The following is a 144,179-nucleotide window of genomic DNA, read 5'->3' as shown; positions in this document are numbered from 1 at the left end:
AGCATGATAAATGTATATTTAATCACATACCTTCAAGCACCAGAAAAAATAGCTTCATAGGGTAATGTAATTGCATCTTATTTTTGTTATGCTGGGAGGCATTTTGATTAGTACAAGATACAATTACTTCTACTATAAGGCATTTGATAAGGTCAACTTGTGATTTTAAATACAAAGAAGCTTACATGCCTAAAAGGTATTAAATGTCTGACACACAATTCATTATCAGTCTCCCCTGAAATAAATGAAAAATCTTGACTTGTCTCACTACCTTAGAGCTACTTGCACATCCATGTTTATTGCCATTCTATTCACAATAGCCAGGAAATGGAACCAGCCTAGATATCCTCAACTGATGCATGGGCAATGAAGATATGGTACATTTATACAACAGAGTTCTATTTAGAAGAAAAGAAAAATGAAATTATGAAATTTGAAGAGAAATGGATGGATCTGGAAAGGATTATACTTGGTGAGGAAACCCAGACCCAAAAAGCCAAATGCTGCATCTTCTTTCTTATGTGTGAATCCTACACACAAATATTTTAGACTTGTATGTGAGTTACAATAAAACTCAGTAGCAGAGGCCTGTAAGCTAGAAAGGGCAATAAGGGAGGACTTAAATGAATGGTATTGTATATATTTAAGTAGATGAGCAGATTATTGGGGGTGGAAAAGTGTAAGTGAGGTCAGGGGAAGAGATTTATTATAGGAAGGGTGGGGGAAAGGTTAATCGAAATCTAACAGGGAATGAAAAAGCCATATGGAAACCTATTTTTTTGGACAATGGTGCCCCCAGAATCCATAGATTGCTACTAGAAAAATTTCAGTGCCATGGATGGGATACCTTCCAGTGAGTTGTTGGCCAGGGAGGTCCCTGATGTCCGCTAATCATTACAGACTATTGCCAAGGCTCTTGGTTTTCCACCAGAAATAGATGGTAAGACACTATTGGTAAAACCTCCATATGCTTGGGATGCAAGGCCATGGAGAAATCTTGCTGGAGCTGAGCTGAAAACCTTCTCTCTGTAGACCAGCTGACAGCTGGAAAAGCTATGCTGCATACAGCTCTATGGAAGAAAAGTCATCAGTGGAGATAAACAACAGTGGATACTGCAAGCCTTAAGTTTGGCAAGCCAGGCCAAATGAGACAATGGGTGGCATGTGTATTACTGTGGATATGAGCTGTTCTCTAATTGGACTGGAAGACCGCTTCACAGGAGGGATTACGTGCCTGGTACTAAAAACCTATGACAGGGGAGGTCATGAGCCCTAAGGGTGTAATGCCTGCTGGTGTCTGACTAAATGCATATATTGTGCTCACCAAACTGCCTGGTAAGCACTTCTCTTAATGTTCACACCCATATAGTAATGCTACTCTCACTTTTTGTTAGAGACACTTCTCTTTTCAGATGGCAGTGACCTCCAGGATGACTCAAAAGGCACCATAATGCTGAAAAGAAGTGACAAAGGAGTGTTCAGTACTGAAACATCTCTATCACACCTTCTAAGGTTCAGGGTCCATTGTGGAAGATGTTTCAGAAAGACTGTAAGAGCCAAAGGAAATTCACGACTCCTTACCATGCAGTCTTCCAGACACAAAATGGCCTGTGTATCCATGACCTCGCAGTGCCTGGCACTACCTACACAATACCCTCATAATTGGAGGAAATGATGATATCATCAAAATAAAATCAGGGGAGGGGATATGATGTAGAGTGGAGTTGTGAAGGGGAAAGTGGGAGGGAGGGAATTATTGTGGTTCATTGTCTATAATTATGGAAGGTGTCAATCAAAAAATTTAATGCTTCCATTAATGCAAAATTGAACTTGTGGACTAAAATCAAACCCTTTCTTATATATTTTTTGTACAATTACAAGTGTTCCAAATAAATGTCAAAAATAGTGACTAATGTAATGCTGAGCTGTTAGGAATCATTTATATGTGTCTATGTTAATTATTATAAGTAACATATAATTTAAATTTCCTTTTTGTTTAAAGAGTACAATTTAATTAATGTCATGGAATCTAACCATAAAGTATAGTGCCAATGATGGTTATACTAAATTGCTCAAAGAAGAGGAAGTTGTGAACATAGTCATATAATTTTAGTTTTATCTCATTTTTTTTCTAAGCAACATAGACTTTGTTCCATACCCTCATATGTGCATGGCATCCACAAACAGTTCTGATTCTGATTAAATTAAAGAAATTGAGGGCTGGAGAGATGACTTAGCCATGAAGGCACTTGCCTACAAAGCCAAGGACTTAGGTTCAATTCTCTATGATCCACAAAAGCCAGATGCACAAGGTCTGTAGTTCATTTACAACAACAGCCCATCCTCTCTCTTTCTCTCTAAATAAAAAAAAAATTAAAGTAAAGAAACTGAAATATTCTTCAAGCAATATGACCTTGGATGTGAAAAGCAGTTAAGACAAAATATGACATAAAAATATAAAGGGTAAACTTTCATTCATTTAAATCCAACAATGGGCTTTCTTAGTTGATAAAAAAAGACAAAAAATATGATCAGGAGCCTGGAGGATTGCTCAGTGGGTAAAGTGCTTGCTGAGTAAGCATCAGGACCAGAGTTCAGATCCTCAAAGCCCACCTAAAAATCCTGGGAGTGATCCCAGTGCTAAGGAGGGTGAAACAGGGATTCCCTAGGACTTGCAGGCTAGCTAGTCTGGCTGAACTGTGGAATTGTAGTTATGGTAAGAGACACTGTCTCAAAGAATAGGGTGCAGAGCAATAGAGGAAGACACCTGACCACATGATGCTGACTTCTGGTCTCCACCAGACACACATACACATGCATGTACCCCTGTTATACATGTACACACATAAGCATACAAACACCACCTATACACACAGGTGTAAAAACATGTGATCAGGGTGGTAAAGACCAAGTAACTGATCTACCCACCAACACTGAATGAATTTCCTGTATGGCACCAGGGACCCAAAGATGACTCAGGACTCATAAAGTCATGGAAGCTCACAAGCCAATGGTAATAATGTCATGAGAGAATTCACAATATATAGCAAATGTATGCAAATGTTTAATTTTCAATCATTTTTATCAATGAGAGTTATAATATGTTGCTTAACCTGCAGAATTATGATCAGCATTCTTTCTGGCTATTTATATACTAATTGGGGCTGATATATATGAACTCATGTTCATTGAAGTATATTACTTCATGTTTTCTTCTAAGATTTTGGTACATTCTTAGATTATTTTTTAAAAAAATACACAGGAAACTTAACACACTATTAGAAGAGGCAAGTGAAAATGCCTTAGTATGCCCTTAAACATAGAAAGTAAAAATAGAACTAGCAGGATAATGTAGTCAGATGACAATAAATTCAAAATAAACATGACAGTATTAAGAGCAATTAATAAAGAGACTGGAAAAATTGCTGAGCATGGTGGCACATGTCTTTAATACCAGCACTTAAGAGGCAGAAGAATGAGGCCATCCTGAGATTACATAGTGAATTCCAGGTCAGCATGAGCTAGAGTGAGACTCTACCTCAAAAAAAAAAAAAAAAATTTACTTAGGCACTCTAGTGAAAAACTAGACTTTATGAGCTAGAAGTAGAAGATCCCAACATGAAACTGAGAAGTTCTATCCAGGTTTCATGTGAAAGCTAAATGTTGAGTAGATTAAAGTACAAATTAAATATCAAACTAAATGCAAACAGTAATGGGGTGTTTATGGAACTTCAAACTGGTTCTAACACTCTTATGGAAGAGTAAATAAAGTGAATACTAACATATATTTGCATATGTTAAAGCATCCTAGTTAACTGGTGTCATAGTATAAGCAAGAAAAGAAATTAATAGACATAATATGGGGTCTAAAAATAAGTTCATGTACATTTGAAATTTAATGTATGATGAGTAGAGGAAGGATAAATTCTGATAATATCATTGACTTTCCATAAAGACTACTTCACAGAAAACACAAAACAATTTTCAAATAGATTTAAAATATACTTAATAGTTACTTAAGAATAAAAGGAACATAGGGGAATGATCTTAAAATATTTTAATAAGAAAGCCTTCAGAAACTAAGGGTATATGAATCAAAATATATCTATAACTCATGAAATTATAATACAAAGATGTCAAAAGATAAAGGATGGATTGGAGGGTAATATATGCTCTATCTACAACCCACAGATAAGAGTTCCTACAAAACCATGTCCAAGAGTCCTATAAGAGCCAATGCAGTTTGAGCAGTTCTGTGAGACTTCCTTTGTAGTTAATAAATGAAATATTAAAATATATCACTGGCTCAGGGACTATAGTGAAAGAGGTGGAAGAATGAATGGGAGAGCCACAGGGCAGGGAAGAGTGCTTTTGTCTTCCACACACAAAGTGATCTTTGTATTCATGTCTTGGCAGTGGCTGTCATTACCTGCACAAGGCATGCAAAATATTGGGCTCATCAACAAAATTTTTTGGATGAAAGAAGAGGACAGGAAAAGTATTAAAGACTTAAAATAGAAGAAGGAGTAATAGGAAAGACCAGAGGAATCTACAGAGGGGAATGAAGAGGGGAGCAAAGGGAGTGCTGGGAGATGATTATGTAAATTTTTAAATAAAGTTTTTCATGTTAATTTAAAATTAAGCTTTTGGCTTCAAGGAATAAATAACAATTGATAAGACAGTCATCTCTATTGAAACACCAATTGTAGAGGAAAGAAAACAATTATGATTAGTGTATTAAAAGTCAGGCTAAGGGTTAAGATGGCGGCGTAGGTACCACGCCAAAGCAGCCTAGAGGGGGAAAAGACCAAAAAAACTCAGCAGAATACACACTTTTACTAAAAAGTGAGGTGTATAGGAAATTGAGGCGGCAGCGGAGAAGTGGAAGAGTTATAGAGCATCCAGAGCCTGCACAGGCAGGAAGGGCGGCTCCGGCAGCTCGGCCAATCACCGCAACCGCGGCACAGCAGAAAGCCTCCAGACTCTCGGCTCGAGCCGCAGGAGAAGCCAGGTGCGGAATTTTCCCCTCGCACCGTGCTCTCCGCAACTCGGGAAACGTGAGGGGAGAGCGGCAGCGAGCTGCGGAGGAGAAGACCGCGAGGTAGAACACGTGGAGCAGCGAGACAACCAGAGCAGCCGTGGCTCCCTCCCCTCCCCCACCGCCTGAACCCAGCTCCAGCTAACACAGCAGCGGCCCGGGACCCGGCCACGCCAACTTGGGCTGATGGCGGGACCCAAGCAGGAGCAGAGTTCAGCAGCAACTTCAGCGGCTCCAGCACCGGTACCAGCGGCCCCAGCAGCAGCGGACCCAGGAGAGGCAGCGGCGGCAGATGCCGCAGCAGCGGCTTCGGGGGGAGCAACGGCGGTGGACACATTAGCAGCAGCTTCAGCAGCGGTGGTGGCTCCGGTGGTGGCAGCTATGACATCAGCAGAGGCAGCAGCAGCGGCTCGGTTTGCCCCGTAGGAAAAGCTAGTACCCAGCTCCAGAAATCAGAACAGCAGCCCGACGACCCAGGCAGCAACTTGACTGAGACCAAAATCACCCAAGGTAACTGGGATTGCAACAGGGAAGGGTCTCACTTGGTCACAAGCTGACTTAGATCCCTCAACAGACCAGAAATCTAAACCTCTTTGTTGATAGAAGATCTGGTCATTATAATAACTACTCTTGCATACATACTCGGGGCTGTTTTTGATTGAATGTGTACAGGGTTTAGTTAAATTTTAGAATCTACCTGTATTTTATTCCACTCAGCCTGCTTGAATACTCCTATAGCAGGGAAACTCAACCCCTAAGAACATCTTTGTAGATACTCTGAGAGTCTTAAGAGCCACACCTAATACCTTAAGGTCCTACCCTGAAAATATATTACATCAAATCAATTGATACAGCTAAGAATACACAGCTAGCTAGAAAATCCAAGCATTAACTTAATCCAAGATGCAAAAATATATACATTATAACACAAGAAACACTAAAAAGCAAGACGATATAAATCCACCTAAAAGTATTAATGCATCAGAAATGTCCTCCAGTGAGAAAGAGTTAGAGGAAATACCTGAGAAAGAGTTCAAAAGAATAATTATAAATATGTTCAAAGAGGTCAAAGAACACATGAAAATAATCAAAGAAGAAATCAAAGAGGAAATCAAAGAGGAAACCAAAGGAATCAAAGAAGAGGCAGGACACCAATTTAATGAAATAAAGAAGGCAATACAAGACATAAATAGGGAAATAGAAATAATAAAGAAAAACCAGTCAGAATTACTAGCAATGAAGAACACAGTTAATGAAATAAAAAACTCTGTAGAAAATCTCACCAGTAGGATGGATGAGGGAGAGGACAGAATATCTAAGCTAGAAGACCAGGTGGCAGACCTAATGCAGTCCAACAAAGAGAAAGACAAACTTATAGAAAAGTATGAGTGGGAATTTCAAGATATTCGGGACACTATGAAAAGATCCAATATAAGAATTCAGGGCATAGTAGAAGGAGAAGAAATCCACTCCAGAGGCATAGTAGGCATCTTCAACAAAATCATAGAGGAAAACTTCCCCCAAATTGGGAAAGAGGTGCCAATGCAGATACAGGAAGCCTTTAGAACCCCAGCCAGACAAAACCCAGAAAGAACCTCTCCTTGCCACATTATAATCAAACTTCGAAACACACAAACCAAAGAAAAAATATTGAAAGCAGTTAGAGAGAAAAATCAAGTTACCTACAAAAGCAAGCCCATCAGGATTACAGCAGATTATTCAACACAAACTTTTAAAGCCAGAAGGGCTTGGAGTGATATATTCCAAGTTCTGAAAGATAACAACTGTCAACCAAGGTTACTTTATCCTGCAAAGTTATCCATTCAAATAGATGGAGAAATAAAGACATTCCATGACAAAAGCAGGTTAAAGGAGTATTTGAAGACAAAACCAGCTCTACAGAAAATACTTGATAGAATCCTCCATGCTGAACAAAAGGAAAAGCACACATATAAGGAACCTAGAAAAAACCAGCTATACTCAAATACCAGTTAACAGAAGAGAGCAAAGGTAGAACCAGTAACACACACACACACACACACACACAAAAATGGCAAACATAAATACACACCTTTCAATAATATCTCTTAATATCAATGGTCTCAATGCCCCAACGAAAAGACATAGATTTGCAGACTGGGTTAAAAAGCAGGATCCTACAATTTGTTGTCTCCAAGAAACTCACCTTTCTACAAAGGATAGACATTATCTTAGGGTGAAAGGTTGGAAGACGGTGTTTCAAGCAAATGGGCCTAGAAAACAAGCAGGGGTTGCTATCCTAATATCAGACAGGGTAGACTTTAGTCCGACGTTAGTCAAGAAAGATAAGGAAGGTCACTTTATATTGATTAAGGGCACACTCCAATAGGAGGACATTACAATCCTAAACATTTATGCACCTAACATGGGGGCTCCCAAATTCGTCAAACAAACACTATTAGAACTAAGGTCACAGATAACACCAAACACAGTGGTGGTGGGTGACTTTAACACCCCACTCTCATCAATTGACAGGTCATCCAGGGAAAGAATAAACAGAGAGGCATCTGGACTAAATGAGGTCATAGAAGGAATGGACCTAACAGATATATACAGGACATTTCATCCAAAGGCTGCAGAATATACATTCTTTTCAGCAGCACATGGAACATTCTCTAAAATAGATCATATATTAGTACCCAAAGCAAATCTTAACAAATTCAGGAAAATTGAAATCATTCCTTGCATTCTATCTGACCACAATGGAATTAAACTACAAATCAGTAGCAAGAAAGGCTATAGAACATACACAAAATCATGGAAACTAAACAATACACTACTTAATGATGAGTGGGTCAATGAAGAAATCAAAAAGGAAATCAAAAAATTTATAGAGTCAAATGATAATGAGAACACAACATACCAAAATCTCTGGGACACAATGAAGGCAGTTTTAAGAGGTAAATTTATAGCCTCAAGTGCCTATATTAAGAAATTAGAAAGGTCGCAAGTAAACGACCTAATGCTTCGCCTTAAAGCCTTGGAAAAAGAAGAACAAGGCAAACCAAAAAGTAGTAGACGGGAAGAAATAATAAAGATTAGGGCAGAAATTAATGAAATAGAAACAAAAAGAACAATCCAAAGAATTAATGAAACAAAGAGTTTGTTCTTTGAAAGGATAAACAAGATTGATAAACCCTTAGCAAATCTGACCAAAAGAAAGAGAGAAGAGACACAAATTAATAAAATCAGAGATGAACAAGGTAACATCACAACAGATTCCAGAGAAATTCAAAAAATGATAGGGACATACTATAAAAGCATATACTCCACAAAGTATGAAAATCTGAAAGAAATGGATGATTTCCTTGATCTATATGACCTACCTAAATTAAATCAAAATGAGATTAATCACTTAAATAGACCTATAACAAACCTGGAGATCCGAACAGTTATCAATAATCTCCCAACTAAAAAAAGCCCAGGCCCGGATGGATTCACTGCTGAATTTAACCAGACTTTTATGGAGGAGCTAACACCATTGCTTCTTAAGCTTTTCCAGGAAATAGAAAAAGAAGGAATTCTACCAAACTCTTTCTATGAGGCCAGCATCACCCTGATACCAAAACCAGGCAAAGATAGAACAAAAAAAGAAAATTACAGACCAATCTCCCTCATGAACATAGATGCAAAAATTCTCAACAAAATATTGGCAAACAGAATACAAGAGTATATCAAAAAGATCATTCACCCTGACCAAGTAGGCTTTATCCCAGAGATGCAGGGATGGTTCAACATACGCAAATCTATAAATGTAATACATTACATAAACGGGTTGAAGGACAAAAATCACATGATCATCTCATTAGATGCAGAGAAAGCATTTGACAAAATCCAACATCCCTTCATGATAAAAGTCCTACAGAGACTGGGAATAGAAGGAACATATCTCAATATAATAAAGGCTATTTATCACAAGCCTACAGCCAACATATTACTAAATGGGGAAAAACTGGAAGCTTTTCCACTAAAATCAGGAACTAGACAAGGGTGTCCACTGTCCCCACTACTATTTAATATAGTTTTGGAAGTCTTAGCCATAGCAATAAGGCAAGAGACACACATAAAAGGGATACAAATTGGAAAGGAAGAAATCAAGTTATCATTATTTGCAGATGACATGATTCTATACGTAAAGGACCCTAAAGACTCTACTAGCAGGCTGTTAGAGCTGATCAAAACCTACAGCAATGTAGCAGGATACAAAATAAATACACAGAAATCAGTAGCCTTCATATATGCTAACAACAAACACACAGAGGATGAAATCAGAGAATCACTCCCATTCACAATTGCATCAAAAAAATAAAATACCTTGGAATAAACCTAACCAAGGAAGTAAAGAACTTATACAATGAGAACTTTAAAACACTCAAGCGAGAAATTGCAGAAGACATTAGAAAGTGGAGAAACATCCCTTGTTCCTGGATTGGAAGAATCAATATCGTGAAAATGGCAATCTTACCTAAAGCAATCTACACATTTAATGCAATCCCTATAAAAATTCCAAAGGCTTTCTTCATGGAAATAGAAAAAACAATCCAAAAATTCATTTGGAATCACAAAAAACCTCGAATATCTAAAATAATACTGAGCAACAAAAAAGAGGCTGGTGGTATCACCATACCTGATTGTAACCTATACTACAGAGCCATAGTAACAAAAACAGCATGGTACTGGCGCAAAAACAGACATGTAGATCAGTGGAACAGAATAGAGGACCCAGATGTAAGCCCAAGTAGCTATAGCCACCTGATATTCGATAAAAATGCCAAAAATACTCATTGGAGAAGAGACATCCTCTTCAGCAAATGGTGTTTTGAAAACTGGATAAATATCTGCAGAAGGATGAAAATAGATTCTTCTCTCTCAGCATGCACAAGAATTAAGTCCAAATGGATTAAAGACCTTAACATCAGACCAGAAACTTTGAAACTGCTAGAGGAAAAAGTAGGGGAAACCCTTCAACATATTGGTCTTGGCAATGACTTTCTGAATACAACCCCAGTTGCTCAGGCAATAAAACCACAGATTAAGCACTGGGACCTAATGAAATTACAAAGATTTTGCACTGCAAAGGACACAGTGAAAAAAGCAAAGAGGCAACCTACAGAATGGGAAAAAATCTTCGCCAGCTACATATCTGATAGAGGATTAATATCTAGGATATACAAAGAACTCAAAAAGTTAAATAATAAGGAATCAAACAAGCCAATCAAAAAATGGGCTAAGGAGCTAACTAGAGAGTTCTCAAAGGAAGAAATACGAATGGCATATAAGCATCTAAAAAAAATGTTCTACGTCACTAGTCATCAGGGAAATGCAGATTAAAACTACATTGAGATTCCATCTCACTCCTGTCAGATTGGCCACCATCATGAAAACAAATGATCATAAATGTTGGCGGGGATGTGGAAAAAAAGGAACCCTTCTGCACTGCTGGTGGGAATGCAATCTGGTCCAGCCATTGTGGAAAACAGTGTGGAGGTTCCTAAAGCAGCTAGAGATTGATCTACCATATGACCCAGCTATAGCGCTCCTAGGCATATATCCAAAGGACTCATCTCATTTCCTTAGAAGTACATGCTCAAACATGTTTATTGCTGCTCAATTTATAATAGCTAGGAAATGGAACCAGCCTAGATGTCCCTCAACAGATGAGTGGATAATGAAGATGTGGTACATTTATACAATGGAGTTCTACTCAGCGGTAAAGAAAAATGAAGTTATGAAATTTGCAGAAAAATGGATGGACCTGGAAAGTATTATACTAAGTCAGGTAACCCAGGCCCAGAAAGCCAAGCGCCACATGTTCTCTCTCATATGTGGATCCTAGCTACAGATGACTGGGCTTTTGCGTGAGAATGAAAATACTTAGTAGCAGAGGCCAGTAAGTTGAAAAGGAGACATAAAGGGTGGAGAAAGGAAGGGAGGAGGATACTTAATAGGTTGATATTGTATATATGTAATTACAATGATTGTAATGGGGAGGTAATATGATGGAGAATGGAATTTCAAACGGGAAAGTGTGGGGGTGGTGAGGGAGGGAATTACCATGGGATATATTTTATAATCATGGAAAATGTTAATAAAAAAAAAAGTCAGGCTAAAATGATGAAATTTTCAATGGAGGTTAAACTTAAAGTACCTCTTAGCTACATATTTCTGTTTTTAAAAAGCCATGGTATTTCTCTTCACCATATGCTTAAACCATGTACTTCCATGAATTTTTAATTCTACTGTTCTATTTTTATAGCCTGAAAGGTATAAAAAAAACTGTTACCTTAAGCCTTGATTTGCATGTTTTTTGGAGCAATTCTTATTCCTGTTGCATATGAGTGCTTAAAAACTGAAACTGAACTTCCATATGTCTGTTATTATAAAATGTCTATTTATAGGTTGGCAACTGGCAGTTACCATAGAAACTAAAGCAGCAATCAATTCAGAGACCAGGAAAGTGTAAGTAAAGATGTATTCTAAATATAATTCAATAAAACACAAAATACTGCACAATTATTAGAAAAATCCAAATTAGAAAATTTTATAGCATGCTATCAGCTGAAAAAGAATGCGAAATACAGCTTATTCAGTAATATAAACCTAGTGCAATTTTGTAACACCATGAGGCATGCTCTCATTGTAAGAGGCTCCCATGAGATCATCCACTTTAAGAAAACTGGCTCAATATAAAATACAAATGTACTCCGAGAGACCTATATGTTAAGGCTTTTCAACACTATATCTACTGAAAATGCCACGACAAAATCATTTTGATTTTGTCAGTTTTCTTGACCCAAACCCTCCCTTTCTAAAATGATCACTAAACAAACTGAATGCTGAATTCCACCTCCCCCCCCATAAAGCTGGGGAGATCCATGAAAGAGAGATAATCCATTAGTGGTTAACTGTATTCCCTGTAGGTATTAATTTTGTGCACTAATGCAGCCACTCCTGAATTCGTGCTTGTCACTCATTGATAAGACTGTCAAGGTAGCTAAAGCTAATTCTGGTGGTAGCAGAACTTAGCTTTGGAAATGTGCTTTAATTTATGAAATGCAAAAATGTTCTATTAATAAATATTTTGAGTGGGATTTTATCCTACCTGTGGATATTTAGTGTTATAAAATTGGGCTAAATGAAAGAAATATAAGAGACATGATCTATTATTTAGTACATTATGTCTTATACATCCTAAGTTCCATCACAACCTGAATTTTTTTCCCCCATAAATCAGTATGAGTAACTGCATTTTTTTATTCTGACAAGGTAAGTATTTAGACCTTAATCCTGATGAACTTAATGGAAAAATCTTGAACAAAAACTCTCACAAACTGAATTCAAAATCATATCAAAAGCAATATCCACCTCCATCAAGCAGGCTTTATCTAGCAATGCAGGGATGATTCAACATACAGAAATCAATTAATGTAATACACTATATAAATCAACATAAGAACCACATGATCATTTCAGTAGATGCAGAGAAGGCCTTTGACAAAATACAACATCATTTTATGATCCAAATGTTGGAGATACTAAGCATGGAGGGTTTATATCTCAATATAATAAAGGGTATATTCAAAGTACCTAAAACCTAATCATACTTAATGGGGAAAGACTCAACATGTTCCCATTTAGATCTGGAACAAGACAGGGGTGCCCACTCTCACCACTGCTCTTCATCATAATACTAGAAATCCTAACCTAAGTAATAAGGAAGGAGAAAGATATAAATGGGATAGAAATTGGAAAGGGAGAAATCAAATTTCCCTATTTTCAGAGGACATGATCCTATACATAAGTGACCCAAAAGACTGTACCATAAAACTTCTAAAATGATAAATTCATTCACCAAAGTGACAGGATACAAAATCAACACACAAAAAAAGTCAGTAGCCTTCCTGTTAGCAAAAGATAAATACCCTGAGAAAGAAATCAATGAGGCACCATTTTCAATAGCCACCAAAAAACCAAACCAAACCAAACCAAAACAAAACAAAACAAAAGTCGAAGTCTTGGAAAAACACTAACCCAGAATGTGAAGACCTATATAAAAAGACCTATATACTGAAAACATAAAAACACTCAAGAAAGAAATTGAGGAGATGGAAAGATGATCGATATTCCTGGATGGGTAGAATTAATATTGTGAAAATGACAATCCTCCCCAAAACAATATACAGATTCAATGTGCTACCGATAAAATTCCCAACATCAGGGCTGAAGAAATGGCTTAGCAGTTAAGGTGCTTGCCTGTGAAGCCTAAGGACCCACATCTGACCATCCATATCCCATATAAGCCAGACACACAAGGTGACTCATGCATACACATGTGCACAAGGTGGCACATATGTCGGGAGTACAATTACAGTAGCTGGAGGTCCTGATGTGCCAATTCTCTTAGTCTCTCTCATAATACAAGGCTAGTCTATTGGGCTTGTTTAAAAAAACAAAACAAAACAAAAAACATCATTCACAGAAATAGAAAAGGTAACCTCAAAATTTATATGGAATGGCAGAAGGTCTCAGATACCCAAAACTATCTTCAGTGAAAGAAGCAACACTGGAGGTATCACTATACCCCATATTAAGTTATACTAAAAATCTATAGAAACAAAAATAGCATGGTACTGGCATAAAAACAAACACATAGACCAATGAAACTGAATTGTACAATAAGCCCTTAGTTCAAGTAATTATAGCTCCTTGATCTCTGACAAAAGAGCTAATAATGTATGCTGGGGAAAAGACGGCACCGTCAACAAATGGTGATGGAAAAATTGGCTAACAACAAGTAGAAAATGAAACTAGACCCACTCCTCTCACCATGTACAAAAGTCAACTCCAAATGCATTAAAGATCTCATCATAAGACCTAAAACTCTTCATTGTCTGTAGGAAAAATTGGGGTAACTTTACATGACATAGGAATGGGAAAAACTTCCTGAGCTATACCCCAGTAGCTCAGTAGATTAAAAAATCACTCAACCAGAGGGATCTCAGGCAGCTAGAAAAGCTTTTGTACAGACAAACATACCACACAAAGAGCCAACAGACTACCCACAAAATGGGAGAAAATCTTCACCAGCCATGTCACTAACAGAACTATATCTCGAATACTACTATAATACTTGAATATCTAGAATTTACAAAGAACTTAAAAAAAAAAAAAAACTTAGCAATAGAAAAACAAACCACATCTCAATAAATTCTGCTGAAGAGGGGGCAGAAAGATCGTAAGAGCCACAGGTTGAGATATCATGCCCAGAGGCATTCTCCCGGCACCATAACTGACTCTTGCTCCCACAATGCATAAACCACAACCCCATGAGGAATAACTGCAACTCCATTGAGGAGTGTCCCCAATGGAATGGGGTCAGGGATAAAGGAAAAGAGGGTACCAACACATGATGCATCCATACGAGATATGTTGCTAATGATGAAAATAATATCAATCAATTGTGCTGGAGAGATGACTTAGCAGGAGAGATGCCCAGTTTGGATTTCCTAAAACCTATGTAAGCCAGATGTATGTGGTGGTGCATGTATCTGGAGTTCATTTGCAGTGGCTAGACACCCTAGAATGCCCATTCTCTCTCTTTTCTCTCTCCTTCTCTCAAATAAACAAATAAAAGTTTTTTTAAAAAATCAAACAATCCATGAAAAAAATGGGGCAGAGAATGAAATAGGAAATTCCTAGTGGAAGAAGTGCAAATGGCTAACACTTACTTAAGAAAATGTTCAATATTCTTAACCATCAGGGAAATACAAATTAAAACAACTAATAAGACTACACTTCACTCTAGTCAGGATGGAAATCATTAATGAGTCAAAAGATAATAAATGGTGGTAAAGATGTGAGAAAAGTGGAACCCTCATTCACTGCTGGTGGGAGTGCAAACTTATACAACCACTATTGACATCAATCAATAGAGACTCTTAAAAATGTTGAAAAAATAGAGCTACCAGCTGAGCCAGCTATTCCTTTATTGGGCATCTACCCTAAAGGCTCCACTCTTTTTTTTTTTTCTCAATTTTTATTAACATTTTCCAGGATTATAAAAAATATCCATGGTAATACCCTCCCCCCCAACTTTCCCCTTTGAAATTCCATTCTCCATCATATCCCTGCCCCATCTCAATCAGTCTCTCTTTTGATGTCATGATCTTTTCCTCCTATTATGATGGTCTTGTGTAGGTAGTGTCAGGCATGGTGAGGTCATGGATATGCAGACCATTTTGTGTCTGGAGGAGCATGTTGTAAGGAGTCCTACCCTTCCTTTGGCTCTTACATTCTTTCTGCCACCTCTTCTGCATTAGACCCTGAGCCTTGGGAGGTATGATCGAGATGTTACTCAGTACTCTAGTCACTTCTTTCCAGCACTATGATACCTTCTGAGTCATCCCAAGGTCACTGCCATCTGAAAAGAGAAGATTCTATACCCAAAGTAAGAGTAGCATTAATATAAGGGTATAAATATTAAGAGAAGTGCTTACTGGGCAATTTGCTAAGCATAGTATATACACTTATCCAGACATCAGCAGATGTTACACCCCTAGGGCTCATGACTACCCCTGTTTTAAGTTTTCAGTATCAGGGATATATTCCCTCCCACGGAGCAGGCCTCCAGTCCAATTGGAGGGCAGTTGGTTTCCACCATGACAGATGTGCCACTATTGCACCCGTTGTCTCATTTGGCCTGGCTGGCCAATTATAAGGCTTAATCCCCATCAAGATTCCAAAGGCATTCTTCATGGAAAGTGGATACTCTTCACTGCAGAGATATTGCTCAATCATGTTTATAGCTGCTTAATTCACGATGGCTAAGAACTGGAACCAACCCAGAGGCTCATTGTTTGATGATTGCATAATGAAGATGCGGTACATAGACACAATGGAATTCTAGTTAGCACTAAGGAAAAATGATATAATGCACTTTCTAGGAAAATAGATGGACTTAAAACAGGTAATACTAAGTGAACTCACACAAATGTTGTGTATTCTCTCTCATCTGTGATTCCTAAAGTGGAACAGTTTGAGTTGCAGGCCTATCTGAAAAGCAACTAGAGGGTCAGATAAGAATGATGGAAATGTTTAGTGGGGAGGGGAATAGGAAGGCAGGGAAAAAAGGTACAAAGGCACAAAACAAAATCCAAATCCAAAATGAATTGGTACCATAGAAACCTTCCTCCTGGACAGCAGACTGAAAGATATAACTCCCAATAGAAGCATGGAGGGATCATCTGGTAATTCAATTCTGGAGACGGTTGAATGAAGCCTAACCCTGAAACATTTGACTCTGGTGTGTAACTCCCATTACCAGAAGTTGGTTACAACCCACATTGAATTGTTGATCAGAGAGACCTATGAGGTTCCCAAAACAAGACAGGCTTCTGTTAAAGCACTTGATAATCCTCCTGAGGTAAAAGGTAAGATCCTATTGCTGAAGACACCACATGCTGCCAACACACAATGTCAAAACATTTGGCTGGAATCTGGAAGGAAACCAGTTCCCAGATGGTCTGCCCTTATAGGGCTGGAAAGCATTATGTGAGGTGCTGGGAGAACAACAACATTGTGTGCAGCAGAGAACTCTGCTATATGAAAACAACCAGTTTGACAAGGTATACACACCTGTATAACAGTGGCATTCAGCTAAGTGGCTAACCAAAGGTTTTCTGATTGCCTAAGATTCACTCAGTAGAAAGGAACCCATTAGCTGGGAGTAGGAACCAAGCCAGAATATCATGGACTCCAATGAGAAGTTCCCACTAGTCTTTGGCCAAAAGAGGATATACCATCAAATTCTCTCCTAAAGGGTTGGAAAGATGGCTTAGCAGTTAAGGCACTTGCCTGTGAAACCTGAGGTCCCAGATTTAATTCCCCAGATCCCACATAAGCCAGATGCCCATGGTGGTGCATGCATTTGGATTTGTTTGCAGTGGCTGAAGGCCCTGGTGAACCCATTCCCCCTCTCTCTCTGTATCTAATAAGTGAATAAATAAAAAATAAAAATAAAGTTAAAAATATCTCTCTTGACAATGTTTATCCCATTAAACCTATGCTGATCTTATTCTCTACTGGAGAATGTTTTGCTTTTTTCAGAAGGGAGCAAGAACTGAGAAGATTAAACTACCCCTCACACATTAGCCAGAGTCTGGGTAAAACCACAGAGGAATTGGCAGGTGAGCAAGAGTGCTGCCTCCATGGTAAGCCTGACAGCCAGTGCCAGCGTGATGGAGACAGACACTAAGGAGACTCAAATGTACCAAAGCAGAAATCCAGATGCTGATGAGAGCACAACACTAAAGTACACCCACTACAGCTCAGGGAATTTTGTGGAAGAGGGGCTGGAAAGATTATAAGAGTGACAGAGTGGAAAGGACTGTGCAGAAGGCACCGCCCCCCCCCACTACAATGACTGACTGCTGCTTTCACATCTCATAACCCACAACCCAATGGGGAATACTAGCAATCCCTCTGAGGAGGGCCCTCAGCAGAATGGGGGCAGGGAGGAGGGAAACGATGGTAACAATATCAATATATGTCCATACAAATTTCTACACAGAGAACAATCAACCCTTACCAATCCAGGTATCCAGAGACACAGAGGCTCCCAAGATCTCATCACTGAAGCAGACATAAAAGGAACCCAACATGGATTAGGGAAATTTGCAGAAGAATGGGCGAAAAGAATGTCAGAGCCACACGTTGGGTCATGACACGCAGAGACATTTCCTCTCACCCAAACCTTATGGCTAACCCCACCATGCACGACCAAAATGCCCCAACAAGGAGGGATCTTGTGGAAGGGGGGGGACAGGGAGGAGGATAACAATTTGACTGTATTCACTGACTACAAAAAATGTAAACAAGGAACAGCATTTTTCTGTTCTATTTTTGTGGTAGTTTGATTTAGGTGTCCCCATAAACTTAGGTGTTCTGAATGCTAGATTCTCAGGTGATGGAGATTTGGGAATTAACACCTCTTGGAGGGGGTGTTTTGCTGGGGGCAGGCTTATGGGTGTTATAGCCAGTTTCCCCATGCCAGTGTTTGGCATGCTCTCCTATTGGTATTGTCCACCTTATGTTGGCCAGGGGGTGATGTCCACACTCTGCTCATGCCATAGTTTTCCCTGCCATCATGGAGCTTCCCCCTTGAGCCTGAAAGCCAAAATAAACCTCTTGTTTCCCACAAGCTGCTCTTGGTTGGATGATTTCTACCAGCAATAGGAACCTGACTGCAACAATTTGGAATTAAAAATATTTTGTTTATTCATTTGCAAACACAGGGAGAGGAAGAGGGAGAGTGGTGGGAGAGAGAGAGAGAGAGAGAGAGAGAGAGAGAGAGAGAGAGAGAGAGAGAGAGAAAGAGAAAGAATGAGAGAATGGGTGCACCAGGGCCTCTAGGCTGTTCAAATGAACTCCAGGTGCATGCATTACTTTGTACAACTGGCTTCACATGGGTACTGGGGAATTGAACCTGAGTTGTTAGGCGTTGCAGGCAAGTGTCTTAATTACTGAGCCATCTCTCCAGCCCCCTGTTTGGAATCTTTCTTGAAATGCAATAGATGAAATGTAAAGAAATCTTATATGATGACCCAATAAACCTACACCAAGTAGTCTCTCTTGTCACTTACCCACAAATTAATAACTAGAATATTGTTAGCATCCCATGAGATAATTGCAGGTCCTTTGTCAGTCATTAACCATGTTCCTCATGAACTATATTCTCATTTCTACCACCTTAGAATAGTTCTGTCTATTGTTGAAGTTTGCATGAGTGCAAGCACATAGTGACTTTTAATACTCTTTCATGGGCACTGATCCACTTATTCATTTCCTTTGTGGTACCCACCCACCTTTTGTATCTGTAACTTTTCATATTTATGTCTGTACAGCATCTAATTATGTGACTGTTAACAAAGTACTTGTTTTTCTATGGTCTACATTTAGGAAGTTTTTATATTGGCTCCTACCAATAGTTTTGCTCTGAACACTTCTATTCATGGCTTTGGTGGAACTGTAGGGAATGTACTAAGGAAGCGAGATGTTGAGTCACAGCATATGCACATAGTCAACTTTAGTAGATACTGCTAAACAATTCTACACTGTGGCTGTATAGCAAGTGAGTTTCCCCCAAACGTGAGAGGTCTGGTTGGCCCATATCCTTACAACACTTGGCATGCTCTGTTTCTTTCATTTAGCCATTCTGGTGAGTGTATAGTGAATTCTCATTGTGATTTTCTAGTTAGTATTTTCTAATGAAATGGAAGACTGCATAGGTTTATCAGTCACATAGACAAAGAGTCTACTAAAGCCAGTAATTTCTTCATAATGGAGAACTGTAATATGACCTGCATTTTGATAATCCTGCATTTTAACAAATGCTCCTGGTGGTGATGATTTAGGGGAACACATACCATGCAGGATGTAGCACCACTTGAATAGGGAGTCTGTTGTAGTTATGGCTATATTTCTAATGTTTATCATTAGCTTTTCATCTGTTTTGTTCAACGTGGATATTATTTAAGATTATCAATTGTTAGTACTGCTACCAGTGTATTTGCTGCGTTGGGTACATTGGACTTTTATTATCATTTAGTTATTTTCTAATTTCTGTTGTAACTTCTTTCTTCTGACAGTTATGTAAAAGTAATTTAATTAGTTTAAAAATTCTTGAGGCATTCCTAGATATCTTACTGATAGTTAAAACTTAAATACAGCTGTGTTATGTAAATATGTAATTCTAGTCCTTTAAAACTTACCAGGTCTTATTTTATTTTGCAGAATAGTTTTTCTTGGTGATGGCTTGATGGTGTACTTAAGAAAAGATATATTTGAAAGTTGCACATATTATATAAATATGTTAGATCAAGTTCTGGTAGTGTTATTTAAAACTTTTATTTTCTTACTGACATTTCCTCTTCCAATTACAAATAATGTTAAAATTTCCACCTATAAGAGGAGTGAGCACAGCAGCATCTCCTGATGATGTAAAGGAACACCAGTCACATTCGCCACATTTCACATCTTGCTTACAAGGGGAGCTTGGAAATTGAACGTCAGTCAGCAGGCTTTGCAAGTAAGTGCTTTTAAATCACTGAGTCATCTTTCCAGTGTAAGCCTGACATTTAAAAATCATATTTTTTTGATTTATCTATTCATTTATTTTTGCTATTGAATTTTTTGAGTTCCTTCCATATTCTGGCTATCAACCCTATGTTAGATGTATAGTTTGCAAATATTCTGTAGCGTCCTGTAGGATCCCTCTTGTTTTCTTTGCTATGCAGAATCTCTTGAATTTTATGTAATCTCTTTTTTATTTTCTTTTTTGGGTTTTCAAGTGAACTCTAGCCCCAGGCTGACCTGGAATTCACTATGTAGTCTCAGGGTGACCTTGAACTCATGGCAATCTTCCTACCTTTGCCTCCCAAGTGCTGGGATTAAAGGTGTGTGCCATCTCACCTGGCTTGATATAATTTCATTTGTCCATTTTAAAAGAATTATTTATTTATGAGAGAGACAGAGATGGATATATATTGAGAGAGAGAGAGAGAGAGAGAGAGAGAGAGAATGGATGTACTAGGGCCTCTTGACTCTGCAAATGAACTCCAGATGAATATGCCACTTTGTGCATCTGGCTTTACATGGGTACTGGGGACTCAAACCCAGGACGTTAGGCTTTGTAGGCAAGTGCCTTAACTGCTGAGCCATCTTTCCAGCCCTCATTTGTCTATTTTCATTTTTGTTTCTTGTACTCTTGGAGTATTGTCCAACAATTCCTGGATAGAGCTTGAGAATGGTGGTAGAAGCTGGGGGAGTAAGAAAGAGGGAGAGTTGGGGAAGGGTTGATCAATGGATACTAAGATGAGGTTTGATAAAAGTAAGTTCTGGTCTTTTTGCTCAGTAGAGTGACTATAGATAATGTACTATATATTTCAAAAAGCTAGAAGGAATTATCTTGAATGTATTCACTACAGACAAATGACAAATACTCGAAAAGACAAATATGTTTACTTTGACTTAAATATTAGATCATATATACATGTGCTGAAAATTCACATGGCACCCCATAACCATGTTTAATATTATGATCTCAGTTTAAGAAGTGACTCTGCTCCAGAACCCTGTACTATGGGCATCCAGTCCCTTGGGGAAGAGTGACAAGTAAAAGGTTGGACAATTTAACTTGAAGACATTCAAAGATAATTCTGATGTTTCTGAAATTTATTTGTTGCTTAATTTTAGCACTTAAGCTCCTGGTCAAAGTTGTAAGCAGAAGTTTAGAGTTTACATAGGAATTATTGAATTTTTAAGTGGAATTTTTTTCTCTGACCTCTTAAAACCAAGTGCTGATTAATCTTACTTTCTGAAATTGTTTAGAGGAGTTATTAGTATGTTACCAACTTTTTCTAAATTGAATTCAAATTAAATTATTTAATAGTGATTCATCTTGTAAATTTATAAAAGTTTTAGACTACCTATTACTATTATAATTATAATTATATATATTATATATTATAATATTATATATATTATAATTATAATTCTTTTTGTAGATTATATGTTTAGTAGCTGGTATGACTTACAGAATTAATAATTAAAAACATTAATTAGGTCTGGGGAGACAATTCAGTGTATAAGAGCATTTGTTATGTAAGCATGAGGATATGAGTTTGATCCAAGCTGATGTGGTTATGCATTCTGGTAGCCTTAGGGTTGATGGGATTGTCACAGGATTTGGGACTTTCTGGGATCCAATTTAACCCAAAACTCAGGTTCAGTGAGAAACTTTGACTCAAGGGAGTAAGGCAAAAGAGTGATAGAAGACACCCCAGGGTACACACATGAGCACGCACACACCCACACCCCACATCACACTACATCTATATACCCCCAAAAGAGAAAAGTAATTGCTTTATAGTGCCTTAACTTTCTAATAGAAGTTTTATTTTATGCTCACATTTTTCTCATTCAAATTGTAACAATCTAAATTAAAATGATGAATTTTCTCATTTGAATCTGTTTATTTTCAGAGGCCAGATAGTCCATATTTATCTTTAATTATTCATCAGTATTACTTGTGGAAAGGTTTTAGTGATGAACTTTGAAACTTCAGTTAAATTAGGTAGATGTGTTGCTCTTAATACTGGTGTTGTGAGTTCAGCTAACCTAAAGGCAGCACTTCTAACCTAACAGGTTGGGTTTTTTTTGCCATTGTTACATATGTTCCTATGGTAACAGGCCTCTTGGCATTCTTTCTCTTTTTATCACTTTAGAAACAGGTTACAGAAGCAAAGGCCAGGAAGAAACATGAAATATTCATAAAGCCACTGCTAAGCAGAATTAGCCAACATACTTACAACTAAATGTTTTCTCTTAAAGCCACCCACCTCCTCCCGCCCGCGAATCCCCACACAGCATGTATTACGAATTTCAAAAATTCCAGCTCATGAGAACTGAACAACTTCTCTTCAACTCAGTAGCAAAGCTCAGTGGTGGCGCTGTTAGGTCTGCCTACCCACGTGTGGAAGCAAACCACGAAGTCACAACACAACTGACTTAGTGATGGGGGCTCAGTCAGAACGCTGGAGCCTTGGGCCCAGAGGAACATAACATGGGGCTCTGCCCAGTTCCTAAGTATTTATTAACCTAGCTGGAAAAGGCTTCCAACAATAGTTCAGAGATAGCAGCAGGTCATGACCTGCTCTTTATGGATTTTGTAAGAGGTATTTATGCTTTCTCTAAAAAGTTACAGTCTTTAAAGGACATTATTTTTTTTAAGAAATGAAAAAAAAATAGTAACTTGGTTTAAATTTAGTTTGAAAGACAAATTGAATACAGCACCAGGTTCTGTTAAAAACAATGAGCCATTCAAGGAATAAATCACTTTTACTTTTGTTTTTATTTTCATATTAATCAGAAATTTTCTAGGCATAATAACCTTGGTGGTACTTTGATAAATTAATTTAGAGAAATATTTGATTGCCCCACCTCCTAGAAATCCAGGTGGCCATTCCAGAACAGTTTGAGCCACATTTCCTCATAGACAGGGCTGCCACCCTGAATCTGAATTTAGGAATCTGCTTTGTTAATAATTAGTTTCAGAAAGCATTTTAAATTCTCTTTTTAAGTACAATGCATTCAGTACAACTTTAATAGTCCCCATCTTTTTTTTCAATCTTAACATTGTTCAAATATCCCCATAATCCAAGGTCTGAGCCATAATACCAACAAATCCCCCCTGCCTCCTTGCACAGACATTCGTTCTGTCCCGATTCCTGGGTACCTGAGTCTGAGACATTCCACCAGGCCTACTCTGCCATGAATGAAACCTCTGAAACCATGAGGCAAAATACTTTCTTTTCAGTATATATCATAGCAACAAAAGTGTGACTATCAAGGAAGTAAAAGTATATTATTAGCAAATATACTACATTAATAATTTTGATAATAGACAAAAGAGGCCCCTTATGAAGATCCTTTATATAACCAATGCTATAATAAAAAAATATCCCTTGACATCATGGGGGCCTGGAGGGATTGCTCAGTGGTTAATGGCACTTGCTTGCAAAGCTCATTAGCCTGAATTCAATGCCCAAGCCATCCATGTAAACTGGACACAAAAGTGTCACAAGTGAGATGGAGAGATTTCTCCATGGTTAAAGATGCTAATTTGTAAAGCTTGATAGGCCAGGTTCCCTTCCTCGGCACCCACATAAAGCCAGACACATAAAGTGGCACATGTGTCTTCAATTCCTTTGGAGGGAGCAGGAGGCCTATGCTAAAATTTCACGGCTGTCTCTTTTATTTAGTCTCTCTCACTTTCTCTCTCTCTCTTTCTCAACTAACTAATTAACTAACTTATTAATTAACTAATTAACTAACAGCTAATTTTTTTTAAGTGGCAACAGTGTCTGACATTTGCTGGCAGTGACAAGAGGCCCTGACATGTATGCCTGCACACACACACACACACACTTTTAAAAATTAAAATATTTATTGAAACCAATGATCATGCATTACTTATATTTTTCTGTAAAGCTTAGTTTAAAGCACACCCTAAATTTGTGTGTGTTTATGTGTGTGATTATGGGCATGCATATGCCATGGCACATATGCAGAGGCTGGAGGACAAGCTCTGGTGTTAATCCTCACCTTCTGCCTTGCTTGATGCAGGGTTTTCCATTGTTTGCAGTCATGTTTGCCAGGCTAATGGTCTGTCTGAAAGTCTGGAGGTTCTTAGGTCTTTGTCTCCCATCTCATCATAGGAGTTCTGGGATTACAGAATGGCTTTTTGTGGATTCTGGAGGTCCTAGATCAATTACATATGCATTTATCTCACCAGCCTAGAGGGTTTTTTTTTTTCTTACTTGTGAAATGAACTGGCTAAAGACTTACAGCTATTTCTGAATTCACCATAACTTCATGGTTCTGATGAAATGGAGTATCACTCAGCATGTAGTCCCTGAACTTGGTACTGAGATTTCTTCAGTGGTGTGTCATCTTTTTATTTTAGGAAGTTTTTGAAATTTATAATAAATCAAAAATAATACAACTAATACAGAATACATCATATGCAGGCAGTCATATATGATGCAGACTCTAGAACTAAGGGGTTTAGAGTTGAATCCTGATTTATAACAATGGGCACAAGTCCTCCGTCTTTCATTTAATTGGCTTGCTCATATCTGTGAAATGGGGTCTACTGGATGAGGTATCCCAAAGACTAAAATATAGTTGTTCTGAAGACAGCATGGATTTACTAAGCATGTACTGCAGTCCCACACAGGAATAAAGAATGATACAGCTAATTCTTATATTGTCACAGTACCAAATATAGCTTTTAATAGCTACAACAATATCTCGACAGTTCTCTTAACATGGCTGTACTGGAGCTAACAGGCACCTCCAGTAACTTTGTTTGGAGATGAGGAAGGGAGCCACTTTAGTTTTATGTGGCAGCAATGTCTATAGGGGGCAGGAAATCAGCAATATCAGGGGCAGAAAAAACTTAGCAACATGTTTGCCACTAAGTGCTGATTTATTTCTCATGTGTTAGACACTTTCTCATGGCTGTGACAAGTGCCTGATAAGAAGTAACCAAAGGGAGGAAGTGGGGGACATAGGCAGGGCCCTGAGTTAAAGCAAACCTAAGCTTTCTGACATGAAGGCCCCAGGCTATGGAGAGGTTGCAGCAGCCTGAAGCTCGGGTCATATCTATAAACCTGGAGGGGGGCGGTCATATCCCTGGATCAGACAGGCAGAGGAGTCCTCCCCCCCATTCTTGGGGGTTGTAGTGATCCAGGATCCTCACCTGATTCTTGGGGTTCTCAGTGAGCCTGGACCCCAGGACAAAATCTCAAACCCGAGATCGGCAGGAAGAAAGGCCATTCCCTCTCCAAGCACAGGATACCTGGACATTCAGATAAGACTTAGGCTTTGCTCATAACCCTTGGCCTTTGGCCAGTTGCCTAGGAAACTCCTTACATGGTATCAGCCAGTGCCTTTGCACACCTTCTCTTTGCCATTGCCTGTGTGCTGGAAGGAATGTCCCATATTAGGCATAGGCTAGCCACCTTTAAACCCACCAATCCCCCTAGGATTCTCTTCCTGCCTTCAACTGCTTATAAATCCATTTCCCTGACAATAAACTGAGAGATGTCCACCAAAACTGTCTCCCAAAAGTCTTTACTTTGGCATGCTCACCACTAGGGTTGCCTGGGACACCTTGGGGGACTGCAGCAAGCCCAAGGACCCAGGACTCCACAAGGAAGGGCACATTTCAACTGTTGAGGAAGGCACTGGATGTTGACTTCTGGCCTCCACACACAAATGTGTATGCATACCTCCTCCTCTCACACATGCATATCACACCCATATATATGTAAACATTTTTAATAAAGGTACTTCAGAGAGATGGGAGAGAGAATTGTACTAGATTATACTATAGGCAGATCATAAACTGAGGACTTGAATACATACCTGCTGACTTCATTCCAAGTCTTTATTCATGCTACTAGAGAGTTTATACATGGAATTATGCACTGATTTAAAAATACATACCCAGCAAACATCTCATGGACTAGACAATAGGATGGGGGGGAGGGCAATGGAGGGGTGAGAAACACAAATCTAGACCCAAACGGCAATGGTACAATAAAATTCTACTTCCTAAAAGGCAGACCAAATGGCGGAACCTTCACAGGCCCTTACAGGGAACACCTGAACCACAAGACACTGGAGAGGGTATGACGAAGACTAACCTTAATCTTCTACATCTTCAATCCCTCCCTCTCTCTCTCTTCTCTCTAACTCTTGTATATTAGTTATCTTTTTCCTCCTTTGCTTAGTGGGCACTGACCTGTAACTCCCAGTACCAGCATGTGGCTATCATCCACAATGAGCTTTTGATCACAGAGACCTACAAAGTTTCCTAAAAGACAGACAGATTTCTGTCAGAGTACTTGATGACCCACTAAAGGTTAGTGGTAAGACCCTATTGCTGAAGACAGCTTATGTGGTTGACATGTAAAATGGAATGGCATGGCTGGAAGTTGGAAGATAGTCAGTCCCCAGTCAGCATGTCTAGTACCAAATGGTACTATATGGGCAACTGTGGGAAAATGACCAATATCTGTCCAAGCAACTCATGGTCTAACCTAATTAGCAGCAAATAACCTGTTGTGATGCCCACATAAGTGCAATAGTGGCACACAGCCATGGTGGGGAACCAACTGTTCTTGATTTGGCTAACTGATCCCCTCAGTGGTACGGGACCCATAGCTGGAGCTGGGAAACAAGTCAGAACCATATCCAAACATAAACCCACTCTCCATTATCAAGCTACCATCAATCATGGGCTACAAGAGGGCCTACACCTATTAAATTCTCTATAAAAAATGTAAGAGTTATCTCATTTGTCCTGGTGCTAACTTACTCTCTGCTGGAGAATCTGCTTCTCTTTTTCAGATACATGTAGACCCTAAGGAGAGAGCCACCCCATCATACCTCTAAAGGGACCCTGCTGAAACTAAGAAAAATTGGTGAAACAAGCAAGGGTGCTGTTTTCCTGATGAACCGGACACCAGCAAAAGGGTGAAGGAGATCAACACGGAGAAATATCAACTCCTACCAAATCAGAGAGCCAGAGCCCCAGAAGCCCCCAACACCTCATCACTGAAGCAGACCAAAAATGAACCCAACATGGCTCAGGGAAATTTTGCGGAAGAGTTGGTGGAAAGAACGTCAGTGCTACATGTTGGGTCATTATATGCAGAGACATTTATCCTACCCATAACTGTGGGCTAACTCCACAATGCATGACCTATATACCTCAACAAGGAGGGGCCAAGGAGGGGGTAGGTCACGTATGAGCCTAACAGTGGTACCAAACTGACTGTATTTGCTGGATACAAAATTAATTAATAAAAAAGAAAGAAGTCATAATAAAAAATAAATAAAAATATATCTAAAAGATATTTATAGTTTCTTACACAAATTTGAAGTAACTAATTTGGCAAATAAAATTAATTATATCATTAGAAAATATATTTTTAAATCATCGGAACTTTTTGTTCCTTGTTTACTATATAAAGGAAAACCTAGGAAATGTGCCATGGGAATACTTAGATTTAACAACAGGTAAAGCTTATAGACTGCACTTAAGTCTAAAGCCCAAGTATCTCTGATCCAGGACACTTTACATAACTTGTCATGGAAGGTATCAAGTAGTTCATAATGAGCATGGCGTGAGTAGCCTGGTACTGCTTCCTTGCTGGGGAGGAAACAGCTTGCTTACTGCTTGCTAGGAAGTGTTCTTGGCAATTAGTCATGGGTTTCCCATCTGTAAACACCATCTGGGATCATTGTTTCGCCTCATAGGACTTAGAGTCAGGGGAATTTGCACTACCATTTGCATTGTTATGAGTAACATAATATCTACTCACCAGTGTGCTTTATTGCCTAATCTTTGGATAAACTGAGTTCTGACAATCCAGTGTATTTGCTTAGGCTTCTCTGTAGAAGCCTTCTCTTTTGCCATCCTCTATGATACTGGAGTTATTTCCGGATCCTATTACTTTCTCCATAGGGTGAGAAATAAATGAGAAAATTGAAAGATTTCACATATTGGTAGAAAATGAAAGAACTGGGGGGTTTGGGGAGATGGCTTAGTCAAGTGCTTGCCACTCAAACCTGATGATGCATTAAAGCCAGATACTTTGTTATATACCTATAATCCTGGAGCTGGGGAGATAGAAACAGGAGGATCTCTGGTACTTGTTAGCTACATAGACTAGTAGATTCCATAAGTTCTGGACTCACTGAGAGATCTTGTCTCAAAAAATGATAAAATGAAGAGCAATTGAGGAAAATACTTGACATTGACATGCACACATACACATATGTGCTCCACACATACAAACATACAGATACACACACACATACAACACGCATATATGCACATGCAAAAAAAGTGATAGGATTGAAATTCAACACAATATACCTCTCTGGGAGTCACTATGTATGAGAAAAACAATAAAGTACAAAACCTGATAAACTCAAAAAATCATCAGATCTGATGGAATTGGGATGTCATACCATTTATTTAGAAAGTTGAACATAATGTTTAACTCTGAACTTCAGAATGACTTCAGTAAAGAAACACTCAGAACTTATTTCAAAACCTTTTCTTCATTTCTGGCAGGACTCTGATTGATGACTCAGCTGTGTGGTAGGCTAGAGGCAATTCCTGAACTTGACTAGAATGGGAACCATGGGAAGCAGAAGCAAGTCTAAGGCCCCAAGAGGACAAGGTTGAAGGACAAGTTAAAGGACACAAATTTGCTGAAGATTGTATCCAGATGAAACCCAGGTTCTGGGACATAGGGGTTGGACCAACTGGGCAAGTTAACTATAGGAAAAGCATTAAAAAGGAACACATATGGTGTGAGGATAGGAAACTGGGTTCATTGCAACTGTACAGTTTACTATAGTTAATAACAGAATTTTGGAAATAATGTTTTCAACCAGTCATGGTGATTTGAATAAAATGTTCCCAATAGGCATATGCACTTTGAATACTTGGACCCCACCTGGTGGTAATTTGGAAAAACTGTGGAAGTCTTTGGGAGGCAGAGCCTTGCCAGAAGTCATATGCTGCTGGGATTGGCTTTGAAGTGTTAATAGCCAAGTTCTTCCATGTCAGCACTCAGGTCCTTCTTTGTGTCAATATGTGATGTTGCTTTCCCCACCATGATGAGACCATAAGCTGAAATAAACTGTTTCTCCCCATAAATTGCTTCTGTTCAGCTATGTTTTTCCCAGCAAAAAAAGGGTAACTGCTCCACCAGAGACGTGAATTATGGGGCATGGCCTTACGTTTTCTAGGAGCTTAGACTAAAGGTGGCAACACTCCTCAGAAGATCAGCCTGTGTTTTCTTGAGGGAAGGAGAAGAGGTCCTGAGGTCATGGAGAATTATGGGGTGATATCTCAGTAATTCTGGCCTCATGATCTCAGTAGTATGGTCTAAAAATGGAACTCCAGGTGACATATTATTGGGCTGTTCAGTGACTTTACTCTTCTGGAGTAACAAGACTACCATCTGATTGTTAGGTAGTCTTGTCACAAGGACTAAATTTCATTCATATTTAAGGAAAACAGGTTTTTAAAATTCTGAGTCAGTGTTTAATCTGAATAATGATGGAATACCCAGCACCATACATTATAGAAGCACTCTGTCTCAATTTGAAGTGAGAAGTTGCCCTGTCATCTATAATACTTTGCCAGCTTGGTTTGCTCAGCAGTAAAGTGATGAATAGGCAGTTGCTGCTGGGTATCTGAGCACCAGTAACACACATGGTAGTAATCCCAGTCCTCAGGAAAGGAAAACAAACAAATGGCTAGGGCAAGCCTACTAGCTATATTAGCTAAATGGGTGAGCTAGGGGTTCAGTGAGAGACTGTTTCAATTACAAAACATGGACCATGATTGAGGAAGACACTCCATGTTGACCTCTCATCTCCATGTGCTACACATATATACCCACACATCTGTGCACACACTAAACAAACATTTAAAAAACTATTTCTGGGCTAGTTAAGACTCATTGGTTAAGAACACTTACTGTGAAACCATCATGGACTACGGAGGTCAAGAGACCACTGAGTTCAAGACCCAGGACTCACATAAACAGCTGAATGTGACCACTTGTGTTTCCAACGTCAGTCTTACAGGGAAGCAGAGACCAGAGACTTACTAAGGTTCCACAAAAAGACTAGAAAGTTCCAAGATCAGTCAGAGACTGATTCAAGTACAAATGAGCAGAAGAGTAATGGAGCTGGAGCAGGACAATGAATGTTCCACTCTGAATATTGTAGCCTATGCTGTTGCAGGAGAGCTCCAGGGCACATACCACACACACACATAGCAGATTTCTACTTCATATTTACATATCCTTTACCTTAATCCATAAACCTGAGATACTCAAAATGATGAAGGGCTACAGACCAAGAGTTCTCATAGTTCTCAATCAGAATAACTTTAAGATTGTGAAAATATATACATTTAATGATCCTAACACAAATATTTGATGAAACCCCTTCAAAGCCTTTTCTATATTTTCTATGTTTCATTTCTCTTATTTGTGCACAAACCACCCACTCCCACCAAGTGCTTCTTCCCCCGCTAGTACCCTGAAACTGTTTTTTAGTTAAATTAAAAATAAAACTACTAAAAATTATGTAATCCCCTCCCAACTCCCTTCTTTGTCTTGCTCCCTCATTCCACCTCCATTGATCCCTGTCTTCTTCACAACTATTCCCTCTCCTATTTTGATGCCCTAAGACTTTCTTCATCAAACTCTATATTATAACCTTCCCATAACACAAACTTGAATTAAGCTAAGTCACTGGACATAGTATTTATATTTTAATGTAAATGTTATTGACCACAGAATCAAAACGCATTATCATTTTCTCTTTGTCCAAAAGCTTTAATAGGTGCTTCTTTGATTGGTTGACTTTTTTTAGTTTCAACTGGTGATTTTCCCTAAGTGCTATAGGATCTGTCAAATCTGTAGCAATAGTTTTTCCAGATGCTCTACATTTCAATCCAACTCTGTTCCTAATGGTATCTCTCTCACCACCCTCCTGCCTCCTGGTCCCATCTGGGCTAGTTAGTTCTGGGCTTGGTTGCAATTAAACTCCCTTTCTAATGTTTGTGTTGGACTTGGGGCCTTGATTCCAGTGTTTTCATGTGTCATCCTAAAGTAGACACTCCAAAACTGTTCACACATTATGAAAGAAGAAATCCTTTCCCCCATGATATATGTTCAGCTCATAGGACTATATTTAACATAATAAATGTTCATTTTTTACTGTTTTCATTTAACAAATAATCTCATATTTATAGGATGCATACATTTATGGTGTGATGTACATACTTTATACAATGTTTTTTTTAAACTTTAAAAATATTATTAACCTATTTGTAAAAGAGAGAGAATATGGGCAAACCATGGCCTTCTGCCAATGCAAACAAACTCCATATGCATGTGCTACTCCATGTGTCTGGCTTTATGTGTGCACTGAGAAGCTAAGCCTATGCCATCTCTCCAGCTCTGTAAAATGATTAAAACAAGCTAGTGACTGTCCAGCATCCCTTATCAATTTTTGGCAATGAGAACGTTTGACATCTATTATTATAGCAATTTCCAGATATAGATGAATTAATTTAAATATCAATCAAGTCATGCAATAAATCATTAACATTTTTCCTACTAAATGAAGATCCTTTACCCATCACATCCTCTTTCCCCTATCACTATCAAATCTGTGATAATTGCCATTTTGTTCTTTAGTTCTATGAGTGTGATGATGATTTTAGGCTTCACATATGAGATCATAATAATTCCTCTTCCACAGCTTATTTTGCTTAACATAGTGTCTTCTACATTTTTGCATATTTCTCCAAATGACAGAATTTCCTTTGTTTTAAAGGCTGCTTAGTATACCATTAGGTATATACTATTCTTTATCCACTTATCCACCAGTGGACACTTAAGTTGGTTTCTTGTCTTGGTAACTGTAAATGATGCTAATATAAATATAAGCACATAAATATCTCTTTGAGCATTACATATATTTTGTGTATTTATCCATCAGTGGAATTGATAGATCTATGGTAGTTCTATTTTTAATCTTTTGACTCTCTATACCATTTTTCATAATGCTTATACAAATTTACATTACCACTAACACAAACTTTCCATTTCTCCATGTCCTCTCCAACATGCATATTTCATTTTTTTGATAGTAGTATTTTAATGGACATGAGATAATATTTTAATACAAATTTCTTTAGTAGATAATGATCATTGTCTCATATACCACTTACATATCTTCTTTTGAGAAATGTCTATCATTTGCCCATTTATCACCAGGTTACTTGTTCTCTTATAAAAGTATTTGACCTTATATAGTAAATTTTTCAATTTATTACCTTATGAAATAGATGGTTTATAAATTATGCCTCCCATTTTTATGGTCTATTGTTTTTAGTTTGCTACATACATTCCCAGCTTTTGATTTTTCCTTTTGTTGCCTATGTTCTTAGGGAAATATATTAAAACTAATTGTCTATACTAATGTGAATTTTTGACCTAATAGTTTTACTCTTTCAAGTCTTATGCATAAGTCTATAGTTCATTGAATTTATTTTGTTCATAGTGAAAGATGAGACTTTAATTTCCTTCTTTGGACAATTTTACCAGCATTATTTCTTGAAAATAGTATCCTTTTCCAATTGTGTGTTCTTGGCATCTTTGTTGAATATCAACTATAATCAGGTAACTTTGATTTCTAAGTGTTTTCTCCTGTACCCTTGGTCTATGCTCCTGTGTATATAGAAAACTGGAAATATTCCATTAATAATTATCAGAACTGACAAAACAATAAGGTTACCATATACAAAACCAACATAAAGAAATCAGTAGAATTTCTATATTTAAAGTCAAACATTCAAAAAGGAAGTTATATCAGCAAAATTTGTAATTTAAAAGGAAGTGGGGCTGGAGAGATGGCTTAGCAGTTAAGCACTTGCCTGTGAAGCCTAAGGACCCCAATTTGAGGCTCAATTCCCCAGGACCCACATTAGCCAGATGCACAAGGGGGTGCATGTGTCTGGAGTTTGTTTGCAGTGGTTGGAGGCCCTGGCATGTCCATTCTTTCTCTCTCCTCTTCTCTCTCTCTCTCAGCCTCATTCTCACTCTGTCTGTCCCTCTCAAATAAATAAATAAAACAGAAAAAAAACTTAAAAAGGGAGTGAATTATGTGTATACTAAAAACTATTAAATATTGTTTAAAGAAAATTAAAAAAAACTACTTGAACAAATGCCAGATGTCCCATGTTTGTGGAGTGTGAGAATTAATATAATTAAACTATCCATCTTACTCAAAGAAAACTTGAAGATTCAATGCAAGTATTATCAAAATTCTGGTGTCATTTTTTTTAATTTCTTTTTTTAAAAAAATTATTTATTTATTTATTTGAGAGTGACAGACACAGAGAGAAAGACAGATAGAGGGAGAGAGAGAGAATGGGCGCGCCAGGGCTTCCAGCCTCTGCAAATGAACTCCAGACGCGTGTGCCCTCCTGTGCATCTGGCTAACGTGGGACCTGGGGAACCGAGCCTCGAACCGGGGTCCTTAGGCTTCACAGGCAAGCGCTTAACCGCTAAGCCATCTCTCCAGCCCCTGGTGTCATTTTTTAAAAATATTTTTTATTTATTTGAGAGAGAGGGGGGGGGAGAGAAAGAGAGAGAGAGAGAGAGAGAGAGAGAGAGAGAGAGAGAGAGAGAGAGAGAGAGAGAGAGAATGGGCACTCCAGGGCCTCCAGCCACTGCAAAGGAACCCCAGGTGCATGTGCCCTCTTGTGCATCTGGCTTACGTGGGTCCTAGAGAATTGAACTGGGACCCTTTGGCTTTGCATGTAAACGTCTTAACCACTAAGCCATCTCTTCAGCCCCAGTGTCATTTTTCTTACAAATAGAAATTGCAACTTCTACAACTTTCCAAAAAAAAAAAAAACCTTCAGTAAAGCAATATTGAGCAAAAATAACAGTGCATGACACATCTCCTTATTTCAGCATATATTATCAAGCTATTCTGGTCAAGTCAGCAGGATACTGGCCCCCAAACAGACACAGCTCACTGAATTATTTAAATGAATAAATCAATAAGTGGATAAAATTGAAGAACTTATAGAACATATAGTTTTCTGAAATGACATTTTTGAAAGTCCTCCTTTTGGTGTCATGGCTTGGTGGGATATTTAATCATAAATTAAAATAATTTTATTAATTTTGCCCTTGTGAATTTTGCTCTACCATCTTAAGGGAATTAGCATTAGTAAGGAAGACTATGTCATCTTACTGCTTTCTTCCTTTGTTTTCTCAGGAAATATTAAGATTATATTCATCATTTTTAAAACTTGGTATGATCTCTTGGCATAATTTTTCATTAATATTTGCAATTTAAGTAAATTTCAACTTTGATTATGAGAAATATTCATGTATTGTTCACTATTTTTCTTTTCATGTTAAATCTTTAGAGTTTGCTGTTCTCATATTTTCTCTTGTTATTCATTTTCTTTTTCTCTCTCCCCAACTCTTTCTATTTATTCTGTATTCTCATTGCCCTGTCTTGTATGTTTTAATTTCCAGGATTTTTAATCTTTTAAGTCCTAGATAGATTTTCACACATTCTATTTTCAGGAATCCTTCATTATTCTCAGATTTTTCTTTTTCCATGCAATATATTCTCTGATCTCTAAAGAATTTACTTATAAACTTATTCTATGTGTTGTTTTTTCCCCTGAATGATAATTTTTTACTCATTTTGTGTGGGTCTTCTTCTTTTAAATGGAAACTTTTGATAAACATGTAATTATATTAGGGATTTATTTGTATTAATTGGAAATCACTGAAGTGTTAATTGGAAATTGGGCATAGGCACTGCATTTATTAATAGTACACTCTACAAAGATTAAGGAGTAAGCCAACCTTTAGTACCTCTCCAAATATCAGCTTGTGGGAGGAAGAATGCTCTATGGAAATGTGTGTGTCTCTAGAGAAGGATCATCCAATCTCATGCTAGATTGAGAAAGTCAGGTACTTGCATCACCTAATTGCACTATTCTGAAAAAAGAGCATAGAATAGCAGGGCTGATGGTTAGTCTTCTACGTGTCCTTGCAGATTAAGCAATGGAAGATTTTTGGACTTTTGAAAATGTATTGCTCATGACCCTAATGAGACATCAAAAGTCTTAAATCTGGGAAAGCATCTAGTATATAAGTCTGTTGAATATGAATAATAAGTTTTTATTATTTAAACAAAGTTATTTTGGGCTATCAATAATAACATGAGTGACTTTGGGCTAATCGTAAAGTCTCACTCACTGACAATTAGTCCAAAAAATGTTGAAGATGACTAACGCAGTCATTACTCAGATGGGGATCACTCTACATTTTCCATTTCATAGGTAACATCACTTAAATTTTTTTAATTTAATTTATTAGTTTTCTTTTCAGCAAATACAGGCAGTTTGGTATCATTGTTTAGGTTCATCTATGATCTACCCCCTCCCAATGGACCCTCCTTATTGATGTAAATGGGTCGTGCCTTGTGGAGTTAGTCCACAGTTATTGGTACGATGAATGTCTCTGCATATCATAACCCAACACGTGACTCTGACATTCTTTCTGCCCCCTCTTCCGCAAAATTTCCCTGAGCCATGTTGGGTTCATTTTTGGTCTGCATCAGTGCTGAGGTGTTGGAGGCCTCTGAGGCTCTGGCTCTCTGATTTGGTAGGAGTTGATTTTTCTCTGTGTTGGTCTCCTTCCCCTTTGTGCTGGTATCTAGTTCATCAGGAAAACAGCACCCTTGGTTGTTTCGCTAATTTTCTTTAGTTTCAGTTGGGCCCCTTTTGAGATGTGTTGGGGCAGCTCTCTCCTTAGGATCTGCACCTACCTGAAAAAGAGAAGCAGATTCTCCAACAGAGAGTAAGTTAGCACCCGGAAAATTGAGATAACACTAACATTTTTGATAGAGAGTTTAATAGGTGTAGGCCCTCTTGTAGCCCATGATTGATGGTAGCTTGATATTAGAGAGTGGGCTTATGTTTGGATATGGTTCTGACTTGTTTCCCAGCTCCAGCTATGGGTCTCATACCACTGAGGGGATCAGTTAGCCAAATCAAGAGCAGTTGGTTCCCCACCATGGCTGTGTGCCACTATTGCACTTGTGTGGGCATCACCCAGGTTATTTGTTGCTAATTATGTTAGACCATGAGTTGCTTGGACAGATATTGGTCATTTCCCCCAGTTGCCATGTAGCACCTTCTGGCACTAGACACGCTGACTGTCTGGGGACTGGCTCTCTCCTGGCTTCCAGCCATGCCATTTGATTTTACGTGTCAGCTGCGTATGGAGTCTTCAGCAATAGGGTCTTACCACTGGCCTTTGGTGGGTCATCAAGTACTCTGACAGAAGTCTGTCATTGTTTTGGGAAACCTTGTAGGTTTCTCTGATCAAAAGCTCATTGTGGATGATAGCCCCATGCTGGTAGTGGGGGTTACAGGTCAGTGCCCACTAAGAAAATGAGGAAAAACATAACTAATATACATGAGTTAGAGAGGAGGGGGGGGAGAGGGAGAGGGGGGGAGGAAGATGTAGAAGATTTAGGTTAGTCTTGATCCTACCCTCTCCAGTGTCTTGTGGTTCAGGTGTTTCCTGTAAGGGTCTAGTGAAGGTTCAGCCATTTGGTCTGCCTTTTAGGAAGTAGATTTTTATGGCACCATTGCCATTTGGGTCCAGATTAGTGTTTCCCACCCCTTTGATGCCCTCCCCTCCCTCCCCATTCATCTAGTGTGTAGTCCATTAGGTGCTTGCTGGGTATGTAGGGTATCTTGGGTAGATTCAGGTTAGGTGTTATAGATGAGTGACACTATGTGTCGATTTTTTTTTTTTCTGTGACTGGGTAAGTTCACTGAGAATGATCTGTTCCAATTTCATCCATTTTCCCTCAAATTTCTTTGTTTCATTTTTTCTTACTGCTGTATAGAATTCCATTGTGTAGATATACCACATCTTAGTTATCCATTCTTCTAGTGATGGACATCTGGGTTGATTCCAGCTTTTAGCTATTACTAACTGAGCCGCTACAAACATGGTTGAGCAAATCTCTCTGGCCTTTGGTTTGAAGGTTTTAGGGTAGATGCCCAGTAATGGTATAACTGTGTCTGTTGGTATCTCTATAGTCAGCTTTTTCAGGAGTCTCCATATTGCTTTCCAAAGTGGTTGTACCATCCTACATTCCCACCAACAGTGGATGAGTGTTCCTGCTTCTCCACATCCTCACCAGCATTTATTTTCATTTGATTTTTTGATGTTGGCTATCCTTATTGGGGAAAGGTGGAATCTCATAGTTGTTTTAATTTGCATTTCTCTGATGATTAAGGATGATGAACATTTTCTTAAGTGTGTGTTTGCCATTTGTATATCTTCCTCTGTAAACTGCCTGTTCAACTCTGTGCCCCATTTTGTGAGTGGGGTGTTTGTCTTCTTATTGTTTAGAATTTTGAGTTCTCTGTAGATTCTAGAGATTAGGACTCTATCAGTTGGATAACCCACAAATATTTTCTCCCATTCTGTGGGTATTCTATTGGCTTTGCTTATTATATGCTTGTCTGTAAAGAAACTCTTCAGCTTCATATGATCCCATTGGTTGAGTGACTGTTTAAGAACATGAGCCACTGGGGTTTTGTTCAGGAAGTCTTTTTCCATTCTTATATCATGGAAAGTACTTCCTAAATTTTCTTCCAGTAGTATTCAAGTTTCTGGTCTTATGTTGAGGTCTTTGATCCATTTGTATTTGAGTGTAGTGCATGGTGAAATGTGTGGATCAAGTTTTAGTTTCCTGCATGTGGTTATCCAGTTTGTCCAGCACCATTTGTTGAAGATGCTATCTTTTTTCCAGTCTATATTGTTCGGGCCTTTGTCAAATATCAAGTAGCTATAGTTGCTTGACCCAAAATTCGGGTCCTCAAGTCTATCCATTGGTCTATACTCCTGTTTTTATGCCAGTACCATGCTGCTTTTATTTGGCTTTGTAGTATAGCTTTAGATCAGTTATGGTGATACCACCAGAGGTTTTCTTTTGCTGAGGATATGTTTGGATATCCAAGGCCTTCTGCCTTTCCATATGAAATTTGACATCATTTTTTCTATCTCTGTGAAGAACAGTGTAGGGATTTTAATTGGAATTGCATTAAATCTATATATTGCCTTTGGCAGGATTGTTATCGTCACAATGTTAATTCTGCTTGTCCAGGAGCATGGGAGGTCTTTCCATCTTCTCAAGTCCTCCTCAATTTCTTTTTTGAGAGTTTTTATATTTTTGTTGTATAGATCTTTTATTTCCTTGTTTAATGTTATTCCAAGGTATTTTATTTTATTTGTTGCTATTGAAAATGGGACCATGTCCCTTATTTCTTTTTCTGTATCTTTGTCATTTGCATACAGAAATGCTACTGATTTTTGTGCATTGATTTTGTATCCTGATACTTTGCTATAGGAGTTAATCACCTTCAGGAGTTTTGGGATGGAGTCTCTCAGGTCTCTTACATATACAATCATGTCATCGGCAAATAAAGATAACTTAACTTCTTCCTTTCCAAATTGTATCCCTTTTATTTCCTTCTCCTGTCTTATTGCTTGAACTAGGACTTCCAGAACTATATTGAAAAGCAGAGGTGAGAGAGGACATACCTTTCTTGTTCCTGATCTTAATGGGAATTCCTCCATTCTCTCTCCATTAAGTATTATTTGGGCCTTTGGAGCTTTGTATATTGCCTTTATTATGTTAATCTGTGAACCAGCCATGCCGATTCTTTCCAATGTTTTGATCATGAAGTGATGTTGTATCTTGTCAAAGGCCTTTTCTGCGTCTATCAAAATGATCATGTGGTTTTTATGTTTAAGCTTGTTTATGTGGTGTATTACATTGACAGATTTTTGTATGTTGAAGCACCCTTGTGTTCCTGGGATAAATCCCACTTGGTCAAGGTGGATAATGCTTTTGATGTGTTGTTGGATTCGGTTTGCGAGTATTTTGTTCAGGATCTTTGCATCTATGTTCATTATGAAATTCCATAGATAGTAAGGAGTTTTATTATGACAGTCCTATATAATGACCTTTAATCATATTTGCCCTTTTATGACTTTTATACCCATAGCCATGTTTCTGATCCACTTCTATATTCCTAGTATTTCTTCATTCAGTGTTGTGTCCTCTTCCCCCAGCTTCCATAAATTATAGAAAGCAAGTGATAGTCATCTTTTTGAATGTGGCTTACTTAACTTGACAAGCTGACTTCCAATCCCATGTGTTTTCCTGCAAGTTACACAGCTTCATTGTTAGTGGCTGAGTTAAACCTCATCATGCATATATCCCCATATTTTCTTGAACCATTGACAGACACCTATGATTATCTCATAACTTATCTATTTTAAATAGTGGTGCACTTAACCTAAGTATACTTATATCTCTGTGATAAGATGACTTTGGTTCTTTTAGGTATATGTACAGAGGCAGCTGAGGTTCATTATTAGGAAATGTCTATCTGACAATGAATGAGGCTAGTTACTCATGTCTGACATTTTTATGTTTCTAGGATCTACATTTCTTCAAGCCATCTGGAGAATTTTTAGTAGGATATCTAATCCAATTTATGTCTTTAAGATGTTTACCCTACCTGCCTGAAGACTTTATATGAAAAGTATAGGAGAGTAAAAATGGAAGTCTATGCTGAATAAGAGTCCTAGAGCTGAAGATGGGATAGTTAAGGGTTATGATAAACACAGAGATCACCTTTGGGATTTATTATAGAGCTAGTGCTTATCTTGATTTGAAAGAGGTTGGTGATGAAAGGAAAGATTAAGGATAGCTTAGCAATTTTCTTCAGCAGCTATGGTAGAAGGGTTCATTGTTTGCTATGACTAAGAGGGCAAAACAAATTCTAGGATAGAATCTGAAAATTTATTTCAAAAGTACAAAGCTTGAGATAATTACGGATATTTATGTGGATATATAAGTCCAGGAGGTAGTTTCATGCTGTTCATAGGCATCTAGAGAGATGTGATGACTGGAGTTTTTTTTTTTTTTTTTAAAACACATAAGGATAAGAACTAATACTTCTGTTATGAACAATGAAAACCATACCATTTTAAATTTTTCATTTGTATTCATTCAATCCTTATATCTACCGTAAATCATCATTTTTCAGAAAAGAAATTTGAGTCAACCCAGAGTATTTTACTACTCAAGAATCCTGAAAAATAATGTGCTATCTAAATAGATTAGGTGAGAATGTGAGGCCAGTGGGCATTCAAACTATAGAGAAAGCTATAGGTTCTGAACTCTAGTATCTGACTTTGAGATAGAAAAGTAATCTTAATGCTTGGTTCCACATAGTTCTTGAGTTTTCTGTTTTTTTTTTTTTTTGCTCATGTTAGAATAAGAAGATATGTGTACTGTCCTCCTTTATAGATGTACTTTTCTCCTATAGATGACTATAGAGGTGGGAACATTTAAATAAACAACTCTTTTCAAGACACAAACATTGTAAGAAGACAGTTTGTTCCAAAAAATCTGGCTTATACTATGTAAACACTTTGTAAAACATGCTTCAAATAAGAAAAATGTAAATAGCATAGACTCGGTTTCAAAATCTTAAAGTAGATATTTGAAAACTGTTTAACTTCAGGACACAATTAAATAGGCACCCATTTCTTTAAAATTTGCTCATCATATTCTGTATATATTCAATTATAATACTTATGTTAGTAATTGTTTTCATTCATGGTATTTAGTTGAATTCATCTTCAGCCTACTGAACTCCTGTTGTAATCAGATATTTATAATGAGCTTACAATTAAGTGTGTAATGAAAACTAAATCCCTCATTCATCAAGCTGATTAATAATACAAAATATATAATCAAGTTAATGAATTGATCTTGCCAAATGATGATTTGTGTACTCTCAAAGGGAGATATTAGATGAATGCTTTTGAAAGATTTGCTAACTCTGGTCTCAGAATATTCACTTACTCATTCACCATGAAGGAATGGCAAACTTCCTTGCCAAATGTGTTTGGGTGATTTGCTAATCATAGACCAAAAAGGAGCACAGAGATAGGTGTTCCTGCATTCAATGACCTCCTGGTGCCACTAGTTATGTGGCTGTCATTTCTGCATACATTCTACTTTTTCCCATGTGAAACAGGTAATTAGAGTGATATACCAAAAAGAAGTAGTGAGTTCGTAGGTCCCTTTCAGCTCTAAAGCCATATAAAGTGAGGTTGAGATTTAGCCTTTAAGGATAATTAGGAGTTTAAATCTACAGAGACTATTCTCATCTTTCATCTACTTAGAGAAGATCCAATTATAGCAGTGCCCAAGGCCTCCCAGCCAGACTACATTCTTAAGTTTCTTTTGCAGAGAAGTGTTAGAGTTCAAGCCCATTGGGAAGATTATAAATGATATAATTTTGAAGTCAAAATTGATTTTTGTTGATATCCTTACTTTGATCCTCATTTTTAATGTACTATTTATTTCTTTGCTATTTATTTCATGAGACAGAATCATGCAGTACTTGCAGTATGTAAATGTTTTGTGTTGGCTTTTTCATTCAGCATGATTCACTGGAGAGCAATTCAAACTATAGGTATATATATAAGTGCATTTATGATTATTGCTCAATAGTATTCCAGGGAATGGTTGTATAAGTTGTTTAACGATTCAAATATCAAAACACATTTTGCTTGTTCTTAGTCTTTTGCTGTTACTAAATAAAGTAGCATTATCTCTCTCTCTCTCTATTTATCTATATATATGATATGTATATCACATGTATATAACTGTGTGTGTTTGTGTGTAGGTACAATATGGAATAAGAGTGCCCCCTTTGCAGTTGCTGGGATGTGTGATAAATATATGTTTAGTTATTGTTTTAAGAAATTGAAAAACTATATTTATGAATGATTGTACTACTTTATATCAGTGTAAAGAAATTCTCTGAATAAAAATAAAAATTCTAAACAAGAAAACATGTACTTTGAAAACCTTTTCTTTTTCATACAACACTTCTAAACAATTACAAATTCAATTCAGATATGTATTTATTTCCTCCTCTGTTTACCTATGTCCCAAGTTGTTATCCATTCATCCTCTGTCTGGAATAAAAACAAAAAATATGCCAATTTTGATGAAATCTAATCTTTATTTCTATGATGTTAGCACAATATACTCACATGATAGCTCTGATCTGTACTTAACAAAATACATTTATAGCACTTTACAAACGTTATCAGTTTGGAAAACATTGCATAACATTTTATTAAACACAATACTTTATATATTATATATTCATAATTTTATTTACTTTAAAAAGATAACTCTTTTTTTTCAATACTTGGTTTTATCAGTAAAGCACAGCCTAACAAAGGAAGAAATGCTCTCATTAGCAAGTAAGATAAATAGAACACTAAGAAGAGATACCACCTGTTAGTCTGATTTATTTTAAATTAAGGTACCAGTGGAATGTAAACAAATATTTTGTAATTTTTTTTACAAAAGATGTGTTATCAAATATACATGCAGAGGTTTGAGTTCTAGTGTCTATCATTATATTTCCTTAACAATGTGGTATAATTTGTTAAGTCATTAAAAACGGTAGCCTTTGGCACTTTGAGTAGAAAAAGAATATATCAATATCATGTAAAGAAAAAAAATTCAATGACTAGAGAAGTACTTTAAAATCTTTTGTTAAGAAATAGGAAAGATTAGGAAATATCATACCGCACCTGAAATACTGCAGCATGTCTTTCCTTCAGAGTATGAAAGCTGGCCCACCCTTCCCTTGTCACACTGGCAAAGCCAGCAGGAACATGATGGTGGTGATGGTAGGAAGTGGGGAAGGCCATGATTTACTCCCATTTTCCTCTCTGAGAAGGAAATTGCCACAAGGGATATGGTTGAGTCTGTATTTTATTGCCAGAGTTTTCAGTGCTGCTGGTTTCAGCTAATTCCTAATGCCTTAGACCGTCTAAAAAAGTTCTGCCTTTTGTGTGTAGGAACTGCTTGCTAATGGAGTAATTCCTATTCCCTTCTGAACCACTGAAAGCTGAACTGAGGTGTCATTAACCAGCTCTGTTTTATCCTTCTCTCCTCTTGGCAAGCATCAAGTATACATTAGAGTTCTTAAGAAATGGTATAAAAAGCTTTAATACCAAATTTCTAGAACCAAAGATTTCTTAATACTTTATATATTTAACTTGGAAAACACTTCAGAATATTTTGTATTTATCTTATTCTTAATAACATTGGTTTCCTTTGTTTGAGGCTCAAGACTGTATTTAATTCAAAGTAGGTAGCAGAAACAGCTGATTGCATATTAAGCACTAAGGCTGTGCTTATCAGATACTATGAGCATACACTCTTATTTTGTACCGTGAGGTACTTTTATTTACCAATTTGCCTTTTTCTCAGATTCTTTACATCTGTGTCCAATTAGCAAACATACTTTATTAAAGAGGGCACAACCCAAGCATGGTGGCTCTAATTTATGGGTTAGCAGGATATTTTGCCAAAAGGTAATGATCTGGAACAAACATGGATTTTTGGATTACTTATTAATATGGTAACCTATGCCATCTGGTTGGAAACTTGACCAAAATTTTCTGGTAACCCAAGATGTAAATTTTTGGCTCAGATTTCTCATTTATAATTTCGCAGCAGTGTATTTTGCTTTTGTTTAACAAATACAAATGGTTAGTTTTGCTTTTAATATATATAAATATATATGTGTATATATATATATACATATATATATATATATAAATGTATATATATATATACATACACACACACACACACACACACACACACACACACATCATGCCATCGAAAAATTAATCAATAAATTAAGAAGCCATAAAATGGAAACTATGACAACTTCAAAAGATTGTCTGAAATAACATATTTTAACGTATGCAAATTTGCTCACTAAAAGAAATAGAAGTTAGCAGTATCCGTATTTAAATTAAAAGCAAGTAGCAGAAAAAGATGTAGAGAAATACTAGCTATTCTTTCCACAAAATATTCCTACACAATTTCTGATGTATAAGAAAGCATAATTTCAAAGAAATGCACATAAACTCAATTTTTTCACGGAGAGAGCTCTACGAGGAAGCTGCGGGCATCCTATTCTAACACAAAATAGACGGCTCCTCTTAATAAAGTAGTATGTCTTTGACAAGGAGTTGCACACCACTATTTCACAGCTAAATAGAGTTTGAGAGTTTACATGGTATATGCACTATAGCGATCAGCACCACCCATACTGAGCTTCCGGTGCAGACTCTGCAAATGGATAATATATAATACTGCATGGCCTCAGCTGCAGGACAAACCTGCTTTCTGGATTCCCACAGCTAACTATAATGAAAACAAAGCAAAACAGAACAAAACAAAACATCCCCAAAGTTGGCACATTCAGAAAGCTAAATAGTATTCATGGAAGGAAATGACTTTCTTTTGAACTGCCCTCTGCGCATCCTTCATCACAGGTCTTAGGAGAACTTCACACCCTGACTGCAGCTCGGTTGGTTCTCGCGTTGTGCTTTTCCCTCTCCTTGATGTAAAGATCGTTGAGCGATGGGTTCTCCAGAGTAAGAGAGTTCAGGGCTGACGTTGAATCATCCAGTTGGGCAAGAACTTCCCAAGTCCTCTGGAAACAACAACAGAGCCCAGGTACAATCTGCTTGTAGTCTTTGGGCATGGCCCCAAAGGTTGAAGGGCGAGTGCCACTCAGTCTTTGTAAGCCCGGGTGGGAGAGGTTCCTTTGTAGAAGATGTTTCTGGTGTTTTCTGGGCTATTGCTTCGTTCTGGGATTAGGATGATGTTGCCCTTTCTCCGCAGGGTGGAGTCACGCGAGGAGGAGACCGACAGCGTCTCGGAGCCGATCTCGCTGCCCTCCACCGGCGTGACCCGGATGGTGGTGATGCCGTGGTGGTGGTGCTCGCTGTTGTCGATGTTGCTTCTCTTGCGATCTCCAGAGCCAAAGCTGTCTTTGAGGGACTCGCAGCTCTCCGAGTCCCGGTTGAGGTCGTTGAGCTCGTAGGTTTGGCGCAGGCTGCCCTTCTCCGGGGCCTTCCACTTCCAGGAACCGCTGCCTTCGCCCTCGGTGGAGGGGATCTGGATGATGGGCCGGTTGTTCTCGGGGTGGGCCTCCACCCTCACGATGCCGCCGGGCTCGTGGTCCGTCAGGGTCTTGTAGCGGATGGAGCCGGTGCAGGAGACGGCGCTGCCCTCGGCGCTCTTGGGGCTGCTCTGCAGGACGCCCTGCTGCTTGGACATGGCGATCACCTGCATGATGCGGGGCTGGCTGTTGCTGCGGCTGCAGGCCACCGTCTTCTCGGCTGCCTTCAGCCACTTGGCCCTGGCTGAGCTGCTTTTGGGTGAGGCGTTGATGTTCTCCTGGGTCTCCTCTGGGATGTGCACCAGCTGCGAGGAGCCGGGGCGGGACTGGATGGACACTCGCGGGCCTCCGGGGATGCTGTTGTTACACGTGGGCACAGTGCCCGGCTGGATCTTGAGGTACTGATTGCCCGGGCCATGGTGGTCTCCGTTCACCCCTACCCTCGCGGGCTCCGAGCTGGATCGCATCTCTATGGACCTGGGTGGTGACTGACCTCCCCCGGGCTCAGTGTCCATCACCTGCAGGGACATTTTCCGGCTCTCGTTCTTACTCTTCCACTGGGTGAGGAGCTGCTTGGAGCGTGCTGAGTCCATGGAGGCGTGGATGCTGGCGTTTCTTCTCACTGGGTCCTCTACGGATGGGGTGTTGGCCCTGGGCAGGGTGTTGCTGAAGGTGACCATGTTCTCTTTCCCCATGGGGCTTCGTGGAGTGATGATTTCCACGTCGGCGTTGGCCCGCTTGAGGTTCGTTAAGGAGCTGGCATCTCTGTGGTTGCGGCTGAGGATGCCTTCGGTGTGAGCGATCCCATCACTGCCGCTGCCGCTTTTAGCTGATAAGGCCCTGCTGGGGTCTTGATTGAGGTCTGTCAGAGACCTGAGGGCGTCTCTGTGCTGAAGCATACTTTCTTCACTCGGCAGAAAATTCCCCACTGCATACAGGCCCTATTGTTCAAAGGAAAATAAAATATATCACTCACTGGAAGACAGCTTCTCTGGTAGTATCCGCTGAAGCGTGTGACTAGGGTGAGCCCTCTGTGTACATTACTCATCAATATGAGTAACAAAAGTGCCATCACTCTGAGGAATAGCCTGTAACCCGTACCATACTTCACTGAACTAATTGCTCAGAAATACAGATAATTCTTTACAAGCCAACCAGATGGTTTTGCCATACATCCCGAGTGTTTTGGGGAAAAAAGACAGACAGGAAGAAGGACATTTTTCTGCGTTCAAAGCAATTCATTTTCCTGGACTCAGGAACTTCTTGTTGCATGATACCCTGAGAAGCTGGCATGACCTATTATATCTTTCATTTTCATTCATACTTTATGATGGGAAGCAAAAGACTTGCAAAAAGTACAGAACAATGGGTCATTCATGAAACACTGCAGCAGGTCTTGAACTGAGGTCAGAGACAGATATCATTATGAGTCACACTGACTCAGCATTGCGTTGTCAGCCGGGTACAGGGCACAGGGTGTTCTTGGCAGTGAAGACAGAAACTAGCCCTCCACTCAGGCACCCCCATTCTTTCACAATTTATACTTGCCTCCAACTGGAAAACCTGGGTAAAACCAATGCCTTACTCTAAATATGGACCAAATTTTATTTCATTTTGTCTTCATACTTGGTCATTAGAGGTTTAAATGAAAAAATCTAAAATTCAAGTTCTACACAGGTGTCTAATGCATCTTCACTTTTCAGGTTTTGAGGTAATTGGGTTAAAATCAGGCAGAAAATCAATTAAGCATTGCCAAGTTCAGTACAAGATAGCCAGGTCTTCTTTTTATGTCTAAGCAATGGAGTTTCATGGATTTCGTAATTTGCAGAACGTTTAACAGTGAACAACAGCACAGGGTTGAACTTTCCATGATCCTCCTGTCCCAAGTCGTGTATGCAAAATTCTTCCTGGCATCGTTTTGAGACACTTTCACTACATGGCCCTGGTCGGCTTTAAACTTGTAAATTTTCTGCCTCAACCTCCTGGTATTACAGGCCTTCACTACTATGCCTGACTTCTGCTTTTAACGCCTGGTTAAAATCTTCTTCAACAGTATCTACCCAAGCTCTTACCATCAGTGCTCTCAAGGATGAACATAATGTTCTACTAATAAGAGTAGTACATTTGTCAGTTTGGGCAAACCGCCCTCTAACTTTTACATTCTGACTCTGTTGTCTAATAACTGTTAATAGGACTGTTTAATTCTTGGTATGAAAGAAATGGACACAGATGGTTACTATCCATCTCTTTTAGTGCTGGTACTAGAAATCAAACATGGGCTTATGCCCCATTATCTTTATTTTGTAGCTGAAGAATTAGGTTGCTGAGAGGCCAAATAACTTGGCCAAGTGGCAGGAAATTTGAAATCCTCACTCCCATCCTTTGGTCTGTAAAGCCCTTGTGAATTTCAGGACACCTTCATCTCACACAAGTACAAAGACAATACATGAATCAAAGAGTAACATTTCTCAGTCTTGTTTCTTATGCTGCACTGACTCATGGCCAATAGGTACTCCCATGACTGCCCAGGCTTACGCACCATTGATGCCCTAACTTTAATGTTATCCTTTCTCCTTCAACTGAAAAAAAATGTAAGAATGCAGTTCAAAGAGACAGTGCCTGGGCTGGAGAGATGGCTTAGCAGTTAAGGTGCTTGCCTGCAAAGCCAATGGACCCAGGATCAATTCCCCATGACCCATACAAGCTAGATGCGTAAGGTGGCACATATGTCTGGAGTTACTTTGTTGTTGGGCACCCTGGGGTACTTATTCTCTCCCTCTCTCTGATAAATATAAAATAAAAATAGAGACAGTGCTGGTTCCACTAGCTTATAAAGAGTAAATCAATGTACACTTTAGTACTTTTACTATTTTTTATGACTATCTTTTTGTAATTCCATTCTCAAGAGCATGGAGACCGCAAGATTGAGAATTCCACCTATGGACAAGTAACTTATTTCAGTCAGCTCATCTCAGTTTCCTTCACTTGCATATTGGCTATGTATATTGGTTTTTTTTAACCTTTATGTTCTGACAATTTTCATGCTCAAAATAACTATAATGATCATTCTACTAGATTTCTGAATCTATAGATCCAACCCTGATTGCTTTTTTTGTCCTTTAGACACAATTATGCATCTTTGATTCAACTGAACTGCTCATCTGCTCCCCCCACACTCCCTCCCTGACACCAGTCTTTCTCTGTATCTATCCTCTATTTGGTCAGCTAAGGAAGTCACTACTAGTCCAGTCTTCCAAGCTAGAAATCTCTCTCATTCTTTTTGCTCACCACGTTTCATTTGTTCTTTCACAGGCCCATCTCTTTGCATACATATTTTCTTCTCTTTCAATGCCCCTCTTGCTTTCCTTACCTTAAGAAACTATATTTGGGGCTGGAGAGATGGCTTAGCAGTTAAGCGCTTGCCTGTGAAGCCTAAGGACCTCGGTTCAAGGCTCGATTTCCCAGGACCCACGTTAGCCAGATGCACAAAGGGGCACACGTGTCTGGAGTTTGTTTGTAGTGGCTGGAGGCCCCAACACACCCAGTCTCTCTCCCTATCTGCCTCTTTCTCTATCACTCTCAAATAAATAAATAAAAATAAGCAAAACAAAATTTAATAAAAAGAAACTATTTTTTCCAACCCCATAACTACTCTGAAGACTTGCCTATATTTCTTAGATAGCTTACTATATCCAAGATACTGCATTTATACACTAAACATGTAGCCGCTTACATTTATGTTAGCCTTTGAACTATAAACTTTTAAGGACTACTTCTTATTTTTTTCATTATACTAATGTTCATTATAGTAGCTTCCCGTGAGTAGATACTGAATAAATGTAAGATTGAATTAATGAATGCATTCATGGCTGATTGAAATGGGAAATCTCAGTTGCCCTATATTGCAAATATTTACCTTGGAGATAAGATTTTAAAGAAACATAAAGAATTTACTGTTAGTTGGGACATACTACCTTCAAGACTGTATTGTTGGCAAAATTTTAAACTGTTCACTAAACCTTCATTTTCACTATTCTTACTTTCACATCCACAAAATTATAATAAAGATATTAAGAATTATATATAGATTTTCTCTTTCTGTGTTTGCTATAAGGTTAAAAACAATAATTCTTCTCAAATCAATTACTGGCTCATAGTTAGAGCTCTATAATTCATTTCATTGAAGGTGAGATACACAGTTTGGCTTAGGGTAGAGATGCAGCCAGAGACTTTGTCATGCACATAAAATTCCACAAGTAAATGACTATTGTACAAGTAGACATGCTTTTTCATTTTAAACTGTAGTTTATATTATCATCATTATCATCATAATGTTATTTACCAAATACAGTGCAATTCCTCCTCCTATTAGAAAGCCACAGTAGACATCAACTGGATGGTTCTTATACTGTGTTATCCGTGTTAGCCCGCAGATGACACCACAGATGATAAATGTGAAGACCAAGAGAGGTTTCAGAAGCTTAGAGGAATCAGTTAATGTGGAATTGAAGTACATCTTAAAAATGAAAGAAGTGGGGTAAGAAGATTAGAAGGGTCATTCTACCAGAAAATCCTAATCAAGTAAAGTGTTTGACTCAAAAGTTTAACTGATACACTACCCTTAACATCATTTTATCATTTCACTGCTCTTGCAATGGCTATATTATCTACCTTCTGAGAAGAAAAATACATAAGAAAATTTACAAGTAAAACATTTCATCAAATAAGGAACAGATCATCCATCTAATGATATGAAAGTATGAAAAATATTGAACCAGTAGACTTACACTGATAATCCTAATCTCCATATTATTCATTACAAAATTTAAGTTCATTTTTTCTCACAACACTTCACAATGTATTATGTTAATCAAATGTAACACCTGTTCCTTCATCAAATTGACAGTGACCTAGAATGTAAATATTGAAATTCTGGTGCATTTGTTTTTGCATATTTAATGAAATCCCTTTATTTTTAGTATTCTTAACATTAATGTATTTCATAACATTGTCTCACAATGTAACACAATAAAAAGATACAGGCTAAATACTTTTATGATGATATGGAGAACAATCCCTTAGATCATTTTTATAGCAGCAGATGATATTTGCTGTGATGCCATTATGTTGAAGGGCTATATGACTAAACTTAATAATCTCCTGGAGACAAAACCCATTCTTCTGATTTTCTGTAGGCTACAATTTAATGACAAGGAACCAATTACTTACTGAAACATACACAGCTGCAAAGGCTGCAAGGGTCGCATGTTGGGATGGGAATGACTTCCTGCCAAAGAAAGACAGTCAAATTAGGCCTTTTAGCTCAGATACACTGCCAGAAATCATCTCAAGAACACTGAGTGGTTAAGTTTTTCAACTTAAGCCACAAAGCAATAAGCAACAACCTTAGTTTATGTTTAGCTTGCTGAAGAAAACCAGAGTTGATATATTGTAAAAAATACCCTGATGCCCACCATTAGTGTTAAAGAATAATAGTAATAAAGTTTTAACTAAATATAAATACTACATTAGCAAAAATTATACCACTGAAATGATTTTTAGAAGTAGAAATGGATTGGAGCACATGTTACTTATCCTTTGGTATTAGAATTATACCAATTTGAAGGAAAAGTTAATAATATATAGGTACATTAAAACTTTTTCTGTCCTCCAAAATAATTTCACTATAATAAAGATTTTGAACAACTTCATACAAATGTACTTAAATGTATTTGTGTATTACATAATATATATAACAAATACTATTTTAGTAAAATGTTTCTTCCTTTTTTCTCTTCAAAATTATTATTTAAAGAAAAAAAAATTATCATCTCAAGGATCACAGAACATTTTATTTAGTTAAACAATTGAGGGACCAAGGTCAGTTCAAACACAAGACAATGAAAAAGACAGAAGATAGATTAGAGATTTCCTGTAATAAAATAAAGAATTGGAAATAATAAGATTAACTTATATTAGTGCTTCCATAACTATTTGGTACTTACTATCCAAGAGATAAGAAAATGTAACGGCATTGATAAACATTATAGAACACATCTTGAATGCAGGTTCAATTTTTTTGGATGGTCCATGAGAGATTGAATATGTATAATCACTGAATATAAGTTATAAATCTTCAAGTGTACCTCTGAATTTTTTCACTCTTCAACACTTCTTTGAGAACTTCTTGAATGAAAAATCCCGCTCTTATTATAATTGTTAATACCACACATCTCTCTCCACTCTATTTCCTTTAAACCTCTCAGGTACTTTCTTTTGTTGTTTGAGTTTTACTTTGTCAACTGAAAAAAATTCAATAACTCACTACTTTCTTGAGTTAGTAGTTCTTTATTATTTGAAACATAAAGCCAGAAGCAATTTATATCTTATAGGTTCATCCAAACTATCCCAGATATCATTCCTTCTCAAACTTGAACAAATTATGTTTTACTTGATACAAACATAAACCTTTGTTAAAAGATAGACTGGAAATATAATGATCTTAGACTTTCAGTCTTCCCCAGAAGCCAGTCTGGTATACCATGTAAGCCATGACTGATCATTAATATTCTAAAATAAGCCATTTACGGTAACCCAATACCACAGTGAGTAGATCATAAAACAAGAGGAGAATTCAGTGAAATGAGAACTCACTGCAAGACTGTAAAATTAAAATCCAGGGACCAAAAGAAAGATTTCGAATGAGTCACTAACAAATTTCTGTATTAAAGTCACAAGTGCAATGAAAAGAAAATAAAATCAAAATTATTATGACTTGAGGCTGGAGAGATGCCTTGGTGGTTAGGGCATTACAAAGTAGAGCATGCATCTGGAGTACATTTGCAACAGGTGGAGGCCCTGGCATGCCCATTTTCATTCTCTCTCTCCTTGCAAATAAATAAATAAAATATTTAGAATAATACTATGACTGAAAAAGGAATGCTTAAGAGGATACCCCCAGCAATTATTGTGTGATAAAATGCTGACATGGAATGTACTTAGAGTTCAGTTTCTAACCTGCCACTGTTGATAACTGTAAGGTCAGATCCTGAGCAAATATCTTCCACAATATAGGAATTTTCTTTGCAAGATACATTCAAAGAGGTATAGTTTGGCTTGCACACAGTCAGAAAGTATGGTGCCTGGTACCCTGTGGACAGTTGTATGATATCTGTAATGAGAGCTGTGGAGCACAGTCCAAACACGTGCACACCTGGAAGCAGAAATAGAAACATCATCATCAAGTTGGTGGCTAATACTGAAGTTGTTTCAGCATCAATCACATTTATTACACATCAACAGGTCAATGTGGTATGTTGTAATATGTTAGCCTTATTTTTAAAACTGCCTAGAATATTTCAAAACATTTAAATAGATATTTTAAGGTAAATTAAGTATAATAAGTATTTCCAAAGTAGTAAGTCAACTTTAGGTACTTTAACTCTAGTCACAGTCACCAAACATTTTTTCCTACAAACCACACATCCTGTTGGAATGCTAATTAAATAGAGAGGAGGAAAGGTTACCATGGAAATGATCAACCATATCCTGGGTAGCTCTGAGACCCTGCTGTATTTGAGGATGACTTTTTCAAATCTCTTGCCAAATTATACTTTTTCATGTTTGTCTTCTAGTATTAGTCTTAAACAAACTATAAATCCCCAAACTCTAAGCTTTCTTGACATCATTGCTTGGATTACCCTTCAGATATAACTCTCAAGTCTCACCTACTCCTTCCATGACTATCTGACTTGATCTCCGGGACTTTGATTCATGAGTTGCTCCCAGAAATATTTGTGAGAGCCACTTGTATAAACTCTTTCCTAGCCAGCTCCAGATCATTTTTCATTTAGTTTCCTAATAATTACCATCTCTTCACTATGTCCCCAATTCCTTCACACCAAGGATTCATGACACAGGAAATCTATTTCTACATTCTCCCCCCTAGTAACATGTATAGAGTCCACTCTTAACTCTTGATCATAGGTCATCCTCAGGTACCTGGAGCATGTTAAGGCACGGCTTAAGATTTGCATGGTCTAGGTAAAGAATTTGAGTAAGAAGAGGAACCCGACTTATGTTGCCTTTGAAAAATGAGAATCAATGGGTTTATGGAGGATGAGGTTGTTGATAGCATGTTTTTCTATTTGCATCTTAAGTTATGGAAATTTTTCTTTGAGCTCAGTGACTTGTCCTGGAGTTTTATTTTCTGGGCTCAGATGATACTAATGTGATCATTTTTTTTCTTGCCATCTTAATATGTCTGTAATAAGATACTTGGAGGGACAGAGTTTAGAGAATCAATCAGATCAAATAGTTTTCATGGCAAAGAAGGCTTCATTGAATTACTTACTGGGTATTACATATTTCTTTGAGATTAAATGCTATAGGTAAGGATAATCTTATACTACATTAGGTATGACTATAAAATATTTAGGTTGGTGCTATGTATTATGGATGACCACTTAAGTCAGATGAAAAAATCAATAAGCTGGGCATGGTGGCACACGCCTTCAATCTCAACACTTTGGAAGCAGAGGTAGGAGAATCGCCATGTGTTTTAGGTCACTCTGAGACTACATAGTGAATTCCAGGTCAGCCTGAGCTAGAGTGAGACCCTATTTCAATGCCCCCCCCCTAAAACAATCAGTGACCAGTGACTTAAGTTACATTAAGATTGTCCTATGCTAATTAGAAGATGATGCTTCAGAAACTGAGGTGGCTCAGATGCTGTTGAGCCAGGTCTATTGATGTCTTATAGGTCTTATTTTAAAAATAGGAGGTAAATTTAGGAGGTAAATCTAATTGAGGAAAGTAGCCACAATGCAGCACCCAGTGGTGACATTTCCATGTGCAGTAACTTCCGGATGAAAGCACTCTAAGATAGGGCATTATTAATGTGAATAAAGTAACTTTGGAAGAGTTATCAATTCATGCTGGTCTTTATTTCCCTTAAGAAAAACTATACCAAACATATCTATATCATAGCACTTGGGAGATTAAGGCAGTAAGATCAGGTCAACCTTGGCTATATAGGTAATTTGAGATCAGTCTGGATGTTCTGCCTTAAAAACAAACAAATAACTAAACAATAAAATAAAATATTAAGAAATTAAAAAGAAAGGTAAAAATATTCACTATGGAGCCTTTTAAAGTAAATTAGTGCTTTAACACAATACACTGAAAGACATGGCATCTTAGCTCTCAAAACAAGGATGGCAAATGTAAATAATATTTCAGACACAAAGTCTAAATTTTTGTATTTTAACATTTGCTTCTTATAATGTAAAACATATATAAACTTATACATCTAAATTATAGCTTTAGAAACTTAATGTTTGGAATTAAACATAGCATTTCTATTTGAAGAAAAATACAACATTTCCTTTCTTTATGGTTCCCTATACCCACCTACAAATCTGACGGCTCTTCTGAGAAAAGAGTTGAAGTTGCAGCCCCCAGCATTAATGTTAGGCTCCAGTCCAACCCCATTTCTTCTTTTGGAGAGGCAACAGTACAGAATTCCCTCTCCCACCATAATCTGCAAAGCCAAAACAGTGTCAGGTAGAGGGTTGGGATAACAGACTAACAAGTGTAAATTAAGCACATATCACTCATCAACTTAATACAGCAAAGATGAGACTTTCTCAAGTGCCTTAGAGGTATAAGCAATTTCTCCTGGATAGTTAATAGGCCACAAGAAAAGGGCCATTGTGGCAATGCAAGGAGATGAGGGAGATGTGGCCAGATCGGCTCTACTGGGTACTGGGCATATGTGTGAGACTATCCAAGTCTTGCAATATAGTTACAACAATCTGCCCTTAGTCCTTTGTCCTAAACTTCGTGACAAATATTCACATACTGGCTGATTCTCTCCTAACTCTGAGAGTTTTGACATTTGAAATGAACATACCAGGAAGAATAAAATAAATGTGGACATTGGAAATATTTGACTAGTAGTTTGGGTCAGTGTTGCAATCAGTTCCACATTGCTGGGACAAACATCCAGTGAGACATAGTTTATAGGAGGAAGGGGTTTATTTCAAACCTTACAAATTCCACTGGTGGAATTTCATTGGTGGAAGAAGCTAGCTCCCTTCTATAAATCCAAGCAGAGAGACATCATCAACAGCCAGCACCACCAGCAAGCACAAAACCACCAGAGATAAAATTGCTTTGAACACACCTACTATGGCTAGACTCAGATCTACCACCAGTGACACACTCCTAACAGTAGGGATCTGCCTGCCAAAGGCTAAAGCTGCAGACTCATTTTGCTCGCTCCTGTTGTTTATTGAGGTAGGGTTTCACTTCAGCCCAGGCTGATTTGGAATCCACCATGTAATTTTAGTCTGGCCTCAATCTCATAGCAATCCTCCTACCTCTGCCTCCCTAGTATTAGAATTAAAGATATGCACCACCAAGCATGGTTCTAAGCTCAATTTTAATAAAACACTTGAGTTTGTGGGCCATCCACTTAAAGCATCACATTCAAGCTACCACAGTCAATAAACCAATCTGTAATTTAAACTGAAGGAACAATATGTGGAAAGCATGTGTGAGTATAAAAATCTGTCACTCAGGGAATAGCTGTCCCATAACCACTTCTACAAGGATGACACCATGTTTTCTGTCTCACCTGGTAGCCACTCTCCACATGTGGCTACTGAGCACTTGAAATACAGGAACTGAAAATGAGCTAAATATTTAATGCTATTTAACTGTATTATATTAACTTTTTAAATTAAGTCAGTTTAAACTTGAAAAAGGCCTCTGTGGCTAGGGGCTATGTTATTGGAAAATATAGATTACAAGAGAATCCAGGTACACAGCTGGTATTTCCTAGGGATATGACATTCAGAGTACATGTTCATAACAGACAGTGAGTCATGTTACAGTGTTTGGACTATTTTAAGGTAAGAAAATGCTCTCTGATGTAGAATTTAAAAATATTTTTATTTGTTGCGAGGACAGAAAGAGAGAGAGAGAGAGAGAGAGAGAGAGAGAGAGAGAGAGAGAGAGAGAGAGATATTGAGAGAGAGAGAAGGAGGAGGAGGGGAAGAAGGGAAAGGAAGGGAAACTATGGGCATGCCATGCCAAGGCCTATTACCACTGCAAATGAACTCCAGATCCATGTGCCACTTTGAACATCTGGATTTACATGGATACTGGAGAATTGAACTCTGGTTGTTAGGCTCTGTGAGCAAGCACCTTTAACCAAGGAGACATCTCTCTAGTCCCGTGCTATAGGACTTTAATACATATGAAGGCTTTGGAAGAACTCTGTATTCGTGAGGAGTCCTTTCTTCAGGAACCTTTCTTTGAACCCTCCTGCTACACCACAAAGTGAATTACACCTCCATCTACTTAGTTTCTTATTTTTTTAATTGATAACTTTGTTATATGAGCATACAGTAATTTGACTGTGTTTCCATTCCTTTCCACTCTTTCCCTTCACCTCTGGCCCCCAGCACCTGAGGAACTTCCTTTTTCAAGGTAATTCTTCCTCTGCTTTGTGTCATTATTTATGTCTTCCTCTTGCTCTCCTTGACAAAATGTAGATTGACTCAGAACTGTGCTGGTCTTGTGGGGGGTGTCATTAACCACTGTGTGATTAGGAATGAAGCAGTTACTTCATGTCAGGAAGATAACACCCCATAGCATGCCTATGTACCCTGTAGCTCTTACATTCTTCTCACCCTTCTTCTGCAATGTTCCCTGAGTCTCACAGAGCCGATAGAAATCTTTAGTGTTGAGGTTTTGACAGCCTATTTTCTACTTTGAAGAGTTCTGAGTTTCTTTGGTATCTAGCACCATTTCCATAGATATGGTTCTCTGGCCAGCAGTGAGAGTAGCACTCACTCATAGTATTGCTAGGACTACCTCTTCAGTGTTCTCTACGCCCTGGTGGGTGTGATAGAGAGAGATAAATCCTGGGCTTTGTCATCTTTTCATTTGGGTGAGCCTTGGCTCTCCCTGGAATTTTCCACCATCATCTATGGCCTGCCTGAATAGAGCAGAGCTGAACCCCATTTCACTTAATGCCTAGTCCTTCTCTCTAGCATAGCTGAACTTAGGTGTATGTGACTTGTTTGTTTGACTGCCTGTCATGGGTCTAGGATCTTCTAAGGAAAGAGCCATTTCCTACTAACTTTCATTCTCATTGCTAGCACAGGGCCTGGAACTGTGGGATTTGTGTTTGATGGTCCTTACTGCAAGACTCATGTTTGCAAACTAACATGGAAATCTGTATAGTAAGCAAGATTTGAGTGTATGTTTTATTAATACAAAACATTTTTAAGTATTTGAGATTATGTGCCTAACAAACCTTTTTTTTTTTTTTTTTTGTTTTTTTTTTTGTTTTTTGGAGATAGGGTCTCGCTCTATCTCAGGCTGACCTTGAATTCACTATGTAGTCTCAGGCTGGCCTTGAACTCACTGAGATCTTCCTACCTATGCCTCCCGAATGCTGGGATTAAAGGCGTGCGCCACCATGCCTGGATTTGTGCCTAACAAATTATTGTGAAATTAATAGTGATTTGGATAAATAGTATAGGTGAAGTAAGTAGGATCTCGAGAGACACTAATAGCTTTTCCAGATACAAAGGATCTTGCCAGCATGATGACTAGATTTATAGTTAGAATTAGGTGTCTGAGGGAAGCTTCTAAGTTCTTATTGCCAGTTTAGGTTAGCATTTATTTTGTTAAGTGCTTAAAATAAAGCTTATTGGTTATATTTAGTTCTGCAAGTAATGTGGCATATGGACCACTAAAATGATTCTTAATTTGTATAAACCTTTTAGAAATAGTTCTCTCTAAGGAACTTGGCATACTACCCCACAAGTGAAAATCACATGGCATGAAAACTCCTCGAATGTCAGTCAGTAGAGAAATAATTTGAAGGAATTTATTTCAAATGATTGAATACCAACCATCTTTACTTATTTACAAATATCTTCTTGCATTATTACTTCAAGTATGACCTGGGAAAGCTTAAAGTTCTATGTTCTGTGTAGATAGACATGATACAATACACCATTTACCCAAAACAATATAATTAAAATTCATCATCTCAGAAAAATAAACTGCCCATGATAATACTGATATATAGATAGTGTTTAGAGAACTTGGGCTAGATTCTTGGTTTTCTGTTACCTTCTAGAACTGGGATTACAGGCATACATAGCCAGATCCATACATGTAAGTGGGATCTGGAGATTCAGCTTCTGCCAGTCTCAAGACTTCTGGCTCTTATGATTGGGCAGGAAGCACCCTCAGCTGCTGACCATCTCTAACCCTTGCCTCCCCCGCACCACCCCACACGCTTTTGCTGCACTAGTGTTTTTGGTGGTTATTTACCATGACACCAGATTTTAATTTCTAGGTTTTTGTTAGCTATTTGGACAGTTGTCTTTCCTCTTGGATTGGTGAGTAGCTTGGTAGATCCTGGATGTTTTTGAAAAAGAAGACAGAGATATTCAATTTGTGAGCATGTTTTGTTTTATACCTACCTAATTTGAAAACTGGGTAATCACATATGACTGCCAAAAGGAGAACTTTTCTATATTGTCATTGAGGATGTATTAATCTAAAATATAAAAAATGATTTTAAAACTTAAAAAAAAAGACTGACACATTTTCCCTTTTTTTACATTTTATTTTTATTTATTTATTAGAGCCAGAGAGAGAAAGTGAGAGAGAGAGTGAGATGGGCATGCCAGAGCCTCCAGATACTGAAAACGAACTCCAGACGCATGCGCCACCATGCTTATGTGGGACCTGAAGAATCAAACCTGGGTCCTTAGGCTGAACAGGCAGACGCCTTAATCACTAATCTCTCCAGCTCTTTTTTTTTTTGTTGTTGTTGTTGTTTGTTTTTGCTTTTACAGGGTAGGGCCTCATTCTATCTCAGGCTGACCTGGAGTTCACTATGTAGTCTCAGGGCGGCCTTGAACTCACAGCAATCCTCCTACCTATGCCTCCCAAATGCTGGAATTAAAGGTGTTTACCACCACACCTGGCTCACATTTCACATTTTCATTTCTTTAATAATAATCCTGTGAAAATTGTGGTTCTATTTTCAGTTGTGTCATGATTCATACCTTATCTATGAATCTAAATTTCATCAGAATTTACTGACGTAGTTCCATTGGGGAAATGTGTATTTTCAGTTGTGTCATGATTCATACCTTATCTATGAATCTAAATTTCATCAGAATTTACTGACGTAGTTCCATTGGGGAAATGTGTCTTACAGCCTAATATATTCTCAAATGACCTTGAAATTTCCAGAACTGTATTTTTGGTATTTTTATTTATTTATTTGAGAGTGACAGACAGCGAGAGAGAGAGAGGGAGAGAGAATGGGTACGCCAGGGCCTCCAGCCATTGCAAACGAACTCCAGACACATGTGCCCCCTTGTGCATCTGGCTAACATGGATCCTGAGGAATTGAGAGCCTCGAGCTGGGGTCCTTAGGCTTCACAGGCAAGCACTTAACTGATAAGCCATCGCTCCAGCCCTTTTGGTATTTTTATATGCAAAAAAACTGCCATGCCAAGAAGGTCTATCTAACATTTCTGAAGTGAGCATGAAATATGGATAGAATTAGAGTAGTCAGTATTTTAACATTACCCAATAGACTCTCTCATTATGGATCATATTAATTGTCTCTTAATTCTTCTATTCACTTACTTTTTATCTGATGTCACTGTATGAATTTTCAAAATGATTCATTTTGATTTGAAGAGAATTCTCAAGGTTAGAGAACACGCTTCCTGATGCATTTCTAGATACTTCTGATCATGATTCCCTTTTGTTAAAAGCATTAATGTAGTTAGTTTTGTGTGTGTGTGCACGAGGGTGGGGTGAGGGGCCCACATGTCACATATGCACCACTTTGCACCATGCTTTACAAAGGTGCAAAATAACTGAACCTTGGCCAAAAGACTTTGCAAATAAGTGCCTTTAACCATGGAGCCATCTCCCTTCCCTAGTCATACACACACACACGCACACACACACACGCACACACACACACACACACGCACACACACGTAAAATTTTTGTCATTTTCAAATAAAATTTGTTTCTGTTAATTCTCGTCCATCATCATGCTCCTCCCTGCCATCTCTTCTTCTCCTTGTATTTTTCCTCCTTCAGTTTATTTGTCTTATGTATATTTTTGCCCATTATTCCACCCTTTCAGTTCATCTGTTTATAGCCACTTTTGGTTATGGCTCTTTGTCTATATTAAATGGCATAAAGTAAAAGTACAAGGATTATGTCAAGTATCTTTCCATAGTATTCTCTTCTGTGCTGTGTCTAAACCTGAGAAGAACACAACTTTCATGGGTCCATGTCCAATATAGATGGGCTTAGGGAAGAGATTCTGTAAACAACTGCTTCAGGGGCATTATTGCAAGTGAATACCATCTTATTATTTTAAGTGTCCTGACCCTGGAATAGTCACCAAGGGAGAAGTCATAACCCAAAGCATCTTCCTTCTTCAAACAATGTGACATTCTTTATCATAACTTCTTCAATGCTTAAATTTCCAGTGGGTATCATTTAGAAATTCTCAAAAATTGAATATTCTACATATTGATTGCAAAGTCTTCTAAAGCCAAGCTTAGCTTTTAGGAACTATAGTCAAATTCTGATAGAATTCTTCTATAAGGTCATTTGCATTCATCTTTACACAAAACATACTCTAACTATATTTCCAGAAGGAAAATGCACACCTTTTTCTATTCATGTAAATTTCATAAAGCTTTATGATAAACCTAGATGTTCTGTATTGTTTTCTTTGAGAAACAATCTCTTAGGATTTAAATAAAATGCATGTTTTATTATTGCTCTAAAATAAATGAAAATTGCAAGCTAAGGATGAAATTTTGTAACTTAAGGGAAGCTTCAGAGAAATAATAATGCATCTGATAAACATGATTCATTTTTACAGTTTCATGTATAAGATTATGTTTAAGCATAAAATATCTGAGAAAACACTAAATGACTCATATTTAAATTGCTGTACAAAATAGTTGATCTGCCCATTGTTCACGTGAACATCCTTTAAAAGAGTGTTGCTGATAGGACATCTTTGCTTGACTTTCTCTTCCGTCCGTGCAGATGGGTGAAAATAAAGCTCCCTTCTTGTACTCTAAAATCCATTCCAGGGTCTGGGTTGCCTGTGCAGACTGTGTGCAGGTGGGCAGGCACTGCAGTCTGGGGTGAATAGACCAGACCCCTGTTTCCCAGCTTCTCCCACCACCCTGGTCTGGGTTGTCTGTGCAGACAGTGTGTGGGCAGAATAATGGATGCCTCCAATGAAATCATACAGAAATAAATAGAAATTCATTCCCAAAATGAAAACACAACCATCAATGAGACCCTGATCAAAAAAGCAAAAATGTTGCTTAACTGGAAGCAAATCATCAAAGAATCAACAACTGTATCAATGAAATTGATCAGAATCATCTCCTAGAGCATTCAGCTTTTGACAGAAGGCTTAACTTGATTGAAGACAATGCTAGAACCCTCCAAAGAGATATGAATAAATTGAAGATGAGCCAAGAAATGGAAGATCTCAACAACTAGTTGATTAAGCTTAATGAAGACTTATTCAAATATAAGAATGAATTTCTAGGATGCATCAAGAAAATAAGAAATTGAAATTGTACCTCAAAAATGAAATGGGTATGATGCAAAATAACACAGCAGAAAACAAAAATCAAATAGAAATTATAAAAACCTCTCTAGAACCCATCATCACCAAAGTTACTCATGTGGAAGACAAATCCTCTGACCTGGAAGACTAGACAGAAAAAACTGATCAGGAGGCTAAAACCTTTGAAAAGTTCAAAAAATCAAGTTAACAGAAAATGAGGGAACTGTGGGATACCCTAAACTGACCAAATATCCAGATCATGGGAATACCAGAAGGAGAAGAAATCCATGCCAGAGGCATAGAGAACATATTCAACAAAATTAATGAAGAAAATTTTCTGAATCTCTAAAAAGAGAGGCCCATCCAGTTACAAGAAGCTCATGGAACACCAAACACACAGGACCAAAGAAGAAACTCTCCAAGACACATCATAGTTAAAACTCTTTACAATGAAAAACAAAGAGAGAGTGTTAAAAGCAGCAAGAGAAGAACAATTCATAACATTCAAAGGCAATCCCATCAGAGTTAAATCAAATTTCTTAATGGAAACCCGAAAGCCAGAAAGGCCTGGAATAGAATACTTCAAAGTCAAAAAAACTATGGCTTCCAAAAAAAGCTACTCTATCCAGAAAAAGTACCCTTCATAATAGATGGAGAAAGAAAAAAATTCCATGAAAACAGTAAAGTCTATGATTATATAAACGCAAAGTCAAAGATACAAAGAATACTTAAGGGAATGCTCTATACAGATCAAACAACCAATTTCAAAAGACAAAAAGAAGAAGATCACAATAACCAAAATAGACCAGGCTCAAAATAGTACAAAACATAAGACAGAAAGCACCAAACCCCGTAAAACACCTCATCATGGCAGAGATTAATTTAAACATTACAGTAATAATGTTAAAATATTAACGGTTTTAACTCACCCATCAAAAGACACAGTTTAGGGCTGGAGAGATGGCTTAGCGGTTAAGTGCTTGCCTGTGAAGCCTAAGGACCCCGGTTTGAGGCTCGATTCTCCAGGACCCATGTTAGCCAGATGCACAAGGGGGCACATGCATCTGGAATTCATTTGCAGCGGCTGGAAGCCCTGGCGTGCCCATCCTATCCCTCCCTCTCTCTCTCTCTCTCTCTCTCTCTTTCAATCTGCCTCTTTCTCTGTCACTCTCAAATAAATAAATAAAAATAAACAAAAAAAATTTTTAAAAAGACACAGTTTATCAGAATGGATCAAAACCTGGACCTTTCTAGCTCCTATCTTAAAGAAGCCCACCTTACCACTAAAGATAGACACTTCCTTAGGGTGAAAGGTTATGAAATGATATTCTAAGCAAATGGAAATAAAAAACAAGTGGATGTTTCTATATTATATCTGATAAAATAGACTTCAAACCAAAAGTAATCAGAAAGGAAATGGCCACTTTTTACTCATCAAGAGAATGATCCAACATGAGCATATCACAATCATAAAACAAAATCTACTCAACAATAAAACAGAAATAAATACCAACACTATCATTGTCAGAGACTTTAATATTCTGCTATCATCAATAGACAGATCATCTAAGCAGAAACTCAACAGGGAAATAATAGAGCACAACAACATCATAGATCAACTAGACTTAATGAACATCACAGAACTTTCCACTCCAACTCTATAGAATACACGTTCTTCTCAGCAACCCAAGGAACCTTCTCCAAAACAGAGCACATATTAGGCCATGAAGTGTGCTTTCATAAGTCGGGAAAATTGAAGAAATGTCCTGCATCATATAAGATCACAATGTTTAAAGTTAGAAATTAAAGATAAGAGACACACCAAGAACTCTACCTGCTCCTGAAGACTAAACAACACATTTGTAATTTTTTTGTTTTTTATTTTTTCTTTATTTGAGAGTGACGGTGGGGGGGAGGGAGAGGGAGAAGGAGACAATGGGCATGCCAGGGCCTCCAGCCACTGCAAACGAACTTGACGCGTGTGCCCTCTTGTGCATCTGGCTAACGTGGGTCCTAGGGAATTGAGCCTCAAACCGGGGTCCTCAGGCTTCACAGGCAAGCACTTCACCATTAAGCCATCTCTCCAGCCCAGCAACACATTTTTAAATAATGAATGGGTTGTGGAAGAAATCAAAAAGAAAATTGTAAAATTTCTAGAACTGAATGATAATGAAACACAACCTACCAAAACTTATGGGACACAGTGAAAGCAGTAATAAGGGGGAAATTCATAGCCCTAAATGCCTTCATTACAAAGACAGAGAGATCCCCAATTAATAACCTGATGATCCACCTAAAGGACCTGGAAAAACAAGAAGAATCCAATGCAAAGATGGAAAGAAATAATCAAGATTAGACCAGAAATTAGTAATTAGAAACTAAGAAAACAATTTTTAAAAATTGATGAAATGGGGCTAGAGAGATGGCTTAGCGGTTAAGCGCTTGCCTGTGAAACCTAAGGACCCTGGTTCGAGGCTCAGTTCCCCAGGTCCCACGTTAGCCAGATGCACAAGGGGGCGCATGCGTCTGGAGTTCGTTTGCAGAGGCTGGAAGCCCTGGTGCGCCCATTCTCTCTCTCTCCCTCTACTTGTCTTTCTCTCTGTGTCTGTCGCTCTCAAATAAATAAATAAAAAATGAACAAAAAATATTTTTAAAAAATTGATGAAATGAAGAGTTGGTTCTTTGAAAAATAAACAAGATTGACAAACCCCTGGCCAAATTAATCAAACAAAACAAAAAACAAAACAAGACAAGTCTCCAAACTAACCAAATCAGAAATAAAAAATGAGAGAACACAGCACACATCAACAAAATTGGAAGAATTGGGCATACTTCAAAAAACTGTACAGAGATTGTAAAAAATGATCTCAAAATTCATATGGAATGGCAGAATGCTTCAGATATCCAAACAGATTCTCAGAAAAATAAATAAATAAATAAATAAATAAACAAAACGAAACAAAACAAAACACCTCTGGTGGTGTCACCTTACCAGATCTAAAACTATATTACAAAGCCATAGTGACAAAAACAGCATGGTACTGGAATAAAACAGAAACATAGACCAATGGAACAGAATTGAAGACCCAGACCATAGGTCAAGTAACTACAGCTTGATCTTTGACAAAGTTGCAATTTAGACAGGAGAAAAGACAGTATCTTCAACAAATGGTGTTGAACAAATTGGATGACCATATGAATAAAAAATGAAATTATATCCACTCATTTCACCATACACAAATATCAAGTCCAGATGGATTAAAGACCTCAATATAAGACCTGAAACTCTTCAATTACTAGAAGAATAAATAGAAGGCACTCTCCACAACACAGGAGTGGGAAAAGACTACCTGACTCAAACCCCAGTAGCACAGGAAATTAAACAAGCACTCAACCAATGGGATGCCATGAAGCAAAAAGATTTTGCACAGACAAATAAACCAAAAACAGGGCTAGTAGATTACCCATTGAATTGAAGAAAATCTTTGTCATCTATACCACTGGCAGATGCCTAATAATTAGAATCGACAAAGCACTCAAAAAACTAAACGATAAAAAAAATCAAACAACCCTCTCCAAAAGTGGGACAGAGAACTAAATAGGGACTTCTCAGAGGAAGAATTACAAATGGCTAACACACACTTAAGAAAATGTTCAACATCTCTAACCTTTAGGGAAATGTAAATTAAAACAACTACGAGATTCCACCTTACCCCAGTAAGGATAGCAAACATTAAAAAATCAAATGAAACAAATGTTGGTGAGCATGTGGAGAAATAGGAACACTCATTCACTGTTGGTTGGAATGTAAGCTGGTACACCTGCTATTGAAATCAATATGGAGTCTCCTGAAAAGGACAAATATAGCATTACTAATAGACCCTGTTATTCCTTTATTGGGCATTTACCCTAAAAGCTCCATATCTCAGTTCAGAGATATTTGCTCAACCATGTTTATAGCTGCTCAAATCCTAATAGCTAGAAACTGGAATCAACCCAGGTGCCCATCACTGGATGAATGGATAACCAAGATGTGGTATATCTACACAGTGGAATTCTACTCAGCAGCAAGAAAAAAAAAAATGACACAATGAAATCTGTAGAAAAATGATCTAACTTGGAACAGATCATTCTAAGTGAACTCACACAATCACAGAAAGACAACCATCACATGGTCTCACTCATATGCAGTTCCTAACCTGGATCAGCCTGAGTTGCTGGCCTACCTGAATAGCATTTTGAGGCTTGGACAATAGGGAGGGTAGGTATTGGGAGAAGGGTAGTTAGACTAAAAGTTTGAACCCTGAAGAGTACCTTAGTGGGAGCACCTGAATTGAAGGGCCCTGGAGAGAGTGTGATGAAACCTAACCTTAAATTTCTCATGTTTCTCTTTCTTCTCTTTTTCTTTTTTCTTTTCCCTTGATACTGGCCTGTAATTCCCTGTATCAGGATGTACTTTCCATCCTCATCAGAGAGACTTATTAGATATCCCAAAACAAACCAGTCATACTTCTGGCAGACAACTTGATGACCCACCAGAGGTTAATGGTAAGACCCTACCACTGAAGACACCATACATTGTCAGCACAGACCATGGAGAGACCTGGCTGGAATCCAGAAGAGAGCCAGTACCCAGACAATTTGCCCATCTAGTGCTGGAAGGCTAATATGGCCAATATCTGTCCTAGCAACTCAACATCTAACTGACTTGAAAGCAAACAACCAGATATGATGCTCACACAAGTGCAATAGGGTGGCACATAACTATGGTGAGTGACCAACTGTTCTTGGATTGGCTAACAGATACACTCAATGGAAATAAATCATATCTGGTACTGGGAACCAAGTCAGAATCATATGTAGATAATGCTTCTGCTTTCCATTATTAAGCTCCCACTAATCTTGGGCAGTAAGAGAGTCTACACCCTTTAAATTCTCTCTAAATTAATATTGGTTGTCCCATATAACTGGTACTGGTATCACTCTATATTTGAGATTCTGCTTCTCTTTTTCAAATGGGTTCTGGACCTGAAGAGATAACTGATCCAATGCACTCCACCCTTGTCCCAGCTAAAACCACAGAGGAATTGGGGAAATGAGCAAGAATGCTTCTTCTTTGTGAATCTGATCTCAGCACAAGGGTGAAGGAGATTGACAGTGTGGACACCTAACACCTACCATTAGAAATGAAGATTTTGGGGCTGGAGAGATGGCTTAGCAGTTAAGCACTTGCCTGTGAAGCCTAAGGACCCTGGTTCGAGGCTCCATTCCCCAGGACCCACGTTAGCCAGATGCACAAGGGGGCGCATGCGTCTGGAGTTCGTTTGCAGTGGCTGGAGGCCCTGGCGTGCCCATTCTCTCTCTAGCTGCCTCTTTCTCTCTCTCTCTGTCTGTTGCTTTAATAAATAAATAAAATAAACCAAAAAATTAAAAAAAAAAGAAATGAAGACTTTGTTTTTCTACTTCCCAACAGAACTCTTATGTTTACAACAAGTGTATTACATCAAAAATATGAGAAAAAACCAGCATCTTTGAAGGTCAAAAATTAGAATATATTATTTTCATTACACGGAAGGAGAACAGGATAGGAGTGACAGGAGTAGCTTCTGTAGTAAGATTAGAGATAGAATTATGGTTGTAGAAAAAGATGAATATATACAGCATAGAACCAATGTTGGCAAAATATGTTTTGATAAGCCTTAAAAATAGAGGGAAAATGAAAGAGAAAAAATCAATAAGTATTATAAATATCTAGAGAGAAAGGTGTCAATGATTGTTAAAGATAAGCAATTTCAAAATATATCTCACCATACAGTGGTTTGCTCAACTATCTATGAAAGAAATGTGGCACAAAAGATTGCCTGACACCCTGAAAGCTTTAAAGTGCTATGGGAGAAATGAAGGGCTTTAGTATACAAATAGTTGCCTTGATTGCTTCCCTCGGCATTAAGAGGCAGCCATGGAGGTCTTATGGAGGTGACTTGTGGAAGGAGGTGACATTGGGCTCCCCAGGTCTCAGTGGAAGGAACTGTGGTAGATTTTCATTTCATTTCTCAGATCTCAAGAAAGAAAGCGTCAAGCCCAGCATTCTTAGAAAATATCACTAAAGTACATCAAGGTATATTATGAGAACTTGATATGGAAAGCAAGAGAGCCAACATAAATAGGAATGCAGTGATGAGGCCAAGGACATTGTCTCCAGAATATGTAACAATATTAGAAGAGGAAGCACCATGAGATAAATTATTCTGGCCAGGAACATGTGATTAGACTTGCTTTCCAAGTGATTTGGTAACATTCCCTAATGAACAAACATGTCTGTATTTTCAACCTAAATATGAAAATTGCTTAAACTGAATAAAACCACCTTTTTTACTACATTCATACACATTGATGTAGAATTTTATGCATTTTATTTCCAATATATCAATTAAAATAAAATTGTGTGCTCTACCAAAACCGAGAAATGCTTTCTGGTATGATATGTTTAAGACAAATATTCCTCTGCTCTGGACAAATAATTTAGCAACTGATTTTTGTTAAATGTCATTACAAAAAAGACAGCAAGATACTGTTATTCCAAGAAATATCACCCATTAAAAATATTTCTCTCGGGGTCTGGAGAGAAGGATCAACAGTTAAGGTGCATGCCTGTGAAGCCTAAGGACCCAGGTTTGACTCCCAGAACCCATGTAAGCTAAATGGAAATGGTGGTAAATGTGTCTAGAGTTCGTTTGCAGTGGCTAGTGGCCCATTCTCTTTTTCTTTCTCTAACAAATAAATAAAAACAAAATCTCTGGGGATGGAGAGATGGCTTAGTGGTTACGAGCTTGCCTTTGAAGCCTAAGGACCCCAGTTTGAGGCTCCATTCTCCAGGACCCATGTAAGCCAGATGCACAAGGTGGCACATGCATCTGGAGTTTGTTTGCAATGGCTGGAGGTCCTGGTGCATCCATTCTTTCTCTATCTGTGTCTGCCTCTTTCTCTCTGTGTCTGTTGCTCTCAAATAAATAAAAATAAACAAAAATTAGAAAAATAAAATCTCTGCTTCCAAGTATGTCATATAATATAGGTACATTATATATACATACACAATATATATGTACACTATGTATGTGTGTGTGTGTGTGTGTGTGTGTGTACCATATAGATAGATATGTAGATGACAGATAGAGATACCCTGAAGTCAGTTTTGTTTGAATAAATTACTAATTTATGAAATGGTTTATAGTCTTATAAGTATGATGAATGTCTATGAAAAATCATCTTCAATTATCTTCTAGAAATATTTTAGAAAATATATTTATATTATAAATACCATGATATTTAATATAAGGTGAAAAATTCAAATAGGTGCATAGTTACATAAGAGTTGAGAGAAAAAATGTAGATCTTTTTTAAACTGCTGATACACTGAAACTCAGAAGGCCAATTCATTAGAGAATTTTATAGAAGCTCCATTTAAATGCAAGTTTTCATTTAGTAAGCCCAGGCTCTAACATTTATGAGTGTTAAAAGCAAAGCAAGAGTTACTTCTAGTAGGAATAAATATTATTACCCTTGACACTTGTTTCTTGTCCTTTAGATAGCAATCTGGGAGTGAAAGAAATAGCAGGAGATTTATTACTTATAAATTTAGATAAAAAATAGTGTTTTAGTTTAGCTCTAGCAGATTAGGGCATTTTGTGTACATATTTTAAAAATGTGAATTCATTCTTTGAATCCTAAGCATCTTATTCTGTATATGTGTTTGAAGCAGGGTGTGTGTATATGTGTGTGTGTGTGTGTGTGTGTGTGTGTGTGTGTGTGTGCACATACATGCCAGTAAAGTGACTTTTGACCTTTTATATAGTTGTTGAAGCTTAATGTTCCTTATCAGTATAAAGTGTTAATTTAGCAAAAATATAAAATGACTCTGTTGGCTATATATATAAGTTTTGACCCAGTTTTCCAGAATTCAGATAGTAAATAAATATATGAAAATCACAACCTTTAGAATTATACTACATATATGATTTTAGTCATTCAAGGGTAACTATGCACTTACAAAATTCTTTTCATGGTGACCTATAAAAGTCAGAAATCATTTTTGCAATGACATCACCTTTTGAAACTTTTAATGCTAATAGTTTTATGCTATTAACTTTTGTGAAGATGTCAAACTATCTCAAAGATGTGATTTTCCTTGTCCTAGAATTAGAGTTCACCTTTTGCTTATTTTTAGGACATTTATTACCCAAATATGATCGCTTTTAGTTTTATGAAGCTGACCAGTGCTCTCTGAGAGGCAATTCTTACCGTAATTGCAGGTGCAGCAAAAGCCAGGCTAAGCAGCATGAGAAATGGAATGGCCTCCTGGGTGGGCTCGATGTAGGGCATGCTAAGACTCCGGTCATAGCAGCTGAATCCAGAATGTACAGGTTTGAAGACATCTGTGAGTTCAAGGAAGTACAGGCTAACCACCGATGATGCCAATATAGGCAACTGAGGGTGAAAGATAGAAATAATTTATTTTATATATAAGATATACATAGAATCAATACATCTTGAAGTTGGAAAGAGAAAGGTTTCTTCCCTTCTCTCATGACTCCTTACTAGGCCAAAGTTAAAACCATTCATAAAATGCTGTCGTCACTACTTTCACAATTTATTTCCGATTCTTCTGTCTCTGCCACCACACTGCTATGAGCCTACATGGTCCCTCATTTTCTACCTGGTGACCACATGTTCATTCCTTTCCTTCAACCTACTCAACCATATTTTTTATATAACATCTCATGGAGTCTTCATTTTTAAATATTTATTTATTTATGAGAGAGAGGAGGGGCAGGGAGAGAGAGAGAACTGACATGTCAGGGCCTCTTGTCACTGCAGATAATCTCGAGATGCATAAACCACTCTGTGTGTCTGACTGCACATAGGTACTGGGGAATCGAATCGAGGCCCCAGGTTTTGGAAGCAAGTGCTTGTAATTGATAAGCCCATCTCTCCATCCCATCAAGGAATCTTCTCAAAAGATTTAGCTTATATTTTTTCCTACTTTTATGACTTTATTGGCTTCCTTCCTGCATGAATAAATTCTAATGGTATACCACGGATTTGCTCTTACTCTTTTATTGCAACTCTGCTAGCTCCTCAACTCCCTGCTGATTATAATCTGATCTTACTACATGCTTGTCAAGTGAGAGCTAAACTCATTTCTGCCTATATCATTCACTATTTCTTTCTCTCTTTTGCATCCCTTCCCTGGGTGTTTGTGCAAAAGGCATCTTTTCATTATTTAATGGTATTGTGCTGTATTCTCTAGCTAAGGTAGCCTTTTATTTATTTGTTTTTTGTTTCTATTTATTCTGCATGTGTGAAGTATGTGTCATGTAGGAGGAATGTTGTGTGTTGTGTGTGTTCTGTTTCAGTGCCCAAGTACTTTCCTATGGTGCTCTACTGCTCACTTGCTACAGCTGCAGCTGAACATTGGACTTTCCCGTCCATCACTCACCCACCTGTTGCTTTTTACCTCATGAATTCTCTACTCCCCAGAGGACTGGGGTTACAGATGTGTATGTCCATGCCAAGATGTTTACATGGGTTCTGGAGATTTAAATTCTGACAGTCTCAGGCCCTCATGCTTTCAAAGGAAGCACATTTAACCACTGAGCTATATCAGAGATGTCTCCAGCCCCTAGGGTGTCCTTTAGTCTATCCTCCACCATATTACCTATCTTGATCTTCTCCATGGTAGTTCCTGACTAAGGCTACCTTGCTAATTAGTATTTTCCTTATTTTTTTCATCTTTCATCCATATGAATGCTTAATAAAATATGAATCCACTGGCATTATTTATTACTCAGTCCCAGAGCATAGAATTTTCTTAGCACATGGTGGGCATGCAGTAGTACATCATTTTGTAATTTAATAACCAAAAAGACTTATCAATAAATGACTAAGGAACTAAATATATAAACATTAACTGATTAAAATACTAGACTTGCCGGGCATGGTGGTGCACGCCTTTAATCCCAGCACTCGGGAGGCAGAGGTAGGAGGATCGCCATGAGTTCAAGGCCACCCTGAGACTACAGAGTTCATTTCAGGTCAGCCTGGACCAGAGTGAGACCCTACCTCAAAAAACCAAAAAAAAAAAAAAACCAAAAAAAAAACAAAAATAAACTAGACTTACAAGATTTATCAAATAAAAATTCAGGTTAATTAGTGCAATAAGATCAGATAGCAATGAATAATTTTAATATTTCCCATTCAAAATTTGGGAATCTTACTAATATTATACATTGATTATCTGAAATTCTAATTTCACTGTTCATCTGCCTGAATGCCCTTATAACTAAGGACAGTTCTTTCCAGGAAATGTTTACATACTGGTTGTTATCATGGTTATCTGCTCGAAGTTAAGTCTGATGTTTGCTCTGCTGTACAAGCTAAAATCTTCTCAAGGCAGAGGTCTGGTCTAACTTATCTCTCTATTGCTACTAATGACCATTGTGGTAGTTTGAGCGGATGGCCCCCAATATGTTCAGGATTTTATTAAAGTTTATAAATTAGATCTGCAGCCACCTGGTTACAGGAGATGTCACAGGGAAGATCCTAGGGTCTAACCCTAAGGTGTGGTGGTGGTGCATTTGGAATTCCAGACTAAAGATATGCAGAGTGCTTGATTCTGCCTGGAATTCCTATTTGTGTTCACTTGCTGGTGGTGGCTTGTCTCTCTCTCTCCTTGAACCTGTGATAGAGGGCTAACTTCTTCCCCTTGATTGGTAAGCTTCAATAAATCCCTCTTCCATAACTGTGCTTGGTTTGCAGGTTCATCTCAGTGACCTGAGGCTGTCTAGCACAACCATCAATGTAATAGTTATGTGTGTAATATAAACACACTCAGACATTATGTTGACATATGAATTAAATCATTTCTGTCATTGATGTTTGTGCATTCTGTTCTTTCCTATATTAGCCTTCTCAAAGCTGACAGTTTTTGTAGTTGCCAATTTTTTCTATCCATACTTTAATATCTTCTATATTCTTATAGAAGTATGTTCCCATACTTTTACTTGTTGCTGAATCAGGAATCTTGCTAGGCAGGTGGCACACGTCTTTACTCTCAGTACTTAGGAACCACAGGTAGGATTGCAGTGAGTCCAAAGCCACCCTGAGACTACATAGTGAATTCCAGGTCACTCTGAGCTCGATCAGGACCCTACCTCAAAGAACAAAGGGGGGAAGAAAAGGAATCTTTTGGTTCTTTGAATGTCAATCTCACCAATTTATGTTTGTTGAAAATGCTTTTTTCTTTTTGTACTTTATATAATTTCTTTAAAATATCTATGTGGGGGGGCTGGAGAGATGGTGTAGCAATTAAGGCACTTGCCTGTGAAGCCTAAGGACCCATATTTGTCTCTTCAGTTCCCACATAAACCATATGCACAAGGTGATGTAAATGCAAGGTCGCATATGCACACAGGGTGGTACAGGCATCTAGAGTTCAATTCCAGTGTTTGGAAGCTCTGGCATGTCAATTCTCTCTCACACTCACATAGAAAGAAGGCCAGTCTGTTGGTCTTGCCTCCAAAAAAATAAAAACTATTTGAACAAATATGTAATATTTTCATACAATAAAGTTCTCAATAAAAATATTTCTCTGAACAAAGTATATTTGGAAAATAATTTCATATATTGTATTTCTGTGAAACATTTTACTATCTAATTATAAGTAATTAAGTGAAAAGATTTGTTTCTACCGTACTTGTCTACAATGGTTTCTTTAATTTTTAAAATGCTTCACAACAGAAGTTCTTTAGAATGTAAGAAAATTTAATAGACAGTATGGGCTAATTTTGGCATACATGTAAAATTTATATGCATATAATAAGAAATGTTACATTAAATTGTTTTGATTGCATTTACAATGAGATCTTGAAAAATGCAATTTAAAAAAAGATTTAAAAGTTCTATGAAGTCAAGTTTAAATAGTTTATTCCTTAGTCATGATTTAGCTAAAAGTGTGAACCAAGCTACTACTGACAACAATACAGAGGAGGGAACTTACCTGAAGACTAGAAAAGCAGCTTTAAAGAACATATTTTTACAATTACCATCTACTAATGAACATGGGAGTAAAATGAGCAGAACATTTTTTAAAGGGAAATTATAACTTTCAGTGTAAGAACAAACAAAAGAAAGGTGTTTCAAGATATCAAATTTGTGGTATAATGTTATTTTTTTCTGATGCCACTTTAAAAAGCCAATTCTATAGTATGTATCATTTTAGTGAAATATTTATGGAATCCATCACATAGTTTTATCTAGGCCAGGTAGCTTGCTTATTTCCAGCACACTGATAATAAGGACACACTTTCCTTCTCATTTGGAGAATTCACTTTTCCTCTGGCTGGAGGAACTCAGTTCAGTTCCACACTTGACCTATTTCATGACTATGATGGCTTCTCAGTCCTAGAACATTCTCTTGAACTGGTGGGGACCATTGTCACAAAGGGTGTTACCATACACTATACTGATAGCTTGCTTATTGTCTGCTTTCTTTCAATAAATATCTGCTAATACTAATCTTGTTTGGGTTGTGAAAAAAACAAAGCCCTTATTCTCAAGAATATTCATTCTAGCTGAGGAAGGCAGATAAAAAAAAAAAATCAGAATATAATACATTCCATAAGAAGAGAGTGGTGGTTATTCAGCTCAGGGAAGACCTAGCCTAAGGGCCATTTAATCATAAACTTGAATGGGTAAGAATGAGTTAGTCAATGAAAGTCAAGTAAAAAGCACAAACATATGCAGAAAGTGACTCAAGATGATGTCAGAGAAGTAGAGTTTGGAGCAGCCTTTGCAGATATTTGGAGTCAGTGGTAGGAGTTGAGATTTTGTTAAAAGTGAAATTGTATACATTTTAGAGAGCTGACACAGACCTGAAGGATCTTTTCTAAAGATCACTGTGGTTGGTGGATCAAAGACAGACTACAAAGAGTCTGAAGTAGGAGCAAGGTGACAATTTAGAAAGCTCTTCAAGACTCAGTAAATGATTCATAACCCCATACTGATTACTGATAACCTTAAAGAGGAGAGCCCTCAGCAGAATGGGAACAGGGGAGAGGGGCATAATAGTATAACCCTGTAGGAATATAACCAACTTAAAATATGTTCATATATTAAAGTTCTCAATTAAAAAACCAAGAGATACATGATTCTATTTATTCTGTAAAGAAGACAAAGAATAAATGACCTAAATAGCACATATTAAAATTACTTAACAAGGTCTAAAGAGATTGTTTAGTGGTTAAAGGTTCTTGGTTGCAAAGCTTGACAGCCTGAATTTCATTCCCCAGTAACCACATAAAGCCAGCTAGAAGAAACAGCTTTTACTGAATGTAAAGAAATTTGGGAAAGGACATTGAAGAGAGCTATAGGCACATTGGTAGATTCTGGGAATAGTTATGGAGGCAGAATGGCAGGGCTCCACTGGGTGGTTTTGAAGAAAATGGCAATGGGTAATTTCAGAGACTTGAGAGTTGAGTTATGGGGCCAGTAGAGAAGGCTGGGAGAAACCTGTGAGGGAGGGAGGAAATCTAGGTTCTGTTTTAGAACCATCAGAGTTGACATGCCTCTTGGTAGTTTAAGTATAGCTTCTCAGAAGGCAGAAATATGCCAAAGGAGGAAGGCAAAAGTCCAGTCATAGATGTCACTGCAGTCAGGTTCGCATTGCTCATAGAAATCACCCAACCAAGAGCAGTTTGTGGGAAAAAAGAGGTTTATTTTGGCTTACAGGCTCAAGGAGGAAGCTCCATGATGGCAGGGGAAAATGATGGCATGAGCAGAGGGTGGATATCACCCCCTGGCCAACATAAGGTGGACCATAGCAACAGGAGAGTGTGCCAAACACTGGCATGGGAAAACTGGCTATAACACCCATAATCCTGCCCCCAACAATACACTGTCTCCAGGAGGCAATTCAAATTGCCATCAGCTGGGGAACCTAGCATCCAGAATACCTAAATTCATGGAGGACACCTGAATCAAACCACCACATTCCTCACCTGGTCCCTATAAACTGAAAACCATACATAATGTAAAATACAATGCAGTCATCCAACTTTAAAAGTCCCCATAGGTTTTATCAATTCCAATGATGTTAAAACATCCCCATAGTCCAAGATCATTTAACTGAGCCACAATAACAAAAAATAACCTCAAAACACCCATAATAGCATGGAATAAGCATTCACACTGCAGAAGATGGCATTGGGCATAGCAAAGAAATACTCAAGCAATGTATGATTTAAGTAGGGAAAACACCAAATTCTGTAGCTCCAAGTACAACAACTCTAGCCAGTGACAAGTCTTAAGTCCGATAATTCAAACCAGCAAGTCTCTAGAGTTCCAATTCCACCCCTCAAGCTAGGCTACTCACAGTCCTGGGAAACCTCATCAAGCCAGCAGCTCCCCTTGGCAGCCATCTCGTGATCTGGGCATCTTTACTGGGTCTTCACTGCAACCCACAGTTCATCTCACAGCTTCATTAAGTTTCCATGCAGACATCCAGCAAACCTGCTACACACTGCCCATGGCCATTTCCAAAAGACCATGTTGCAAACTCAATGACCACCTCTTTCCTGCATTTCTTATATTCCACAATACCAGGCAGGGTGCCAATTTGTTAATCCAGGGGCAATAAAGCAGACTTTGAAGAACAGGAACTCTCCTTGAACACTCAGGCCCCTTCAAAAGAGTCTACATTCTTCCTGTTGCCCCAGTGCAGGTCATCTGGCTCAATCTCAAAGGAGGGAATCTCTAAATTGTAACTTAATGGGCAACAGTTCACCCAGAGATTTTTGTTTTTTTTTTTCTGTGCTATATCCCTCTGCTCACACCAGTTCATTTCTATACAAAGCAACCCTGCACAACTTCTCAGGACATAGGCATAACTGCAAGCTTTTCATACAAACTGCCTCTAGCCCAGTCCAAGCAAAGCTCTTTCTTACCCTCATAAACCAAACCTCATAGTCCATAGTTCTTACTGCATTCAGGGCTTTCAGCTCTGACCAGAATAGTCCATCAAGCTGCACTTACAGCACTGCAAGGCTGTAGACCAAAGTTTCAAATCCTTCCACATTCCTCTTGAAAATCAGCTCCAAAAGGCCAAAGCCACATAGTCCCATGCTGAACAGCTCTCCCACTCCTCCGTACCACTTTACTGTTGTAGTCAGGTTCACATTGCTGGCAGAAATAACCTGACCAAGAGCAGCTTTTGGGAAAAACAGGTCTGTTTGGCTTACAGGCTTGAGGTGGAAGCTCCATGATGGCAGGGAAGTCTATAGCACAAGCAGAGGGTGGACATCACCACCTGGTCAACATCAGGTAGACAACAGGGATAGGAGAGTGTGCCAAACACTGGCATAGGGAAACTGGCTATATCACCCATAAGTCTGCCCCCAACAAAACACCGCCTCCAAGAGGTTTTAATTTCCAATTGCTATCAGCTCGGGAGGCAAGCATTCAGAACACCTAAGTTTACTGGGGCACCTGAATCAAACCACCACAGATGTCAATGACTGATACAGGGAGCTTCCTTGCATGTGAATAATTTCTCTTGCACAAGAAATTTCAAAGCAAAATTAATCTTGATTTTGGTGTGAGTAATGCCTCAGAAGTCAGAGCATATAATTATGTAAACTGTTCAAAGGAACATTTTTATAGTAATAATATATTTACAATGGGAGGCTTTGAACCAATCATGACAAATAGCCCCAAATTATATAAAACATGAAATTCAGTACATCTTGAAATGAAATTCAAATTGGAAAAAAACTTGGTAGTTCAAAACAATTTTATTAAAGACTGGACACAGATATGGTTGTTCCCACTAGCTAATATACTGTGATGAGAAAATTTTCTCCTTCCTGTAGTATAATCTTTAATTACTTTCTGTAGTACTTTTGTGCACCTGAGTGCTATTTTTACAGATAATATTTTCTTTAAATACTGACATATAGTGAAAATATAGCATAATGTATTATGCTTTATAAAATCATCTTTTGCCTGGCATGGTGGTACATGCCTTTAATCCTAGAACTTGCGAGGCAGAGGTAGAGAATCGCTGTGAGTTCCAGGATAGCCTAAGCCTACACAATGAATTCTAGGCCATGTAGGGCTAGAATGAGACCCTACCTTGAAAAACAGAAAGAAAAAAAGTTCATCTTTCTTCTAATTACAGATTAGTAGTAATAAACCTCTAAAACATAGATTATAACACCACACCAACATTTTTAATGTGATTAAAGAAACAGGTCAGAATACATCTGTAACATTATCCAAGGTCTAGAAGTCTGAACTAATTTTCACACACAAGATAGGATGCACAAATATAAATTAAAACAGTAAGGGAAATCAATGTTGGCCTCAGGAACAGAAACCCATTTCTCCCTTGATTTATTCTACAGCTTCTGATATTTGGGCAAGTGATTAACCTTTTGGGGCCTCATTTGTTATCAATGAAATGAAGGGTTTCTTACACTGGAAACTGATTCTACACTTCTTCATGTGTGTCATGATCCTTGGATCATTGCTCTCACTCCTTTCTGTTTGTACCACCCTAAATGAAAGGATTAGGTTTTTCTGTCTTTTATTTTTCCCCAGTTTGTTTGCCTCCCCCAAGCTTCCAAGCTAATTTTCATACAATTCTCATAAAACCACATATTAATAATGAAGTAAGTACAGAATTTTAAGAATTATACTACTTCCCCTGCCATTTATAATATGACCTCACTCTACACCTTCTGCCTATACACAGTCCACCTTTCTATCATACTTGAATCTCAAAAGTGATACGTTCTTGGGCTGTTGAGATTGCTCAGTGGTTAAAGGGGCTTGCGTACAAAGCCTAGTGGTGTAGGTTTGATTCCTCAGAAGCACAAAGTGACACACGTATATCTGACATTTGTTTGCAGTGGCAAGAGGCCTGGTGTACCCATTCTGGCCCCCTCTATCACTTTCTCGAATAAATAAAAATATATGAAAATTATATGCTCTAATCTCTACTTTGTTACATGTTCATTTTTTAAAATAAATTTTCATAATTTTTCATAGTCTTCTCTTTCCTCTGTGAAATAGCCCATGAATTTTACTTCATAGATAGCTTCATTGAAGGACCTGTTCACCTGCCTTTGAATTTAAATATTTATATATTATAAGCTCTTGTTCTGTGATCATATATTTGAAAGTGAGACATTTTAATTCACACAGAGCTTTGAAAGTTTTAGGTATATCTGTTAAATGTTTGGTGAAGTTGATTGAAAGATATCAGGAAATGCTATTAATTTCTTTACCATGCTTGGCATATGTTTGGGACTTGGGCATGTATTTCAGGTACTGTGCTAAATGTAATAGATAGCTATATTGAATCTACATCTTATAGAATCTAAGTATCTACTAGTATCCTCAATTTACAGATGAGAAAACTGAGGCAGAGGTAGATTACATAAATTACACACCATCAGGAAAGTCACTATGTGAGTCTTAAATGACTGTCCACATGCCTAACTCCAGGAAAGGTGCTCCAAAGTACTTGGCTTGTGGATCTTATTCTGCATCTCCCTCTAGACTGCTCCAGTGGCTGCACTTCCCAAGTCAGAAGAAAGCCTTGTTGGAGACATGTACATTATGAAAAAGACCATTCTGTTGCAGTAACTCTTAAAACCTCTTACTTTCTATATTTACTTCTTCCTTATTAAGTAAACAGGAAAATTGCTTCTTTTTTTGTATTTTTCAAGATCTATTCTTTCCCAATTTCATTTTATTTGCCCCTAAAATATGATTTACTGATCATGTATACATATTTAAAAAGAAAAATATGGCCACTAATTTTTATTTACACATTTCCCTCTCATTGTCTAATTGAATGCCCCCAATTTCTTTGGAAATCTTAAGACACATTTCAGGATAAAGATTCTGCCCCAGATATGTTAACCAGCATGTCTGACTTCTTAGTGGCAACACCAGTAACTGAATCCTGGTCTGTTAAATTCCTGGAAGCCTGTGCTCCCATTACACTCCATTGCTGTTCTTTCACGTGTTGCCATCTGGTACTAGTCTAGTGCTTTTTAGGAAAAGATAGCCCCAGGCTTCATTGGCATGCCAGCTCAGGAGACAGAAGGCAAGAGGTGGCCATGTGTGCAAGGGGTTTAAGAAGAACCAAAAGTGAGTGAGTGGCAGGCACTTCCCAATCCCACTCTTCATAATATGGTATTTCCAGGTCATGAATATTTTTTCCTGTACAGCTTCTCCAAAGGCATCTTATTTTTAATTTTTTTATTTGCAACACTTTAAGATCCATTAACTATACTTTGGATGTACTTTGCTTTTGTCTTCACTTTTATCTTATGAGTGATGTCCTGGACATTTACCTGACTTTGGATTGCTCCCTCTGGTTTGTCTCTGATGCACAGTGACAGTTTGAGAATGGTCTGGCCATAGCAATCATTGTTCAGGAAGTCTGTTGTTCATTTACTGATCTCTACTTCTTAACACAGCCTTTGAGAATAGAGAAATTGTTTTGTCTCCTCTTTATTCCTAACATCCTGTGTGTTCTCAGTGCAGAATAAATTGATGCCTATATGGTTGATCTGATGGCATGTGTTTAGGTAATGCTTGCAGTATGAATATGAAAATAGTCTCCCAGTGAAAAGTGCAGTCCTTACAATGCAGTTAAGAAATTTTCCAGGTAAAAGAGCACATTTACTTCTACCATTCATATAAACAAATATACCTTCTATGGGACTAGAAGGATGGTTAAGTGGTTAAAGGCACTTATTTGCCAAGCTTATGAGCCCTGGTTCAATTCTGAAGCCACCCATTTAAGCCACATGCAAAAATGTAGTGCAGATGTTTAGCATTCTCTTGCAGCACACACACACACAGACACACACACACAAATAAATGAAATAATATTAAAAACGACATTATAAAAATAGCTTATACTTCGAATTTATGAAATTCTAATGATTCTATTAGTGCTCAAGAACACAAGAACCTTCGAGTAGGTCTTATAAACTGCAATGGAAATTAATACAAAATAGCTACCAGACCTAATATATATGTTAGGTATAATGGGAAAAAACTGTTCTTCTCTGCCATGTTTGAATATGAACTTCATTTGTACAACTCTAAAAAGACTAATTACAAACACCCAGTGATTCAATAGTAAAGCCTAAAATAATGCCAAGTGCCTGCTTTATTATCTGAGTATTGATCTAGCATTAGGCTTGAAGGACTGGGTTTTGTAACCATCAGCCTGAACTCCAAGTACTATAGATTTGTTCCTCCTCATGATTAAACACTGAAGTATGTGCATGGTTTTGGAATGAATTCTGTTCTATCAGCCAAATTAGAAATGAAGACCTGAGGCTGGGGACCTGTTTTCATGTGTTGAAAGTAATTGGTTTTAAATCCTTTTCTACAGGTATAATTTATCTTTCCCTATAGCACATAGCTAAATTTCAAAAGTATGTTATTAATAGTAGTTTAATGCTACTCATATTTGTAAGGTAACATTTAAAGGACATTTCATGTCTAAATTTAGGTAATCTTATACAACAGTTTTTAGACAAAGATGCTATTATTATGGATGTCTTAGGATAAGAGAATAGATGCACAGAGACATTACATGACTACATGATTGGTGTATGGTTATTTATTTTATTAGATGGACTACACTTTTAAGGAATCTTGTACATGAGGTCATGTTGGTAGTAGAGCACTAGAACTCAATTAAGGTCTTGCAAAAGTTAACCTTAGTGCAGTGTATATAGATCGATGTTCATCTTTCAAATAAGATTTTCCTATTATTATTTATCCTAAAATCTTCAGAGTGTAATATTCTTTTTTTAATCAATCAAGTCTCAGTTATAAGTATTTCCAGGTCATTACTCACAGGGTCATGGACTTCATATATTTATCTCAGGTGAATCTAGCTGCTGTGAAGATTTCAGTGAATTCTGTGTTAATATCCTTAAGTGAGGTCACATATTCTCAAAGACAGGATTGGGTCTTTATCCATGCATCATGTGTTTGGAAAGGATAATGTTGCAGTTACCTTTCTGTGGCTGGGACAGAACACCTGAACAAAAGCAACTGATGGGAGGAAAAGTTTTGTTTTAGCTTAGTCTCAAGATGGCAGGGGAAAGCATGGCCTGAGCAGAAGTTGGACATCACTTCTGCCAAAGCAGGAGGAAAACAGCAGCAAGAAGGAGTGAGCAAGGCTGACAGGGAGAGCTGGCCATACACTCTAAAGCTTGGTTCCCAGCAACTCTCCTGTTCCAGCAAGGCTCTACTTCCCAAATTTCCACCAGCTGGGGACTATGATTCAAAACACATGAGTGTATGGGGAACATCTTGTTCAAACCACCACAGATAATATTTATTTCACAGGGGACTAGACTAAGCAATGGCAGTAGACCAATCTTGCTATGGACAAGCTTATGTATGTTGCCACCAAATTGTGGAGGGATGAGAATATCCAGAGTCTCACAGAGTATGAGTAATTGATATCCTTGGATTTAAAGGCTTGGAGTAGAGTATTACACTAGTATATATAAGGTTCTCAGTCAATGTGATTTTTTTTTCCAAATAAATTGTCCCTAAGGGACGTGTTTTTCATTTACTTTGTATACACCCCTATCAATAAAAATGAGAAGATATTCCAACAAGAGACTGTTATTAATTAATATCATTGCTCTACCATGCGTTTTGTATAATATATACATAAATGCGTGATGCCAAAGGTGACATAAACCAGAAACTATTCCAGTAAATGGAGCAATATTTGGAGCTGCAGAGAAAGCTACTACAGACAAAATGAAGGATGGTGTCAGTACGTGGAAAACAGAAATCTCAATTGCTAGGCATGAACTGTGCTCTATAAGTTGTTAACCACATTTTGTAACTTTTATAGTGAACAATGTTACAGAGTTATAAAACTAGAACTTGATCACAATATTTTCACCACTTTCAAATGAGGCAAATAAAGTTTAGAGGAGTTATTTTCACAAAACCACAGAACCAAATATATAGCCAACATATAGGTATGCCCTGTTTGTTAAAATGAGCATAATTATACACAGATGATATTTATGCAATCTCCACTGGTTCAACAATGTATAAAGCAACACAGTGTCTCATTGCCACTTACTTTACAAATAATAATGTCTTCACAAGTTGAAAATATACAGCTAACAAAAAGATATAGCTTAGGGGTACAGCTCACTGGTAGAACATTTGTAAGAGAATGTGTAATACTAGATTAATAGCAGTATTGGGGAAAAGATAAAGACAAATTATGTATATATTATTAATCCTATTTTCCTGCATATTCTCTATAGAAATTTATTGAAATTTTAATATAGAATAAGAAGTAATGTTTCCATTAATTGTGTAAAAGGTAGCGCATAAGCATTTAGTAAATATTTATTTAATGAATAAATAAATTGTTATAAGATTATAAAGCAAATCAATCCATGAAATTTAACTTCCCTTTTGGAGAACTGAATATAATTGGCTTCTTTGGGACACCATATATGAGAACCAAGTTTCTGAAGCATACTTAGGGTTTCATGAAATGGGAGTTTACTTATAACCAGTCTCTATGCCCAGGCTTCTGGTGAGAATTTAAACTTTAGGAACTATATTCTCTTAAACTTTCAATGTTCCCATTTCACAAAATTCTTCTGTTAAATATACTAATTTCTGAGCTGGGCGTGGTGGTGCACGCCTTTAATCCCAGCATCAGGAGGCAGAGGTAGGAGGATCGCCGTGAATTCGAGGCCAGCCTGAGACTCCATAGTGAATTCCAGGTCAGCCTGGGCTAGAGAGAGACCCTACCTCGAAATACCAAAAAATAAAAAAATATATACTAATTTCTTCTTTACTTTTAACTTGCCTAAGGGGTCTGCCAGTTTTAGAATAGACAGAGGCCATCTTGGTTCAGCAAGAAAGCAATTATTCTCCTTTCTGTATATTGACATTGTTTTCTGATTTTAAAACATCCAACCAAACAGTAATGGACCTAGGTGGCAATTGATTCAGAGTCTAATTACTAACCGGAAAAACACCTCAGCATTAATTATGTCAAAAGTAGCATACTGTTTTTGGCATCCAACACTTCATAATCCACTTGACCAGGAGGAAATGAGTCCATTTCATAATTATCTGTAGGTTTAATTCTATTCTAGAAGCTATCAAAGAAAGCTGTGATACTCAGGACTTATAGACACTGGACAGCTTAAATACAAACTTTATTTTGTATTTGCACTAGACAAGATGGGAAAATAGTACCAGCTAAGTTTTAGGCAAGTTATTGGACTTATCTGAGTTACTTATTTAATTAGTAAAAAGACAGTTAATACTTTTGAATTATGCTTAAAAATTAAATAAGACAATGTGCATGGAAAGTGTACACTAATATATAATGAAAAATTCAGTTGTTTTATTACTATTGCATAAAGTACATTTTTTTCTTTCTTTCAGTACTGGTCTTTTCCTTTATTCTTTTCCATAGACTTCATGTCAAGGGAATTAACTGTGAAATTATAAGTGAGCAATTGGGCAGAGACATGGAAAGTATAATTTTTAATATTCTTGTACTTAGCTATAATCACACTTTCCAAAACATCTAACAATTTTTAAATTTAGCAGATCCACTTATAATCATTAAAAACAATTTTATTTGGGGAGAGAGACAGAGAGAGAGAATGAATGGGTATATGGGTGTACCATGGCCTCTTGTCCCGCAAATGCATGTGCTTCTTTGTATATCTTGTTTATGCGGGTAGGAGGGAGTTAAACCCAGGTAAGCAGGCTTTTCAAAAAAGCACTTTTAACCACTTAACCATCTTTCTAGTCCTACAATTGTTGTTCTCAATATAATAAGATGATATGGACTACTTATAGAAGCAAGAACAATTTATTCACATGGAGGACTAGAAAGACCTACATTAAATAATATGATCCATATTGGAACATTTCAGTATGAATTTGAGAAATAGTAATAATTGGGAAATAGCACTAGAGCAGGAGTCAGAAGACTCTCCTCCCATTCAGATATTACCCATAGTATCTTTTCAGTAACTCAACTTTTTAAAAAGGTTTTTAAAGATTCTTAAAGATTTTAAAAAATATTTATTTCAATGTTTATTTGAGACACAGAGATAGAGAGAATGTCACACTAGTGCCTCCAGCCACTGTAAACAAACTCCAGATGCATGCCTTACTTGTGCATCTGGCTTACATAGGTCCTGGGGAATCAAATTTCGGTCCCTTGGCTTTGAAGGAAAGTGTCTTAACTACTAAGCCATTCCTCCAGCCTTTAAAATGTTTTTTATATGTTACAAAAGAGTCTGATCAAGTGTTCTTGGATTACGTAACTTCATTAGGGTTAATTCTATAATAAGAGTTATTAATTCCACATTTAAATATTTTCTCATGTTTGTTTAAGAGAACTTGCTTGAGAAATAGTCTAAGCTATATTCATTCATACATATGTGAAGAGGAAATGTTTTCTCTGTATTACTCATGTTCAGCATAAACGATGGCCATGACACTCAAATGTGTATGCACACATGTGGGGGGATGAGTGTGGGTGTCTAGGATGTATGATATGTTTTATATGTATATTGTTTGTATGGTATATACACATGTGTGTAGATGCATGGTAACACACATGTTTATAAACAGGGAAGGCTAGAATGTTTGTTGCCTTCCTCTATTACTCATTCACATGCTTCCTTGAGACTGAGTACCTCTTTGAGCCTGGAATTGCTGATTTTGGTCAGATTGGCTGACCAACAAGACCCAGGGATTTGCTCATCTCTGATCCCCACAGTGCCATGGTTACAGGTATGTACAGTGTGATGGTTTGAATGTGAATGTATGTTCTTTATGGTTTCAGGTGTTTTAATAAGCTTGTAACTTGGGTTTCCAGTTGCCTGGCTGCAGGAGGTGTCACTGTGGATAGATCTATGGGTTCATCAAAAAGGTGTGTTTGAAGGTAGACCTGATTCCATCTCACAGTATACAGAGAAGGTTTTGTGTTCTGGAAGGTTTGTGTTTTGCTGGTGTTGGTGTTTGCTTGCTGTAGGTTCTCTCTGCTTGAATCTATGGAAATGAACGGCCACTTCTGCCATTGATGTAACTTCCCCCAGATCTTTAAACTTGAAATATATTCCTTCCTCCCATAAACTGTGTGTGGTTGAATGTTCATCCCAGTGACATGACACATGGCCATGCCAAGCTGTTTACATGGGGGGTGGGAAATCCAAATCAGGAAATTTAGGCTTTCTCAGGCCTCATGTTCTTACCCACTGAGTCATTTCCCTAGCCCCTCAAATGATTTTTAATTAACTAGCCAGCCTAGACAACTCAAGCACATAAAGAACATGAATTCTCACTGAATTTCATATGCACTTTCAATAGCCTCATGTCTTTTTCATTATGCTACACAGCTCAGCCTCTCTCTCTGCTCTTTTCCTTGTTGTACAGTGTTCCTCAGATTTAGTCTTTGCTCTGCACTTTGTCATTCTGATAAACATTCTGATAAAGCATTCTGCTTTCCTTAATTTGGAGTCCTAAGCTTTAAACTAATTTTTCCCATAGCTCCTTATTAATCTCCATAGGAACCTCATAGATGCCATTTAATCTTATCAAAAGGAAACTTCTCTTTAAGTGGATAACCACATAATGCCTTCATCCATACCAGAAGGAAATCAGTAGGAAACAGCACCAGCAAAGTCAAATTCAGTGGCTAAATGTATAGAAAATCTTACTTCATTGGCTGTGACACCCAACCACTTCTTCCAAATATATTCATTGCATACATTGTGAAGCTAGCCAAGTTTCTCCATTCCATTTCAACACTAAATTTAGTAGCACCTCTAAAAACATACATGATACAGCACAGGGTGATCACAGGGGAAAAGCAAGATGGGAAAATATTCAAACTCTGGCTCCCACTCTTCATTACAATATGTCCTTGGTAAAGATATTTATCTCTCTGTGCTACAATTTTCTTTTCTTTATCAAAAGTATTTTATCTCAATCACACCTTCCAAGGCTCAGGGTCCATTGCAGAAGAGGTGGTAAAAGAATGTAAGAGCCAAAGGAAGGGTAAGACTCCTTACAACGTGCTTCTCCAGACATAAAATTGCCTGGATATCCATGACCTCACAGTGCCTGACACTACTACACAAGACCATCATAATAGAAGGTAAAAGATTGTGACATGAAAATAAAAGTGAGACTGATTGAGAGGAGGAGGAGATATGATGGAGAGTGGCATTTCAAAGGGGAGAGTGGGAGGAGGGAGGGAATTACATGGGATATTGGTTCAATCATGGAAGTTATTAATTACAAAAAATAAAAAAATACGTTTTTAAAAAGGATTTATTTATTTTTATTTACTTATTTATGAGAGAGAGAGAGAGAATGGTCATGCCAGATCCTCTAGGAATTGCAAATGAATTCCAGATGCATATGCCACATTGTGCATCTGATTTACATAGGTCCTGAGCAATCATACCTGGGTCCTTAGGCTTCAAAAGCAAGTACCTTAACTGCTAAGCCATCTCTCCATCCCAAATTTCTTTATTTAATATTTTATTTTCTATTTGCTTACATGGAGAGAGAAAGAGAGAAAGAAATAGAAATACAGATGGATAGATACAGACATAGGGACAGGGCATGCCAGGGCCTCTAGCTACTGCAAACAAACTCCAAACATATTTGCTACCATGTGCATCTGGCTTACATGGTGTGGTGGTTTGAATCAGGTGTCCCCCATAAACTTAGGTGTTCTGAATGCTAGGTTCCCAGCTGATGGATATTTGGGAATTAATGCCTCCTGGAGGGAGTGTATTGTTGGGGGTGGGCTTATGGGCTTTATAGCCAGTTTCCCCATCCCAGTGTTTGGCACACCCTCCTGTTGCTGTGGTCCACCTTCTGTTGGCCAGGGGGTGATGTCCACCCTCTGCTCATGCCATCGTTTTCCCCTGCCATCATGGAGCTTCCCCTCGAGCCTGTAAGCCAAAATAATACTCTTGGTTGGGTGATTTCTAACAGCAATGCGAACCGGACTGCAATACATGGGTTCTGAGGAATCAAACCTGGATACTTTGGCTTTGCAGGCAAGTACCTTAACCTCTAAGCCATCTCTCCAGCCCCTGTGCTACAATTTTCTAAGTAAAAGAAGTAAATATAATTATACTTTGTTGGAGGCCAGGCATGAAGGTGCATGACTATAATAACAGAAATTTGCAGGAGGATGCCATGTTTGAGATTAGCCTAGGCAAAGAAGTGAGACCATGTCTCAAAAAAAACAAAAAAACAAAAAACAAACAAAAAAAAAGTAAAGAAAAAAACCAAACAACAAAACAACAAGAAACTGCCTTTTAAGAATTGTACAAGGGGATGGAGATACAGCTTAGAGTTAAAGGTGCTTGCGTGCAGAGTCAAAGTACCCAGGTTTGATTTCCTAGAATCCACATAAGCCAGATGCACTAGGTGGCACATGCATCTGTAGTTTGTTTACAGTGGCTAAAGGCCCTGGTGCAGTCATTCTCTCTTTATCTACTTCTCTCTCTCAATTACATAAATAAAATATTGTTTTAAAAGTTGTAAGATCTAATGGTATTTTTCCCATAAGGTCTATAACAGGCAGGATATTTGAAATTCAGGATTATTTATTATTATTATTACTAAGATAATCATCAACATAAATTCTCTTTGAAGCTGACAGAAGCTAGCAAATTATTTCTCTAAACAATCTTCCAAAAGGAGAAAAAAATTACAGTTACTATTTTGGTACATGAAAAACAGAAATATTGAGATATATGCCTAATGATATTAGAGTTTTTGTAAAAGAAAATAAACTACATTTCTCAGCAAGACCAAATGAGTTATGTAATTTTCATACAGGAGAAAAGATAAAATAGAGATCATATTGTGATGGCTTGTTCCAGGTGTCCTCCAAAAACTGAGGTTTTCTGAATACTAGGTTCCTAGTTGATGGAGATTTTGGAATTAAGGCCTCCTGGAGGCAGTATATTATTGGGGGAAGGCTTCTGGGTATTATAGCCAGCTTTCTCTTGCCAGTGTTTGGCACACTCTCCCACTGATGTTGTCCACCTGATGATCAGGAGGCGATGTCTACCCTCTGCTCATGCCGTCATTTCCCCCTGCCATCATGGAGCTTCCCCTCTATTCTGTAAGCCAAAATAAACCTTTTTGCCCACAAGCTGCTCTAGGTCAGGCGTTTTCTGCCAGCAATGTGAACCTGACTGCAACACATATAAATTCATGGTTGTTACAATTAACAAGTAACTTTCTTAAAATATTTCTCAAAATAAATAATTTATATTCTTTCGATCTTAAAATATTCTGAGGTATTTTTCAAAACTATTATTTCATGCTAAGGTAGGAATTTTTTTTACTCTGTACTTAAACATGCCTCTGTGCAGAGTTATATATTATGGATGTGTATGTGCATGTGTGCATGAAAAAAAGAGATTTTAAAGTCCTATGTGTATTTATCTCTCTGTAAAAACATATTCACCAGTGGTGTACTTATTGGAAAATTGTCCATTCCATGGTAATTAATCTTCTACCCATGGTCATTCAAGCAACCCTAATCTAATTCAATGGTTTAAAAACATTCTGTTAAGATGGGGATTAATGGGGAAGAAGAAGGGTGTTAATGGGAGGGATGGAAGATAAGAGAAAGTAATTGGGGAATAAGACCAAAATACATTATATATATATGAAAATGTCAAAAACAAAATAAATATATATAATATATTTATAGTTTATAATATATACAATAAGTTAAAAAATGTGTGCATATACATCAAACATAACTCTATTACCTCCAAAAGTTAAACAATAGATTGTCATTGAAAATATGCTATAAAGGGCTGGAGAGATGGCTTAGTGGTTAAGCACTTGCCCGTGAAGCCTAAGGACCCTGGTTTGAGGCTCGGTTCCCCAGGACCCACGTTAACCAGATGCACAAGGGGGCGCACGCATCTGGAGTTCCTTTGCAGTGGCTGGAGGCCCTGGTGTGCCCATTCTCTCTTTCTATTCTATCTGCCTCTTTCTGTCTGTCTGTCACTCTCAAATAAATAAATAAAAATAAATTTTAAAAATGTTATAAAATATGATGTTTAACTAGACAAGAATCTATTTCTCATTTATTTTGTCTTAAGATTTTTTAAATCCTTTTGGCATCAAAGGTAAATAGGTTATGTGTTTACATGACATTTTGAACTTATCTTGGAGCAGCATGATAGATCCAACAAATATTTGATGGCAAGAAGATCATTATAGGGCTGGAGAGATGGCGTAGCGGTTAAGCGCTTGCCTGTGAAGCCTAAGGACCCCGGTTCAAGGCTCGGTTCCCCAGGTCCCACGTTAGCCAGATGCACAAGGGGGCGCACGCGTCTGGAGTTCGTTTGCAGAGGCTGGAAGCCCTGGCGCGCCCATTCTCTCTCTCTCCCTCTACCTGTCTTTCTCTCTGTGTCTGTCGCTCTCAAATAAATAAATAAAATTTAAAAAAAAAAAGAAGATCATTATAGTGCTCAACATAAAGGAAATGCTGAAGCACACAGACAACCAGCCTTATCACAGGTAGAATTGAGCTATTAAGCTTAGACTTTAACTAATTCTAGGTATGCTGCTGGCTGTAATTACCACTTTAAGTGATCTAGCCACCCCTGGTAAGTGCTCTGGAACTTGAAAGACAAGAGCAACCTTCTCTTCGGTGGAATATTCCTCTCAATACCTTCTCCATGTTCACCTAATACACCTTGGGTACACTTGCTGGAGAGTTCTTTCCACAGTGTGAACTTTCTTTTCCCAAGATAGACAATGCAAAACTAAATTACTTAACTAATTCCTAAAGTGAGGTACTATTCTGGATGTCATCATGTGTTTTATCAACTTCCACATGTTATAGTCAGCCATAAACTCCTTTATAAGAAGACAAATCATTCTACCCATTAGTTTAAGGTTTTAGTTGCTACCGTGTTTGGTGAAGTGAGGATGGATTACTTCATGTTAGATACTGAACTCCATGGCCTATGCTTACAGGGATGTAGGGGTACCCAGCCAGAGCAAAGAGGTTAACAATGTCCTTACTTCCTCCAAATCCAGGGACATTTGTTACTAACTGAGCCAGTTTAGGAAGTACATGCTGTTCTCCACCAACTCTGTGTTTAAAGGCTTCCAGTTGAGCACAAATTTAGCTGCTTCATAAACTTGGCAATACTGTTTAACTTCTATGAGCTTCTGTTTCTGTTTTATCTTCAAAACCTGGACAACAATAACCTCTTTCTTAAAGAGAATCTTTGAAGACTGAACAAGATACATACTATACGAAGTGCTTCAAATATGAGTGTCATTTTTATTGTACCAACTAAAGAGCACTCCAGTGACCCTATCCATGGCCATTACTACTGATAGATTCATGAAACCTGTGGAACCTAAACCACTTCTGGAAGCTGAGGTGGAGGTACCTTCTATTGGACAATGTGACCTCCAAACTAGACCTTGTCAGGACTGATTCTTTAAATTTAACCTAGAAAAGCAATAATCAACTTCAGGACAAGGACAGTTGTAAGAAAAGAAAACATATTTTTACTACCTTAACAGGCATATGGGATGTATGTATGTATGTATGTATGTATGTATGGTATGTACACACACATATATGTAGTATTTGTATATATACACACATATATATATTAAAATAGTCTGGATTCTATGATATGTGTAAATTTTTCTGTTATAGATAAATACATGTACACTCATATTGAGAGTACATAATCTCTTACACATATGAAGAAACTGAGAATGAGAGAGCTAACTTGGCCAGAATTTTCCAAGTAATGAGGTTGTATAACTGATGTTTGAACCAAGTCTATCTGTCTGTAAGACCCAATTTGTCCTCAGAAAACTAAACTTTGTAATTTTCTTGCCATAATTCAATCTAACTTGATTTTGACCCTCTCTGGTCCAAATGAGCATTTCCAGTGAACTTTCTGCATATTTCATACCTATTATGAAGAATAATTTAAAACTGGTTGAATAACTTGAAGAAAGGCAGCTTAAGTTGTCTACAACATCACAAGACCCAGAAACTTTTTCTTGAAGATATGGTCCTTTTATCAGCATTTTGTTACTTCAGTTGTGGTCCAAAGTGTAAGAGGAAGTTTTATATATAAACTTTGGATTGAAATGTGATGGAAGGAGATTGAATCATGTTTCCCTGTTCCATTTTCATTGCTAAGTCTTGAAAAGCTATGTTATAAAGCAAAATATCATCCCTCTAGTGCGTTTTATTGACATGTTAATTCAATCTCTTGTTTATTCAGACTGCAAAGGAGATTCATTCTACAAAGTCTCCTAGCAGCTTCAAAATGAATCATTTCAAGGTAGCTGGTAATAGCTTCTTGTCAACCTCTAAATAGCTGCCTAACAATGCCTTCTCCAATATTCTGGATGCTCTTTAGTGGCTCATGATGCATTTCAGTTGCAGGGAGAAAATGCATAAACCAGTTGTGTAGCACTCTCTTATAACATGGTTGTCCCCCAAGATACAGTGCCATACGGCTCAGTTAAACTTCATGGTCTTCTTCAAGTAATTGTTGGCAACTTATCCTGCAAAGAAATCCATAGAGGGCATGTGAATGGTTCAAAGTGAAAGTAATGCATATGGATTATTTCTACTTATGGAAAAGATGCAACATTTATAAGTGTTTATTTTGAGAGTCAAAATTCATGTGCATCATGAAGTACTTTTACTTTTAAAACCTTAGGTTAAATTAGGTTATATATTTTTGTTAAAGTTTCCTCAAAAGTGTACAGTTTAGGGCTGGGGAGACGGCTCAATGATTAAGAGTGATTGCTGGCTAAGTATGAGGGCCTGAGACTGCCCAATTTGATTCCTGAGAACCCATGTGAAAAGCTGGGTGGGGCTGTGCAAACTGTGACCACAGTCTATGCGGAAGAGGGGGGCATAGAACTGAGGATTACCAAGGTTAACTGAGCAAAAATGGCAACTCTGAGCTGAGGGAGAGACCCCATCTCAAAGAAGAACACAAAGGAATAATGGAGAAGGGCATGAGAAGTTTGCTTCTGGACTCCACATGCACAGGCACAGTCCTGTATAATATATCCATGTGTATATAAACATACATTTATATGCACATGTGGACACAACACATGGCACACTGCACCACACACACTCTACAGACACAACAAAAATAGCAAAAGTGTACACTTTAGATTTAAAGGGAAAAACTAAGAATTAGGTTTGTATCCTTATTCATGAAAGTAGATTCCCAAAATGTACCCTGCTCAATCCTCATGTAATCAACTCCTAGCTGCCCTCATATGGATACCTTCCTAGAGATGCACCTAAGAATTAAGTGTTTTATCCTCAATAAACATAACAAATGTAGACATGTATGAAAATGTAGTTCAAAACCACAATCATTTAGCAATGCGACAAGTGGTCATTTTCTATGCTTCTCCCCCTCTCATCATGGCCTCTTCTCTGTTACTCATAATTTATTTGAAATATTTTTGTTATTATTCAACAAAAAATACCTAAGCAATGGCCTCAAAATTCATTGAGAAAAGAGAAAGGACAATTAGTGAACCAATGATTTTTTTTGTTTGTTTGTTTGGTTTTTCGAGGTAGGGTCTCACTGTGGCTCAGGCTGACCTGGAATTCACTCTGTGGTTTCAGGGTGGCCTCAAACTCACGGTGGTCCTCCTACTTCTGCCTCCCGAGTGCTGGGATTAAAGGCGTGCGCCACCATGCCCGGCTCAAACCAATGATTTTTAAATGAACTATTTTTTTCTCCTTCAGTGATGAAGGCCTTGGCCACCAGCTATTTCTCTAAGGCATATGCAAGTCACATACAGCTTTCTTAAAACTGAAATCATTTAAAAATGTGTGACATAAAAAGAAACTTCCAGATATAGAGCTGCCTGAAACAACAGTCTCACAATGTCCCTTTCCCCAAGTTTCAAGACGGTGACTTCTTCAACCTCACAGTCATCAAGTACAGACTCTATCTGCACATGGAAGTACAAACCTCCATATTTGGCTGAAAAGACAACTAGGAAGGATGCTTATAATTCAGGAACCGCCTCATAATTCTTTATGCAACCCAGGCTACAATTACATGAAACACAGTTTTATGCATAAAACTATCAGATACTTTCAAACCTATTTAGCACATCCTCTCTCTACCTATAATTTAACAAACCCCTTGCTTAAAAATGTCTTCCTAATGCAACAGATCACAGTGCATGGAAATCTGTACCTGCCAATCTTAATACCCCTCCCGGAAAATGTTCCTCCCTCCAATACTGCATTCAGCAAGTTAGAGGCTCATTATGAATACATTTCCATGTTAATTGCTTGTCTGCAATACTGCTCAGGACTGAATAGATGCATAATTCACACGAGATCAGCTGATGTCATGTATTTTTATAATATATGTACATATTTGTGTGCATATACTGTGATACAAACACATAAATGTGAGTATAACTGTATGTGCACACACACACCGTGATCAAACGCCAGCAGACTAATGACTGACAACTGGCAATGAGGACCCCATTTTAAGAAACAGATGACAGTGCCATAGCGGCTGTGGTCAAAGAAAGGTTAGGGGAGTGATAAAAGCCACCAATAATAATCTAATGCTATAAAACACCGGCAGTTCTCATAGTCTAGGGCATTGCTATGTGCTCTCTCATTCTCATCCAACGCTCAAGTCGCTCTAGATACATAGCAGACTGAAAACAAACAACACCAAAAATAAATAAATAAAACACGAAACCTAGGCATCATGGCCCCTCTGGAGCAAGGAGGGGCGCTGTGCAGACTGGGGCAGGGAATTAGACCCACACTCGCACAGGTATCCTTCCCTGCAGGCCACCCAGCAGCGACACCTCTAGCGGTCACCACCCAGTGCTGGCAGGCACACTCAGAGGAGCTTTCGAGAAAAATCTGCGAGGGGGAAAGGGAGAGAAGGTAGGGCATCTGGGGAAGCGGCGCGCGCCCTGGCACCGTCTCCTTGCCACCAAATCCCGTCCAAGACCCGAATTCGCTCCAGGGCTGGCTGGAAGATCTGCATTGTGCCAGGTCGCTGGGCCACCTTACCTCGACGAAGTAAAAACAGGGCAGAAGGGTGACACTGTCCTTGATCACTTTGCCCTTTGGCCTCTCCTTCGCCGACATCCCGGCCGTCTGCCCCGCGGCGCGTCCTCCGGCCAGCGAGGTGTGCTCGGCGCGGCCCAGGCGAGCCGACCGCTCCCGCCGCAAGCCCGGGGCGCCGCTGATGTCACATTCCCCGCGGGCGCCGCCGGAGCCAGCGCGCTGCATGCAGCGCCCCGCCGCCTCTCCCCGCCCTCCTTGCAGCAGCCCGCGCCGTTCCCGGGGCCCGCAGGTGCTCCCGGGCGGGTTGCCCCCGAGCTGCCGGCGGAGGGGACCGCAGCTCCCTCCTCCAAGCTGTTGCTGCAATGGCCTCCCTTCCCTGCCACCCTCCCTCGGCTCTCTCCACCCTCCACCGCCGAGGCTCCTGGGCAATCGGAGCTTGACGTCAAGAATCGGCGAAGGGGGAACGCGCTCCTGGTTTAGGCGTCAGCCGAGGCGCTGGGACCGGGGCCGCCGCGCTCCGCTCGCTCCCGCGGGTAACTTCAAGACTCCTCGGAGAAGCAGCCGGCGCCGCGCCCGCTGGCGGCAGAAGGCGACCTCCACCTGTGCGGAGTGAGAACTCACTGACAAGTAGGCCAGGGAGGAAATTCTTTTAGATCTGACAGGAATGTCAGTCTTCCTGAAGGATCGGGCCTCAGGGACTCCTTTGCACGCATACGGAAATCTCCCTGCCCGCTGGGGAGGAATGGGCGGGTGACAAGGTGACGGTTTCCTACACCATAAGAAGCAGATGGTATAAAGGGCGTCCTCGTTGACCCCAAAATCCAAGACATGTTCTAACCTTACCCTCATTCCCTTAGCTCAATTTGAGAATTACAGTCATAGCCGCAAAATGCCTGTCTTTGATTATGAACATCTCAGGGAAACCTTTCATCATGTTGTAGTGCCCATGGTTGTGCTCAACTCTGTGACTATTTGGACAAACACCAAGTCTCCCATGATACAGAAGAAACATCCAACAAGCCCGCACCAAAGCATGACACTAATGAGTGGAACCGACATTCCGGATTGTGGGTCATATTCAGTTCCTCTGAAGTCTTCATAAGGACAGCGTGTTGCTCACTCCCACTCTACATTTCAGCTCGCCTTTTCTATCTCTCCTCAGTGGGTTCTTGGCAAGACCCAGACCACACCATCCACATTCACATTTCACTGCCCTGACTACCAATGCACTCGCTCATGCACTATGCTGGGATTGGTTTCCGAGTCCCACCAGGCATGCTATTTCCCTTCCCAGTTCACCATACTCACCTGGGAAATCCCAGGCCTGGCTGAAACAAAGTCTCTGTCTTTAGCAACTAAATAGGATGCAAGAAAAACAGGCCATCATATTACCTTGTCTCCTATGAGAGTGGGGATCACGTTTTTGAGGCAGGGCCCACAAGCACTCGCAGCCCATGGTCTGTCACTTTCCCATTCATTCCTTCCCTTCCGTTTCACATGCTGCACCCTCAGTTGACTCCAGCTCATTCAGAAAATAGAGGCGGTAGCACAGAGCTGTACCATGTTGAGGCAGGCAAGCTTAGGGACCAGTTAGCTATATATTCAGGACGATAAACAACACCCCTTTCCTAACAATGCACCTGACAATCTGTTGGTAACCTGAACTGGTACCTGCAGTAAGCTACGCATGTACCCCCTTTAAACAATGGGAATAAGCTACTTTTCTCAGCAACGGTTTCGTCAAGTCTCATTTCTATTCAATCATTTGTATTTGGCCCCCTCCCACAGTGACTACCATGTCTTGCCTGGGTTGGCAGGAAAAGTAGCCTCTTGACTGCCCTTCCAGCTTCAGCCCCTGCCCCTCCACACCTTGCAAGCCATTTGTTGCCCCTCACACAACAGTCAGAGTAACGTTCTGAAGTAACTCAATTGTGTGCCTTCTCTGGTCTATCCTTCTAAGAGCTTTCTACTGTTTGCAGAAGCAGAAAACCCAAGGTTCTCAAGCATTTACCTTGAAACTCACCCCCTCAACCTTTGCCAGCTTGCTGGGCCACATTCACTTAACTCTGTTCCCCAGCGCTAAGGGAACCTGGTTTAGCTTCTGGCTGCTTCAGGATCCTGGCACTCATCACCTTTGCTAACGAACTCTGCTTATCAGTGGTTAATCTTGCACATCTCCTTGCTTTTTCCTGCTCTTGATTCTTTCATATTAGTTTATTTCTGTTTTAGAATTTGATGCTATTTATCAGTTTATCAAGTATTTCTTGGTTAGCTGTTTTTATTTATTTATTTTGAAAGAGAGAAAGAGAGAGAATGGGTGTGCCAGGGCCTTCAGCCACTGCCAACGATCTTCAGATACATGTGCACCCTGTGCACATGTGTGACCTTGTATGCTTGCATCACTGCAACTGATTATGTGGGATCTGGAGATTTGAACATGAGCTCGTAGGCTTCCCAGGCTTTGACCGCTAAGCCACCTCTCCAGCCTGTTTAGTTGTTTCTTATTGCTTGTCTTGTCCATCGTAATGCCAAGTCTATAAAGTCAAAACACCTTTTCATCTTACAACAAATAGAACTGTGCCTGGAACAGAGTAGGTGGGCAGCAGATATCTATGAAGAAATTAGTGGATCAGTTAAGTTTAATGTAGTTGTGTTTTTCCCATATATTATATATTTAACAAATCCTTGGTTTTTGCTAATCAGTAGTTATCCATCTCATTTGCCACGAAAATCACTTTTTGTGCTGGGTGGGGAGGTTGTTTCTGTTTATTTTCTTGATAATTCAACAAAGTTAGAAAATTTTAAAGTTAGACCTTATTATTCTGGAAGCAGCATTGCTACATAAGTCACACAGTTACCCAGGGGATTATAGCTATACCTCCACATTGTGTAAGTATGGAGCTGAAAACACATTTATCACCTCAGATCATCACTGACCATGAACTGACGACTAAGAACCACTGAAATACCAGAAAGAACTTCTCTGCTCACCTCATGATGGAAGACATGTCTGAATTCAAAGCCATTCCCAATGCAAAGCTTTTATCCCTTAGTGTGTATTCCCCTTCATTCTCTTCCTCTTCTTTTAAAATACTTTTTGCAGATTTATAGCATCTCAATCAACAAATTATAGATTCCTGTGGATATTAAACACAATAGTAATTTCTTACAATAGGGTAATAGTTTGATGTATGTTGCCTATTTTACTAAATTTGACTTTTGGCTTAAAACAATGTAGCAAAGTGAATAAGGCAAATTGTTTTCAAATTTTATTTTTAAAAATCTTATATGGAACTGGGCGTGGTGGCACATGCTTTTAATCCCAGCACTCGGGAGGCAGAGGTAGAAGGGTCACTGTGAGTTTGAGGGCACCCTGAGACTGCATAGTGAATTCCAGGTCAGCCTGGGCTGGAGTGAGACCCTACATCAAAACAACAAACAAATAAAAATCTTATTTGGAGGGAAATATATGGGAAAATAAATATGTGAAAGGCTGAGTCACAAAAGTATGAGAGCTGACATGGGAAGACCTGGGGATTTGTAACGGTTCAACCCTGCTGTTCATATGGTCACAATATGTCGGATTCAGTTTTCAAAGATGGTAAAAAAAAAAAAGAAAGAAAGAAAGAAAGAAAGAAAGAAAGAAAGCATGGCATTCTCCAACACCACACTATCGGGCTCAAACTTGACTGTGTATGTGAAAACAATGGTGAATTATAAAACTGGCTTAACTGTCCCTCTGTCCATCCACTCAACATAGAAATGATAATTGATCTCCTATTATATGAGAAACATTTTTTTCTTACATGTCTACTGTAGAAAATAGTTCCCATTCTCACAAAATTCATAGTCATTTATTAAGGTGGAAACAAGAGAAAACCAATAAAGTAGGCACAATAAAATGTTCATACAATACTTACTATTGAGTAGGTAGTATCAAAAACACTCTGTTATCTGTTCAATTCTTAAAGGATTTTTCTGAACTGGGTATCATTTTACAGTTGTTGAAGAACTGAGACTCAAACAGGTTGACCATTACATACAAGAACAAGAAGTATAATTGGTGAGAGTTTTGAATCTAGAAGGTTGTTCTGTGGTCTTAAGATTTGTGCATACTACCTCTCTTAGCAAACATGTAAGTGCTTCTTCTTTTTTTTTTTTTTTTTTTTTTTTAAGGTAGGGTCTCACTCTGGCTCAGGCTGACCTGGAATTCACTATGTAGTCTCAGGGTGGCCTTGAACTCACGGTGATCCTCCTACCTCTGCCTCCCGAGTGCTGGGATTAGAGGCATGCGCCACCACACCTGGTTTGTAAGTGCTTCTTATAACACACATCAGTAAACATATAGGTTACTGGTGTGCAGTTACAATGAAAAAGAAAGTCCTGGGGAGGAGTTTATGGGTAAGGCACTTACAACAGTGAGGCTAATAAGAGGCATTCTTGAGTTGAGAAGTATTAGGGAAATATCTCAGTGAGTAAAGGTCTTACCCTGCAAACACAAGGGGCTGAGTTCAATCCTCAGCATTAAGAAATGTAAGCATGGGCTGGAGAGATGGCTTAGTGGTTAAGCGCTTGCCTGTGAAGCCTAAGGACCCCGGTTCGAGGCTTGGTTCCCCAGGTCCCATGTTAGCCAGATGCACAAGGGGGCGCACGCGTCTGGAGTTTGTTTGCAGAGGCTGGAAGCCCTGGCGCGCCCATTCTCTCTCTCTCCCTCTCTCTGTCTTTCTCTCTGTGTCTGTCACTCTCAAATAAATAAATAAAAAATTTAAAAAAAAAAAAAAAAGAAATGTAAGCATGTAAGAAATCTGAACTCAACAGTATATGCTTGTAATCCCAGCACTTTGGAGGCAGAGACAAGCTGATCTCTGAGGATTGCCAGTCAGACTGTTTAGCCTAAATAGCAGTCACCCAGCCAATGAGAAACCATGTTGTGGTGGTTTGATTCAGTTGTCCCCCATAAACTTAGGTGTTCTGAATGCTAGGTTCCCAGCTGATGGAGATTTGGGAATTAACACCTTTTGGAGGGAGTGTATTGTTGGGGGTGGGATTATGGGTGTTATAGCCAGTTTCCCCAAGCCAGTGCTTGGTACACTCTCTTTTTCCGATTGTCCACCTTAGTGGGACAGGGAGTAATGTCCACCCTTTGCTCATGCAATCATTTTCCTTGCCATCATGGAGCTTCCCCCTGAGTCTGTAAGTCAAAATAAACCTCTTTTTTCCCACAAGCTGTTCTTGGTTGGGTGGTTTATGCCAGCAATGTGAACCGGCTGCAATAGTAAAGTGGTACTGAGAAGTGGGATTGTTGCTAGACACTTGAATGTGTGGCTTTGGCCTTTTGGAGCTGATTTTCAAGGGGATCGTGGAAGGATTTGAAACCTTGGCCTAAGAGATGCCTTGCAGTGCTGTAAGTACAGTTTGATGGACTATTCTGGTCAGAGTTGAAAGACCTGAATGCAATAAGAACTATGGACTGTGAGGTTTGGCTTATGAGGGTAAGACAGCTTTGCTTGAAATGGGCTAGCAGTTTATGCGAGAAGCGTGCTCTTATGCCCGTGTCTTGAGAAGTTGTGGAGGGTTGTTTTGTGTAGAAATGAACTGGTGTGAGCAGAGGGATATGGCACAGAAAGAAAAATATTTGGATAAACTATTGCACATTCAGCTGCAATTGAGAGATTAAAACCTTTGAGATTGGGCCAGCTGACCTTCAATGGGGCAACAGCAAGAATATAGACTATTTTGAAGGGGTCTGGGTGCTCAAGGAGTGTCCTGTTCTTCAAAGTCTGTCTTATTGCCCCTTGGATTGACAAATTGGCACCCTACCTGGTATTGTGAAGTATAAGAAATGCAGGAAAGAGAGGGTCATTGAGTTTGCAACACAATCTTTCTTTTGGAAATGGCCATGGGCAGTGTGAAGCAGGTTTGCTGGTTGCCTGCATGGAGACCCCATGGGGCTATGAAGATGAACTGTGGATTGCAGTGGAGACCCAGTGGAGATACCAGGACCATGAGATGGGTGCTAAGGAAAGCTGCTGGCCCAGATGAAGTTTCCTAGGACCATGAGTAGCCTCACTGGAGAGGTGAAATTGGAATGTCAGAGACTTGTTGCTGGTTAGAATTATCAGACATGGAAATTTGTCTCTGGCTACAGCTTTTGTACTTGAAGCTACAGAGTTTTATGTTTGCCCTTGTTGTTTTAAATCTTGTATTGGTTCAATATTTATTTGCTATGCCCAATGCCATCTTTTGCAGTGTGAATGTTTATTCTGTGCCATTATAATTTTTTTGAATGTATTATGGCTCAGTTAAAAAACCTTGGACTTTGGGGATGTATGAACATCATTGGAATTGGTAAAAACTATGGGGACTTTTAAAGTTGGATTGAATGCATTGCATTTTATATCATGGATGGATATCAGTTTATGGGGGCCAGGGGCAGAATGTGGTGGTTTGCCAATTGAAGGTTACCATAATGCTAGCATAAAAACATTTTAATGTGCCTCTCAGTACTTAAGACTTATCACTGGAAATCCTGTTCAAATGAGAAAGGGCAGCTCCTGAAAAAAGTAACACTCTGATATTTCAAGACAGAGTATTTCATAGCACAAATAACCTGGAGAAAATATGCCTCAAAATGCATTTGACATTGTTATTGAAACTGTCAGGGCTCCTCAGCTAACAAAGAAAAAAGCAATTTTTCTCTGTGTTGGATTTGGGTTCATAGCCAAATACAAGCCACTTTTTCCTTTCTTGTCCCTATTTATCCTTTAGATATTTGTATGACATTTACCTTTAAGTTCATAAAAATATGTGTTTAATTTTAAGTTAGCAATGTGATTCCCCAGACATTAAACTGCCAGATAACGTTTTGAGGAAGCAATGTATGATTTTATTGCATTTTTCTGAAACAAAGTCTTGATTACATATACAGATATGGGAAGCAAGGAGAACACTGGTATGAGAAGGTCTGAGTGTTGGGAGGTGGGCAGGAACAATTCAACTCAGGGACTCAATTTTCTTATCTAAAAATGAAGAGGTTAGATGGATAAAGTAGACATCTATTTGTCCAAGTCATAACATGCCTTCTTCTTGTGATGCCTTCTTGACTTCTCTGGAAGAACTGTCCCCCTCTCACAGGTCACACTGGATTGTAAAGGAAGGTGTTCAATGCTCCTTAGGCCAACATAGTGACCCAAATATACATGGTTCAACTCTATTCCCTGTGAATTTAAATCTGGTGCTTGAGGCTTATTGATGGGAGAAGCAGACATTAGTGTTTTGTGGCGAGCCCTCAGAATTGTCTTTTTTGCCTTTCCTTTCAGAACTGGTTTTTCCACTTATTTTTTTTTTTTTCTACTCTTCTATCTCTTTCAAATAGATTGTCTCCTCTTCCCATTTCCTCCTTTGCCTCCTCCTCCTGAGCCACCTCCCCTCTCCTCTCCTTTCCTCTTCCCTTTCTCCCCACCTTTATATTTCTCTAGCTCCTTCCCTGTGTCCTTTCCTCCTTTCCCTCTCCTTACCTTAATTAAAACTTATTTTTGGTGTCTGTTGCCAACAAAAACCTCCTAATACAAAAAGCTCACAATATACTTACTAATGAATTAACAGAATAGTTTTTAAATATTTATTTATTTATTTAAGAGAGAGAGGGGGAGAGAAATAAGGGGTGTGCTAGGGCCTTTAGCCACCATAAACCAACTCCAGACATATGTGCCACCTTATGCATCTGGCGTTTGTGGGAACTGGGGAATAGAACCTGGGTCCTCAGGCTTCACAGGCAGGTGCCTTAACCAATGAACACTCTCTCCTGCCCAAAAAATAGTTTTTGTTTTTTAATCTAACATCAAATATGCAACAGTTCTTCTGGTAGATGATGTTTTAAAAACAATATTTCATCCTATCATTGATGCTTGTCTACCTTAGGTAGATTCCCACAAGGGCATGGCAGAAGATGTTTATGGAATTTCTTTGAGTTTCATCCTCAGGAACATGTCTTCATGTTGAGTGAGAAAGTCACAGCTACTCTTGAGAAATCCCATGACAGTGACTAGAGAATAGTGAAGTCATGTTATAAAGATTTGCTAAGCGTGTGAATTGATATACTACTGTGTTGGGAAAGGGTTTCAATAGCTTTAGGTTGCTGAGATGAACTTCCAGACTGGGCACAGTTATGGAGGAAGGGATTTTATTGAAGATAGAGGGGAAGTTCCATGATGGCAGAAGAAGCTGGCCCACTTTCACAAGTCCAAGCACAGAGAAAAGCCACAAGCCACACCAGCACTGCCTAAAAACAAGCCTACACATTCAGAACTCCAGACAGAGCTCAGGCACTTTGCATATCTTTAGACTGGAATTCCAAATCCACCACCACACCTTAGGGCTGGAACATAAAATCCACTCAGTGACACCTCCCCAAGCCTGGTTGCCACAGATCTAAGTTGTAAACTTTAATAAAATTCTGAATATATTGGGGGCCATCCAAATGACCACACATGAGGATCTTAATTCAATCCCCTGAACCCACATAAAAATGCTGGGTGTGATGGTGCACACCCATAATCCTAGAATATGGGAAAGCAGAAACCAGAAAATTCCTGGGCCTTCCAGCCCAACCAATGCCACCTCATTTAGGGCAAGTTCTAGGCCACTGAGAGACACTATATCAAATAAAACAGGTGTTGGCACATGAGAGGAATAACATTCATCATTGTCCTCTGGCCTCCACATGCACACATGTGCATCACCTTCAACATGAATATTCTCCCCCCCCCCAACACACATACACGCAGTTACAAACACAATATTGATCTTCTCAGGAGGTTACAAGGTGCTGGGCTTAAGAAAATCTCAGCTCAATTTGCTTCCAGTTGCCATTATTCTGCTTGTAGGTGCGGTAATGTCTGAAAACAGGTGCAGACGGTTACAACTTCAAAGCTTGCTGTTCCACCCCAGCACAATGGAGGGGGCTGAGAAGGAGCACTGCTGGAAACACATGGGTATGCCATTTGCATAGCCACAGAGCATGTTAAGTCCACAGGGTACTGGGCGCAGCTCAAGATATGACTTGTAAGGGATGTTGAGAAGGTGGACCCCATAGGGCTACCATGGGTGCAGCTATTAGCACCTGATATCTCTGTCTTGTATCTGTCCCGTACAATGTAACTTGTTCAATTGTTTGTATCCAGTGGCATGACTACTGTGATTTGCATGAATATCCAAGTGAGCCACATAGCAAATCTAAAAATTCATACACATTCTATAAATAAGAACATTGTTTACATTTTAAAACATTCCATGTAAATATCTTTAATTATATCTAAAAATAGCCAAGTTTCACAAGAAATTTTAACATTACTTATGTTGAGAAGAACAGATCTGTTGGATTCTTTAAATGTAATATCAAGGATTATTATATGTTTAATGATTGAAAAGCAATAGTACTAGATTTTTTTTATTACTGACTTAGTTTCTCTTCAGTGGTAATCATTAAGAATTTGAAGACAGGCACACTCTCCTGTTCCTGTTGTCCACCTTATGTGGGCCAGGGGGTGATGTCCACTCTTTGCTCAGGCCATCATTTTCCCTGCCATCATGGACCTTCCTGCTTGAGCCTGGAAGACAAAGTAAACCTCTTTTTCCCACAAGCTGTTCTTGGTTGGGTGATTTCTACCAGTAATGTGAACTTGACTGCAACAGTAAAGTGGTACCAGGAGTGGAGTTGCTGCTAGATACCCAACTATATGGCTTTGACCTTTTGGAGCTCAGGAATGTGGAAGGATTTGAAACCTTGGTCTACAGCCTTGCAGTGCTTTAAGTACAACTTGATGAACTATTCTAGTCAGAGGTGAAAGACCTGAATTCAGTAAGAACTATGGACTATGAAGTTTGGCTTATCAGGGTGAGAAAGAGGCTTGCTGTTATACCTGTGTCCTGAGAAGTTGTGCAGGGTTGCTTTGTATTCATGAACTGGTGTGAGCAGAGGGATATGGCACAGAAAAAATGAAATCTTTGGGCCTAAACTGCTGCCAATTCACCTGCAAATTGTTTGAGACATTACAGCCATTGAGACTGGACCAATTGACCTGCACTGGGGTAACTGGAAGAATGTATACTCTTTAGAAGGGGCCTGTGTACTCAAGGACTGTCCTGTTCTTCAAAGTCTGCCTTATTGCCCCCTGGATTAACAAATTGGCACTCTACCTGGTATTGTAGAGTATAAGAAATGTAGAAAAGAGGGTCATTGAGTTTGCAACATGGTCTTGTGTATTGGAAATGGCCATGGGCAGTGTGAAGCAGGTTTGCTAGTTGCCTGCATGGAGACCCCATGGAACCATGAGGATGAAGCATGGGTTGCAGTGGAGACACAGTGGAGATGCCTGGACCATGAGATGGCTGCTAAGGAAAACTGCCAGCCCCGATGAAGTTTTCCAGGACTATGAGTAGCCTAGCTGGAGGGGCAGAATTGGAATACCAGAGACTTGTTGCTGGTTGGGATTATCAAACTTGGAGACTGTTACTGACTAGAGTTGTTAGACTTGAAGTTACAGACTTTCATGTTTGCCCTGGTTGTTTTAAGTCATGTATTGCTTGAGTATTTCTTTTTTATGCCCAATGCCATCTTTTGCAGTGTGAAGGTTTATTCTGTGCCATTATGGGTTTCTTGAGGTTATTGTTTGGTATTGTGACTCAGTTAAAAGATCGTGGACTATGGGGATGTATGAATATCATTGGAAGTGATAAAAACCATGGGGAATTTTAAAGTTGGATGAATGCTTTGCATTTTATATCTTGCATGGTTATCAGTGTATGGGGGCCAGGGGCAGAATGTGGTGGTTTGATTCATGCGTCCACCATAAACTTAGGTGTTCTGAATGCTAGATTCCCAGCTGATGGAGATTTGGGAATTAACACCTCTTGGAGGCGGTGTATGTTGGCGCGGGCTTATGGGTGTTATAGCCAGCTTCTGTTTGTCAGTGTTTGGCACACTCTCCTGTTCTTGTTGTCTACCTTATGTGGGCTAGGGGTCATGTCCACCCTCTCTGCTCATGCCATCATTTTTCCTGTCATCATGGAGCTTCCCCCTCATCCTGTAAGGCAAAATAAACCTCTTTTTCCCACAAGCTGCTCTTAGTTGGGTGGTTTTTACCAGCAATGTGAACCTGACTGCAGCAGGGGCGCATGGGTCTGGAGTTCATCTGCAGTGGCTGGAGGCCCTGGCATGCCCATTTTCTCTCTTTCTCTGTCAAAAAAAATAAATAATAAGATATATTATAAAAAGAAAAAAATAATTTGAAGACATAAATATTTATTTATTTATTTTGTAGTAGGGTCTTGTTCTAGCCCACGCTGACCTAGAATTCACTATGGAGACTCAGGTTGGCCACAAACTAACAGTGATTTTCCTACCTCAGCTTCCCAAGCGCTGGGATTAAAGGCGTGCACCACCACACCTGGCCATGTCAAAATTTTGAACAGAAAGTATATGGAACTATTCTCTGGTTAAAACTATGTCCATAGAAGTAGGTTCAAGTTTTCCATTTAAAAATTGAAAGTATTGTATTTGTAAATTTATACCTAATGTTTTTTTAAAATGTGGTTTACATAAGGCATGTTTTTTGCTACCAAATTCTGTATAGCTGTTCCTTAATCTTGGTTAGATTTGTTCTCAGCGATATTTTAATACACCACTTAGTGAGGGAATACATTGAGAAACATGCACATTAATTGGCTTTTATTTTTCCTTTGTTGTCAAATTATGCAAATGGTTCCCTACTCTCTTCTCAGTAAGTAGCAAGTAACAATGAATTAAAATATCAGAAGCTCCATCCAGCCAGTCCTATGTAACAACTTATAATTTTTATTTATTCTTACCTTTTGTCCTTGAATTTTAGCCTGTGAATCATTTTGACTTTCCAACCAACTTTTATTCTTTCATAACATTCTCTTCACGTTTCTATGGACATCATGAAAACATGGTTTTCTAAAAAAGCCTACTTTGAAGCTCTTCTGCCATCTTATGATACTCCATTAAACTCCCCTGCCTCAGCTCTCCTGCCTTGTTTTCCTGGCAATTCATGCATCCTCTCCCCCAACGAGCCACACTTGTGCCAGAGGTTTTCTGATTTCATGCAACTTTGCATGACATTACTTTAGGGATACACTCATATCACACCTCTGAATTCTATTATGCTTGCTCCTCCAGCTCTTAGCCATCTCTACCTTAGAGCACAGTAATCTTTATTTTCAACTCTACAGTCTAACACTAGATTGTAGACCACTGTGCTTTATGTATTCTACACGTACACTTTCAGCTAGAGGAATGGATTGGATAATTGACATGTTATTTTTCTTTTCTTTGTCCAACTTCTTCCCACTTCTGCTCTCATCCTTTTACTTAATTCTTCATCATCTCCATGACACTATAATAGCCTTCTGGCTAGTATCCCTCATTTCCAGATATTCCTTTTCTGATCAAGTGTATAAGTTTGCACTAGGGAAGTTTTCCTAAATCCCAGCTTTGACTATGCCACTCACTTATTGAAAACTATTCTATATTAGTTACTTTCCTTGTGGATGTGACAAAATATCTGACAAGCAACTTAAGAGAGAAAGGGTTTATTTCAGCTTAGAGTGTGAGGGGCCATAGTCCACCATTGTGGAGAAGGTATGGTGGCAGGAGCATGAAGTGGCTGATCACATTCAATCTACAATCCATAAGCAGACTGATGAATATTAGTCTAAGCTTGTCTTAACCCTTTTATAGAGTCCAAGACCCTGGTCTATGGAATGGTGCTGCCCACTCATACCCACATTTGGGATGTGTTTCCCTACCTCAGTTAACCTAATCTAGAAACAAATAGATATACCCTGAGATTTGTTTCCATGATGATCATAAATCCTATCAGGTTGAAATCAAGATTAACCAACTCAAGCTCCATGATTCTCTGTTGCCTAAGAAATTGTATTTAAAATCGTTAGCCTTTCATGTAAGGTGTTCCACAGTCTAACCTGCATCAGTCTTTCCATCCTACCTCCAATTTTCTATATGTAGGTACTGACTACCAACATCCTAAGCTACATGGTGTTGAATAAGCCATATTATCTTGAATGAAATATCTGCATGAGCTCTTCTTTGACCATATTTCAAGTTTCAAACAAATATCAGTCTCTTCATAAAAATGCCCTGGTCTTTCTGACCTCTCTAGTCCTTCCGGGATTTCTTTGGCCATCTTTTGTAGATTCACACTCTGCCTTTATGGTCTTATTTTCCTCCAATCTTTGTAAGTCATATTTAATTCACTTTTTTATTTTGACCCATTAGCATGTGTTTTTGTACATTTCAAAATTTCAGTGAATTTTTTGTTTGTTTATTTATTTATTTGAGAGTGACAGAGAGGAGGAGGGAGAGAGAGAGAGAGAGAGAGAGAGAGAGAGAGAGAGAGAGAGAGATCGAATGGGTGCGCCAGAGCTTCCAGCCTCTGTAAATGAATGCCAGATGTGTGCGCCCCCTTGTGCATCTGGCTAATGTGGGTCCCGGGGAATTGAGCCTCGAACTGGGGTCTTTAGGCTTCACAGGCAAGCACTTAACTGCTAAGCCATCTCTCCAACCCTCAGTGAAGTTTCATTGAATATAATTTCTACACTTCCCTCTACCAAGATCAGGATATTATAGAAACAATACAACATTTCTGAATGAACATTGATTATGAATTCATGATTCTCTCCCATCCTCTCTATCAACACTCCATGAACAACATCGCCTCTCATAAGAACTGTGAAAGAAGTCTACTATGTGAAACTGACAACCTATATTAATTAGCTAGAGTCACTCCTGTTCTCTCAATCCTTCAGTTGCATTGTTAGTGGTTGTATTATAATTAGACCCCCATGAGACTTTTGAGCATCTGTCTGCAGCTTCTAAGAAATATACTTCAAGAAAGTATGTCTTTAACCTTCTTTTTTTCTCCTCACATTGTCTAGCCACTCATATCTTCCCTCTTAAATGTTGTTTTGCAGATTCTCCTTAATTATACTGGAAACTCATTTCCTCTACCAAATTTTTCATGGATGTCCCCAGGCTATGAAAATGTTAAATATTTCAATGATGTGCATAATCTTTTTCTCCTTTAATCTCTGTGTACCCGCAGAGGTATGTTGCTTTTGTATACAGCATCCACCTGTCCTAAATTTCTTACCTATTTGACTCCTTTGTGGGCTGGGACTTTTATTTATCTGTCACAGCAAATTAGAATTTATCTATATGATTCTTTCATTTGACTGTCACAGTGGTAGTCATGTTTCATAACTAATTATATCAGGGCAGGAGTCCACATGATTTCAGAAAGAATTAATGAAACATCTCCAATACAACCCAAGACAATGGAAAGCAGTGGTTTTGTAAGCACTGATGACACACAGTTTTGTTTATGTTGCATGTTTTAGTAAATCTTATGAAATAGCTGAAGCAAGATCATTCTTAAAATTAGGGTATTTTGTTTTGTTTTGTTTTTTCAAGGTAGGGTCTCACTGTAGCCTAGGCTGACATGGAATTAATTCACAGTGTATTCTCAGAGTGGCCTTGAACTCACAGTTATCCTCCTACCTCATCTTCCCAAGTGCTGGGATTAAAGGCATATGCCACCACGCATGGCTAATTAAGGTATTTTATAACTTTATAATGCAACAGAATTATAATTTAATTCAATGTCATACTCATAAAACACTTGAAAACTGTACACTTAAATTTTTATCACTAACTATTTCTTTGTTATTATATATTTATTCATTAATAGTTGGGAAGTAGCTTTTGTGCTAGAATTTATTTTCATGGACAAAAGTTGCTCAAATGTGACTTTGTACAAGTAGTCAAGTTGGCACAGGACCTTCAGTTACCTCTACAAATGAGGAGATGGTAACTGTTTAAACTTTCAGATTCTCTGATCCAACCTCTGCATGACATTACATCTAATTAATTTGTAACTTAATGAAATAGTCTTCACAAAATATTTATTAATTGACACAGAAACTCACTACTAAATATAAGCTAATATGTGGTCCTGGACATAATAAATTTGTCTGATTTCACAGAGCTAATGAGGGGCTAAGCACAGAATTAAATGAGTCCTTTATATGTGATGCCCAGTATCTTATGACCATGGATCATTGTCCAGAGTTGATTAAAACACCAGTTGTAGCCTAGAGTACCTTCCCATAGGCTTCATAGTTCAGGTCTGGAGGGAAGGACTTCTTTGGGTGGCAAGGCTATTATACCTCCATAGTCTTGTTTCCATGAAGAAAGTCTTACAATAGGATAAGAAAATTTAAAACTCCTCAAGAGAGGAGGGATGAGAGATATAAAGTTACCTAAAAGTTTTAGTTCCTAAGACCTTTTTGTTACCTACAAACTTTTAGTTACCTGAAGGTTTCAGTTTAGTAACTTAATTACTCACAGAGCTCCAACACACCCATCTCTGAGGGCCACATATCTGAGTCAGTTGTCACCTCCTGAAGTAGTTTGGATCAGATTTTCCCACAAACTCCTGTTCTGAATGCTTGGGCCCCAGCTGGTGGCAGTTTGGGAGGCGGCACCTTGCTGGAGGAGGTGGGTCACTGGGGTGTCCTTGAGGTGTATTAACCTTAGGCTTGCCATGCTCCTGCTGCTGCTTTCCACGTGCTGCTGGGAAGGAGAAGATGTACAGCTTCTGCTCTACCAAACTAGAGCTTCCCCTTGAGACTGTGAGCAAAAGTAAGAACTTTTGCTCTGGATTCCTGCTTTGGGTTGGGTATTTTGTTTCAGTGAGGTGAAGGTAACTGCAACATCTACCTTCCAACAATTTGTTACCTGTTACTTTTTTAAAAAAAAATTTGTTTATTTATTTGAGAGAGACAGAGATGGACAGAAAGAGGCAGATAGAGAGAGGGAGAGAGAATGGGCACGCCAGGGCCTCCAGCCACTGCAAACAAACTCCAGATGCCCTTGTGCATCTGGCTAACATGGGTCCTGGGGAGTCGAGCCTCGAACCAGGGTCCATAGGCTTCACAGGCAGGCGCTTAACCACTAAGCCATCTCTCCAGCCCACCTGTTACTTTTTTTAGACTACTTATAATCAAATAGCTCTGCATCCTGTACACAATATAAGGCACTTCGGATTTTGTAGAGTTTTCTGTGGGAGTAAATTTTGAAGTGCTAGTTAGAGTCAGTGGGTTTCAAGCCACAGCTTGTTCTGTTATGTATTATCACAGACCACAAATTAAACCTTAGCACGATTTGTACACCACTCCATAACCTGGTGCCAACCATATTTGCAGGCATGGGTGGTGACAAGGTTCATAAACCCTTCATATGTAGTGCTGCTGGAATATCTCTAATTACAGGCCCACAAAGCTTGTCCAAGTGTATTGCATAGTGGGGATAGCCGAAGTATGCACGTTTTGGTTGGTGAATTATGAAAGTTGAGGTATTGGCCCAATGCTGGCAAAGTAATGCCAGAATAAATTTAAGTAGAGCATTCACAGTCTAAAGGAATCAAGATATGAAGTGTTGACTCAATTCACATTTTGAAAAATTGAGCTTCTGTACAATTAAAGCCTTTCCAGAAAGCAGCTTCTTGCATCTAAAGAAAATGATCTCACACTTGGAAAAGAGCCTCTTTTAAGTAGGGAAAAAAAGATGAGCCACCTTGAGCAGATCTTCCCTTTGGAAGGAGGTGACAGTTTGACAAATATACAATAAGTCAGCCCCACCATCCTTAGCAAAGAGATTCATACAGCTTGGTGTCTAGAGCTTCTCATTTTATTTGTATATGGAGTGGTGAATCTGTCTTGTAAAAAGCTAAACTTTTATGGAAGAAAGAGGCCCAAACTCTAATCCCAATTTTACTGTATAGAATTTAGGGATTCCTTAGATGGCCTGTAGCAGCCATTAAAACATCTCCTGGAAGGAGTTGGCAAATGACTCACAGGTGGAAGTCACCATAAAGAAATGGGTGCAGTGACTCCAGATCACAACAGGGCCTGAGTTGTTGAGGGAAGAACTAGTTCTGAAGTATGCATAACAAAAGTTGAAGGCCCTGTGTATTTGAACTTCCTGACATGGCATGTTTTGAGAAACAATGAATGAGAGGTCTAAGCTAGTGGACTAAAAACGAGGCACAGCTACAGACAGACCATGTCACTCTACAAGTCAGTGAGGGAATTCCAGCAGCCGCATGCTAGCTTACATTGAAATGTGGAAGATCAGTGTAGGGTAGCAAAATGCCACAGGAAAAATAAAGCTTTTCAGTTCTCTTTTCTGGCTTTGGAAGTGGACTGAACAATAAGTAACTAGTAAGCTTTTGGGGATTTGGAAACACTAGAATAGAAATGAGGGAATGACCAATCTGCATGTCAAATTCTTTGACCTCCAAGGACGCACATTCCTCCTGTGCTTGTCTATGGTGCCTTAACAGAACATGGCAGAGTTGAGAACTGAAATCACGGGGCTCACAAAGGTTGAACACTTATTCTTAGGATCTTTACCAAAAAGTAGGTCTCTGATATTCAATGACTTCCATGCTTTTTCTCTAGGTTAATTCTGTACCCATGTGGTTAACCTTACTGTCTCCAGAATAACTTTTCCCTAATGTTCTAATTCTTTTTTTTTTTTTCTTTTGGTTTTTCGAGGTAGGGTTTCGCTCTAGCCCAGTCTGACTTGGAATTCACTATGTAGTCTCAGGGTGGCCTCGAACCCACAGTGATCCTCCTACCTCTGCCTCCTGAGTGCTGGGATTAATGGAGTGCACCACCATGCCTGGCTTTGTAATTCTAAGTGATCTCTCATGATTGAATTCTTGAACATCAGTGTATCCCTCCACAGTATTGAGTGTCACTCTTTCTTTCCCCAGACTATGGATGTGAATTCACTAAACACAGTGAAGTGTGTGTGTGTGTGTGTGTGTGTGTGTGTGTGTAATGTATGCACATATATTTGCAGATGCATGTGCCCAGTGTGCACATGCACAGTGGCCAGAGGAAGACATTGGGTGTCTCTCTTTATCACTCTTCTCCCTTACTTCTCTGAGATAGTCTCTCACTGGGCTTGGAACTCCACATTTTTTTCATTCAGAGTGGCTGACCAGAGAGTCCCAGTGATCTATCTCCACCCTGTTCTGCGCCAGAGTGATAAGCACGTGAAGCCATATGTGGCTTTTTGGAAGGGTGCTGGTAATAAAACTCTGGTCCTTATGCATGATGACCCACCAGTGCTTAATATATCTTCAGCCCCATGAAGTAAATTACTGACATCATGGAAGTTGACAGAAATTAAAAATATCCACAACATGCTGTAAAATATTGCAGGGCAATATTTTTAATATGACCTTTAAATATTATAATATTTTAATATGACCTTTAAAATCCAGACACCTATTTGCTTTTGCAAATATTATTCAGAAAAACTTAAACCTTAAAATGTCATAAAATGGCAAAAGCCACATTAGATAACTATCTTAAATTTGTTCAATCTGTGCTGAGTTCTTTGAAAGTTAGTTGATGGCATGCTAGTCAGAGAAAATTAACCAATTTCAGAACAAAACAGATGGTACCATGGTCTTAATGTCATTTGACTACTGAAACCAACTGTTGTATTGATTAGAAAGGAATATGATTTGATTTAATGGAAATAATGTTTTTTTTCTTGTTGGCAACTTATTGTCATCATAACATGATATAATTCTGAAAAGTATACATTATGAATATGTATATACATATATGCATATTCAGGTATATATGTATACTCAGTACAATTTGGGATAAAATAAAATTTCCAATAACTCAAGAAATAGTTTTTGAGGTATGGATAGTATGGATTGATATAGTTTGATATTCCTAAGCCTTCATATGTTGAATCAAATCTCATTGTGAGGTATTAGGGGAGTGAAAATTAACTCAGTAGTGTTTATATGTAGGGCCTTTTAGATAGGGTTTGGAATTAAGGTACTCAGAGTGGAGCTACCATAATTTCAGTCTAGCATCATTATAAGAAATGAAAGAAAAAGTCAGTCATGGTGTTGCTGGCCTGTTACCTCAACAGTAGGCTGAGATGGCAGAATGGAGAGTATGTCTTACACCTGAACATCACATTTCAATAGTGTTCCATGACATATAGCAGTACTTTTCAAACTTTCCCATTCTATATAAGAGAATAAATTTATATCTACTAAAATCAAGTACATTTGAAGACTCCCATTTTAACTTTCTTAAAGTTCATATGAATTAAGATGATGCTTTTTGATATAAACACATCTTTTAATTGCTTGCCATTTATATCAGTTTATCTTCATCACAGTCCTCTGTACACCACATCCCCTTTCTTCTCCTCTTTATTATGCATATCAAAACTGCAGACTGTTATCCCAAATGAGTGAGCTCTTTGCCTTACCTTTCTGTACAGAGATGCTAAGTATTACTTCTGATCGCCACCACATACTGAGGAGTAGTGAGTCTACAAAGATGAAGTGTTCATTAAAATTTTTGTTCTACTTTAAAAATTATAACATATCATACCTCATATGAGAAAGTATAGAAAACAGATATGTAGTTTAATGAATTATAATAACATGAATTCCTAAGTATCTATCAGGCCAAATATAGTTTTCTAGCATGCAAGACTCTCCCCTTGCATACTGTATTTGCATCTTTATACTATTGCTCAATATGACAGTTTCAATATGCATCTGTATATAATATGCAGATTCAGGCTCTTTTTCTATTGATCCATAATATTGTCTTTGGGAAATGCTATGCAGTTATTTTGCATTACAAAGAGCATAGGCATTTTGGTTAGTTTTTCTTTCTGTTGATGTAATTAATGCTTCTATATTCCCGTAAGTGATCATTGGTGTACATGTGTACTGGTTTCCTCTAAGGTGTGTACACAGAGTGAGAGGTGCTACACATGGTAAATGACTATTTTAATTTTATTATAAATTGTCAAATTCTTTACCAAAGTGGTAGGAGTAGTGATGTATGAGAATTTCCATTACTTCCCAAGGTTTTTATTGTAAGAATTTTTAATTGTTTTCTTAAGACTTTTGATCTCCCTACCCATGGTGATTTGGATCTTTTTGTTATTTTAGGTAAATAAAAAATATTTTATGGTTCAACCATTTTTCCTCAAATTTTATTGTGTCATTTTTTCTTACTGCTATGTAGAATTCCATTGTGTAGATATACCACATTTTAGTTACCCATTCTTCCAGTGATAGACATCTGGGTTGATTCCAGATCTTAGCTATTACGAATTGAGCCACTATAAACATGGTTGAGCAAATCTCTCTGGACTGAGGTTTAAAGGTTTTAGGATACATGCCCAGTAAGGGAATAACTGGGTCTGTTGGTAACTCTATAGTCAGCCTTTTCAGGGGTCTCCATGAACCTGGAACAGATCATTCTCAGTGGACTTACCCAATCACAGAAAGATAATTGCCACATAGCCTCACTCATCTACAGTACCTAATCTGAATCTACCCAAGATGCCAACATACCCAGCAAGAATCTCAAGGACTAGACAATAAGGTGGGTGGGGAGGGAGGGAAGGGTAAGAAAGGGGGTAGAAGGCACAAATCTAGACTCAAACAGCAATGGTACCATAAAATTATACACCCTAAAAGGCAGACCAAATGGTTGAACCTTCACCAGACCCTTGGAACACCTGAGCCAACAGACACTGGAGAGGGTATGATGAAGACTGATCTTAATCTTCTACACCTTCTCTCTCTCTCTCTCTTCTCTACAACTCTTTTATATTAGTTATCTTTTTCTTCCTTCTCTTAGTGGGAACTGACCTGTAACTTCCAGTATCAGAATGGGTTTTTGATCAGAGAGACCTAAAATATTTCATTAAAAGAACAACAACAACAAAAAAAAAAAAAACATCTTTCTGTCAGAGTCCTTGATGACCCACCAAAGGTTAGGGGTAAGACCCTACCGCTGAAGACACCATATGCAGTTGAAACATAAAATGGAATGACATGGCTAGAAGCTGGAAGCTGGAAGCTGGAAGAGAGCCACTCCCCAGACAGTCAGCACATCTAGTGCCAGAAGGTGCTACATGGGCGACTGGGGGAAAATGACCAACATCTGTCCAAGCAACTCATGGTCTAACCTACTTAGTAGCAAATAAGCTGTCATGATGCTCACACAAAGGCAATAGGGGCGCACAGTCATGGTGGTGGGGAACCAGCTGCTCTTGATTTGCCAAACTGATCCACTCACTGGAACAGGACCCATACCTGGAGCTGGGAAACAAGTCAGAACAATATCCAAACATGGGCCCACTCTCCATTATCAAGATACCACCAATCATGGGCTATAAGAGGGCCTACACCTATTAAATTCTCTTTAAAAAAAGGGGGGGGTGTTATCCCACAATGCATGACCCATATACCTCAACAAGGAGGGGCCAGGGGGCAGGGGTAGAACATGGATGAGCCTAACAATGGTACCAACTTTACTGTATTCACTGAGTACAAAACTAATTAATAAAAAAATTAATTAATTTTTTTCTGAATATGTATTTTTTGCAAATAATCTGCTTTGGCAACACTAGTCTCCCATTATTTTTAATGAAAAGTATCTAAATGACACCATAAAATTAGAAATCTGAAATGAAATCCAAGTGATTAACTTTTTTCTTAATGGTTATAACTTTTTTGTGCCCTATTTTGGAATTTTTGCTCTAAACTATTGATTGTCTATTAAAATCTGAAATATATAGTTCTATAATTACTAGAACTATTATTTTTATGAGATGAGAAACATTTCTTTCAAATGATGTATAATATATAATGTGTTGATAAGTAATTTTTACTTTTACATACATGGATCTCTTTCTTTCCTTTTCTATTTTTTTTTAAATTTATTTGCAAGCAAAAGGAGATGAGAGAGAAAAGAGAGAGGAGAGAGAGAGAATGGGTGCACCAGAGGTTCTAGCCACTGAAAATGAACTCCATATGCATGCACCACATTGTACATCTGGCTTTATGTGATTACTAGGGAATCTAACCAGGGTCGTTAGGCTTTTTAGGCAAGTACCCTAACTGATGAGCCATCTCTCCAGCCCACTTTTGCCATTGTAAAACAAGGGCTCACTTGTTGTCCAGGTTTGCCTTGTAATTGCAGTGGTTTTCCTGCCTCAACCTCCTAAGTGCTCTGACTTCAGGCATAAGCCACCTTACTGGGTCTCTTTCTAAGAATATTATTCTAATTTGTCTATCCAAGCACTAATGTCATGTTTCTTTATTGTTACTGCATTATAATAAATATTAATATAAAAGAACAATTCCTTTCCACTTTTTTCTTCTGACAATTTATTTTGTCATGTATGCTTTAGAGTAAATTTACCAAATTCTGTGGACAAAATAAATGGGCTATCAAAAAGATGACAGTATTTATTGAACTAGCATTGAGTCTATAGATCAGTTTGGAGAATTTTGATCTCTATTATATTCTTCCAATCCATGGACATAATACACCTTTCAAAATATTCCTCTTTGTAAACAGGAATTTATAGAGCCTTTACTTTCTAGAAGATCATTCTCATATTCTGTCTCTCCCACCGTCTGTCTCTTTCAGAGACAGGGTATCAATAGAGAGTCCAGGATGGTCGCAGACTTGCAATCCTCCCTTCACATGTCCTACTGTACCCAGATTACTTCTCTTTTTAAATATATTTGAGGTATTTCATATTATGGATATACAAGTTACTTTTTGATACTGCTATATCATGTAGATACATCATTGGTTTAATGAATATCTGTCTGGAACCTTTCCTATTTTATTTTTTTATTGAAAGCTTCCATAAATATAGACAAAAACATGGTAATTCCCTCCCCCCACATTCCCTTTGCAACTCCACTCTCCATCATATGCCCCCTCTCCATCAGTCTATCTTTTGTTTCTATGTCATATGCTTTTCCTCCTATTATCATGGTCTTGTGTAGGTAGTGTCAGGCACTGTAAGATCATGGATATACAGGCCATTGTGTATCTGGAAGAATGTATTGTAAGCAGTCCTACCCTTCCTTTGGTTCTTACATTCTTTCTGCCGCCTCTTCCACAATGGTGTGATAGAGATGTCTCAGTGCTAAACACTCCTCTGTCACTTTTCAGCACTATGTTGCCTTTTGAGTCATCCCAGAGGTCACCACCATCTGAAAACAGAATCTTCTCTAACCAAAACTGAGAGTACCATTATTAATACATGGGTATGAACCTTAAGAGAAGTGCTTACTGGGTAGTTTGGTGAGCATAGTATATATGTTTAGCCAGACACCAGCAGATGTTACACCCCTAGAGCGCATGTTCCCCAGTCATAGATTTTCAGTATCAGGCATGTATTTCCACTTGTGGAGCAGGCCTCCAGTCCAATTAGAGAGTGGTTGGTTTCCTTCATAACAGACATGCCACTATTGAACCTGTTGGCTCATTTGGCCTAGCTGGCCAAATTTAAAGCTTGCAGTGTCAACTGTTGCTTATCACCACTGGTGATTTCTCTCTCTCTCTCCCATGGAACTGCATGCAGCATAGCTTTTTCCAGCTTTCTGTCAGCTGATTTACATTGAGGAGATTTTCAGCTTAGCTCTAGCAGGATTTCTCAGTGACCTTGTAGCATAAGTATATGGAATCTTCAGCATTATGGTCTTACCATGTATTCCTGGTGGGAAACCAAGAGCCTCAGCAATGGCCTGTAATATTTTGGGAGTATCAGGGACCTCTCTAGCCAACAACTCCATGAAGGGTATCCCATCTCTGGCACTGAAAATTTTCTAGTAACAATCTATAACTTCTGGGTATGCCATTGTCCAAAAAAGTAGGTTGCCATATGACTTATTTATATCCTCTTAGATTTTGATTAGCCCTTCCCCACCTTTCCTTTACTCAATCTCTTCCCCTGATCTCACTTAGGCCTTTCCACCCCCATTAATTGTTCTTTTATTTACATATATACAGAAACTTTCTTTAGCTTATTAATCTTCATAAATTATCTATAATTTTCTTCATATTGTCAAAGAATAATGGCACCTTTACTCTTTACCATTTTATCATTTTTTTCTTTAGATATTGAAGCCACAGATGATTTATAACTTGCCTCTTATAATTCCACTATGTGAACTTCTGTGGAAATCCTTACTGTTTTTGCTTGTTCTTACCCTCAACCTTTAGAAAGCCCAATTGCTTTTAATGCTTTTATGCTTGAAATGTTGTATACCTTCAAATATGATTGAAAAGTTTGTGTTTAAGATAAATTCTTTCACAACCAAGGTATGATTGCTTCTGCTGGGTGACCTAAAATCAATCTAAGTAAAATTCAAGTTGAAATTTACTGACAAGGATACTAATTTATTTATTTTTTAAAAAAAATATTTATTTTTATTTATTTATTGGAGAGCAACAGAGAGAGAAAGAGGGAGAGAGACTGGACATGCCAGGGCCTCCAGCCATTGCAGACGCGTGCTCCCCCTTGTGCATCTGGCTAACGTGGGTCCTGGAGGAATCGAGCCTCTAACTAGGGTCCTTAGGCTTCACAGGCAAGCACTTAACCCTAACCCTAACCCACAATTCTGGTAAGAAAATAAGTTTCTGTCAGTGTCCATACAGGTAATTTGTTATAAATACCTAAAGTTATAAATAAGTGTAAGGCAATATTTGTATATTTATTAACCATATTAGCTTTGAATCAATGTCAGATATACTGTGAGAAGTGCATAAAAAAATCTTACATTTCACCTACTTTAATCTAGGAATTAGATTCAGGATATTTTTTTTCATGTACCATCAAGAGGTGTTAATGAACAACTTAGCATATTTTCCATAAAATACAACTGTGAAAACTGAAAAGCTATGAATACAGTAATGAGAATATGTAGCACTAAATAATTAGAAGTATCAAAGCCAGGTGTGGTGGCACATGCCTTTAATCTCAGCACTTTGGAGGCAGAGGTAAGCAGATCACTGTGAGTTCAAGGCCACCCTGAGACTACATAGCGAATTCCAGGTCAGCCTGAGCTGGAGACCCTATCTTGAAAAACCAATAATAACAATAGTTAGACAATGAGTTGCTTGGACAGATATTGGTCATTTCCCCCAATCGCCCATGTAGCGCCTTCTGGCACTAGACATGCTGACTGTCTGGGGACTGACTCTCTCCTGGCTTCCAGCCATGCCGTTCAATTTTGCGTATCAGCTGCATGTGGAGTCTTCAGCAATTGGGTCTTACCACTGGCCTTTGGTGGGTCATCAAGTACTCTGACAGAAGTCTGTCATTGTTTTGGGAAACCTTGTAGGTTTCTCTGATCAAAAGCTCATTGTGGATGGTAGGCCCAAGCTGGAAGTGGGGGTTACAGGTCAGTGCCCACTAATAAATTGAGGAAAAACATAACTAATATACAAGAGTTAGAAAGGAGAGAGAGAGGAGGGGGGAGAGGGAGGGAGGGAAGATGTAGAAGATTTAGGTTAGTCTTGATCCTACCCTCTCCAGTGTCTTGTGGTTCAGGTGTTTCCTGAAAAGGTCTAGTGAAGGTTCAGTCAATAACCTGACGTGATGCCCACACAAGTGCATTAGTGGCACACAGCCATGGTGAGGAACCAGCTACTCTTGATTTGGCTAACTGATCCACTCAGTGGTACTAGACCCATAGCTGGAGCTGGGAAACAAGTCAGAACCATTCCCAAACACAAGCCCACTCTACAATATCAAGCTATCATCAATCATGGGGTACAAGAGGGCCTACACCTATCAAACTGTCTATCAAAAAAGTAAGTGTTATTTCAATTTTCTGGGTGCTAACTTACTCTCCATTGGAGAATCTGCTTCTCTTTTTCAGATAGATGCAGATCCTAAGGAGAGAGCTGCCCCAACATACCTCAAAAGGGGCCCAACTGAAACTAAGGACAATTGGTGAAACAAGCAAGGGTGATGTTTTCCTGTGAATTGGATACCAGCACAAAGGGGAAGGAGACCAACGCAGAGAAAAATCAACTCCTACCAAATCAGAGAGCCAGAGCCTCAGAGGCCCCCAACACCTCAGCATTGAAGCAGACCAAAAATGAACCCAACATGGCTCAGGGAAATTTTGCAGAAGAGGGGTCAGAAAGAATGTCAGAGTCACATGTTGGGTCATGATTTGCAGAGACATTTATCATACCAATAACTGGGGACTAACTGCACAATGCACGACCCATTTACATCAACAAGGAGGGTCTAATGGGAGGGGGTAGATCATGGATGAACCTAAACAATGGTACCACACTGCCTGTATTTGATGAAAAGAAAAATAATAAATCAAATTAAAAAAAAATAAATAATAACATTAGTAATGGTAAGTATCAATCTTTGGTTAGCATCAGGGTGGAGTTTCTTTTTTTGAAGGAAGCCAAACAGATTGGCCTTTTTTAATGCAAGACAGAGAGGTGTGTATGTGTCTATGTGAAAGGGGGGGGGGGGTGGAGAAAGAAAGAATGAGAAAAAATTGGCACACCAGGGCATCTAGCCACTGAATTCAAACTATAGATGCCTGTGCCCTCTTCTGTGCATGTGTGAACTTGCACACTCAAGTCACTGTGCATCTGGCTTATCTGGGACCTGAAGAGTCAAACATGAGTCCTTAGGCTTTGCAGGCAAGCACCTTAACTGCTAAGCCATCTCTCCAGTCCTGAAGTTTCTATTAATTAATTGAGAAATGTAAACACTACCTTACTAATGTTTCATCTTACAAAACCAAATCAATTCTCTTAAACTACAAAAACCTAGTGAAGTCTAAATTCCTCTTCATCTGCATGAGTCTTAGCCCTTCAAGCAATTGCACTGTAGCAACAAGAAAAGGAGGGACTATTTCCTTTCTCTGAAATTGTTCTTTCTGTGGGAAGATGACAGCATACTTGTATCATTCAGAGACTACTTAGATGAAATAAATCCACAGAATATTGATCACATTTGCATCTGTATACCAACATTTATACCACTTAAGAAATGAATCTATTCATTTAAATAAAATGGAAATTTTAAGCTTATATTTTGTTGGTCTATTTATCCTTTTCTCATATATTTTTTTGCTTTCTCTGAAATGAGAGAGAATGTGATTAAGTTCCAATTGCCAATACACTTGTGGGAAAAGTACATAAAAAGTAACCACCCCAAAAGGCTTATAAATTTAACAAATCATTGGGATTTACTTTCACAATATCAATATGAAAAGATCAGAAGATCTTCTCCATTATGAAATAGTCATGTATGTGTTAGTGCACATGTGTTGGTGTGTGTAAAGACTAGAGGATAACCTCAGGTGTTATTCTTAACAATGCTTTGCAACTCATTTGAGAAAGTCTCTCATTGACCTCAAGCTCACCACTCAGGCTAGACTTCCTGACCATTGAGCCCCTGGGCTCTTCCTATTTCTTATCTCCCTAGCCTTGAAATTATATATGCATACCATAACACCCCGTAATTTTACATAGGTACTGGGCCTCAACTCATGTCCTCATACTTGCAAGGAAGGCACTTTATTGATTGTTCTATCTCCATAGCCCCATTTGGGAAGGTTTTATGTAACGAAGGGTATATGAGACACCTGCTTCTATTAATGCAATATTCATGATTTTTTGTTACCACTATTATTATTACTACCATTTAATTCATTAAACATATTTATTATGCTCATAATAAGTACTCAGCAGATGAAAGACATACAAAGTGACAATAAAACAAAGGATATATAAGCAAAACAAAAGGTATATAAAGTGACAATTGTTGCTGGTATGTTAAATAATTCGGGTTTTGCCTCAAGGGATGCTCACAAAATAGTGGAAGAAGGGAATCAGTTAATATTTGTCATACACATTTTATGTACCAAGATGTTTCATGTAGTGTCTTAATTTTCACAAAAGAAGTGAAGTAAGTATCATATTTTTACTTAACATATACAGAAAAAGAAACTCACAGAAGTTGGACAATTTTTTCATGGCTTGCTCCATTGAATGTTGAAGTTAGACATGTTTTATAGGAATTTAAGAAAAAAAAAGCCTCTGGAAGTTAAATTCTTATGGAGATTTAATGAAGGAAAAAGAAATTGAGTTCAACTATATACTAATCAAAAGAGAATGGGTTGGCAGAGAGATCTATTATGGACAAGTAATGTTTGAGGAAGATAAGGATTGGTGCAATAGCATGTGTTTGTTAGTGGTAGTAGGGCACATTTGGGCAGAATTAATATTTACCTATGATGGGCTTTTGTAAAAGTGTGACCATGAAATGTTACCTAGAATGTAAGCAGAATAAGTTCAATGGGTCCATCAATACAACACCTTGCTGCAGGAGGATGTGAACTTTGCCTAAAAATAAACAGGAGGTGTGGTCCAGAGAGGCAGCTGCAGGAAGTTAGAACGGGACTAAATGCCGGGAAGCTAAATTAGCTGAGACTGGGCACTTAGGTGTTATATTGACATTGTGTCTAGCGTATGTTCATGCAGATTCATGGGGAACTACCTATGATTAGACTTATTATTTCTCCAAAGGAGGCAGGGTAATAACGTTTCATATTGAAAATTCTAACTGCCTAAGCAGAAGCTTATATGATATAATAACTTGGCCTTTAAAACTAAAGACTGCGTTAAATGTGACATAAGCCAGCTGGCTTTCTTGTTGCTTTAAATTTCAATAAGTGACTTTTTTCACTCTCTTAACTTAATGTGTCACCAGAGTTTTACTATCTGATACTCTTCTGAGTGACAATTGTTTGGCCTTCAATTTGTGATTTTGATGAAAAGCCTAAAGAATTCCCAGTAACTTGTGGACACTGAGCCTATTCTTAGGAACCTGGTGAGTGGGGAGTGGACATGCTGAAAATAAGTAAAAGTACTGAGTTAAGATCAGGGAGAGCTAGAGACTGCAAACACAAGTAAGGACAGGTATCTGACAGCTCATCAAAGATATGAGTAAGTAAAGGTATGAAGTTGGGTCCTAGTCAAATGTAAAGCTCAAGCTGTAATGATCACAGCTGACTTCAGTGTATTTTCTACAAAGTGACCTGGGAAGGAAACTCATGAGCAGGTGGGTAGCAAGAAAAATTAAATTAACATTTTAAGGTATACAACAGGTTTGATAACAAAGTAGCTTTATGTCATAGGTAACTGCATAGTTTAGAAACCCCTTCAATGATAAAGAAATATATCTGTTCAAGTTTTTTATCCACCAGTGGATGAATTAAATTCTTAAATCTCCGTTGTACTAGACTTGAACTTGTCCCTGTCACAAATGGCCCTGCTATCTGACAGTGCTACCTAAATGGTAGACCTTCAATGTCTGGTAGCATCTAGTTTTGTTCTAAAATTAGGGCTGGAAAGATGGCTTAGCAGTTAAGCACTTGCCTGTGCAGCCTAAGGACACCGGTTTGATTCCCCAGGACCCACATTAGCCAGATGCACCAGGGGGCACACGCATCTGGAGTTCATTTGTTCAGGGCTGGAGGCCCTGGAGTGCCCATTCTCTCTCTGTGTGTGTCTCTCTATCTGCATCTTTCTCTCTCTGTCTGTTGCTCTCAAATAAATAAATAAAAATAAAACAAAAAAAATAAAATTAGTCTCTGCCAAATTTCTTTGTCTCATCATGTGTTTCTCCTGTGATATCAAACTTTTCCATAGAATTCTTCAGAATGCCAATATTGTTTTAAAGATGGGAATCTTCCATAGCTGCCTATAATCAGTGTTTCTCAGCTTGATCTGAATACCATATTTCACCCTCAAAGCAATATTTATCAATATGCAGTAAATGCTAGGTTTATAACATAAAAGAGCTCAGTGTCATATTTGCATTCTTAAAAAAGCAAAATAATATTTCCAAGCTGGTCTTTATTAATCTTCAAGCTTTAGTATCTCTAGGTTAGTAATAAGGATGGGATAACCTGACATATCTACTTCAAAAAGTGCTCTTTTTATGGATAATAACCAAGTGGGTTTTTAGGAATTCATTATAATTAGTGAGCATTGGCATTAGTTTAACTTTAAGATTTTTCATGTGAATTGCGTTCCAGCTGGATTTCTCAGATATTGCACTTTTCTAATAGATTTTTTAAATTTCTAAAACCAGGAATTTATGTTTCCTCATTTTATTTTGGTTTTGGCAGCTACACTCACATTTATACTGAAAGTATACTAAAAGTGTTCAGACTCATTTTATGCTTCATTTTATCTAGTCTTAAAGTCTTAAAGACCTATACAAACTTCAGATATCTTTTTGTGATATGTTTTGTTCTGTTTTTGATGTAAGGTCTCACTCTAGCCCAACATGACCTGGAATTCATTACGTCATCTCAGGGTGGCCTCAAACTCTGAGCAATCCACATACCTCTGCCTCTCATGTGCTAGATATCTTTTATAGTTAATTAATTAATTAATCAATTATTATTATTATTATTATTATTGGTTTTTCAATGTAAAGTCTCACTGTAGCTCAGGCTGACCTGGAATTCACTTTGTAGTCTCAGGGTGGCCTTGAACTCATGGTGATCCTCCTACCTCTGTCTCCCAAGTGCTGGGATTAAAGGCGTGTGCCACCACTCCTAGGACTTAATTTTTAATGACAGAGAGTGAGAGAGAGAATGAATTGGCACACCAGGGCCTTTAACCCACTGAACTCCAGATGCATGTGCTACCTTGTGAGTTTGGTTTACATGGGCTCTGAGGAGTCAAACCAAGGTCCTTAGACTTTGCAGGCCTTAACCTCTAAGCAATCTCTCCAGCCCTCTAGATATCTTTTTTTAATGTACATTTGTAGATTATCTTTGATGTTAAGTAATAAAATGGGCATCTGACTCTTATGACCTAGAAAAGCATAATTAAAAATAATGCCATTTGATAAGTGACATAAACATGCTACTGATATACTAAATATTGATTGCTGCATCTGGAACTGCATTAAAGAGCCCAAAGAACTATCTCTTTTAATCTTTATTCCACATTATAATATAGAAAATAGTCTTATCCACTTGAAAATGGAAAAAGTAATACTATAAGACTGGCTCTAAAATGCTTTTGCTTAGTCTTTAAATCTGAGGTGGCTAAATGTTCAGTGCTCTGTGAAAAATGAATGTCATTTCTGTTATGTAATCAGAGTCCTAATCTCATATGTAATTTAAGTTTTTCCCTTTGTTTTGGTTATGTTATCTTGTTCTAAATAAGGTTTTCGTGTGCTAGTAAAGATATGCTAAGCTATAATGAATTTGTATTTGGAAGAAGAACAAAATACATAATTATAATGTTTGATAATTAAGCAAGGTAAAGAAGAGTGCCTCACTACACATATTTGATTTCCTTAGGTGGTGTAAATCTGTTTACTTGGGTGTCATTGTCTGTGTAATTCAGTTATTTTCCTTACCAACTATTTTGCTTTGTATAGTTTCAGCTACCTGAAATCAATCATTTTCCAAAAATATAAGAAGGGGAATTCCAGAAGCAATTTCTAAGTTTTAAATGCATGCTTTTGTAAGTATGATGAAATACTGTACTTAGAACACAAATCAGCCTTTGGTCCTGTGTATCCACTCTGACTGCACAACTCACATATTAATCACTTAGTAGCTTTCTTGATGACCATACTTATCACAAAATTTATCTTCAAGTAAACTTATGTATTATTTATTGAGGCTTGCATCATTTCCTTTACTTCATTTAATCATGTAGACACTGTTATTAAGTTACATTATCACAAAAAGAATGATGAGTACAGTATAATGAAATATTTTGGAGGTACACAGAATCAGAGAGAGACACAGACACACAAAAATTTAGAAAGACCAAGTGATAGAAAATAGATTTGCATAATATCTGTTGAAGTATATTATTTTAATCTGTTTCATTATTAGTTTCCACAGTCAATATCTCACTGTGTCTGATTTATGAATTAAATCCTATGTGAGGAGAGGAAAGCAAACAATCTACTTAGAGTTTTGTATTATCCATGTTTTATAGCATCCACTGGGAGAGGGCCTTGGAGTGTATGGATCACTATATTATAATTCTTATTTGTCTCCATGATTATATTACAAAAGATCACCTGATGCTTTACTGAAATGTAGAAACAACTTCCACAATGTTCAAAGCACCACCAGCTTAGACACTGTTTGAGAGAATTCAAGACAGGAGAGCAATGTAGGATTGCTTTTAATAAGCTTTATTAAGAAAACAAGCTATTATTTTTCATATATTTCTGACAAACCATCTGTTTGTATTTTAGGATTTCTTTCAGAGGCAACCATTTGTAGGATGACATTGTTCTTTTCTCTGTATATGGCATTTGTGCTGCTTTGAGGACAATGAGCTAGATAATCTTGGTTAGTGAACTCTTAAGGACTAAAAAGGGGCAATTTGGGAAGATGCCAACTTGTGTAATATGCTTCTTTATACACTTGCTATCCTTCTGCCTTTCCTTGGTGGCATCGTCTCTGCCAACAAATGTCCTGGGAGCACAGAAGGAACTAATGTGCACTCTACAGGTTGCCAGAGACAATCTTCCAACAAAACTATACAAAGTATCTACATCATCTTCATACTGGACAAGGACTTCAGAGAATGTACCAAGTGGAGGCTGCTCAAAACCCTGTTCCTTAGGGAATACCCAATGGAATGAGTCAACAAGGACTTGAAGAGATAGTCTTGCAAGAAACTGTTCTCATAATGTCTCTCAGATGTGTAACACGTATATAATGATGTTTCATAAAAACATCAGAAATCAATCAATTAAACCATGTTTACAATAAAAACAAAATAGTGGCTCCACTCTTTAAATTATTATTTGCATTTGCAGATTACTGTTGTCACTGTTATTTTTTGTACAGAAGGGTAGATGCTTAAAATACATTGTATTGACCACAACTAGGAATTTGATACTGAGCTTATATTATATAGTTCCCTGGGTAAAGAAGATTCATACCACATTCCTTTCAAACTTAGTTTCAAAGAACAATTTGCACTTTGCAAAGGAATTAAAAAGTAATTCTTCTTATGACTTTGTATTAAGCAGAATAGAATTTTTGCTTTTGATACTTTCATACATGTACACAAGGCATTTTGATCCCATGCCTCCCAATTACCCATGCTCTTCTCCCTTTCCCTTACACTAAAACCCTTCTTCTTCCCATTAGATCCCCACCTTATTTTCCCTGGCTTGTCTAACTTTTTTGACCCACTGAATTGAATTAGGGTCACTTGCTTAATTATGGGTGGAGGTTATTTACTGAAGAATGGGCAACCCCCACCCCCGACAAAAAAAGGACATGACTTTCACTCTTATAGTAATCATCAGTTTCCACTATTTGCTGAGGAGGAGTGGACTCTCATTAAACCCTCCCTCATGAACAATGGGACATTTACAGGCTCAACCACTTACAGGGTACCAGATTTGCCTTGAGACCATGAGTGTAACTGCTAGGTGGAAAACAGCATTTTGCAGCCCCACTTCTCATCCTCCTTCTCTTACATTCTTTCTTCCTCCTCTTCCTTAAGGTTCCCTACATCTTGCAGGTAGGGGTTTAGATGTCATGCATAGACTGAGAACAAACAAATTTATTATTGACAACTTTGCCATTTGTGCATCGAGACAATTTTAACAAGGGGGTTTCTATAAAATAACTTCAGGTGAAATTTGTGGTACAGTACAATCATTTATTCCAATGGCATGTAGTAATGAGATTCAACAAGTGCAGCAGCAACAATTATAGTAGTATGGCCCTGTTTTACACCAAACTAAAGGTTTACTAAGTACTGAAAATATCATTCTCTTCTGAATAGTACAAAATACAAGAAAGGTACAAACAGACCAAAACTAGCATCTTGATAATTTCAATTAAGTGTTAGTTAATAGCTCAGCTTTCCATGTAATAAAAGTTATCAGCGATTAGATTTGTTGGCATTGAGTTATTTCCATAATGGCAATGGCTAGGATACAGCAAGGGAAAATTGTGGAGTAGAATCTGGCTGCACAAATCTTGAGTAGGAGGAGTAAGTGTTTAGAACATGCTGTGTGCTTCCACGTCCATCTGGTGTTCTGAAATAAAAGAAGCAGTGAGGTGTATGAAATGTGCTTGATGGGACATTTGAGGAGGAAAAATCTAAATACAATGCATATTCATATTTTCATTTTATTACAATACTTAATAGTGAGGGCAGAGGGCTGAACAGGCAATAGTCTTATTCTACCCATGATGATGTTTTATTGACATGTTCCTTCTAATTTGATGAAGGCACTCATGTTATCACAACATTTACTTTTATTTATTTTATTTTTTTTCTTCTACAATAGACATTTATTATGAAGATACAGAAAACATCATATACAAAGTACAACCCTCTAACATCCTAAAGTACATATACATATATACACTGTACATAAATTTATATTATCAATATAAAAATATGTCATTAACATTTCTAAGAACAATAAATCTGAAAACGATAAATACTGCAAATCTAAAACATATACTTACAGTAAGTGCTGGTGAATAGGGTGACAGTATAAGGAGGAGGCCAGAGCAGATCAGGAAACCAACTACCTAACTTCCCATCACAGACTGGAGTTGGTTTGGGGGAGGAATCCCAGTACACATATTCTTCAATTTCCCCAAACACTTAAAAGTACCTGATATAGTCAAATCTCAAAATAGAATGAAGAAATAAATTTGACATTGCGACACTATTTTCTGACCCATTGTACATATATACTTCAACTGCATTTAGTGAGACCAAGAAATGTCAATCATAGGGTTAAGGTAAAAGCAAAGCCTCTAAAACTGGCCCTTCTAGGAGTATCCGAACAGAGTATTCCTCTTCTTGTACTCATCTTTTGTTATGTACCGACTGTTTTATTCCTTTCAAAAAGTAAAATTGCTGGGCATGGTGGCACATGCCTTTAATCCCAGCACTTGGGAGGCCCACATAGAAGGACTGCTGTGAGTTTGAGTCCTCCCTGACATAGTGAGTTTCAGGTCACCCTGGGCTAGAGGGGACCCTACCTTGAAAAATCAAAACAATAAAATAAAAAATAAATTTTAAAAAGTAAAATTATGTTGATAATTAAATGGCATAAATGAAAGAAAAGTCCAATTAACTTTAGCATGTGAAACAGGGGTAAACGACAGAAAATGATCACAGACTGACTCTGAAACTGAGAGTGCCATGCCCTAGCAAATTCACGACCACAACCACAAACTTCACTCACCACAGCTTCTCCTGTATCCAAACTCCCCTGGACTATTGCCACAGAGATAGTCTTTCCACAAAAACTTTAGGAAACTCTGTGTACTTCTGAAAACACAAGAGGAAATATATAATTGATTTTACCCATTTGTGGGATTTTTCAGATTTTAACAGAAATAAAAAACTGGCAAAGAATGCCATGAAAATTGTATTTAAGCCAGGAAATTCTAACATGTGTATGTGTGTGTAGTGTGTGTGCATTTCGGTCACATAGGTGAAATATCTGATATGTGCTCCATGAGGAAGAGGAGGGGACAAAACACTGCTACCTTTTGATAGCATGTACTAGGTGCATTAGACTTCTAGCTTTTCAACCAGATGGGAACTCTAATAAAACCTTACTCTTCTATCTTCCAGGCTATACTCTTTCGTTTATATCTTTAACAGATCAACTAGAACTCTAAAGTCCTTTTTGTCACCTTCACTTTGGTTTTAAGGTCTAGAACCTAAGGTGACATAGCATGGTCCTTTCCTTTCACTCTATAAGCTAATCCCAAGAGGGAGTAACTACTTAGAGATCCACTCACCTGGAGCCTGACCTTTGAGTGGCTGAGAGGTGGGGAGTGGAAGGCGGGAGAGTAGGAGTGACACGAGAGGTACGAAGTTTGCAAAGCAGGTGGACACTGAAAAGACTCTGGCTTCTCTAGCTGTGGAGTCTTGGAAGAAATTATGTATCCTATAATTCTATATCCTTTTTTATATATTCACGGGTCAAGCAGGATGTATAGTAGGTCCAGAATCTAGCTGGTCTCTGATCTTCTCACAACATGAATACTTCCTAAGAGATCAAGTTCAACTGAAAAGAACCCATCCAACCAGTGTGTCACAAATGACTGTCACCATAGACTCAAAACAACTATAGTATCCCGAGGCTCCTGAATTGCTTCTGCGAACAAAAAAACAAGCAACAGGACCTCTGGTGTTACCGACATCGAAGCTTTGAAGTTGACTGAGTGAAGGCAATGATCCTTGGGTACAGCAGATTCTTCTCTTGCTGCTTAATGTCCTCAGAGGTGCAGAGTGTTAGGAGCAGGGGAGAAGGGCAACCCTGGAGGTTCAGCCTCTGGACTCTCTCAAGGAAGCATGAGGTGTGCATCATTAGAGATGCACTAGGAGGGGAACTTGGTGACAGTCCTCAGGACATCTGTCCATAAGCAACTGCTACTTCTTGGGCTTCTCTAGCATGTTGAGGAATTTTCCCCGTGTCATTTCTTTGTCTGGGTACTAGGTAATTGAACCTGGCTCCTCAGTCTTTGTAAGCAAATGCCTCAACCACTAAGCCATCATCTCTCTGCCCAAGAATCTGAGCTTTGAACCAGGCACAGTAGTGCATTCCTTTAATCCCAGCACTATTCATCCAGCCCCAATTGATAGGCCAAGTTCTGTAGACCTCATACCTTTTCCATCAAATTAGCTTGGGGAGGCTTCCTAGTTCTTTCAACATGTCAATGTCATCACGTCCCATTTCAGCCATCCATTTGGCTGGAGAGCTAGTGATAGGGCTTTTGAAAGAAGCTGAAATTCAGCAACATGCAGTAATTGTCCTGGCCACAGATCTAGAGAGGCACAGTCAAGTTTTGCAAAACTTAGCAAAGATGCTTCCAAATCTGTCCCATCTGTGGGAGATGCCATCTTCCAACCCATGTCACATCTACTTTTACTTTTAACACTAAAAATATAAGTTAACTAATAACCTTAAGCATGCCAGATAACCACCTCACAGCAATGAAACTATAGGAAGTTGCTACTATATTCATGATTCATCTTACATTGCTTTGTTTTATCAGATGTTTAATGTATTTAACATGATGATACAAAATCCCAATGCAACAGCAAACCCAGAAAGCAAAATATTATGAAGGCAAAATACTTTTATTTCTACTCCCAAAAGATTATCACTAAATATTTTGATGAGCCCCTCCAATATTATATCTGTTACACAAGCAAATGTGTACTTTTCCCCAAAATATACTTTGCAAAATACTTTGCATCTCCATTCATCTAGTAAAATAGCATCAATATTTCTGTACTGCTATAAATATTTAGCTATAACTATAATGCCAAGTATGTTAATAAAATTAGGTTGACAACTAGATTCTATTTTGATGTTTATCAGGTAATTTTTGAAAGTTAATCTAGTTTGCTGCTGATAAAAATCTCATTGCTCCCTCAGTGGGACTGAAATAAAGACATATAACTTCTCTGGATCTCCAGAGATGTCTGACCCATGGAATCTGATGTTTACAGAAAGCTACCTTCCTCATTCTGAACCTTCTGGGTAACTGATTAGCAGCAGGTGGGGTAAGCCCATATCATGTCCTGTTTCCTGGACAATATCCAAAATGACTGTGGTGCATTCAGATTAGAGCAAGACATTTTATTTGTCAAAACAAACTAGTGGTAGGAGCCCTACTTAGAACAGGGCTACTAGAGGTGGAGTTGTAGCAGGTATTAATGGTAGCGAAAGACTGGCCCATCTTAGTAAAAAAAAAAAAAAAAAAGTCGTGATTTTCTGAACATTTCTACTAATATCTCATTATCTGAATGTCTATGTCCCCTCACTTCACATGTTTAAATTCTGCTTTCAAGGAGGTAGTGTTAGGAGTTTTCATGACAGAGAATAGTGTATTTGTAAAGTGGACTCTTGCCCCTTCCACCAAGAGGTGTGCTCTGTAAAAAAAGAAACAAGCACTCACCAAACACTATGTTTAGAAAACATGAATTTCTAGTGATAGACTGTCAGGTTGTTTTATTTCAAGTTGTTTTTCTGATGTGGAGCTTTATGCCTTACTGTAAGATCAGACTTGAGTGCTCAGTATCAAACTTTACAATGTCACCAGGTTGGGAAAGAACCTCAAATTAAATAGCCCAACAGCCTGAGTGGTCTTGTCGTCTTATTGCTACTGAAGGCATGTGAGAACCATCTCACCCTGATATTTTATTTATTTATTTGCAAGGAGAGAGAGAGAATGAGAAGAGAGAGAGAGAGAGAGAGAGAGAGAACATAAATGAGAGATAGTGAAGAGAAAGAGAGAGAGAGAATGGGTGCACCAGGGCCTCTTGCCACTGAAAACAAACTCTAGATGTGTGAGCTACTTTCTGCAGCTGGATTTATATAAGTTCTAGGGAGCTGAACCCTGGCTGTCTGGCTTCACTATTATATGTCTGTACCCCTGAGAAATTTCTCTAGCCCTCTGACATTTTTAAAAGGTGGGCATTAAGTAAAACCTCAGGGTGCCTCATTGTCATTTTTGGTCCCATGTTTAAGATGACATTTGAAGGTCCTGCTTGTCTAAGCAGACATGGATTCTCAAGGATTAAAACACAGAACAGGGCTGGAGAGATTTCTCAGTGGTTAAGGCACTTGCCTGTATAGCCTAATGATCCATGTTCAATTTCCCAAGTATCTACATAAAGCCAGATGCACAAAGTTCTGCATGCATCAGAAGTTCATTTGAAGTGGCTGGAGGCCCTGAGATGCCCTTTCTCCACCACCCGTGCTTATAAATAAATAAAAATAAAAAAGCAAGCCAGGTGTGGTGGCGTACACCTTTAATAACAACATTTGGGAGGCAGAGGTAGGAGAATTGCCATGAGTTTGAGGCTACTGTGAGACTACATAGTAAATTACAGGTCAGCCTGAGCTAGAGTGAGACCCTATCTCAGAAACCAAAAAAAAAAAAAAAAAAGCACATATAACACCTACTAACTTTCGGGCTGCATAAAACCGTGTAAGATGGTAGTACTGCAACTTCTGCTGATTAGCATTTTCTGCAAATTCTCATTGCAATGACTTTAGAACTATAATTTTTGACGTGTATAGACATATACAATGTGGTCCATACTCTAATTTGTCATCCATTGATTATGTTATGCATGGTACCTTCATATAGGGAGACTGTACAACCCTTCCTCCTGATACCACCTGACCAAGTGTCCAGGACTACATCTTAATTTACCTGATCCTGGAAAAGTTCCTAGTATAAAAGTAAGTTAGACAGTTTCCTTCCCTACATGATTTGAAGCTTGACTATTATCTCTTACATAATATTTATAATATACCTAATATATATCAATTCGGAGGTAATTCTGAGAATATAGTTGATTTTCCTTTAGCTAGATTACTTTTCCTTGAGAAAAGATATCATTATGTGTTGTGTTGCAATAATTGTTCTCCATTTTTAAACAGTAATTATTGTTTCAGAAAGTAAATACTGTGACATGCTTTAGTAAAAACAAGCCACTTTATGGTCTTATAAAACTGGAATCATTATGAGTATAAATTAATGTAATCTTTATAGAATATTTGGTTATTCTTTGTCTTCTTTTTGCCTTTCCTAAGTCATTCTCCCACCTTGGAAAGCCTTTCTACAGATTTGTAACTTGTAATCTGTTTCTTTTGAGACAAAATCTTGCTATGTAGCTCAGACCGATCTCAAATTCATGATTCTACTTGCTCAGTGTTTGAGAACTGGAATTATAAAGTATATGCCAATTTACTTGGCTTTAATTTACATTTTATTTAAGCTTTGGCTAGTAATTATGGATGTGGAATATTAAGATATGACATGGCATGAACTCAGAGGGGATCTTGAAGATCTTGGTAACTATTGTGTGGGTGTGGTCTGAGTACCCCCTCCATGCAAAGGGAACCATGACAAAAGGCTTGCTGCACAGGGCAATGCTATTGGCAAACTGTGGCACCTCTGGGATGTGGGGCTCAGTATAATGCTGCTGTAGGTTAGTGGGGGCATGAGAAATTCCTCATGTGACCTCTTTGTTAGTTCTTGCTAAGGTATTGTTACAAAAGGGACAAGCCTCTCTCTGCTTGTTCTCTTTCTCTGTGCCTGTTCAAATATTACCAATTGCTCCAACAGACGCTTCCATCACAGTATGTCATCTACTGTCCTCACTGGAGGTCAAACAAGTGCCACCACACATGATCTTCATTCTGCATCACAAGGACTGTGAGACAAATATATATTTTCTCTTTATAAAGTTTGTTATCTCTGGTATTTCCTTGTAGTACTGCAAAGCTGGTCAATGCACTAGCATAAAGTATATTTTCAGGTCTCATTTGAAGGCAAGAAAACCCAGAAAGGTTGAATAGCTTGGCAAAGATCACAGGTCAAATAGATTAAGGTTACAAAGCCAGGGCAGAAGAAAGTAGTCTGTGAAATTTGAAGAAACATTAGAGTTAGACAAGTGGAAGACAGAAAGCAAAAGAGAGCTTTGCTATTTGCTTCAATTTAGCAATACTCTGAGTAAAGGGAATATACATGAACAAAAAGTTACCAGGTCATACTAACATGGGTTGGTCCAATTCTTATAGTATTTACTATCCACTTATTAACAACTCCAATTTGGAGAATCAGGAGTTGAAATGTACAAAGAAGCAAATCAGATTAAGTCTGTGTGGGGAAAAATGTGACTTTTACATGATCTAAGTTAGTGATATTGAAAACAGTAGTTGTTAGCAATACAGATACAGATATTCTCTAATAACAATTTGCAGCACATACCAGGCAATAAAGCAGTAGAAGCTATTTAAATACATGGTTCCTGACTGTGGCCAAATTTTATATGATGACTGTTCATTTATCATTAAGATTCATGTAACTTACTTAGAAACGTTTTGAACCAAGAGAATCTCATTGTTTTTATTTTTATATGATTTTTAAAAGGTTTTACATTCCTGAATTTTAAATGTACCTCTTTACATTGTAGAAGAAAATGTTTGTTTTTGATTTTTCAATACTATTTTATTTTACATGATGGACTCTGGCATTAAATACAAATGAAGAAAAACTTAAAGTGTAAGAGATCAGAGAGATATTTTCTACTTTAAGAACAACTCCACATGGTATCACCACATGGAGTTTTATATGTAATTTTCTAAAAGCCCATTCTAGCTGATTAGAGAGGATTTTATACAAAATTCATAAAAATGTTCCATTATGAAGCATTTACTTAGAATAACATCATTTGAGAACATTCTTTTCTAAATGACAATATTGATCTCTCCAATGATTCGGTAGCTAGCAGATTTCTAATAGGGAGGAAAACCAATGAAAAAAAACCAGCAGGTAGTGAATAATACCAGCAATATAGCTATTGTCTTGACAATCCTTTTAATCTAATGTATTGTATGTGAAGAGATGCCTTTTAACATAACAGTTTGTTCCTTTTTGCTGCGTAGGGCATAAATTATACACTGGCATTATTTCTATATTTTATTGTTGCTCTAAGGAAATGCAAACAAATAGGGTTGTTTGAAATAGTTGGAAATTCAGGAACATGTAGGTAGGAATAAACTAATTGCAACTAAAAACCTCACCTTTTAATAGATTTCAGATATTGGTAATGCATAAATAAGTACTGTGCCAAATCCATTATAATTTTGGACCCCAGATGGAAGCTGTTTGTGAATAACTAGGGAACATCCTGTTTATTTATAGCGCAGAAAGCACTAACACTTGAAAAACAAAAAAAGCAATTACTGTATCTCCAGCCGTGTGATGACAATGTAAGACAGAAGAATCACACATTTAACTTTATTATTCTTAAATCAAATGTGGGACTATGGAGATTATGACTAGGTTTTAGAACTCAGAGAAAAATAACACTTTCAGAATTATAACAGAAAAAGGCACTCAAGCTGCTACCATTGTCCCCTGAATGATAAAGTTACATTTGGGACCACACAGAAAAAGAAAATCATAAGAGAACTACTAAAATAAATCCAATTAGATGATGATAATTAGTTGATAATGATTCCTCGTTTCTTTCCTTTCTGATAGATATCTTCTTATATCACTTTTTTTACTTCTAGCTGCTTCTTGATTTGCAAAGCCATAAATTTCAGTACTTTTACAATGTATCTTTTTAATATTTTTGTTGTTGTTCATTTTTTATTTATCTATTTGAGAGCAACAGACACAGACAGGAAGGCAGAGAGAGAGAGACAGAGAGACAGACAGACAGAGAGTATGGGCATGCCAGGTCCTCCAGCCACTGCAAATGAACTCCAGATGCATGTGCCCCCTTGTGCATCTGGCTAATGTTGGTCCTGGAGAATCAAGCCTTGAACCAGGGTCCTTAGGCTTCACAGGCAAGCACTTAACCACTAAGCCATCTCTCCAGCCCCATAATATATCTTTTCAACCTATTGTTTTTCTAGTTATTTCTTTTATTGTGTGACCTTCCACCACACTCTCTCCCTTCTGTTCTGTTCCCTTTTTTCTGTTTTTCCTGTTGATTATATAGAATTTCTAAGAAAAATATTTTCCTCTTTAAAGCAAAAAAAAACTTCCTCCATCTGAGAATTGTATAAAATGGTCACAAACAACATTTCTGGTAGTGACTCCTTTCATTAACAGGTCAACTACACGAGAGTGAAGAGTTAGCTGTAGTAACATTTATATTAAAATAATCGCATGAAAAAATCTCTATACTGGCATAACAGACTTTAGTAACTACATTTTGACCACAGCTGACTAGGGAAGGTCTCACGAGGCTGTATCACTACTCAGCCCTGTTTACAGGGTACACAAATAACCATTCATTTTTATTTCTTTACTTCATTTAAGAATGTAGAAAAATCTTCCTCCAAGACTACTGGGCAATGATGTCAGTGAAATGTTGTTTTTCTGTTCTGTTTTTCATATTCATTTTTACTATCCATTTTCTTTTTCCTTTGTATATTTTCTTGCAGTAAACTCATTTCTTTTGCTTCCCTCTTTTGTCTTCCCTCTTCATCTTTCTTCCTTTATTCCACACCCTTTCCTTTGTCCTTCCTTTCAGCTTTCCTATTTTTTGCCCAGAGCATGCTTAAGGTCTTGGTCATTCATCCACAGACCTTAGAAACATTCAGTCATTAGAGAAGGAAAGGAGATACTCCTGGCCTCCTTCAGAAAAGACTACTTCTCAAGCCTCCCTCGCTCATCACCCCTCCTACCATGTCCCTTTTCCCATTTAAATATTAATGGCACCTCCCTGGCTGCCTACTAAGGTATCTGTGGCTGGCACTCTGCTGAGGCCAGCGGAGCTGCAGGCCTGTCACAGGTAAGAGACTTTAGACATCTTTTCCTTCTATCTGTTACCTGCTCTTCTCTTGGCCCTGGGCTCCATGCTTGCCAAGGACAGTAACACCCTCCTTGTGCATGTCAGTGGATTTACCTCCCAGAGAGAAGCTCCACTTCCCTTGGGCTGTAAACTGCCTGATGCTTATCATGGGGTACACAGGCTCCTTTGCTGCAGGAGGGAAGGTCAGCCCCTGCTCATCAGGAAGGGCAAGGACATAGTTAAACTCTAGACACTGACATTCCAATGCTTCTGAGTTAAAGGTACTTGACACCCTTGTGGTGTGGGGCTTCCAGGAGGGCTTGTCCACTCCTCTCCCTCAGGAAGCGCACCTCTGGCTGGCCTGCCAACGGTCCCTCAGTACTCATAATCAGGGCAGTGTCTTTTTGAATTTCAATGTGGCAGCATGAGTTCCTGGAGAATTAGGAAGCAGCTGAGTGCTTAAATGTACCACTTAATTATGGGCCACATGTAATTTCAGAGCAGTTCTATTTATAGCAGGGCTTTAGTTTTAAAAGCTTATACTTTAGGAGGCGATGAAAATTACTTTATGCCTTGTAATGAGCCTAAAAATGTCATACCACAGAGCTATCAAATAATTTAAGATTTGGTACTTGTTTGTGTGGGTATGTCTTCAAGTATGTCGTACTGTGTGCGAGGGTGTGTGTGTGTGTGTGTGTGTGTGTGTGTGTGTGTGTGTGTGTGTTGCAGAGAAGTGTTGCAGCCAAAGGCAATTCACAACACCTAACAGAAATTCAGACTTTACAGAAATATATACTCGGTCAGATCAAGTCAGATGACTTTTCTGAATTAATTCTAAATATGGAGAGACATAATGAGATGTAAAAGCTTCCAAGCTCAGAGTGTAATGGGGTACTCGGGGTTTACAAAAACCCTTTAACACTACACCCTAGGTTCATGCATAATTTTAATTAAAAAATTGAATAAGATAAGGCTGGGAGGATAATTATTATATTGGGCTGGAGAGATGGCTTAGCGGTTAAGCGCTTGCCTATGAAGCCTAAGGACCCAGGTTCGAGGCTCAATTCCCTAGAACCTATGTTAGCCAGATGCACAGGGGGCGCACACATCTGGAGTTCGTTTGCAGTGGCTGGAAGCCCTGGTGAACTCATTCTCTCTCTATATCTGCCCCTTTCTCTCTCTGTTTAGTAGGTTTTTTAGTAGACTCCTTTTGAGAATAGATTTCAATTTGCCACATGTACCAACAAATTTTGGTTTGATTATGGAGTTATTTACTTTAATAACTTCCTAAGAATGAATCTACACTTTTAAGAAGCATATATGTGACACAATTTTATGGTAATATCTCATAATTCTCTCTAGGTATGAGCATGCCAACATTGCTCTCTAGAGGTCTTTGGATGGATCAGTTAGTTTGACCAGTTCTGTCTCACTTACTGAGGGGCTGGCAGGGGACAAGGGAATATGCTGCAACATGCTCCTGCCTGTCGCTGTTATCCTCCTTGTTACTCTTTCCTCACATTGTCCCTTGCTTATCAGACCTGCAAGCAGGCAAGGTTGATAGTCATTCTCTCATCCAATATAATTAGTTCTCTAGTTAACAGTCAAGTCCCTGTTTAAGAGGCAGAAAAAAACCCTGTGTACCAATATGGCATAATGGACAATGAAGTCAAATGTCTGACAACACATTTCTTCATAGAGAGTATGCTGACTTGACATCTATCTATTCTGAGAGTGCCGGTCAAGAAGCCAGGAACAATTAGCCTCTTTGGGTCTCAGGTATGGGGTCTTACCTTTTTCAGTTTCACCTAATTTTCTAGGGTACAGTATGGCTTTAGCAAAACAAACAATACCCACAAGTTGTCCTCTGACTTCCACATGCATGCATGTACACACACACACACACACACACACACACACACACACACACACAAACGAGGGGTGGAAGAGGGAGAGAAGAAAAGGTTTATTTAGGTTCACATTTTCAGAGATTTCCATTTATGGTTTTCTGGTTGCACAGTTTTTGTGTGTGTGGTAGAAGAGCAAAGCTGCTTACCTCATGGTGGCCAAGAAAGAGAGAGATGAACAGAAAAGAGAAGAAGAAAAAAGAAGAGAAGAGAAAAGGAGCTAGAAAGGAAAAAATGCCTTTCCAGAGCATATCCCAATGACAGACTTCTAATTAGACTCCACTATCTAAAGTATCCACCATCTCTTAGTAAGGACCTCAAATTGTGAACAATCAGATATTAATCTGTTGATGATTTCAGTTCTCTCATGGTCTAATCACTCACTTTCCAAAGTCACACATCTAAACCCTGCTGCACTGGGAAACAAACCTTCAACACAGGAGCTTCAAAGAGACATTTCAAATCCAAATCACAACAAATATTCTCTGCAGATTCATTTCCTGGGCCTTTCTTATCATGCGCCTCCACTGTATCTGTTTGCAGGTTTTCTGTTTTATGGAAAACACATCCACCTAAGTTTCTTTACATCATCTAGAGGGGTTTTCTTGTTTGTTTACTTTTGAGTCTATGTATATGCGTGGTGGTGGCGTGTGTCAGGGATGCACACCAGTGTATATGTGAATGTGTTGCTACATGTGCACACTTGGGATGGCGAGGGGAACACAGTGTATTCTTTCACCATTTGCCTGTATTTCCTTGAGATGAAGTCTCTCACTGATTCCAGAGCTTGCCTTTTTTTTCCAATCTTCAGTGATTCTCTGGTCTTTGCTCCCCACAGGAGTTGGGTTACAGACCTGTGTGGCCACACCCACATGTTTATGTGGGTGCTGGGGATTCAAACTTGATTGGTCTTAGCTGCCTGTTAAGACTCCATGCTTGCACAGGAAGAGTTCGTAACCACTGAGCAATCTTTCCAGTCCAAGGTTTCTTCTTTTTCAAAAGCTTTTATAAATATTATTAATTAATTATTTACAAGGGGATTGGCATGCTTCTCCTGCCACTGTAAAGGAACTGCCAAAGCATGCACCACTTTGTTCATCTGGCTCTACATGAGAATCTGAACCTGGACCAAAGGGACTTTACGATCAAGTGCCCTTAACTGCTGAATCATCTCTCCAGCCCAAAAGTTGCTTTTCTGTTGATTTGTATGTGTAAAGCAACTGAATCGATATAAAACTCTGGTCAGAACCAAACAGGCCAAGTATACATTTGAAGATTTGGCTTATCAGCATAGAGGTAGCAACATATGCTACTTGAAGGGAAGAAAATGTTTCTTTTCTTTCAGCAGTTTTTGATAACCTTCAGCATATAAACTACTCATTTCCCTGGTTGTTTAAACCTGTGTTTTATTCTTTTGATACCCACGTAAATGAGATTGTTTTTTCAATTTTCTTTCTTTCCTGTCTTTTTCCTGATTCAGAAGGAAAGCTTATATATTTTTTGCCATGGGATATTATGCTAGTTTGCCTTTCATATATGGCCTCTACTATGCTTAAGAAGTTTACTTCTGTCCCTGCTTGGTTGAGTGTCTTTGTCATAAAAGATTTTGAATTATAGGCTGGAGAGATGGCTTAGCAGTTAAGCGCTTGCCTGTGAAGCCTAAGGACCCTGGTTCGAGGTTCGGTTCCCCAGGATCCATGTTAGCCAGATGCACAAGGGGGCATATGCATCTGGAGTTCATTTGCAGTGGCTGGAAGCCCTGGCACACCTGTTCTCAATCTCTCTCTCTGTCTCTCTCTCTCTCTGTCACTCTCAAATAAATAAATAAAAAATGAACAAAACAAAAGTTAAAAAAAAAGATTTTGAATTATGTCAAATGAATTTTATACATCATGTGAAATGATTGTTTTAATTTTACCCTTCATTATGTTAGTGTGGGCGATAAAATTGATTACTTTAAATGTATAGACTTATCTTTTCATTATAGCAATAAATATTAGATCATGGAGTATAATTCTTTTATTGTGCTATCAAGTTCAAGTTATTAATTTTTGTCAAGGAGTTTAGCATTTATATCCATCGGCAATATCATCACTTTTTTCATTTTTTTTTTGTTTTGGAACAGAATTGGGGTATTGCCTTATTACTCAGGCCAGCTAGATACTTCTTATATAGCTTAGCTTGTCCTCAAACTCACCATCATCCTGTCTCAACTTCTTGAGTTCTAGGATTATAGCTGTGAACAGGCATTCTTGGACTAGTCTCCTTTTTCTAGAGAATATTTGTCTGGCTTTAGAATCAGAATAATATTGGAATCATTAGATGAATTTGATAATGTTTAATGCTTCCTCTTGGAATTTTTTTAGAGGATTTGAGATGAATAAATGTTTATGCTACCCAAGGAAATCTACAGATTCAAATCCTGTCCACTTTCAAATAGTACTTTTTTTCAGAAATAGGAAAACAAACTAAAAGCTTATAAGGATTCCTAAGATGCCACACATAGGCAAAACAATAAATAAGAGGAAAGTTGAGAGCCTAGTGCTGGCATAGAGACAGACATAGAGAACAGAACAGACAGACAGGAAATTAACCTAGGCACCTGGTCAGCTAACATTTGCCAAGGTGCCAGGGATGTCACAATGTATAAGACTAGTCTCTTCAGTTAACAGTGCTGGGAAAATTGTATGATTAAATACAGAATAGGACCTTGCCTTACCCTACAAATAAAATAAGAATGTAAGAGCCAAAGGAAGGGTAAACTCCTCACATACAACTGTCCAGATAGAATTCAGCCTCAATATCCAAGACCTCGCAGTACCTAGCAATACTTACAAAAGACCCTCATAATAGGAGAAAAAGATGATGAAATCAAATTAAAAGAGAGACTAATGGAGAGAGAGTGGAGATATATGAAGAACAGAGTTATGAAGGGGAAAGTGGGTAAGGCAGGGAAATACCATGGTTTGTTGTCTGTAAGTATAGAAGTTGTCAACAACATATATATGTATATATATATATTTTAAATATATACATATATATATTTAAAACTGCATTAAAACCTTAACTGTATGATTTAGTCTCTAAAACTCTTAGATGGGCATACAGGGGTGAGCTCTGTAACATTCATCTCAATTTCTTGGATCAGTACCCAATTAAGACTATAAAAGGTGGACATGTCAGTCTATATCAAACTGAAGGTTTCTGGGCAGGAAAATAGATGGCATTAAGGAAGACAAACTATAGAATGAAAGAAAATAGTTATAAAACAAATAATTGGTAAGGACTTAATTTAGTAAACGTATGAATCTCTTACAATTCAATAGCAGAAGCAATAAATGATAACCAAGTTAAAATGGCAGTTCTCAAAAGAATACATACAGATATATAGTATACAAAAAGATGCTGACCAATACTAATTATCAGGCAAATGTTAGTCAATACCACATTGAGTTATCTTATACCTATTACAATGGCCATTATATTTTTAATTTTAAATTTTTTTTTAAACTGCACAGTGACATTTAAAAATATGGAATGCTTCACGAATTTGCGTGCCATCCTTGTGCAGGGCCATGCTAATCTCTGTATCATTCCAATTTTAGTATATGTGCTGCCAAAGCAATCAC

At 38.3% G+C, this 144,179-nt stretch overlaps 1 protein-coding gene, 1 non-coding gene and 1 pseudogene across 3 annotated transcripts; all 3 read right to left on the bottom strand.

The window, feature by feature from the left end:
- Window positions 1–42,399: 42,399 nt before the first annotated feature.
- Plppr4 (phospholipid phosphatase related 4) lies at window positions 42,400–95,527 on the bottom strand. 2 transcript variants are annotated; one of them, XM_004663952.2, is made up of 7 exons: window positions 95,306–95,527; window positions 70,366–70,551; window positions 54,810–54,939; window positions 52,416–52,611; window positions 50,628–50,685; window positions 49,741–49,914; window positions 42,400–46,339 (listed from the first exon to the last, which is right to left on the bottom strand). In XM_004663952.2, exons 1-7 carry the CDS (start codon window positions 95,525–95,527, stop codon window positions 45,008–45,010), a joined length of 2,298 nt encoding a protein of 765 aa, XP_004664009.2. In that variant the 3' UTR covers window positions 42,400–45,007. The 2 variants fall into 2 exon arrangements, with proteins under 2 accessions (XP_004664009.2, XP_044994645.1); XM_045138710.1 differs by lacking the exon at window positions 95,306–95,527 and adding an exon at window positions 58,910–58,986 and having other exon boundaries at window positions 70,366–70,484.
- A 36,164-nt stretch (window positions 95,528–131,691) lies between these two features.
- LOC101607273 lies at window positions 131,692–132,223 on the bottom strand (annotated as a pseudogene).
- Window positions 132,224–144,076: 11,853 nt separating this feature from the next.
- Window positions 144,077–144,179, bottom strand: LOC123456105. Its single transcript, XR_006634326.1, has one exon. It is a non-coding gene; the product is annotated as a U6 spliceosomal RNA (small nuclear RNA).

Source organism: Jaculus jaculus, chromosome 19 (genome assembly GCF_020740685.1).
Source record: "Jaculus jaculus isolate mJacJac1 chromosome 19, mJacJac1.mat.Y.cur, whole genome shotgun sequence".
In the NCBI taxonomy this organism is placed as follows: domain Eukaryota; kingdom Metazoa; phylum Chordata; class Mammalia; order Rodentia; family Dipodidae; genus Jaculus; species Jaculus jaculus.
Note: the sequence above shows the minus strand (reverse complement) of the source record. Positions and strands in the feature narration are given on the sequence as shown.

Bases quoted from the DNA above. Each gene is read 5' to 3' on its own strand.
- Plppr4 (XM_004663952.2), bottom strand. From the start codon at position 95,527: ATGCAGCGCGCTGGCTCCGGCGGCGCCCGCGGGGAATGTGACATCAGC. The intron at 49,915-50,627 runs GTAAGTAATTGG...TTCATTTTTAAG, and splicing joins TTGCAGCTGTGTATGTTTCA to ATGTACTTCAATTCCACATT. The intron at 46,340-49,740 runs GTAAATAACATT...TTTGAACAATAG, and splicing joins GAGGAATTGCACTGTATTTG to GGCCTGTATGCAGTGGGGAA.